General features: G+C 46.4%; 2 protein-coding genes across 4 annotated transcripts; one reads left to right on the top strand and one right to left on the bottom strand.

Annotated features, from left to right (window-relative positions):
- Positions 1-45174: 45174 nt before the first annotated feature.
- Positions 45175-111116, top strand: POGZ (pogo transposable element derived with ZNF domain). 3 transcript variants are annotated; one of them, XM_069768359.1, is made up of 20 exons: positions 45175-45371; positions 48766-48818; positions 98598-98723; positions 99189-99344; positions 99417-99592; positions 99701-99818; positions 99885-100190; positions 100812-101015; positions 101100-101209; positions 106300-106592; positions 106668-106822; positions 106960-107060; positions 107133-107279; positions 107394-107525; positions 107603-107742; positions 108001-108141; positions 108269-108328; positions 108436-108551; positions 108627-108651; positions 108760-111116. In XM_069768359.1, exons 3-20 carry the CDS (start codon positions 98603-98605, stop codon positions 110264-110266), a joined length of 4008 nt encoding a protein of 1335 aa, XP_069624460.1. In that variant the 5' UTR covers positions 45175-45371; positions 48766-48818; positions 98598-98602; the 3' UTR covers positions 110267-111116. The 3 variants fall into 3 exon arrangements, with proteins under 3 accessions (XP_069624460.1, XP_069624475.1, XP_069624467.1); XM_069768374.1 differs by having other exon boundaries at positions 45233-45371; positions 101103-101209; XM_069768366.1 differs by having other exon boundaries at positions 45236-45371; positions 99888-100190.
- A 4491-nt stretch (positions 111117-115607) lies between these two features.
- Positions 115608-139107, bottom strand: PSMB4 (proteasome 20S subunit beta 4). The gene is made up of 7 exons (XM_069768346.1): positions 138638-139107; positions 116657-116863; positions 116422-116568; positions 116141-116222; positions 115949-116065; positions 115791-115879; positions 115608-115714 (listed from the first exon to the last, which is right to left on the bottom strand). Exons 1-7 carry the CDS (start codon positions 138730-138732, stop codon positions 115702-115704), a joined length of 750 nt encoding a protein of 249 aa, XP_069624447.1. The 5' UTR covers positions 138733-139107; the 3' UTR covers positions 115608-115701.
- Between the last annotated feature and the right edge of the window lie 5072 nt (positions 139108-144179).

Genomic DNA, 144179 nt, shown 5'->3' with positions numbered 1-144179 from the left:
CCTGATCAGCAGACACAAAGCATCTCAAATAGGTCTCCAAGGTCTGATTAGTTCGCTCAGTTTGGCCATTAGTCTGAGGATGAAACGCCAAAGAAAAAGACAAATCAATGCCCATCCTAGCACAAAAGGCCCGCCAAAATCTAGAGACAAACTCAGAACCTCTGTCAGACACAATATTCTCCGGAATGCCATGCAAACGAACCACATGCTGAAAAAATAATGGAACCAGATCTGAAGAGGAAGGCAACTTAGGCAAATGTACCAGATGGACCATTTTAGAGAACCGGTCACAAACAACCCAGATAACAGACATCTTCTGGGAAACAGGAAGATCCGAAATAAAATCCATGGAAATATGCATCCAGAGCCTCTCAGGGACCGGCAAAGGCAAAAGCAACCCACTAGCGCGGGAACAGCAAGGCTTGGCCCGGGCGCAAGTCCCACAGGACTGCACAAAAGCACGTACATCGTGCGACAAGGAAGGCCACCAAAAGGACCTAGCAACCAAATCTCTGGTACCAAAAATCCCAGGATGACCAGCCAACACTGAACAATAAACCTCAGAAATTACCTTACTTGTCCATCTATCAGGAACAAACAGCTTCCCCACTGGACAGCGGTCAGGCCTATCAGCCTGAAATTCCTGAAGCACCCGCCGCAAATCAGGGGAGATAGCAGAAAGAATCACCCTCTCCTTAAGAATGCCAACCGGCTCACGGACTCCAGGAGAATCAGGCGAAAAACTCCTAGAGAGGGCATCAGCCTTAACATTCTTAGATCCCGGAAGATACGAGACCACAAAATCAAAACGGGAGAAAAACGGACCATCGAGCCTGTCTAGGATTCAGCCGCTTGGCCGACTCGAGGTAAATCAGATTCTTATGATCGGTCAGGACCACAACACGGTGTTTAGCTCCCTCAAACCAATGTCGCCACTCCTCAAACGCCCACTTCATAGCCAACAACTCCCGATTGCCGACATCATAATTGCGTTCCGCAGGCGAAAACTTTCTGGAAAAAAAAGCACACGGTTTCATCAAAGAACCATCAGACTCCCTCTGAGACAAAACGGCCCCTGCCCCAATCTCAGAAGCGTCGACCTCAACCTGAAAAGGAAGAGAAACATCCGGTTGACGCAACACAGGGGCAGAAGTAAATCGGCGTTTAAGCTCCTGAAAGGCCTCAACAGCCTCAGAGGACCAATTAGTCACATCAGCGCCTTTCTTCGTCAAATCAGTAAGGGGCTTAACCACACTGGAAAAATTGGCAATGAAACGGCGATAGAAATTAGCAAAGCCCAAAAATTTTTGAAGACCCTTCACAGATGTGGGCTGGATCCAGTCATGAATAGCTTGGACCTTAACAGGATCCATTTCTATAGACGGGGGAGAAAAAATAAAACCCAAAAAAGAGACCATCTGAACTCTAAAATAGGCACTTAGACCCCTTCACAAATAAAGCATTATCACGAAGGATCTGGAACACCATCCTGACCTGCTTCACATGAGACTCCCAATCATCGGAAAAAATCAAAATATCATCCAAATATACGACCATGAATTTATCAAGATAATTGCGGAAAATATCATGCATGAAAGACTGGAACACAGATGGAGCATTAGAGAGCCCAAATGGCATCACAAGGTATTCAAAATGGCCTTCAGGCGTATTAAATGCAGTTTTCCATTCGTCACCCTGTTTAATACGAACAAGATTATATGCCCCTCGGAGGTCAATCTTAGTAAACCAACTAGACCCCTTAATCTGAGCAAACAAATCAGTAAGCAAAAACAAGGGGTATTGGAATTTGACCGTGATCTTATTAAGAAGACTATAATCAATACAGGGTCTCAAGGAGCCATCCGTCTTAGCAACAAAAAAGAAACCCGCTCCCAATGGTGACGAAGAGGGCCGAATATGCCCTTTCTCCAAAGATTCCTTAACATAGCTCCGCATGGCGGCATGCTCTGGCACAGACAGATTGAAAAGTCGGCCCTTAGGGAACTTACAACCAGGAATCAAGTTAATAGCACAATCACAGTCCCTATGTGGAGGAAGGGAACTGGACTTGGGCTCATCAAATACATCCTGGAAATCCGACAAAAACTCAGGGACCTCAGAAGAGGGGAAGAGGAAATTGACATCAAAGGAACGTCACTATGTACTCCTCGACAACCCCAACTAGTCACCGACATAGTTTTCCAATCCAGCACCGGATTATGTTCCTGTAACCATGGAAATCCCAGTACAACAACATCATGCAGGTTATGCAACACCAGAAAACGGCAATCTTCCTGATGTGCAGGAGCCATGTACATAGTCATCTGTGTCCAGTACTGAGGTTTATCCTTGGCCAAGGGTGTAGCATCAATGCCCCTCAAAGGAATAGGGCTCTGCAAAGGCTGCAAGGAAAAACCACAGCGCCTGGCGAATTCTAAGTCCATTAAGTTCAGGGCAGCGCCTGAATCCACAAATGCCATGACAGAAAAGGACGACAATGAGCAAATCAGGGTCACAGATAAGAGAAATTTAGGCTGTATAGTACTAATGGTAACAGACCTAGCGACTCTCTTAGTACGCTTAGAGCAATCAGAGATAACATGAGCCGAATCACCACAGTAAAAACACAGCCTATTCTGACGTCTGAATTCCTGCCGTTCTCTTCTAGTCAAAATCCTATCACATTGCATAGGTTCAGGACTTTGCTCAGAGGATACTGCCATATGGTGCACAGCTTTGCGCTCGCGCAGACGCCGATCAATCTGAATGGCTAGAGACATAGATTCGCTGAAACCGGCAGGCGTAGGAAAGCCCACCATAACATCTTTAAGGGCTTCAGAAATACCTTTTCTAAAAATAGCAGCCAGAGCCTCTTCATTCCATTTAGTGAGCACAGACCATTTTCTAAATTTCTGGCAGTATAACTCTGCCGCTTCCTGACCTTGACACAAGGCCAACAGGGTTTTTTCTGCATGATCCACAGAATTAGGTTCGTCATACAATAATCCGAGCGCTTGAAAAAATGCATCTACATTCAATAATGCTGGATCCCCTGTTTCAAGAGAAAAAGCCCAGTCTTGAGGGTCACCACGCAGCAAGGATATGATGATTTTTACTTGCTGAATGGGATCACCAGAAGAACGGGGTTTCAAAGCAAAAAACAATTTGCAGTTATTTTTAAAGTTCAAAAACTTGGATCTGTCCCCAAAAAACAAATCAGGAGTAGGAATTCTGTGCTCTAAAGCCGGTGTCTGGACAACATAGTCCTGGATACTCTGTACTCTTGCAGCAAGTTGATCCACACGAGAAAACAAACCCTTAACATCCATGCTAAAGCATATATCTTGAACCACCCAGATATCAAGAGGAAAAGAAAAAAAAAGACAAACCAAAGCACAGAAAAAAAATGGTTCAGAACTTTCTTTTCCTTCTTTTGAGATGCATTTAATTCATTTTTGGCCACTTGTACTGTTATGATACGGTGGTCTAGGAGCAACATGGAACGAGCTCTGAAGGACGTGGTAACTGTACTGACCACAGTCCCTAAGCTCAACACAACACTAGAAGTAGCCGTGGAATGCTCCTAACTCTCCCTAGGCATCTCGTCACAGCCTAAGAGCTAACTACCCCTAAAGAAAGAAGCAGGAAAACTATCTTGCCTCAGAGAAAATCCCCAAAGGATAGATTAGCCCCCCACAAATAATGACTGAGTGGAGAGGGAAAAAGACATACACAGAATGAAACCAGGATGAGCACAGGAGGCTAGTCTAGCTAAATAGATAGGACAGGATGGAATACTGTGCGGTCAGTATAAAACACTACAAAAATCCACGCAGAGTTTACAAAAAAAAACTCCACACCTGACTAAAGGTGTGGAGGGCAAATCTGCCTCCCAGAGCTTCCAGCAAGACATAATAAATTCACACTGATAAGCTGGACAAACATAGAAAGCACAGAATGGATAAGTCCACAATCTATGGACAGAAAAGAGCAAGCAAAAACTTAGCTTAGCTGAACTGGTCAGGATAACAGGGAACTCCAAAGAGATGTGAATCCAACCAGAAACCATTTACAAGTGGCACTGGCTGAAGACAGAGCCAGACCTAAATAGCCCAGCAGAAGAGAAGATAAGTGGAGGCAGCTGATGACAGCTAACTCCAAGGAGCAGCCATACCACTAGAAACCACAAGAGGGAGCCCAAGAGCAGAACTCACAAAAGTGCCACTTACAACCACCGGAGGGAGCCCAAGAGCGGAATTCACAACAGTACCCCCCCTTGAGGAGGGGTCACCGAACCCTCACCAGAGCCCCCAGGCCGATCAGGACGAGCCAAGTGAAAAGCACGAACCAAATCGGTGGCATGGACATCGGAGGCAACAACCCAAGAATTATCCTCCTCGCCATAACCCTTCCACTTGACAAGATACTGAAGTCTCCGCCTTGAAAAACGAGAATCCAAAATCTTCTCAACCTCATATTCCAACTCTCCCTCAACCAACACCGGGGCAGGAGGGTCAACCGAGGGAACAACGGGCACCACATATTTCCGCAACAAAGATCTATGGAAAACATTATGAATGGCAAAAGAGGCAGGAAGAGCCAAACGAAAAGACACCGGATTAATAATTTCAGAAATTATATAAGGACCAATAAACCGAGGCTTAAACTTAGGAGAAGAAACCTTCATAGGAACATGACGAGAAGACAACCAAACCAAATCCCCCACACGAAGCCGGGGACCAACACACCGACGGCGGTTAGCAAAACGTTGAGCCCTTTCCTGAGACAACGTCAAATTGTCCACCATATGAGTCCGAATCTGCTGCAGCCTGTCCACCACAGAATTAACACCAGGACAATCAGAAGGCTCAACCTGCCCAGAAGAAAAACGAGGATGAAAACCAAAATTACAAAAGAAAGGTGAAACCAAAGTAGCCGAACTAGCCCGATTATTAAGGGCAAACTCGGCCAACGGCAACAAAGACACCCAATCATCCTGATCAGCAGACACAAAGCATCTCAAATAGGTCTCCAAGGTCTGATTAGTTCGCTCAGTTTGGCCATTAGTCTGAGGATGAAACGCCGAAGAAAAAGACAAATCAATGCCCATCCTAGCACAAAAGGCCCGCCAAAATCTAGAGACAAACTGAGAACCTCTGTCAGACACAATATTCTCCGGAATGCCATGCAAATGAACCACATGCTGAAAAAATAATGGAACCAGATCTGAGGAGGAAGGCAACTTAGGCAAAGGTACCAGATGGACCATTTTAGAGAACCGGTCACAAACAACCCAGATAACAGACATCTTCTGGAAAACAGGAAGATCCGAAATAAAATCCATGGAAATATGCATCCACGGGCCAGCGGTCAGGCCTATCAGCCTGAAATTCCTGAAGCACCCGCTGCAAATCAGGGGAGATAGCAGAAAGAATCACCCCCTCCTTAAGAATGCCAACCGGCTCACGGACTCCAGGAGAATCAGGCGAAAAACTCCTAAAGAGGGCATCAGCCTTAACATTCTTAGATGCTTCTGTTAATTGTTATGATACGGTGGTCTAGGAGCAACATGGAACGAGCTCTGAAGGACGTGGTAACTGTACTGACCGCAGTCCCTAAGCTCAACACAACACTAGAAGTAGCCGTGGAATGCTCCTAACTCTCCCTAGGCATCTCGTCACAGCCTAAGAGCTAACTACCCCTAAAGAAAGAAGCAGGAAAACTATCTTGCCTCAGAGAAAATCCCCAAAGGATAGATTAGCCCCCCACAAATAATGACTGTGAGTGGAGAGGGAAAAGACATACACAGAATGAAACCAGGATGAGCACAGGAGGCCAGTCTAGCTAAATAGATAGGACAGGATGGAATACTGTACGATCAGTATAAAACACTAAAAAAATCCACGCAGAGTTTACAAAAAAAAACTCCACACCTGACTAAAGGTGTAGAGGGCAAATCTGCCTCCCAGAGCTTCCAGCAAGACAGAATAAATTCCAGGGTGGATAAAAATCAATGTTTTTTTTTTTTTTAAATCAAAAAAATCGGATTTTTTTTTATTTAAATCCGATTTTTTTTATTTAAATCGGATTTTTTTCAATAAACTGCTTTTTGAGGAAAATATTTTACCATCCAAAGGTTCTTCCATCATGAGATAAAGCTGAGTTGTTTAACTCAGTAGAATAAAGGCTGTATATGTGTAACATTCACAATGCCATGCTCTTCCAGAGGTTTCTGTAGGATTAGTGGGCAGTTTCTCTCCTATATTATCACAGACGCTCGCTTTACTTACGCAGTTCTCAAAACTGAATTTGACTCCGCAGAGGTCCCAGCCTCTTCTTCACGGCAAAAATGTTACAACATGAACAGAGTTGAGAAAAAGACCTTAATCCTATTGTTCTACAAACCTATGAATACAGAATCAACCCCTTCAGTGCCAAGTCCAAGAAGTTAGACAATATGTTTCTGATTGTTTGGAGTGGAATAGATCTGCACAACACAAGAAGAATGTGAATCTAAGTGTGAGGAGGAGGAAGGGCATGCAGACATGAAAATGAAAGTGAAACTTTGAGCACAATACTGCAGCATAGCCACAGACAGACAAGTCTGGATCTGTTTGTGTGTACGATCTGAGGTTTATTACATTCTTTCCTTATAATGGCAGCAGGCCGTAAAAGAGACCCAGTTTGGGAATATTTTAATGAAGCTCCTTCGCCTATCGGTAAGGCAGGCATGCATGCAAAATGCAAACGATGCAACAAAGAGATGCAAGGCCTGGTGGCGCGAATGAGGCAACATCATGAGAAGTGCGGTGATGAAGATGACCAAAGAAACACTTCTGAACAGGCAGGATCTTCAGGTTGATAAACATTTTTATTGAATCCTATTTCTAAAGACTGAACTGTCATGTTGAAGAAAAATTATATTTCTTATTATTACTGCATGTTACTGTCATTTGGTACAGTTATGAAGAAAAACAAATATTCCTTTTGGGGCAGGGGCAGTGATGTGTTGTGTACAATAAGCAGAAATTGTATAAACAATAAAATAACAGCATTGACTTTTTTTGTTTAGGGGAATTCATGGATTCTGGAAACTATCCACCTCCAAGATCACCATCATCCTGTTCTACAGTTTCAGAGTTATCCATCCAGGATAGTGCTTCATTAGCAGCAGCATCATCATCATCAGACACCCACAGCCACATATTACCATCACCCAAAAGGAAGAAAAAAACTTTACCTCCTGGAACCACCATAGATAGGTTTGTGATAAGAACTAGCAGATTAGAAAAAGAGTTGATTGATGAAAAAATTGCCCAGTTTATTTATGCAACGAACTCTTCTTTCCGTCTGACTGAGAACCCACATTTCATTAATATGGTTCAGTCACTGAGACCAGGATACAGTCCACCCAGCAGAGCTGATGTTGCAGGGAAATTCACACTGATAAGCTGGACAAACATAGAAAGCACAGAATGGATAAATCCACCATGTATGGACAGAAAAGAGCAAGCAAAAACTTAGCTTAGCTGAACTGGTCAGGATAACAGGGAACTCCAAAGAGGTGTGAATCCAACCAGAAACCATTTACAAGTGGCACTGGCTGAAGACAGAGCCAGACCTAAATAGCCGAGCAGAAGAGAAGATAAGTGGAGGCAGCTGATGACAGCTAACTCCAAGGAGCAGCCATACCACTAGAAACCACAAGAGGGAGCCCAAGAGCAGAACTCACAAAAGTGCCACTTACAACCACCGGAGGGAGCCCAAGAGCGGAATTCACAACAGTTAATACATCCCAGAATTGCATTTGCCTTTTTTGCTGCTGCATCACACTGTTGACTCATGTTCAGTTTATGATCTATTAGTATACCCAAGTCTGTTTCAGATGTGCTGTTGCTTAGCCCTATGCTTCCCATTCTGTAAATGTTTTTTTAATTTGTATTGCCCAGATGTAGTACTTTGCATTTTTCTTTATTAAAAACCATTCTGTTAGTTGCTGCCCACTGCTCCAGTTTATTTATATCTTTTTGAATCCTCTCTCTCTCTTCTCTAGCATTAGTTATCCCTCCTAGCTTTGTATCATCAGCAAATTTAATTAGTGTACCCTCAATTTCTTCATCTAAATCATTGATAAAGATGTTGAACAATACAGGGCCCAGGACAGAACCCTGTGGTACCCCACTTGAGACATTCTTCCAACTGGATGTGCAGCTGTTTATGACCACTCTTTGGGTCCAATCACTAAGCCAGTTATGATTCCACCTAACAGTTGCCTTGTCCATTCCATACTTAGTCATTTTTTAAATAAGGATGGTGTGAGATACTTTGACAAATGCTTTGCTGAAGTCGAGATATACTAAATCTACAGTATTTCCCTGATCCACCCAGTTAGTGATTCTGTCATAGAAGGAAATTAAGTTAGTCTGACATGACTTATTAGTTACAAACCCATGCTGACTCTGGTTAATCACTTCATTCTTATCCAGGTACTTACATACATATTGTTTAATAATTTGTTCAAAGATCTTTCCTAGTATGGAAGTCAGACTTGCCGGCCTATAGTTCCCTGGGTCCAACTTCTTCCCCTTTTTGAAGATAGGAACGCCATTTGCTCTTCTCCAGTCAGTCTTCTGGGACTTTTCCTGTTCTCCAAGAATTTTTAAATTTTACAGTCACACTGGACACTAGCAGGGGCGTAACAACTGCGGTCGCAGGGGTCGCAGCTGCGACCGGGCCCGGAGTGCTTAGGGGCCCGCCCAGTCCAGTCAACAATAGCACTAGCCGGGAAACTCAGCAGACAAGTCACGCACCCTGCTGGCCATGCCCACAACGGCCAGCTTAGACTTCTAGCGGTGTGAGGCGAGTGGGCATGTCCGTGAAGGACATCTGACCTAGCAGAAGGGCTGGGTGTGTCATTGAAGCTTGACAGAAATGGAGAGGGAAACAACAAAGCTGAGGAGCCTGCAGCAATTGTCACAGAGTCCGGGTGAGGCGCGAAGGCAGCAGCTGGTGAGTCAAGTGCAGTTGCGGCTGTAAAGTAATGTGCGGCCAGTGTGCTGCTTACACCTGTCGTTCACCTACCTCCACCCGCAGAGTGAGCCACACACACACACACACACACGTTCTGTGCGCACAGGACCTGTGATGAGGTCACAGGAGGGGAGGAGTCACGGGTCACATGATCAGTGGCCTCAGTGTATGCAGGACTCTGCTGTGCTGGTTGTCTTGGTGCTGAATGAGGGGAAGTTTATGTGTGGGGTAAGGAGGGGTTTACAGCGTGGATGTAGCAGAGCCGTGTGTGTACAAGGTGTACAGAGCGGAGCCGTGTATGTGTGTAGTGGAGCAATGTGTACGAGGTGTACGAAGCAGTCAAGTGTGTTCAAAGTGTACAAAGCTGAGCCGAGTGTGAAAGAGGTGAGCGGAGTCGTGTATGTATGGGGTGTATGGAGTGGTGCTGCGTGTTTACGAGGTGTACGAAGCGGAGCCGCGTGTGTATGGAGTGTACGAAGCGGAGCCGCGTGTGTACGGAGCGGAGCTGTGTGTCTGAGGTGTACGGAGTGGATCCGCATGTGTATGAGGTGTACAGAGCAGATCTGTGGGTGTAAGGAGCGGAGCCGCGTGTGTACAAGGTGTACGGAGCAGAGCCAAGTGTATACGGGGTTCACGGAGCGAATCCGCGTGTGTACGGGCTGTAAATTTCCGAGTCGGGAAGAATGGCACATGGCTGTGGGCAGAGCCCAGCATGTGCACTGTGGGGGAGTATTGGGTGTACTCGCCAGCATCAGAATGTGCAGTGCGTATTCTCCGGAGCCAACCAGTACACCCAATACACCCCCACACTGCACAGGTCCGGAAATGACGCACTGCAGCATCATACCAGGAAGAAACAGCACACAGATTTCAAACGCCAGGAGTGCGCTTGGAATTAGAGCGAGGGAGGACATGAACGCCCAGTGTCTGCACTTCCGAAGACATCGCCCTAATTAGTATAGGGACATGTTAGTTATAAAATCATTTTTCTCAGCGATTACAGGGCAGTATTAGGTCAGACTATACAACATTGCAACAAAAATATAGTGTGCGAAATGAATAGGGAAAATGTGAATTTCAGTGGGAAATATTTTGGCTGGGGCGGGCCCCATTTGAAAGTTCGCACCGGGGCCCCTCACTTTGTAGTTACGCTACTGGACACTAGCTACCTATAGTATCTGAGTGATATACAACCATCCATCTAACTAGCTAAAATGTGGGATACAGCAGGCTTTTTCACATTTACCTACTGAAATAATATTATTTAGAATGCTATACTCGTGGATGGGGCACAATAGAAGCAGTGCACAACACACTTGTAGGACATGTGCCCTGCCGGCTTTGTCTGAGAACATCAGTTATGCCCCCTCCCCTCCCCCCCAAAAAAAAATTAAATAAATCCAGAAGGTAAATTTTACAGGCCCACTGGACACTCTCTAGCTACACTATCTGACTGATATACAACCACCTAACTAAATAGCTGAAATCTTGCTAGTAACAGTGGAGGCGTCAGGAGCAGCCTCTCTGCACTGTATCAGTGTCAAAATGGCGCTAAAACAACACGTCTGCTATTTATATGGAGAGGGACATGTGATTTCAGCAGCCAATGACACAAGCCGTAGTGTCAAGACATTGTGGGTTTTTCCTGTGCCCTGATTGGCTAGCCGCAATGTGCACACGTAAAGTTAGGGGAAAAAATGACTGCTGTGCTGTGCTTACAAAAACGGGGAGCCTCTGAGCTCTGCAAACCCTCTCCCCTCATCAAACACCTGCGAAACTCTCATGATACACCATCATTATCGTTGCTAAAGTGTTGAAAATATTTTTGCGGCAACGCAAATATTTTTCCACACTTTTACCGATTTTATAAAATTTTGGGTTTCTGAACACGAATCCAAATGTGCCATATTGGTGCAGAATTTATGTTTGGCGATAATTTTGCAAACAAATTTGCTCATCTCTAGCCTTAAGAGTTTCAGGCCTTTGGATTGTGGGAGCAAAGAGACAAGTTTCCCATTTAATTCATCATTGTGTTCAGCGTCGCAAGACAAGAGGAAAACTGCAACAACAAATGTCTGATTTGCTTGCTGATGATAGGACAAGCACAGAGCCACCATTTACCTATGGTAGTTTGAATGTTTTTTTTGGCCCGTGGGTAGTCACTGCACGTAGATCCAGAGGTGGACACGCAGAGAGTAAACGATGGGCAGTGTTGTTCATATGCATGAGTGTACGAGCAATACACATAGGAGTAATAGAATCCATGAATTCCTCCAGTTTCACCAACGCCTCAAGAAGATTCCTTGCCATCAGAGGACCAGTAAAGCAATTAAGATCTGATTGTGGAACAAACTTCGTAGGTGCCTGTCGAGAACTACAATAAAATTCAACACCAGTCCAGGGCTTCTCGGCAAATAATGGCTGTTCGTGGGTCTTCAACCCGCCTCACGCTTCTCATATGAGTGGATCATGGGAAACAATGATAGGCATTACTTGTAGGATACTGGAGTCTATGTTGATGGATTCAAATCTTTCAAGACTCACTCACGAAACCTTAACCACTTTCTTAGAAGAAGTGTCTGCTATTGTAAACTCAAGACCTCTTGTTCCCATATCTATGGATCTGGAATCTCGTGCTATTCTTTTTCCAGCAACTCTCATCACTCAGAAACCGTGCCTATTTTACCTGAAGACCCAGTGTCCGGTAAGAAATATCTGAGACGGTGGAAACATGTACAACATCTGGCTGTTTCTGGAGTGGGTGGAAGATGGGGTACCTTACTCTCTTCCAAAGACAAAGATAATGGCAACAAGTTAAACCAAGCTTACAAGTAGATCTTTTCCTCATGAAAGACCAGAAGGTGGAAAGAAACTCATGGCCTATGGGAATTATATCAAAAACCTTTTCAAGTGAAAATGGCAAGGTGTGCAAAGTGGCAGTGACGGTCATGAAGCAAGGTGACCACAAATCTTTCATTAGGCCTATATCAGAGGTTATCTTACTCATACCGATTGAGAATTAATTATCCATCCAACCAGAAGGAACTTTTGGATTATTTAAGATGTTCTTCTGATTATACTGGAACTTGAACCATTGGATTACTTCAGGAACTGTTTATAGACATTCGTATACCTAATTTATATGTTATTGTTGCATTGCATGCATTGCTTTGTCTTTCATTTTGAGGTATCCCTCAGTGTCCTTAAGGAAAATACCTCCACTTCAAGACTGTTAAAATAGTGAAAGCAAAGGATTTCAGATGGGGAGTGTGCTGTTAGCTAATCTTTTGCAAAGACTTTCAGCCATTAGAGGACATTATCTAATGTATATGGTTTAATTCTATCATCTATTGCATTTGTACTTTGCTGCCATCTACTGGCCGTTGTATTATGTTGTTCAAGTATTATTACTGTGCTTTACCCATAATACCCTTCTTTCTGCAACTCCTTCTATCTTTATCTCACTTCCTTCTTGTGGTCAGTGCCATCTTGGACAACATATGCTTCAGGACTGGAGAAAGGATTCTCTTATTACCTCTAACTTTGTGCTTCTAATATCAGCTTTAACTCCTACCTCATCTTCATCCCTTCATCTTCCCTGATATCTCACTTCATCTCATCAAGGTACTTTAAATAAAACCTGTTGAATTCATCATAGCCTCATCCTTCCAGACTAATCACCTGCACAAGTTGGCGAGCAACGCTATCTGCCATTGCTTATATAGAGAACCATATTCACATCCCTCAGACACATCTCACCCATGTACATCGGTGACAGAATAATTTGTGGTGGCCCACATTTGTAGGATCTAGTAGTACAAGGCCTAACAATGTAATATTGAAGGTTATTAAGGTTGAAGGAAGACTTTAAGTCCATTTAGTTCAACCCATAGCCTAACCTAACATGCCCTAACATGTTGATCCAGAGGAAGGCAAAAAAAATCCATGTGGCAAAGAGTAAGCTCCACCTTGGGGAAAAAAATTCCTTCCCGACTCCACATACGGCAATCAGACTAATTCTCTGGATCAACGCCCTGTCACGATTCCGCTGACCGCTGTCACCAATTGGTCAGGATTCCCACCGTGACCGTCACCCCTACGTCACAGATTGAGGTGACTTGAGGCCAACAGACGGCTATCACATGTGCAGGGGGGCTTATCTTAGTTATCCCTCCACTGCTACAATGTGATGAAACAACACACACAGGGCTATTGACCTCTTAGTTTACAGCAGGGGCTTATTCTAGGTATCCCACTGCTTTTCTATATACCACGAACTGCAGGGATTTATGTATATCCTAATTCTCTTATGTATCTAATGTATATTCTAATTCTCTTAATCTCCTGGCTCTTACTGAAACCTGGATACAGCAGTCAGACACCACCGCTGCTGCTGCTCTTTCATATGGTGGACTACACTTTTCTCATACCCCAAGATCAGACAACAGAGCAGGTGGAGGCGTTGGTCTGCTCCTTTCACCCAAATGTACCTTCCAAGTTATTCCCCAAGTACCCTCACTTGTCTTCCCTTCCTTTGAGGTCCATGTGGTCAGACTCTACGTCCCCTTCTCCATGCGAGTGGCGGTGGTGTATCGTCCTCCCGGCCCCTCTCATCAGTTCCTTGATCACTTTGCCACCTGGCTTCCACACTTTCTCTCCTGTGACACCCCCACCCTTATCATGGGTGATTTCAACATCCCCATTGCCTCTCCCCTCTCCCCATCTGCTTCTCACCTTTTATCTCTATCCTCCTCTTTTGGCCTCTCGCAGCATACTAACTCTCCAGCACATGAAGATGGAAACTCCCTTGACTTGGTCTTCTCCCGGCTTTGCTCAGTGGATGATTTCACAAACTCCCCTCTCCCGCTCTCTGACCACAACATTCTTTCATTCTCTATCAAGAACTGCCATCCCGCTCAGGTCACCCCCACTTTCCACACTTATAGAAACATACAGGCCATTAACACCCAGAAACTTATGAAGAACTTGCAGTCCTCATTGGCCCCAATCTCCTCCATCTCATGTCCTGACTCTGCTCTGAAGCATTACAATGAAACCCTGCAAAGTGCTCTGGATGAAGCTGCTCCTCCTATACATAAAACAACTCGGCACAGACGGCAACAACCGTGGCACACGCTGCAAACACGTTTCCTGCAGCGGTGCTTCAGGTGCGCAGAACGTCTGTGGAGAAAATCTAATCTACCCGAAGATTTCATCCATTATAAGTTCATGCTAAAGACATACAATTCTGCCCTTCACCTCTCCAAACAAACCTACTTCAACACCCTCATCACCTCGCTGTCCAATAACCCTAAACGTCTCTTTGACACGTTCCAGTCCCTACTCAACCCAAGAGAGCAGGCCCCAACCACGGATCTCCGTGCTGACGATCTGGCCAATTACTTCAAAGAAAAAATTGACCATATTCGACAGGAAATCATCTCCCAATCTCTTCATACCATGCACTGTCCTCCCTCCCCCACTGCATCTAGTTCACTCTCTGACTTTGAAGCAGTTACAGAAGAAGTAAGCAGGCTCCTTGCATCTTCTCGCCCGACCACTTGCACCAGTGACCCCATTCCGTCACATCTCCTCCAGTCCCTTTCCCCGGCTGTCACCTCTCACCTAACAAAAATATTCAACCTTTCCCTCACTTCCGGTATTTTTCCCTCCTCATTTAAGCATGCCATCATACATCCATTACTTAAAAAACCATCCCTCGATCAAAACTGTGCCGCTAATTATAGACCTGTCTCTAATCTTCCCTTCATCTCTAAACTCCTCGAACGCCTGGTCCACTCCCGTCTTACCCGCTATCTCTCAGATAACTCTCTTCTCGACCCTCTTCAATCTGGCTTCCGCTCTTTACACTCTACTGAAACTGCCCTCACTAAAGTCTCTAATGACCTACTAACAGCTAAATCTAATGGTCACTACTCCATGCTAAGTCTCTTGGATCTCTCCGCAGCTTTCAATACTGTGGATCATCAGCTCCTCCTCACTATGCTCCGCTCCATCGGCCTCAAGGACACCGTTCTCTCCTGGTTCTCCTCCTATCTCTCTGACCGATCCTTCACTGTATGTTTTGCTGGTTCCTCCTCCTCTCACCTTCCCCTTACTGTTGGGGTTCCTCAAGGATCAGTCCTAGGCCCCCTCCTCTTCTCGTTGTATACTGCCCCTATTGGACAAACAATCAGTAGATTTGGTTTCCAGTACCATCTCTATGCTGACGACACCCAATTATACACTTCTTCTCCTGATATCACACCGACCTTTTTAGAAAACACCAGTGATTGTCTTACCGCTGTCTCTAACATCATGTCCTCCCTCTATCTGAAACTTAACCTGTCAAAAACTGAACTCCTCGTGTTCTCTCCCTCTACTAACCTACCTTTGCCTGATATTGCCATCTCCGTGTGCGGTTCCACCATTACTCCAAAGCAACATGCCCGCTGCCTTGGGGTCATCCTTGATTCTGACCTTTCATTCACCCCCCACATCCGATCACTGGCTCGCTCTTCTTACCTGCATCTCAAAAACATTTCTAGAATTCGCCCTTTTCTTACTTTCGACTCTGCAAAAACTCTTACTGTTTCACTTATTCATTCTCGTCTGGACTATTGTAACTCTCTACTAATCGGCCTCCCTCTTACCAAACTTTCCCCGCTCCAATCTGTCCTGAATGCTGCTGCCAGGATCATATTCCTCACCAACCGTTACACCGATGCCTCTACCTTGTGCCAGTCATTACACTGGCTACCCATCCACTCCAGAATCCAGTACAAAACTACTACCCTCATCCACAAAGCACTCCATGGCTCAGCACCACCCTACATCTCCTCCCTGGTATCAGTCTACCACCCTACCCGTGCCCTCCGCTCCGCTAATGACCTCAGGTTAGCATCCTCAATAATCAGAACCTCCCACTCCCGTCTCCAAGACTTTACACGTGCTGCGCCGATTCTTTGGAATGCACTACCTAGGTTAATACGATTAATCCCCACAGTTTTAAGCGTACCCTAAAAACTCATTTGTTCAGACTGGCCTACCGCCTCAATGCATTAACCTAACTATCCCTGTGTGGCCTATTTATAAAAAAAAAAAAAAAAATCAGGTTCCTCGCATCATGTTCTCATTCACTTTATGCAGTTAATAGCCCACTGTGTCTGTACTGCTACATACTTAGGCAGTTAACTGGTTCATGCAGCTTTACATGAACACCCGAGCCTTACACTATGGCCGGTCCGAATAACTAAAGCAATTGTTACCATCCACCTCTCGTGTCTCCCCTTTTCCTCATAGTTTGTAAGCTTGCGAGCAGGGCCCTCATTCCTCCTGGTATCTGTTTTTGAACTGTATTTCTGTTATGCTGTAATGTCTATTGTCTGTACAAGTCCCCTCTATAATTTGTAAAGCGCTGCGGAATATGTTGGCGCTATATAAATAAAAATTATTATTATATTATTATTATTATATCCCACTTACAATTCCACTTAACACTTGCAGCTCTCTGGCGCCCCCTTACTCTCAGGTCAGATTAGGTACTGCACCCTGGGTAAATAGTCGCCAGAAAGGCTGCCTGCTATGTACTGGCTATTGGGCACGCTGCAGCGACGCGATAACTACTCGCACTCAGGCAGGAACAATAATTATCAACCCCCAGTCGCTACAGCATCACTCAACAGTCTGCACACTATCGGTATCACTGCCACCAGCTTCGATTAAACGGGTCCGAAGCTAACCCAACACAACAGTAACAGTAGTGTATTTTCCCTTCAAGAGACTTAGGGTACGGTTTAGAACAGGAGTAAGAACTGGTATTAAATAATATACCCCATCAAAAGTTTCAGGCAGTGTTTTATCAAAATATTTTACAAAGATGTTACAAATGAGACAATTGCAAATATGTACAAGGGTAATTATAACATAAAGGGAATAAATGAGAAAAAGCAACACTCACATGTTTAAAGCATGACAGGCAACCATACGTCCCAGCTCATTTGGACGTGTGCAGGGCTCTTCCAGGAGAAGACAAGAAATCAAGCAGAAAGAGACTCCTCAGAGCCTGCCAGACACTTAAAACATTAAGGCTGTGACATCACAGAAAGGCTGGCTTATCCAGACCCTCCTCTCTCTACATTCTGCCTAAACTTTAAACTATTTTCTCTGATTTCTATAACTTCACTACAAAACATGTCAGAGTCCTAACATACTCCTCATTCATCTCGGATTAACGTGAGCATTCTAATGAGATCAAATATGTCCTTTCTGGGATACATATTTACAGAGAAAACCCTACTTCTTTACCAGACGGAGTTAGAAGCCCGTGTTTCGGGGAATGGGTAGGTACACCGAGTGAGAATAAGAATATATATTTTCGTATGTCTAGCTTAAATCGCTTGCCTAATATCTAACAAAAACTAAACAAAGAATCTTTCATGGATCCTAGAAGTTTCTACTTCACTTATAGCTGAACAAGAGCTTACACAGGAAATGCCGGTCGTAAATAACTTTGGCTCTCCTAACCCCCACACTCTCTGAGAAGGAAAGCCAGGAATTTGCAGCTACAACTGTTGCAGTATCACTCCAAGAAGGGGGGCTTAGCCCACGCAGCCTAGCAAGAGAACTACTTATGATATTTCATACCATATCGTGACACGCCCTATCAAAGAATCTAGTGTATATATCCTGTAACATTATACTTTTCCAGAAAGGTATCCAGTCCCCTCTTAAATTTAAGTAACGAATTACTCATTACAACATCATACGGCAGAGAGTTCCATAGTCTCACTGCTCTTACAGTAAAGAATCCGCGTCTGTTATTATGCTTAAACCTTCTTTCCTCCAGACGTAGAGGATGCCCCCTTGTCCCTGTCTCAGGTCTATGATTAAAAAGATCATCAGAAAGGTCTTTGTACTGTCCCCTCATATATTTATACATTACAATAAGATCACCCCTTAGTCTTCGTTTTTCCAAACTAAATAGCCCCAAGTGTAATAACCTATCTTGGTATTGCAGACCACCCAGTGCTCTAATAACCTTGCTCGCTCTTCTCTGCACCCGCTCCAGTTCAGATATGTCTTTCTTATACACCGAAGACCAGAACTGTGCACAGTATTCTAAGTGTGGTCAAACTAGTGACTTGTATAGAGGTAAAATTATGTTCTCCTCATGAGCATCTATGCCTCAGAAAACCAAACCAGAAAAAACAAGGATCCCTAAAAAATAACTTTTAATCGTAGTAGTTAAAAATAGAAGACTTTATATATCATATATAATAAAAAAGTACACAGTGTACCTAAAGAACCCTATAACGGACTACAATAAATCCTGCCTGTCAGTGGAGGTTGGCACCCTAATAAACAGCGATTGGCGCCCCCACTCCTCGACGGCTCACCCTTTTAAATCCCTAAAAAGGCCTGAATACCAGAAAGCCTAGTGAGCCCTAAAGTACAATCCTATACTGTCAACTACCTTCCAGTGGAGGTTGGCACCCTAATTTTCTGCGGTAGGCGCCCCCACTCCTCGGCGGCTGACCCTAGGGTCCCTCACAGTCCCTATAATAGGGATAGACAGAAGATAATGTCCCACATACACCTCCGATACCCGTGAAAAAAACACAAAAAAATGGAAAAATGAAATACAAAAAAAGAAAAAAGAAAAAAAGAAAAATAAATTGCTATCACAGTTCTATACAGCAATATATGGTGGGTGTCATATATATGGTAGATGTCACATAACAATATATACCACCACAATAAATACCCTTACAGGTAACTGGGTATAGCGGAGTGTAAAGATGTATCTTGTCCAAATTGGATCAATCTGACCAGCAAAAAATGCAAAAATAGACAGAATATGTGAGATGACAAAAAATGTGTATTAGTCACACTACTCCCAAATCATCATAATATTCAGCAAAAAATAAATACTCAATGCCACCAGTCTTTCAGCAAAAACACTGGATCCGCATCAATGTGTAATATTTTTATACCAGTAACAAGGCAGCATGTCATTTATCATGATAGGACAGATACTCCTAAAAACATGGATCCACCAGGTAATAAATGGAAAACCATAGTAGGCAAGTAGTTTTAGCATGTATATACACCTCTTTTACAATCCTCAGGGTACTTGAACACAATCGTTCTTACCACATAGACAGTATGCATACATAAAGATATGTAACCGCTATACTCATCTATTTGTTGAGGTGTATTATGCCCTTTCCAATTAGGCCCAGAAGTCCATGTGGGAAAATGGATGTCATCCTGACCATAGTCTGTCAATACGTCCCCAGGTAATGCCCGACGCGTTTCCCCCCCATTTGGGGATGACAGGGGTTCATCAGGGGTTAGGCAGCTACACAAAAATTGCAAGAGCTGTAGAGGTAATAAGCACTCACCACATTCCCCTCTTTTATAATAATGCCATGGTTAAAGAACGCCAATTCCACATGGAGCAAAACCGGAAATGGCGTCACTGAGCCGCCTGGAACGCAATATGCGCTCCGCACCAGGAGACCGGCCGCGTTATTACACAAGCCGGAAATCGCGTCACACAGCCACCTGGAACGCAATATGCGCTCCATAATAAAGAGACCGGCGGTGTTAATACACAAGGCGGATGTGATGTAAACACATTAAGGAGTACGTGGCTACGACGCTGAAGCCGGCTCATGAAGATAGACCCACAGCGCAAGTGCAGGAGCCGGATATGAAATCCATGCACTAGAGGGTGCGCAGCTGAGAAAATGGAACCGGCCACAAAAACATGGCCGACGCAGCTGCGCATTACGCAATAGGAACCACGGGGACATACCCCAAGTTACAGGCTGTAAATTATAGTTTCTAAACGGGAATCTAAAGTCCTCATAAATTTAAGGGGGCATTAAGTGTGTGGTAGCAACTGTACTACCGATGATACTCACACCCACCTTATGTATTAATGCGCTAATGGTGTCTAAAAATATACCAGACACGGGGGAAAGAAAGTGGTGAAATAACAATTGGACAAAAAAGAAAAAAAGACATAAAGTCATATATATACAAAATATTACACAATCAAATAATATGATCAACAATTCATAAGAGATGTATAAATATACATGGCTAACTTGAGATGCTCCCAACTATAAGACCACTTAAGACGGCTAAATAAAACTAACAAAGGATAACTGCTCATTGAGGCCCAGTGGGCTCATAGATTTTAACAGATAAATCCACCTTGTCTCTCGTTGCAAAATACGTCTATCCCAATCCCCAAGTCTCACTGAGGACGTGATGACCTCAATGACCTTAAAGGAAAGGCATCCAGGGTTACCCCCATGCACAGTGTTGATATGTCGGGCAACTGGGGTATCCCTGCCATGTTTGATATCACCAAGGTGTTCGCGAATGCGAACACGAAGTTCACGTTTTGTTTTACCGACATAATCCTTGGGACAAGGACATGTACACAGGTATACCACCCCCACAGTTCTACAGTTGGCAAATTGTCTTATTGAGAAGATCCTGCCAGTTGCTGAGCTCCTGAATGTCCTTGATACTTCAACATGTCTACAAAGAGAACAGTGTCCACATCTAAATGTACCTGTAGATCTATTACTCAGCCAGGTGCTCTGTTTTTTTCTGGAGGTATAAAATGGCTTTGTACAATAGTATCCTTAATGGACTTCCCTCTCCTATAGGTAATTGACGGTTGTGAAGATACAAACCCCCCAATCTCAGGGTCTGATCTGAGAATCTGCCAATGTTGTTTAAATATATCATACACCCTTCTTGACTGGTCGTCAAAGGTCCCGATCAAACGTGTAATGGATGAATCCGTTTTGGCCCTAGGTACCATGAGAGTCGTTCTATTAGACCTCAACGCAGAACAATAAGCAGAATTGATAACATCATCCGGATAGCCCCTATCCTTAAAGCGATATATGAGTTCTACTGACTTAGTCTTAAAATCACTCAAAGATGAACAGTTCCTACGTAACCGCAGGAACTGTCCTTTCGGGATCCCCCTCTTGAGCGGAAAGGGGTGATGGCTCTCCCATCTTAAAAGACTATTGGTAGCTGTCGGCTTGCGAAAGATGGTAGTACTTAGAGAGCCATCCTCCTGTCGTTTAATGTGGACATCCAGGAAGCTGATGCACTGTCCACCAACCTCAAAGGTAAAAAATAGGCCTTCAAGAGAAAAAACCCATGTGGTAAGAGTAAGCTCCACATTGGGGAAAAAAATTCCTTCCCGACTCCACATACGGCAATCAGACTAGTTCCCTGGATCAACGCCCTATCAAGGAATCTAGTGTATATACCCTGTAACATTATACTTTTCCAGAAAGGTATCCAGTCCCCTCTTAAATTTAAGTAATGAATCACTCATTACAACATCATACGGCAGAGAGTTCCATAGTCTCACTGCTCTTACAGTAAAGAATCCGCGTCTGTTATTATGCTTAAACCTTTTTTCCCCCAAACGCAGAGGATGTCCCCTTGTCCTGGTTTCAGTTCTATGATTAAAAAGATCGTCAGAAAGGTCTTTGTACTATCCCCTCATATATTTATTCATTAACATAAGATCACCCCTTAGTCTTCGTTTTTCCAAACTAAATAGCCCCAAGTGTAATAACCTATCTTGGTATTGCAGACCCCCCAGTCATCTAATAACCTTGGTCGCTCTTCTCTGCACCCGCTCCAGTTCAGCTATGTCTTTCTTATACACCGGAGACCAGAACTGTGCACAGTATTCTAAGTGTGGTCGAACTAGTGACTTGTATAGAGGTAAAATTATGTTCTCCTCATGAGCATCTATGCCTCCCAATAATGAATCCCATTATTTTATTTGCTTTAGTAGCAGCTGCCTGACACTGGCCACTGAATATGAGTTTGTCATCCACTCATACACCCAGGTCTTTTTCATTGACGGTTTTGCCCAGAGTTTTAGAATTAAGCACATAGTTATACATCTTATTACTTCTACCTAAGTGCATGACCTTACATTTATCCCCATTAAAGCTCATTTGCCATTTATCAGCCCAAGCTTTTAGTTTACATAAATCATCCTGTAATATAAAATTGTCCTCCCCTGTATTGATTACCCTGCAGAGTTTAGTGTCATCTGCAAATATTGAAATTCTACTCTGAATGCCCCCTACAAGGTTATTAATAAATATGTTAAAAAGAAGAGGGCCCAATACTGACCCCTGTGGTACCCCACTGCTAACTGTGACCCAGTACGAGTGTGTTCCATTAATAACCACCCTTTGTTTCCTATCCCTGAGCCAGCTCTCAACCCACTTACACATATTTTCCCCTATCTCCATTATTCTCATTTTATGTATCAACCTTTTATGTGGCACCGTATCAAAAGCTTTTGAAAAGTCCATATACACTACATCCACTGGGTTCCCTTGGTCCAGTCCGGAACTTACCTCTTCATAGAAGCTGATCAAATTAGTCTGACATGAACGGTCCCTAGTAAACCCGTGCTGATACTGGGTCATGAGGTTAGTGGTATAAGGCCTAATTCTGTAAGATCTAGTGGTACAAGGCCTAATACTGTAAGAGCTAGAGGTATATGGCCTAATTCTGTAAGATCTAGTGGTACAAGGCCTAATTCTGTTAGGTATAGCGATACAAGGCCTAATTCTTTATTGTCTATTGGTACAAGTACAAATTCTATAAGATCTAGAGGTATAAGGTCTAATTCTGTAAGATCTAGTGGTATAAGGCCTAATTCTGTAAGATCTAGTGGTACAAGGCCTAATTCTGTAAAGTCTATGTAACGGGCTGGGTGGTGGAATCACTGTGCCAAAGCCCAAGAAAGACCTGGAGGGGCGTGACTAGGAGCCTCACCCAATCTGACCACGGACATGCAGCAGCTAACAACACAATGGTCCGTGGAGAGACGAGGGAGGTGATCCAGGTGCTACTCCAGGACTGACCTTGGGTAAATGGGGGCTGATCCCTAATAACTGGAATGGCCCGGGGGAATGTCCAATAGATGCAGGCAGACAGAGAAGCTGACAAGAACCGCAGGTGCAGACAGGACAGTCTGACGGAGATCTGAGCACTGGCGGGTGCAGCTGGCTAGGCTGCTGTTGAGGTGAACACTGGCGGGTGCAGCTGGCTCGGCTGCCGTTGAAGTGAGCACTGGCGGGTGCAACTGGCTTAGCTGCCATGGAGGTAAGCACTGGCAAGTGCAGCTAGCTCAGTTGCCGTTGAGGTGAGCACTGGCGGGTGCAGTTAGCTCAGCTGCCGTTGAGGAGAGCACTGGCGGGTGCAGCAGACTCAACTAACGTTGAAGGTAGCACTGGCAGGTGCAGCAGACTCTGTTACCATTGAAGAAAGCACTGGTGGGTGCAGCAGACTCGGTTACTGTTGAAGGAAGCATTGGCGGGTGCAGCAGACTCAGCTACCGTTAAAGGAAGCACTTCCGGGTGCAGCAGACTCGGCTACCATTGAAGGAAGCACTGGTGGGTGCAGCAGACTCAGATGCAAGTACAGATACCTGAGAACTGACAAGCGTGTTAGGACCAAACTCACAACATTGCACAGGCACCTCCATGTTGGAGGAGGCGGTTTAAATAGTAAGTTACCTCCAGTTATTGGCTGGGGGCACTTTAGAGAAAAACGCGGGGCCCCTTTAAGAAAGAGGAAGTGTGTGTGCGCGCGACCTAAGCACAGTGCTGGGTGACTTGCTAGGATTGCACGCACCCCGGGCAGCAGCAGACCCGGAAGGAGCAGGATGGGAGCCACGGCGGTGAGTACGCTGATGTCTCTGCAGGGAGAGAGACTGCAGACAGAGGAGCGGGCACTACAGTCTAGTGGTATCAGGCCTAATTCTGTAAGATCTAGTGGTACAAGGCCTATTTCTCTAAGGTCTAGTGATGTCTGGCCTAATTCTGTAAAATTTATTGGTACAAGGAATATTTCTGTAAAATCTAGTGGTACAAGGCCTAATTCTGTAGAATATAGTGGTATAAGGCTTGATTCTGTAAGATTTAGTGGTACAAGGCCAAATTCTGTAAGGTCTAGTGCTGCAAGGACTAATTTTGTATGGTATATTGGTACAAGGCCTAATTTTGTAAGATCTAGTGGTACAAAGCCAAATTCTGTAAGATCTAGTGGGACAAGAACTTAATTCTACAAGATTTACTGGTATAAGGCCCAATTTTGTAAGACCTAGTGATATAAGGGTTAATTTTATAAGATCTAGTGGTATAAGGCCTAATTCTGTAACATTTAGTGGTACAAGGTCGAATTTTGTAAGATCTAGTGATAAAAGGCTGTATTCTGTAAAATCTAGTGGCATAAGGCCCAACACTTTAAAATCTAATAGTATAAGGCATAATACAGAAAGATCTAGAATGTAAGGCCTATTTCTGTAAGATCTGGTGGTAAAAGGCCTAATTCTGTAAGATCTACTGGTACAAGGCCTAATACTGTAAGATTTAGTGGTACAAGGCCTAAATCTGTAAGATCTAATGGTACAAGGCCTAATTCTGTAAGATCTAGTGGTACAATGCCTAATTCTGTAAGATCTAGTGGTACACGACCTACATTTGATAGATCTAGTGGTACAAGGCCTAAAAATGTAAGATCTAGTGGTATAAGGCCTAATTCTGTAAGATCTAGTGGTACAAGGCCTAATACTGTAAGGTATAACCATACCAAAAGGCGCACAAAACATCCCAAAAATAAAATGGTATCAAAATGTATTAAAAAAACATGTAAAACACAACAAAAAACATAGTTATAATCAAATCAAAAGACAAAGTTGGATGAATGATATCACAGATGTAAAACACAGGGTCCACCTATATTAAGGTGGTAGGAAAGAGCAGGAAATAGCAGCAGAATTGTTCTGTCTTCATACACGTCGATGTGTGTGATCCGACATACGGCATAAAGCACTTCTGTCTCCCAAAGAAGCAGACTTTCTCTGTAGTCTAACTTGTTTATTGGTAAACATGAGCTCGGTAAAACTATAAGAATACAAATGATATGGATAAGTATTGGGTAAAATAATAGCACAGCTGATACTTTACAACTAACAGAAAAGTATACAGGATGATGCAACTTCTATATATAACTACATACAGCAAGTAACTGATGATAGATTTCCGCCATACACTAAATCACATTCTGTACAACACTATATTACAAAAACAGAAGTAACAATCTTACCGGATAAACTTAACCAGGATTGCAAGTAAATACAGTTAGGGCCAGAAATATTTGGACAGTGACACAATTTTCGCGAGTTGGGCTCTGCATGTCACCAACATTGGATTTGAAATGAAACCTCTACAACAGAATTCAAGTGCAGATTGTAACGTTTAATTTGAAGGGTTGAACAAAAATATCTGATAGAAAATGTAGGAATTGTACACATTTCTTTACAAACACTCCACATTTTAGGAGGTCAAAAGTAATTGGACAAATAAACATAACCCAAACAAAATATTTTTATTTTCAATATTTTGTTGCAAATCCTTTGGAGGCAATCACTGCCTTAAGTCTGGAACCCATGGACATCACCAAACGCTGGGTTTCCTCCTTCTTAATGCTTTGCCAGGCCTTTACAGCCGCAGCCTTCAGGTCTTGCTTGTTTGTGGGTCTTTCCGTCTTAAGTCTGGATTTGAGCAAGTGAAATGCATGCTCAATTGGGTTTAGATCTGGAGATTGACTTGGCCATTGCAGAATGTTCCACTTTTTGGCACTCATGAACTCCTGGTTAGCTTTGGCTGTATGCTTGGGGTCATTGTCCATCTGTACTATGAAGCGGCGTCCAATCAACTTTGCAGCATTTGGCTGAATCTGGGCTGAAAGTATATCCCGGTACACTTCAGAATTCATCCGGCTACTCTTGTCTGCTCTTATGTCATCAATAAACACAAGTGACCCAGTGCCATTGAAAGCCATGCATGCCCATGCCATCACGTTGCCTCCACCATGTTTTACAGAGGATGTGGTGTGCCTTGGATCATGTGCCGTTCCCTTTCTTCTCCAAACTTTTTTCTTCCCATCATTCTGGTACAGGTTGATCTTTGTCTCATCTGTCCATAGAATACTTTTCCAGAACTGAGCTGGCTTCTTGAGGTGTTTTTCTGCAAATTTAACTCTGGCCTGTCTATTTTTGGTATTGATGAATGGTTTGCATCTAGATGTGAACCCTTTGTATTTACTGTCATGGAGTCTTCTCTTTACTGTTGACTTAGAGACAGATACACCTACTTCACTGAGAGTGTTCTGGACTTCAGTTGATGTTGTGAACGGGTTCTTCTTCACCAAATTAAGTATGCGGCGATCATCCACCACTGTTGTCATCCGTGGACGCCCAGGCCTTTTTGAGTTCCCAAGCTCACCAGTCAATTCCTTTTTTCTCAGAATGTACCCAACTGTTGATTTTGCTACTCCAAGCATGTCTGCTATCTCTCTGATGGATTTTTTCTTTTTTTTCAGCCTCAGGATGTTCTGCTTCACCTCAATTGAGAGTTCCTTTGACCGCATGTTGTCTGCTCACAGCAACAGCTTCCAAATGCAAAACCACACACCTGGAATCCACCCCTGACCTTTTAACTACTTCATTGATTACAGGTTAACGAGGGAGACACCTTCAGAGTTAATTGCAGCCCTTGGAGTCCATTGTCCAATTACTTTTGGTCCCTTGAAAAAGAGGACGCTATGCATTACAGAGCTATGATTCCTAAACCCTTTCTCCGATTTGGATGTGAAAACTATCATATTGCAGCTGGGAGTGTGCACTTTCAGCCCATATTATATATATAATTGTATTTCTGAACATGTTTTTGTAAACAGCTAAAATAACAAAACTTGTGTCACTGTCCAAATATTTCTGGCCCTAACTGTAGATGGTTCCAGCACAGCACATGAGCACGTGTGTCCCAGGAAGTACACAGAAAAGTAATGGAGTCTCTCCCTCCCAGCATACCTTGGTACAATCCCACAATGCAACACTCTAATTATAACTAAAACACAGGTTATAAATTTAACCACCACTAGATGGTGCTGTAACACAGCAAAACCAAAACACTAATAGTAGTAAACTTTAATGCATAATTGGAACCACACTGTCCTTCCTAGAATGGACAGAACAAGAATGATTAAGGGTAAGTTCACACAGGGCGTTTTTACTACGTTATTTATGCTAATTTTCAGCTGCTTTTTACAATACCAGAAAAAGCCTATGAGATTTCAGAAATCTCATGCACACACATTGTTTTTTTGTTTGATCAGTATTTTGTGCTTTGCTGCGTTTTTTGGACATAGAGCATGTCACTTCTTTCAGAGTTTTTGCTGCATTGTTTCACCCATTGACTTGAATGGGTGTTGAAAAAAAATGCAGCAAAAACGCAGGTATCATTATTTGCTGCATTTTTGCTGCTGAAAATCCAAGGACATTAGCATGGACAAAGAGGAAAACGCACCAAATGCGCAACAAAACGCACCTGCGTTTTTGATGCAGCTTCTTTCCTGCCAAGAAGATCAGGTTTTGATGCAGAAAAACAAAAGAAGCAAAAACGCCCTGTATGAATTTACCCTAAAAGTGCAAGTGCATATAATTAATAATTGTTGCCATAAACATGTGAAACTCAATGGTGACCAAGACACACACCATCACATGCTACCCACTAAAAAGTAATAGAAAGAATGGTAAATCAAGTAAAGGTGCAGCACAAAAATGGGATGGTGAGAGAAAAAGTCACCACAAGATATACATGTATCCAAAGCAAAATGAACATGTATATCACTTTAAAGGAACAAAATCACCCTGATCCATGCTAAAAGCTGCTCTTACCTATAATCTCCAATTGGGGACACTGTGTATGCAACCCCAACGCGCGTTTCGCATGGGCTTCGTCAGGGGCCGTGGCAAAAAAGTGCAATGTCCTGTCTTTAAATAGGCATCCCGATCATCGAATACTGTTGTAGCACATGCGCAGCGCACTGCCGGCAAAAGATCGCGTCACATCCGACCTCACACTGGCACCGGGCGGGGAAATCCCCACTGACGTCAGAGCCTGGATGCACCAGGTACAGAGACCTTCAGTGACAAGGCCGCTGCCACGCGCACCACGCATGCGCACCAGCACAAACAATGCCATCTTAAGTACGGGCAATCACTGCTCTGGACATATTACATCAAGGCAAATACCGGTACGCCTCATCTGGAAAAAAAGAATATATATATAAATATATATATATATATATATATGTGTCACGGATCCCTACTCCGTGGTGTAACTAATTCGTCACATGCCTGCTCTCAGCACATGACTTAGGTTGTGCCTGCAAGGGTTAATCTATCTCCCCACTCTCAGTCCAGCATTCAACCTCTGTCCTATACTGTAATGGGAGCATAAGTCACACATAGACCCAGGCCACACACCCGCTCATACACGCTGCCACCACTCACCGAACACACGGGCGATGAGTCCCGGAAATATTAGTACTAATAATGTCTACCACTCATAAGGCTCACACACCTTAAGCTATGGATTCTTTTAGAACATTCAAGGTTCAACTTGTTAAAGTTTTATACTTTAATAACAAAAGGTTCAGTGCTTACAGTAAGAAAAGATATTAAAATATGATAATAAAAAGACACACAACTTATGCAAAACAGTATAAAATAACAGGAGAAAACTATCAGAAATCATCTAACTGGTAGTCTGCTTTCTGCTCCCTGAGGGTAGGATGAATGTAGATTGGATCACGCCAGCTCGGCCGCCCCATTATGGGAACTCGTTTCTCTGTATACAGGTCTATTTTATAACTTTGGTCTGGAGGTCAGGTTTGTAGACCAGCCCCTCAGGTTAATATCATAATTGCTTGGTTTTTTATTTAACCACGGCCGCGCCCCCAATGAATATATTATTTTTCTCTTGAGATCCTTTGTGTAAACGTTCTTACAGAGATACTATCAGGCCGTAATTAACATCTCTCTTCCAAGAGCTAGGAGTTGCCAAATGTTACCTTTCTTCTTGGCTTCCCACTGGACTCCCTGGTGAGATTGGGGAAAGAGTCTACTTGTCCCAGGAAAATACATATTAACACCTGGGAGAGAACCTGCAGCTTTCAAGACAGATATTACATTACTAGATTGTGGCCCGATTCTAACGCATCGGGTAATCTAGAATATGCATGTCCCCGTAGTATATGGACAATGATGATTCCAGAATTCGGGGCAGACTTTGCCCGTCGCTGATTGGTCGAGGCAACCTTTATGACATCATCGTCGCCATGGCAACCATTATGACATAATCGTTGCTGTGCCCGTTGCTGATTGGTCGAGGCCGCCAGGCCAGGCCAGGCCGCCAGACGCGGGATTTCTACGTCGATACTGTGCCCGTCGCTGATTGGTCGAGGTCTGGCAGCCTCGACCAATCAGAGACGCGGGATTTCCAGGACAGACAGACAGACAGACAGAAAGACAGACAGACAGACAGACGGAAAAACCCTTAGAAAATTATATATATAGATATCCAGTGGCACAATAAATCTATACATAGTCCACTGCACACATACATATATATACACATATTTCACTAATTTATATATATATATATACAGTGCCTACAAGTAGTATTCAACCCCCTGCAGATTTAGCAGGTTTAATAAGATGCAAATAAGTTAGAGCCTTCAAACTTCAAACAAGAGCAGGATTTATTAACAGATGCATAAATCTTACAAACCAAAAAGTTTGGTTGCTCAGTTAAATTTTTATAAATTTTAAACATAAAAGTGTGGGTCAATTATTATTCAACCCCTAGGTTTAATATTTTGTGGAATAACCTTTGTTTGCAATTACAGCTAATAATCGTCTTTTATAAGACCTGATCAGGCCGGCACAGGTCTCTGGAATTATCTTGGCCCACTCCTCCATGCAGATCTTCTCCAAGTTATCTAGGTTCTTTGGGTGTCTCATGTGGACTTTAATCCTGAGCTCCTTCCACAAGTTTTCAATTGGGTTAAGGTCAGGAGACTAACTAGGCCACTGCAACACCTTGATTTTTTGCCTCTTGAACCAGGCCTTGGTTTTCTTGGCTGTGTGCTTTGGGTCGTTGTCTTATTGGAAGATGAAATCATGACCCATCTTAAGATCCTTGATGGAGGAGCGGAGGTTCTTGGCCAAAATCTCCAGGTAGGCCGTGCTATCCATCTTCCCATGGATGCGGACCAGATGGCCAGGCCCCTTGGCTGAGAAACAGCCCCACAGCATGATGCTGCCACCACCATGCTTGACTGTAGGGATGGTATTCTTGGGGTCGTATGCAGTGCCATCCAGTCTCCAAATGTCACGTGTGTGGTTGGCACCAAAGATCTCGATCTTGGTCTCATCAGACCAGAGAACCTTGAACCAGTCAGTCTCAGAGTCATCCAAGTGATCATGAGCAAACTGTAGACGAGCCTTGATATGACGCTTTGAAAGTAAAGGTACCTTACGGGTTCGTCTGGAACGGAGACCATTGCGGTGGGGCACGTTACTTATGGTATTGACTGAAACCAATGTCCCCACTGCCATGAGATCTTCCCGGAGCTCCTTCCTTGTTGTCCTTAGGTTAGCCTTGACTCTTCGGACAAGCCTGGCCTCGGCACGGGAGGAAACTTTCAAAGGCTGTCCAGGCCGTGGAAGGCTAACAGTAGTTCCATAAGCCTTCCACTTCCGGATGATGCTCCCAACAGTGGAGACAGGTAGGCCCAACTCCTTGGAAAGGGTTTTGTACCCCTTGCCAGCCTTGTGACCCTCCACGATCTTGTCTCTGATAGCCTTGGAATGCTCCTTTGTCTTTCCCATGTTGACCATGTATGAGAGCTGTTCACAAGTTTGGTGAGGGTCTTAAATAGTCAGAAAAGGCTGGAAAAATAGATAATTAATCCAAACATGTGAAGCTCATTGTTCTTTGTGCCTGAACTACTTCTTAATACTTTAAGGGAACCAAACAGAATTCTGGTGGGTTGAAGGGTTGAATAATAAATGACCCTCTGAAAAGACTTTTCACAATTTTTAAAAAAAATAAACAAAGAAATAACATTCTTTTTTGCTGCAGTGCATTTCACACTTCCAGGCTGATCTACAGTCCAAATGTCACAATGCCAAGTTAATTCCAAATGTGTAAACCTGCTAAATCTGCAGGGGGTTGAATACTACTTGTAGGCACTGTACAGTGGGGCAAAAAAGTATTTAGTCAGTCAGCAATAGTGCAAGTTCCACCACTTAAAAAGATGAGAGGCGTCTGTAATTTACATCATAGGTAGACCTCAACTATGGGAGACAAACTGAGAAAAAAAAATCCAGAAAATCACATTGTCTGTTTTTTTAACATTTTATTTGCATATTATGGTGGAAAATAAGTATTTGGTCAGAAACAAAATTTCATCTCAATACTTTGTAATATATCCTTTGTTGGCAATGACAGAGGTCAAACGTTTTCTGTAAGTCTTCACAAGGTTGCCACACACTGTTGTTGGTATGTTGGCCCATTCCTCCATGCAGATCTCCTCTAGAGCAGTGATGTTTTTGGCTTTTCGCTTGGCAACACGGACTTTCAACAAAGTCCCTCCCTCCAAAGGTTTTCTATAGGGTTGAGATCTGGAGACTGGCTAGGCCACTCCAGGACCTTGAAATGCTTCTTACGAAGCCACTCCTTCGTTGCCCTGGCGGTGTGCTTTGGATCATTGTCATGTTGAAAGACCCAGCCACGTTTCATCTTCAATGCCCTTGCTGATGGAAGGAGGTTTGCACTCAAAATCTCACGATACATGGCCCCATTCATTCTTTCATGTACCCGGATCAGTCGTCCTGGCCCCTTTGCAGAGAAACAGCCCCAAAGCATGATGTTTCCACCACCATGCTTTACAGTAGGTATGGTGTTTGATGGATGCAACTCAGTATTCTTTTTCCTCCAAACACGACAAGTTGTGTTTCTACCAAACAGTTCCAGTTTGGTTTCATCAGACCATAGGACAGTCTCCCAAAACTCCTCTGGATCATCCAAATGCTCTCTAGCAAACTTCAGACGGGCCCGGACATGTACTGGCTTAAGCAGTGGGACACGTCTGGCACTGCAGGATCTGAGTCCATGGTGGCATAGTGTGTTACTTATTGTAGGCCTTGTTACATTGGTCCCAGCTCTCTGCAGTTCATTCACTAGGTCCCCCTGCGTGGTTCTGGGATTTTTGCTCACCGTTCTTGTGATCATTCTGACCCCACGGGGTGGGATTTTGCGTGGAGCCCCAGATCGAGGGAGATTATCAGTGGTCTTGTATGTCTTCTATTTTCTAATTATTGCTCCCACTGTTGATTTCTTCACTCCAAGCTGGTTGGCTATTGCAGATTCAGTCTTCCCAGCCTGGTGCAAGGCTACAATTTTGTTTCTGGTGTCCTTTGACAGCTCTTTGGTCTTCACCATAGTGGAGTTTGGAGTCAGACTGTTTGAGGGTGTGCACAGGTGTCTTTTTATACTGATAACAAGTTTAAACAGGAGCCATTACTACAGGTAATGAGTGGAGGAAAGAGGAGACTCTTAAAGAAGAAGTTACAGGTCTGTGAGAGCCAGAAATCTTGATTGTTTGTTTCTGACCAAATACTTATTTTCCACCATAATATGCAAAAAAAATGATAAAAAAAAACAGACAATATGATTTTCTGGATTTTTTTTTCTCAGTTTGTCTCCCATAGTTGAGGTCTACCTATGATGTCAATTACAGACGCCTCTCATCTTTTTAAGTGGTGGAACTTGCACTATTGCTGACTGACTAAATACTTTTTTGCCCCACTGTATATATATATATATATATATATATATATATATATATATATATATATATATATACATACAGTACAGACCAAAAGTTTGGACACACCTTCTCATTTTAAGATTTTTCTGTATTTTCATGACTATAAAAATTGTACATTCACACTGAAGGCATCAAAACTATGATTTAACATACAGTATGTGGAATTATATACTTAACAAAAAAGTGTGAAACAACTGAAATTATGTCTTATATTCTAGGTTCTTCAAAGTAGCCACCTTTTGCTTTGATGACTGCTTTGCACACTCTTGGCATTCTCTTGATGAGCTTCAAGAGGAAGTCACCGGGAATGGTCTTCCAACAATCTTGAAGGAGTTCCCAGAGATGCTTAGCACTTGTTGGTCCTTTTGCCTTCACTCTGCGGTCCAGCTCACCCAAAACCATCTTGATTGGATTCAGGTCTGGTGACTGTGGAGGCCAGGTCATCTGGCGTAGCACCCCATCACCCTCACCCCATTTCTGAGGCTCGTGACTCAGATAAACTTATCCTCAGAAGCAGAGGTGACTCTTGGTCTTCCTTTCCTGGGGCGGTCCTCATGTGAGACAGTTTCTTTGTAGCGCTTGATGGTTTTTGCCACTGCACTTGGGGACACTTTCAAAGTTTTCCCAATTTTTCGGACTGACTGACCTTCAATTCTTAAAGTAATGATGGCCACTCGTTTTTCTTTACTTAGCTGCTTTTTTCTTGCCATAATATAAATTCTAACAGTCTATTCTGTAGGACTATCAGCTGTGTATGCACAAGACTTCTGCTCAACACAACTGATGGTCCCAACCCCATTTATAAGGCAAGAAATCCCACTTATTAAACCTGACAGGGCACACCTGTGAAGTGAAAACCATTCCCGGTGACTACCACTGGAAGCTCATCAAGAGAATGCCAAGAGTGTGCAAAGCAGTTATCAAAGCAAAAGGTGGCTACTTTGAAGAACCTAGAATATAAGACATAATTTCAGTTGTTTCACAATTTTTTGTTAAGCATATAATTCCACATGTGTTAATTCATAGTGTTGATGCCTTCAGTGTGAATGTACAATTTTCATAGTCATGAAAATACAGAAACATCTTTAAATGAGAATGTGTGTCCAAACTGTTGGTCTGTACTGTATCTATATACATAATTGTCTAAGGGGTACTTCCGTCTGTCTGTCTTTCTGTCACGGTTATTCATTCGCTGATTGGTCTCGGCAGCTGCCTGTCATGGCTGCCGCGACCAATCAGCGACGCGCACAGTCCGGAAGAAAATGGCTGCTCCTTACTCCCCGCACTCACTGCCCGCCGCCCGCATACTCCCCTCTAGTCTGCCCTCACACAGGGTTAATGGCAGCGGTAACGGACCGCGTTATGCCGCGGTGTAATGCAGTCCGTTAACGCTGCTATTAACCCTGTGTGACCACGTTTTTTACTATTGAGGCAGCCTATGCAGCGCCAATAGTAAAAACATCGAATGTTAAAAATAATAAAAACAATAAAAAATTATTATATACTCACCTACGCCACCTTTCCCGCTCCTCGCGATGCAACCGGCACGTTCCGGTCGCACGGATGGTCTGGCAGAAGGACCTGCCATGAAGTCATGGTCATGTGACCGCGACGTCATTACAAGTCCTGCGCGCCTGCGCGGAAAGGACCTGCCGTGACATCACGGTCACGTGACCGCTACACGGTCTTGTGACCGCGACGTCATGACAGGTCCTGCACGGCAAAGACCTGCCGTGACGTCACGGTCATGTGACCGCGACACGGTCACGTGACCGCGACGTCAGCGCACCCTGGGACCGGAAGATGCCGCCTGCACCCCACACAGGCGACAGTGCTACAACGCGCCTGCGGAAGGTGAGTATATGTTTATTTTTTATGTTTTTACCCTGTGTCATACGTGGCTGGGCAATATACTACATAGCTGGGCAATATACTACATGGGCTGTGCAATATGCTACGTGGCTCTGTGCTATATACTACGTCACTGGGCAATATACTACGTCGCTGGGCAATAAACTACGTGGCTGGGCAATATACTAAGCGGCTGGGCAATATACTATGTGGCTGTGCAATATACTACGTGGCTGGGCAATATACTATGTGGCTGGACAATATACTACGTGGCTGGGCAATATACTACGTGGCTGGGCAATATACTACGTGACTGGGCAATATACTATGTGGCTGGGCAATATACTACGTGACTGGGCAATATATTACGTGGCTGGGCAATATACTACGTGGCTGGGCAATACACTACGTGGCTGGACAATATACTACGTGGCTAGACAATATACTACGTGGCTGGGCAATATACTACGTGGCTGGACAATATACTACGTGGCTGGGCAATATACTACGTGGCTGGGTAATATACTACGTGGCTGGACAATATACTACGTGGCTGGGCAATATACTACATGACTGGGCAATATATTACGTGGCTGGGCAATATACTACGTGGCTGGGCAATATACTACGTGGCTGGGCAATATACTACGTGGCTGGACAATATACTACGTGGCTGGACAATATACTACATGGCTGGGCAATATACTACGTGGCTGGGCAATATACTACGTGACTGGGCAATATACTACGTGACTGGACAATATATTACGTGGCTGGGCAATATACTACGTGGCTGGGCAATATACTACGTGGCTGGGCAATATACTACGTGGCTGGACAATATACTACGTGGCTGGCCAATATACTACGTGGCTAGACAATATACTACGTGGCTGGGCAATATACTACGTGGCTGGACAATATACTACATGACTGGACAATATACTACATAGCTGGCCAATATACTACGTGGCTGGACAATATACTACATGGCTGGGCAATATACTACGTGGCTGGACAATATACTACGTGGCTGGACAATATACTACGTGACTGGGCAATATACTACGTGGACATGCATATTCTAGAATACCTGATGCGTTAGAATCGGGCCACCATCTAGTCTATATATACTGTATATATATATATATATATATATATATATAAAAACTCAAAGAAAGAGGCAGCACTCCATTTCTTCAGTGAAAATGTGGAAGATTTAATCAACCCACTTTACTGGGCGACGTTTCGGCTCCATCTGAGCCTTTCTCAAGCAGTGGGTAACCCTACTTAGTGTCTATTTATATGCATCTCAACAATCAATACTTTGTCCCAATTATAATTTACATTAAATTAAGTGCTTCTACAAAATAGTACATTATACAATATTTGGTTATACTTACACTAAGTGCTCATATATAAAGTGCCCTGTGCTTATATACATTAAAACATAGCAACATATTGCCCCTCAGATGCTCCATATTTACTACTTATTACGATCATAACATTGTTAATATCTTCTTATTGATCATATTTTACTTACCCCCAGATGACATGTGGAACTATGGAGGACGCCATGTTTGATAGAGCATGCGCAGTAGCGCAAGAAATCGCCATATTTGTTGTGGCTTCATTATGTCTATGAAATTTTCTTACCCACGCACGCGCAGTAGCGCAAAATGACGCCACATTTAATGTGGCTTCATTATTAGCGTCTCTACAATCCCAAATACGGGATATCTCAGCCATACTCACATTGCTATTAAGGCTATGATAAAAATATGTCTTTATATAAAAATATGTCTGTTCATATAAAACAGAATGGATTTATCATAAATTAAATATTCATACTATATATATTTTTTTAATTTTTATTTAATGTTTAATATACTTCTTATATCTATTCGGACCTATATGGACTATCTAAGATGCTCTGGCATATCCTGATGTCACGGACGGCAGCCTATTCAGGTTGTCTCCGTGAGCCACATAGAGTCGCTACGCCCCAAAGTGGTCCCTCCGGATCAAAATGTTGCAACCGTGACACCTATATGATACACGCACTATTGTCCTGGTCCACTTTTATCTCATGTCTATTAAAGGATATTCACAATTAGCTCTTTTTCTTATTTGTAATTTTTATTTTAATTCAATGACTAATACATCCTAATTATAAACATTGCTAGATAGCCAAATAGCAAATGGAGCCTATACAGAACATTGAACTATATTGAAATAATTATAATAATAAATAATAATAAATTCTTCATCCTCCATGATACCACATCTCTCTAGGGGAAGTTTCTTCACAGAGATTGCCATCTGAAAGGCAGAAAAAAATAGATAAAATTACAGATGTATAAAGACCAAAATATCCGTCATCAACAAAGCCCCAATTATACATGTAGAACAGGGTCAGTACATACCCCTCTATAACACCGTATGGATTTTAAAATCTACATTTAATCTATGTTCCTACTTCTTTTGTAGGAGTATAATGGTGGCATTAGATATTGGTGAAAATCATTCAACATTTGTTTTGTTTTGGACACGAACAACAGAAATGTTGAATGATTTTCACCAATATCTTAACACTATAGATGAGACAATAAAGTTCACATTGGTATCCTCAACAGAAGAGATGCAATTTCTCGATGTATTAGTCCAACAAAAGGATAATGAACTGGTTACAACACTCTTTGTTAAAAAAATGGATAGAAACAATTTATTGACATACGACAGCCAACATCCACGTAATGATTGAGTCAATACCATTGAGTCAACTGTTGAGGGTGTGGCGAATAATTAAAAGAGAGGAGGATGTTGATGAAGCGTTGGAATTATTAATAAGAAAATTTATAGCTAGGGGGTACCCCAAGAAACTTTTGCAATCTGTCAAAGAGGATGTAAAAAAGAGAGATAGGAGAGCATTGATTACCAAGGATATAAATAATAAAAAACGGATTAACCGGGTCCCCTTTGTTAGTACGTACGTAGAAGAGAGTAAGGAGGTGAGAAATATTATTTCAAAACATTGGGGAATGCTGGGTAAATGTCTCCCTGAAATAAATGAGTTCAAAATGCCACCATTATACTCCTACAAAAGAAGTAGGAACATAGGGGATTATCTAGTTAAGTCAGATATTGGGCCATTGATAAAGAACCCTCAATTAACATTAACGGGTAAAAAGAAAAGGGGTTGCTTTCCCCCTTTATCTTGTGTCAACTGTACCCACATGATAAAGGACTCCACATTTGAGCACCCTGAAATTGGTAAAATCTATGATATAAAGGAATTCTTGACATGTGCTACAGATCATGTAATATATCTCTTGTCCTGCCCATGTAATCTTTGGTATGTTGGGGAGACGATATGTGTATTCAAGGTTCGGATGAACCAACATAGATATACCATTAGAAAGAAAAGAATGGACCTTCCAGTCCCCAAACACTTCGTGGAGTGTAACCACACTGAAAAGGACCTTAAGTGCAGAATAATAGATGTGGTCCCAAATCTGAGGAAAGGAGGTGATAGGGAACAAATCCTAAAAAAGAAGGAGCTCAACTGGATCTATGAGCTCAAAACACTTAAACCAAAGGGATTAAATGTAGATTTTAAAATCCATACGGTGTTATAGAGGGGTATGTACTGACCTTGTTCTACATGTATAATTGGGGCTTTGTTGGTGACGGATATTTTGGTCTTTATACATCTGTAATTTTATCTTTTTTTTTTTTGCCTTTCAGATGTAATCTCTGTGAAGAAACTTCCCCTAGAGAGATGTGGTATCATGGAGGATGAAGAATTTATTATTATTATTATTATTTCAATATAGTTCAATGTTCTGTATAGGCTCCATTTGCTATTTGGCTATCTAGCAATGTTTATAATTAGGATGGATTATTCATTGAATTAAAATAAAAATTACAAATAAGAAAAAGAGCTAATTGTGAATATCCTTTAATAGACATGAGATAAAAGTGGACCAGGACAATGGTGCGTGTATCATATAGGTGTCACGGTTGCAACATTTTGATCCGGAGGGACCACTTTGGGGCGTAGCGACTCTATGTGGCTCACGGAGACAACCTGAATAGGCTGCCGTCCGTGACGTCAGGATATGCCAGAGCATCTTAGATAGTCCATATAGGTCCGAATAGATATAACAAGTATATTAAACATTAAATAAAAAATAAAAAAATATATATAGTATGAATATTTAATTTGTGATAAATCCATTCTGTTTTATATGAACAGACATATTTTTATATAAAGACATATTTTTATCATAGCCTTAATAGCAATGTGAGTATGGCTGAGATATCCCGTATTTGGGATTGTAGAGACGCTAATAATGAAGCCCCATTAAATGTGGCGTCATTTTGCGCTACTGCATGTGTGCAGGTAAGAAAATTTCATAGACATAATGAAGCCACAACAAATATGGCGATTTCTTGCGCTACTGCACATGCGCTAGCAAGAAAATGCCACACAAAGCGTTTCATTGGCTGGGATAGTAATCCACAGCGATGATGCGCTTGTGACATGCGCAGTGAGCGGCGGGGAACGCCGTCTATCAAACATGGCGTCCTCCATAGTTCCACATGTCATCTGGGGGTAAGTAAAATATGATCAATAAGAAGATATTAACAATGTTATGATCGTAATAAGTAGTAAATATGGAGCATCTGAGGGGCAATATGTTGCTATGTTTTAATGTATATAAGCACAGGGCACTTTATATATGAGCACTCAGTGTAAGTATAACCAAATATTGTATAATGTACTATTTTGTAGAAGCACTTAATTTAATGTAAATTATAATTGGGACAAAGTATTGATTGTTGAGATGCATATAAATAGACACTAAGTAGGGTTACCCACTGCTTGAGAAAGGCTCAGATGGAGCCGAAACGTCGCCCAGTAAAGTGGGTTGATTAAATCTTCCACATTTTCACTGAAGAAATGGAGTGCTGCCTATTTCTTTGAGTTTCTATGAACTTGGTGCAATCGTTGGATTGGTTGCTTGGGGCGTTGCACCCGAAGATAAGTAATAGTGTTGTGCTGTTCCCCTTTTTTTACTCTCTCTCTCTCTATATATAGTATAGAGTCTAAATCTGCAAGGGATAGTATTGTAAGGCATAGCTCTGCAAGATTTACTGATATAAGGACGAATTCTCTAAGACCTAGTGGCATGAGGCCAAACACTGTAAAATCTAATTGTATATGATCTAGGGATATAAGGCTTAATTCTGTAAGGGTATGTGTCCACGTTCAGGATTGCATCAGGATTTGGTCAGGATTTTATGCAGGTAAAATCCTGACCAAATCTGCACCTGGGGTCACTGGCAGGTCACCTGCGCTGTCCTTGCGTTGTTTCTGCAATGTAAGGACATGCTGCGTTCTTAAAAGACGCGCCGCATGCGTCTTTTAATGCATAGTGGAGACGGGATTTCATGAAATCCCCTCCACTATGCTGTAACATCTGGACGCTGTGTTTTTGACGCTGCGGCTCAATGCAGCGTCAAAAATGCAGCGTTTCCTGATTGTGGAAACATACCCTAAGATCTAGTGGTACAAGGTCTAATTCTGTAAGATCTAGTGGTACAAGGCCTAGTTTTGTAAGATCTAGTGGTACAAGGCCTAATTCTGTAAGTTCTAGTGACACAAGGACTAGTTCTGTAAGATCTAGTGGTAGGAGGCCTAATTCTGTAGAATATACTGGTATAAGGCTTGATTCTGTAAGATCTAGTGGTACAAGGCAAAATTTTGTATGGTATATTGGTACAAAGCCTAAGGCCGGCGTCACACTTGCGAGTTTTACGGACGTAAGAGCGCAGAAACTACGTTCGTAAAACTCGCAAAAAATACGGCACAATTATTCTCTATGTCCCTGCTCCTATCTGCCGTATTTTACTGATCAGTATTATACGGCTTTCTACGGCCGTAGAAAATCGCAGCATGCTGCGTTTGTCACCGTATTGCGCAAAGAAAACGCCAATGAAAGTCTATGGAAGCCCCAAAAATACGGATTACACACGGACCAGCAGTGTGACTTGCGAGAAATACGCAGCGCTGTTACAGAGAAAAGCCGGTAATTCAGTGCGGTGTACAGTAAAATCACACTGACAGCTTACAGTAGAATAGGTAGAATAAATATGTACACATAGAATAGGTATATATATACAGTATATATATGTCAGTGAGACACATATATGTATATATATTCTTACTTCATACAGCCGCGATATAGCAAAAAGCCGGTAATTCAATTACCGGCTTTTGCTTTCTCCTTCCTAAAACCCGACATGATATGAGACATGGTTTACATACAGTAAACCATCTCATATCACCATTTTTTTTTGCATAATCCACACTACTAATGTTAGTAGTGTGTATCTGCAAAATTTGGCCGTTCTAGCTCTTAAAATAAAGGGTTAAATGGCGGAAAAAATTGGCGTGGGCTCCCGCGCAATTTTCTCCCCCAGAGTAGTAAAGCCAGTGACTGAGGGCAGATATTAATAGCCTGGAGAGGGTCCATGTTTATTGGCCCCCCCCTGGCTAAAAACACCTGCCCCCAGCCACCCCAGAAAAGGCACATCTGGAAGATGCGCCTATTCTGGCACTTGGCCACTCTCTTCCCATTCCCGTGTAGCGGTGGGATATGGGGTAATGAAGGGTTAATGCCACCTTGCTATTGTAAGGTGACATTAAGCCTAATTAATAATGGAGAGGCGTCAATTATGACACCTATCCATTATTAATCCAATTGAATGAAAGGGTTAAAAAAAACACACACACACACATTATTAAAAATTATTTTAATGAAATAAAAACAAAGGTTGTTGTAATATTTTATTTAACGCCCAATCCAATCACTGAAGACCCTCGTTCTGTAAAAGAAAAAACATAATAAACCAACAATATACTTACCTTCCGCAGATCTGTAAAGTCCAACGATGTAAATCCTTCTGAAGGGGTTAAAACATTTTGCAGCAAGGAGTTCCGCTAATGCAGGCTGCTCCTTACTGCAAAACCCCGGGGAATGAAGCTAAATATAGGTCAATGATCTATATTTACCTTCATTTGCGGTGAGGCGCCCTTTGCTGGCTGTTCATAGATCGTGGGAACTTACCTAGAAAGCTCCCAGGCTTTCTAGGAAAGTTCCCACGATCTAGGGTTTTGCAGTAAGGAGCAGCCTGCATTAGCGGAACTCCTTGCTGCAAAATGTTTTAACCCCTTCAGAAGGATTTACATCGTTGGACTTTACAGATCTGCGGAAGGTAAGTATATTGTTGGTTTATTATGTTTTTTCTTTTACAGAACGAGGGTCTTCAGTGATTGGATTGGGCGTTAAATAAAATATTACAACAACCTTTGTTTTTATTTCATTAAAATAATTTTTAATAACGTGTGTGTGTGTTTTTTTAACCCTTTCATTCATTTGGATTAATAATGGATAGGTGTCATAATTGACGCCTATCCATTATTAATTTGGCTTAATGCCACCTTACAATAGCAAGGTGGCATTAACCCTTCAATACCCCATATCCCACCGCTACACGGGAATGGGAAGAGAGTGGCCAAATGCCAGAATAGGCGCATCTTCCAGATGTGCCTTTTCTGGGGTGGCTGGGGACAGGTGTTTTTAGCCAGGGGGGGGGGGCAATAACCATGGACCCTCTCCAGGCTATTAATATCTGCCCTCAGTCACTGGCTTTACTACTCTGGGGGAGAAAATTGCGCGGGAGCCCACGCCAATTTTTTCCGCCATTTAACCCTTTATTTTAAGAGCTAGAACGGCCAATTTTTGCAGATACACACTACTAACATTAGTAGTGTGGATTATGCAAAAAAAATGGTGATATGAGATGGTTTACTGTATGTAAACCATGTCTCATATCATGTCGGGTTTAGGAAGGAGAAAGCAAAAGCCGGTAATTGAATTACCGGCTTTTTGCTATCTCGCGCTGTATGAAGGAATAATATATATATATATATATATATATGTGTCTACTGACATATATATTTATATATATATATAGACAGTATATATATATATTTTTTTTTTTTAACACATGGATCCCTTGTATAGGCGTATGTCGGTTTGGCAAGCCTGCGATAAAAACACGCAGTAACGGCTGCCATACGGATTACATACGGAGGATGCCATGCGCAAAAAACGGTGACACACCCTGCCTACGGAGGAGCTACGGACCACTATTTTCGGGACTTTTCAGCGTATTACGGCCGTAATATACGGCCGTATTTGCATACGCTGAGTGTGACGCCGGCCTAATTCTGTAAGATCTAGTGGTACAAGGCCTAATTCTGTAAGATCTAAGTGGTAAAAGGCCTAATTCTGTAAGATATAGTGGCACAAGGCCTTAATTCTGTAAGATCTAAGTGGTAAAAGGCCTAATAATGTAAGCTCTACTGGTACAAGGCCTAATTATGTATGGTAAATTGGTACAAAGCCAATTTCTGTAAGATCTAGTGGTAAAAAGCCTAATTAGGTAAGATCTAGTGGTACAAGGCCTAATTCTGTAAGATCTAGTGGTACAAGGCCTAATTCTGTAAGATCTACTGGTACAAGGCCTAATTCTGTAAGATCTAGTGGTATAAGGCCTAATAATGTAAGACAGGGGTCCCCAACTCCAGGCCTCGAGGGCCGCCAACAGTGCAGGTTTTCAGGCTTTCTTTAGTATTGCATCGGTGGTAATGTGATCATCTGCACAGGTGATGATTGCAACCCCTGTGCAATACTAAGGAAATCCTGAAAACCTGCACTGTTGGCGGCCCTCGAGGCCTGGAGTTGGGGACCACTGATGTAAGATCTAGTGGTATTAGGTAAAATTCAGCAAGGTCCAGCGGTACAAGGACTAATTCTGAAAGATCTAGTGGTACAAGTTCTAATTCTGAAAGATCTAGTGGCACAAGGCCTAATTCTGTAAGATCTAGAGCTACAATGCCTAACAATGTAAGACCTGCTGGTATAAGGCCTAATTGAGATCTAGTGTTACAAGGCCTATTTCTGTAAGATCTAGTGGTAAAAAGCCTAATTCTGTAAGATCTAGTGGTACAAGGCCTAATTCTGTAAGATCTAGTGGTACAAGGCCTAATTCTGTAAGATCTAGTGGTACAAGGCCTAATTCTGTAAGATCTAGTGGTACAAGGCCTAATTCTGTAAGATCTAGTGGTACAAGGCCTAATTCTGTAAGATCTAGTGGTACAAGGCCTAATTTTGAAAGACCTAATGGTACAAGGTCTAATTCTGAAAGATCTAGTGGTACAATAATAATAATAATAATAATAATCTTTATTTTTATATAGCGCTAACATATTCCGCAGCGCTTTACAGTTTGCACACATTATCATCACTGTCCCGGATGGGGCTCACAATCTAAATTCCCTATCAGTATGTCTTAATTATGTAAGATCTAGTGGTACTAGACCTAATTCTGTAAGGTCTAGAGCTTGGTGGTATGTGGCGGATCCTTGGGGGTATACACTCCTTGGTCGTATACGGTGGCTCCTTGGTGGTATATGGCAGCCCACTGATGGTATACAATGGCTCCTTTGTGGTATATGGCAGATCCCTGGTGGTATATGGCGGCTCCTTGGTGGTATACGGTGGCTCCTTGGTGGTATATGGCAGCTCATTGGTGGTACATGGCGGCTCCTTGGTGATATACGGTGGCTCCTTGGTGGTATAAGATGGCTCCTTAGTGGTATATGGCGGTCCCTGGTAGTATACGGCAGCTCCTTGGTGGTATACGGCGAGTCCCTGGTAGTATATGGCGGCTCTTTGGTGGTATACAGCAGGTCCCTGGTAGTATACGGTGGCTTTGGTGATATACGGCTGCTCCTTGGTAGTATACGGCAGCTCTCTGGCGGCATACGGCGGCTCCTTGGTTGTATACAGCGGCACCTTGGTGGTATACGGTGGCTCCATGTTGGTATATGGCAGCTCCCTGGTAATATATTGCACAACTCTCTGCAGTGTCGCTTTACCAGCTTCTTACACTGAGGGAGAGCCAACGCCCGGCACAGGAAGGGCACCTGGTGGCCATTTTGTACTGTGTGCATTTCACCAGTCAGGAGCAGTAATAACAAAAGCCGTGGCAGCCATGTCAGGTGTTTATACAGCATAAGATGGCCGTCACGCCTCACGACACGCTGCAGAGAGCGCTCACAGGTGGGGGCACACAACACACAGATAAGCCAATCTGTGAGCACTGGAGTGGTCTCCCCACATACTAGTCATATTGGCTGCACCCCTAATTATTAGTGGAGGCCAATGGCTGCCTCCTGCTAAGTTTACACATTTGGGGGTTGTGGAGATTTGGCGGTTAAGCAGAGGGGGTATTATATAGGCCCCTCCCTCTTTAGGGAGGAGGAACACATCCTGCGCGCAGGCGTAATAGGAAAAATGTTGCGAGGGCGGGGCAATCGGCTGTGACGTCACTGCCCGCTCCAGTCTATCCGCCACTCAGCAAGCGTTGAGGAAATGACGCCACGATATTCATCCGCCGTGAAAGCGACGTATTCCTCCGCTCGCCCCTCTTTGTACGCAGTGCGCCTAGTGGCGGGTGTGAGGCGCCGGAGGGAGCCAGGGGTGTTTCTGGGTTTACGACCGAAGAGAGAAATCGCGGGCGAGGAGGAGGTGAGATAAGGGAGCAGGTGCGGAGCGGCCGGGAAAGGCACAATGTGGGGTAACGGCTGAAAGCCAAGGCGAATCAGGCCGAGGTGTAGCCCTCCGCTGCTGCCGCCATGTTGCTCCTGGGGACTATTTTGCAGGGAGGAGCGTGTTTTGGTGGCCCGTAGAGGAGGTGAATGAGGGCCACTATAGAAATGCGTCCTCCTGTAGGGACCTGTGCAGCTGAAGCACCTGTGGGGTTGGCAGCAGCTACCAGCTGGGGGGAGGGAGCAGGGGGAAAAAAAGAGTTGAGACCTATGTGCAGCCGGGGGTCGGAATGATGCACCCGGACTAGGTGACCAGACACACGTTCAGGCTGGGGGGAAGCCAGGATACCAAACGTGCTTTTGGGGGGCAGGTAGCCAGATGCACATTTTATAGGAGAAGGGGGTATCTGGTGACCGAACGCACGTTTTAGGGGAGGGGGATGGGGGCGGGTGACCGGACGTGCGTTTCGGGGGAGGATGGGGGCGGGTGACCGGACGTGCGTTCTGGGGAAGGATGGGGCGGGCGACCGGACGTGCGTTCTGGGGAAGGATGGGGCGGGTGACCGGACGTGCGTTCTAGGGGAGGAGGATGGGGGCGGGTGACCGGACGTGTGTTCTGGGGAAGGATGGGGCGGGTGACCGGACGTGCGTTCTAGGGGAGGAGGATGGGGGCGGGTGACTGGACGCGGGTTCTTGGCGAGGAGGGTGGGGGCGGGTGACTGGACGCGTGTTTCGGGGGAGGAGAATGGGGGCGGGTGACCGGACGCGCGTTTCGGGGTGGGAGGAGGATGGGGACGGGTGACTGGACGCGCGTTTCAGGGTGGGAGGAGGATGGGGACGGGTGACCGGACTTGCGTTCTAGGGGAGGAGGATGGGGGCGGGTGACCGGACGCGCGTTCTAGGGGAGGAGGATGGGGGCGGGTGACCGGACGCGCGTTCTAGGGGAGGAGGGTGGGGGCGGGTGACCGGACGCGCGTTCTGGGGAAGGATGGGGCGGGTGACTGGACGCGGGTTCTTGGCGAGGAGGATGGGGGCGGGTGACTGGACGCGTGTTTCGGGGGAGGAGAATGGGGGCGGGTGACCGGACGCGCGTTTCGTTTCGGGGTGGGAGGAGGATGGGGACGGGTGACTGGACGCGCGTTTCAGGGTGGGAGGAGGATGGGGACGGGTGACCGGACGCACGTTCTAGGGGAGGAGGATGGGGGCGGGTGACCGGACGTGTGTTCTAGGGAAGGAGGATGGGGGCGGGTGACCGGACGTGTGTTCTAGGGGAGGAGGATGGGGGCGGGTGACCGGACGTGTGTTCTGGGGGAGGAGGATGGGGGCGGGTGACCGGACGCGCGTTCTGGGGGAGGAGGATCGGGGCGGGTGACCGGACGCGCGTTCTAGGGGAGGAGGATGAGGCGGGTGACCGGACGCGCGTTCTGGGGGAGGAGGATGGGGGCGTGTGACCGGACGCGCGTTCTAGGGGAGGAGGATGGGGGCGGGTGACCGGATGCGCGTTCTAGGGGAGGAGGATGGGGCGGGCTACTGGACGCGCATTCTTGGGGAGGAGGTTGGTGCCGGTGACCGGATGCACGTTCTGGGGGAGGAGGATGGGGGCAGGTGACCGGGTGCGCGTTTCGGAGTGGGAGGAGGATGGGGGCGGGTGACCGGACGCGTGTTTCGGGGTGGGAGGAGGATGGGGGCAGGTGACCGGGTGCGCGTTTCGGAGTGGGAGGAGGATGGGGGCGGGTGACCGGAGAATGGGGGTGGGTGACTAGATGTGCGTTTCGGGAGGGCAGGTGACCAGATGCATGTACAGGGGAGGGTAAGTGACCATACGCGCATTTGGTTGGATGACAAGACCAGAGTGCAGCCCGGGCAGGTGACCAGTCAAGCGTTCAGCTTGGGGCCAAGGTGACCCAACTCACTTTCAGCTAGGGGACATGTGACCCAACGCATGTTTTTGGCTGCTCACACTCCACACTGAATACATCCAGATTTTTAAAACATGTAATTCCTTGTTCTTATTGTAATTAGCACATTGTGGATTTGGACTGAAAGCAGCAAATGTAAGAAGGCACATATATGGTAACGAGGAGTAAAGAGACACGTGTGACACAAACCAATGTGTTATACTTCACATCCCCCCTGTGCCCCTGTTACTCCCTTGATGGCTTCACACCTTTTTGGCTTCTCTCCAGCATCATCATCAGGAGATCACCAAAAATGAGCAGGTTGCCGCATCGGGACCTCATAACTGGAATCACCAAACAACTAAGAGAAGCCACAGTTTTTTACTGTAAGACATGACGGTCAGTCATCTGGAACGTTGCTAGAACCTTTAGGGTATGTGCACACGTTGCGGATTTGGCTGCAGATTCGCAGCAGTTTTCCATGCGGTGTACAGTACCATGTAAACCTATGGAAAACAAAAACCGCTGTGCACATGCTGTGGAGAAACGCAGCGGTTTATTTTCCGCAGCATGCCAGTTTTGTGCGGAAACGCAGCGTTTCTGCACCCATTGACTATACCTTGCGTAATGCAAATCCTCACATCAAAAACGCAAGACAATCCGCAAGTAATCCGCATTAAATCCACAACCATTTTGGCCTGCATTTTTTGCCAAGAGATGTGGATTCTGCGCGGAAAAATCCGCAGACAAGTCCGCAATGTGTGCGCATACCCTGAAGGTGTCCTCAAATGCAGTTGTGAAAACCATCAATTGCTATGATGTTCTAGGCTCTCATGATGGCCATCCCAGGAAAGGAAGACTGAGATTTACCTCTGCTGCAGAGGATAAGTTCATCAGCCTTACCGGCCTCAGAAACCACAAAGTGACTGCCCTCACAAATGATGAAAACACATCTTAACATCATCTGTCAAGTGGAGACTATGTGAAGCTGTCTTTATTGTCAAGTTGTTGTTCTGCAGCGATTGCTAGCCCGTCTGCTCTGCACTAAGTGGGACCATCATTTGTGTTGTAACAGGACAGTGACCCAGAACAACTCCAGGTAATGCAAAGGCGATGTGACCGCAAAGGAGAAGGATGAAGGCTGTGTTAGATGACACTGCCTCCACAATCCCCGACCTCTACCCAATGATAGGGGTGAAGCCATGGCAGCTGACAAGCACTCGGCACCTCTTGGAAATCCATCATGACTGTTGGAAGCCTCCACATGCGACCTGATGAGGCTGCGGAGAAGCTGAAGGGTTGTAGCTCTGTCATTACATGAGGGATCATAGATGTTACCCTCCCTGTTTGCACATGTGTTTCTTGCTGTCTGGTTTTACTGCCTTCAGTCTGAGTCTACAATATGCATGTTTCAATAACTTTCCACCCATTGTATAACTGGTTTATTGATCTTTTATTTTTCCTCTTTTTCTTTAGATTTGAAGCAAATATCTGAAATCTTCTGGAAACCCAGAGACTGGTGATCCAAGGTAACGGCGAATGAGTGAGGATCAAGGGTGCAGAGCTCCAGAAGGAGGCTGAAAATGATCCCTTCGCCCACTTTTCTAGACTTGGAAGCCAGATATGTGTATCTGTACAGTGCTCAGCATAAATGAGTACACCCAAACAGATTTTTATGGACACCATACTCCATTGATTGCAAACAAGATTAATTATTTTGCAGTCAACAAGTAATTTTGCTGACAGATGAGTACACTCCAAATAAAAGTCTTAAGGTACCGTCACACATAACGATATCGTTGCTTTTTGTGACGTAGCAACGATATCGTTAACAAAATCGTTATGCATGACAGCGACCAACAATCAGGCCCCTGCTGGGAGATCGTTGGTCGCTGGGGAAAGTCCAGGACTTTATTTCGTCGCTGGATCACACGCTGACATCGCTGAATCGGCGTGTGTGACGCCGATTCAGTGATGTCTTCACTGGTAACCAGGGTAAACATCGGATTACTGAGAGCAGGGCCGCGCTTAGTAACCCGATGTTTACCCTGGTTACCATTGTAAAAGTGAAAAAAAAAACACTACATACTTACATTCCTGTTACGTTCCCCCGACATCAGCTTCCCTGCGTCCCCCAGTGTCAGCGCCGGCCGGCCGTAAAGCAGAGCACAGCGGTGACGTCACCGCTCTGCTTTCCGGCCAGCGCTTACACAGTGCAGGGAAGCTGACGGCGGGGGCGCGACAGGAATGTAAGTATGTAGTGTTTTTTTTTTTTTACTTTTACAATGGTAACCAGGGTAAACATCGGGTTACTAAGCGCGGCCCTGCGCTTAGTAACCCGATGTTTACCCTGGTTACCCGGGGACCTCGGGATCGTTGGTCGCTGGAGAGCTGTCTGTGTGACAGCTCTCCAGTGACTCTGCAGCGATCGGCATCGTTGTCTAGATCGCTGCAGCGTCGCTAAATGTGACGGTACCTTTAGGAGCAAAGTTAAAGTTTAGGCGATAACCTAATTAACAAGAATTCACCCCCCCCAGGTCAGTCTTTATTGTTCATTACTTCGGCATCCACCAGACAAGTGATATATCTCTTCCATTTGGTGCTATTGCTGACAGCATGAGATGGGGAGGGGTGTCTTAACAGTTTCGCTTTAAAAAAGATTGTGCTCAGTAACTACAGACACTGTCAGGTTGGTGCTGTTATACTGATTAACATGATACCCAGTGATGAAAGCTGTCTTGTGATTATGTAATCTGTAATTGTAGTTTTCAGTTAATGAGATCCTGTGGCTGTGGGTGCCCTGTGGGTGAGGCTCTAGCAGCCTATGGGCGGGGTTTTATGTGGTGCTCTACTTACATATGCATCCTTATGGTCTTATGACAGGTCAGTGATCCCTCAGTCACCTGCCTCCTATTTTGCATACTGCATATACTATTGTGAGTTAATATAAAAAAAAATCTATTGTGTCATTGGGGGACTCCGGAAACCAAGCATGTTTGCTGCTGCCACCAGGAGGCTGACATTATGCACAAAAAAAGTTACCACCTCCTCCGCAGTGTACACTCCACTGAGCGGCACTAGGCTAAATCAGTTTAGCTTAGTGTCAGTAGGAGGTGGACACAGGTCTTTCACTAGAACCATATCTACTTTGATTTTTGTTGTTTTCCAGTAACGTCTTTTCTTTTTCATATGGGTCTTCTACTTACAGTACCTCTGGAGGGATACAGTGTGAACAGTCACACTGTACTCCCACATAGAGACTATGAGTACGGCGTGAACTGCCACACCGTATCCTCATGTGTATCCGGCAGGACCCCTAACACATGGAGAGTGTTTATGTGATTCGGATTCTGTTCCTGGCCGCTGTCTCCTACCCACTGGCCCACCAGAGCCTGTCTGTTTCAGGAGGCATGGACGTCTAATAAGGTCTCATCTTGAGGATGGAGGGGTATAGAGGGGTACATCTTCTTTTCTCTCTCCGTCAGGTTCCGGTCCAGAGGTGATGAAGGAGAAGATTCAGATAATGAAGAGATGGATGATGATAGAGGAAGATGAAAGAAGATGGATAAGGTCTTCTGCCCCCCTATTTTTTATTTAGGGTTTTGTTTGTTTGGGCCTTCTATTTCAGCATAGACCGTTTTGGTCTATATGGGACCTGTTTTTCCCTTTATTGTGCGTGAGTGGAGGCGCTGGGTTACCTGACAGGCAATGTCTGGGCCTCCGCACCACCCTCCCCTGTCTCGGCGGCCGCTGCTGCTAATTTAGGCCGCGGCCTAGTTCCCACAGTTCCGCCCCCTTCTCTCGACATCTTCTGGCGGGCTTTTCTCTCGCTGGCGCGCCACCTCTTCCTGTTTCTTTCTCCCTACAATTTGGACGTGCTTGGCTCTCGCCAGTCGCTGTCACTCTCCCTCCTCTTAGTTCTGGTGATTAGCTCTGGCCTCACTGAGCGGGCTCTTGCAGGCATGCCCCCTCTCCTCAGTGGCGCAGAAATCTGCACACGCTTTCTCCTGCGGTCCCACCTCTTCCTCCTAGCGGTCGCCATTTTCCGGTATCTGGACCTTGAAAGTGGCATCTATCTGCAGGGAATCTCTACACCTCCTAGGCAATCACCCTGCATGTCTCCTGGAACTCCTCTACAGCCTGGAAGCTGACTTCAGGACTGGCATCTTCCTGTGAGTAAGCTCTGCTCTACATACTGACACTCTCCTCAGCAAAGATATTTCTGTTCCCTAACCTTCTGGCATTAGTTAGTGGGTCCACTGTCTATCATGCCAAATCCTAAGGGGGAGCTGTGTTATGACCTGGTGGTCAGGACAATAATGGACCTGGTGGTTAAGAGCACACGGAATGACCTGATAGTTTCTGATAATAAAGGACGAGCTCTGGGACGTGGGAACTCTGCTGACCGCAATCCCTAATCCTATCAAACACACTAGAAATAGCCGTGGATTGCGCCTAACGCTCCCTATGCAACTCGGCACAGCCTAAGGAGCTAGCTAGCCCTGAAGATAGAAAAATAAAGCCTACCTTGCCTCAGAGAAATTCCCCAAAGGAAAAGGCAGCCCCCCACATATAATGACTGTGAGTAAAGATGAAAATACAAACACAGAGATGAAATAGATTTAGCAAAGTGAGGCCCGACTTACTGAACAGACCGAGGATAGGAAAGGTTACTTTGCGGTCAGCACAAAAACCTACAAAAAGACCACGCAGAGGGCGCAAAAAAGACCCTCCGCACCGACTCACGGTGCGGAGGCGCTCCCTCTGCGTCCCAGAGCTTCCAGCAAGCAAGACAAAAATAAAAATAGCGAGCTGGACAGAAAAATAGCAAACCAAAGAAATACAAGCTGGAACTTAGCTTCTGCTGGGAAGACAGGTCATAAGAACGATCCAGGAGTGAACTAGACCAATACTGGAACATTGACAGGTGGCATGGAGCAAAGATCTAATTGGAGTTAAATAGAGCAGCCAGCTAACGAATTAACCTCGTCACCTGAGGAAGGAAACTCAGAAACACCCACCAGAGGAAGTCCATGGACAGAACCAGCCGAAGTACCATTCATGACCACAGGAGGGAGCCCGACAACAGAATTCACAACAGTACCCCCCCCCCCCCCCCCTTGAGGAGGGGTCACCGAACTCTCACCAGAGCCCCCAGGCCGACCAGGATGAGCCAAATGAAAGGCACGAACCTGATCGGCAGGATGAACATTAGAGGCAAAAACCCAGGAATTATCTTCCTGACCATAACCCTTCCACTTGACCAGGTACTGGAGTTTCTGTCTCGAAACACGAGAATCTAAAATCTTCTCCACCACATACTCCAATTCCCCCTCAACCAACACTGGGGCAGGAGGATCAACGGATGGAACCACAGGCGCCACGTATCTCCGCAATAACGACCTATGGAACACATTATGGATGGCAAAAGAAGCAGGAAGGGCCAAACGAAATGACACAGGATTGATAACCTCAGAAATCTTATACGGACCAATGAAACGAGGCTTAAACTTAGGAGAGGAAACCTTCATAGGAACATAACGAGACGACAACCAAACCAAATCCCCAACACGAAGTCGGGGACCCACACAACGCCGGCGGTTAGCGAAACGTTGAGCCTTCTCCTGGGACAATGTCAAATTGTCCACCACATGAGTCCAAATCTGCTGCAACCTATCCACCACAGTATCTACACCAGGACAGTCCGAAGACTCAACCTGCCCTGAAGAGAAACGAGGATGGAAACCAGAATTGCAGAAAAACGGCGAAACCAAAGTAGCCGAGCTGGCCCGATTATTAAGGGCGAACTCAGCCAACGGCAAAAAGGACACCCAATCATCCTGATCAGCAGAAACAAAGCATCTCAGATATGTTTCCAAAGTCTGATTAGTTCGTTCGGTTTGGCCATTTGTCTGAGGATGGAAAGCCGAGGAAAAAGACAAATCAATGCCCATCCTTGCACAAAAGGATCGCCAAAACCTCGAAACAAACTGGGAACCTCTGTCAGAAACGATGTTCTCCGGGATAACATGTAAACGAACCACATGCTGGAAAAATAATGGCACCAAATCAGAGGAGGAAGGCAATTTAGACAAAGGTACCAAATGGACCATCTTAGAGAAGCGATCACAAACCACCCAAATGACCGACATCTTTTGAGAGACAGGGAGATCCAAAATAAAATCCATAGAAATATGTCCAGGGCCTCTTCGGGACCGGCAAGGGCAAAAGCAACCCACTGGCACGAGAACAGCAGGGCTTAGCCCGAGCACAAGTCCCACAGGACTGCACAAAAGAACGCACATCCCGTGACAAAGACGGCCACCAAAAGGATCTAGCCACCAAATCTCTGGTACCAAAGATTCCAGGATGCCCAGCCAACACTGAACAATGAATCTCAGAGATAACTCTACTAGTCCATCTATCAGGGACAAACAGTTTCTCCGCTGGGCAACGGTCAGGTCTATCAGCCTGAAATTTTTGCAGCACCCGCTGCAAATCAGGGGAGATGGCAGACAAAATGACCCCCTCTTTGAGAATACCCGCCGGCTCAGGAACACCTGGAGAGTCAGGCACAAAACCCCTTGACAGGGCATCAGCCTTCACATTCTTAGAGCCCGGAAGGTACGAAACCACAAAATCAAAACGGGAGAAAAATAACGACCATCGAGCCTGTCTCGGATTCAACCGTTTGGCAGACTCAAGATAAGTTAAATTCTTGTGATCTGTCAAGACCACCACACGATGCTTGGCTCCTTCAAGCCAATGACGCCACTCCTCGAATGCCCACTTCATGGCCAACAACTCTCGATTACCAACATCATAATTGCGCTCAGCAGGCGAAAACTTTCTAGAAAAGAAAGCACATGGCTTCATCACCGAGCCATCAGAACTTCTTTGCGACAAAACAGCCCCAGCTCCAATCTCAGAAGCATCAACCTCAACCTGAAACGGGAGCGAAACATCTGGCTGGCACAACACAGGGGCAGAAGAAAAACGACGCTTCAACTCCTGAAAAGCCTCTACAGCTGCAGAAGACCAATTGACCACATCAGCACCCTTCTTGGTCAAATCAGTCAACGGTTTAGCAACAGTAGAAAAATTAGCGATGAAGCGCCGATAAAAATTAGCAAAGCCCAGGAACTTTTGCAGGCTCTTCACAGATGTTGGCTGAGTCCAATCGTAAATGGCCTGGACTTTAACAGGGTCCATCTCGATAGTAGAAGGGGAAAAAATGAACCCCAAAAATGAAACCTTCTGAACTCCAAAGAGACACTTTGACCCCTTCACAAACAAGGAATTCGCACGAAGGACCTGGAACACCATTCTGACCTGCTTCACATGAGACTTCCAATCATCCGAAAAGACCAAAATATCATCCAAATACACAATCAGGAATTCATCTAGTACTCTCGGAAGATATCATGCATAAAGGACTGAAATACTGATGGAGCATTGGAAAGCCCGAATGGCATAACCAGGTACTCAAAATGGCCCTCGGGCATATTAAATGCTGTTTTCCATTCATCGCCTTGTTTAATACGCACAAGATTATACGCCCCTCGAAGATCTATCTTGGTGAACCAACTAGCCAATTTTAATACGAGCAAACAAATCAGACAGCAACGGCAAAGGATACTGAAATTTGACTGTAATTTTATTAAGAAGGCGGTAATCAATACAAGGTCTCAAAGAACCATCCTTCTTGGCCACAAAAAAGAACCCTGCTCCTAACGGTGATGACGACGGGCGAATATGGCCTTTCTCCAAGGATTCCTTTATATAACTCCGCATAGTGGCGTGTTCTGGCACAGATAAATTGAACAATCGGCCCTTAGGAAACTTACTACCAGGAATCAAATTAATTGCACGATCGCAATCCCTATGAGGAGGTAGGGCACTGGCTTTGGGCTCATCAAATACATCCCGATAATCCGACAAAAACTCTGGAACTTCAGAAGGAGTGGAAGACGAAATAGACAAAAATGGAACATCACCATGTAGCCCCTGGCAACCCCAGCTGGACACAGACATAGATTTCCAGTCCAATACTGGATTATGAACCTGTAGCCATGGCAACCCCAAAACGACCACATCATGCAGATTATGCAACACCAGAAAGCGGATATCCTCCTGATGTGCAGGAGCCATGCACATGGTCAATTGGGTCCAGTACTGAGGTTTATTCTTGGACAAAGGCTTGGCATCAATTCCTCTCAATGGAATAGGATACTGCAAGGGCTCCAAGAAAAAACCACAGCGCCTAGCAAACTCCAAGTCCATCAAATTCAGGGCAGCGCCTGAATCCACAAATGCCATAACAGAATAGGATGACAAAGAGCAAATCAGAGTAACAGACAATAGAAATTTAGACTGTACCGTACCAATGGTGGCAGACCTAGCGAACCGCTTAGTGCGCTTAGGACAATCGGATATAGCATGAGTGGAATCACCACAGTAAAAACATAGCCCATTCCGATGTCTGTGTTCTTGCCGTTCAGCTCTGGTCAAAGTCCTATCACATTGCATAGGCTCAGGCCCATGCTCAGATAGTACGCCAAATGGTGCACAGCTTTACGCTCACGCAAGCGTCGATCGATCTGAATGGTCAAGGACATAGACTCATTCAGACCAGCAGGCATGGGAAACCCCACCATGACATCCTTAAGGGCTTCAGAGAGACCCTTTCTGAAGATTGCTGCCAGGGCATATTCATTCCACTGAGTGAGCACAGACCACTTTCTAAACTTCTGACAATATATCTCCGCTTCATCCTGACCCTGACACAGAGCCAGCAAGATTTTCTCTGCCTGATCCACTGAATTAGGTTCGTCATAAAGCAATCCAAGCGCCAGGAAAAACGCATCAACATCACGCAATGCCGGATCTCCTGGCGCAAGGGAAAATGCCCAGTCTTGAGGGTCACCACGTAACAAAGAAATAATGATCTTTACTTGTTGAACAGTGTCACCTGAGGAGCGAGGTTTCAAGGCAAGAAACAATTTACAATTATTTTTGAAATTCAAGAAGTTAGATCTATCACCAAAAACAAATCAGGAATTGGAATCCTAGGCTCTGACATCGGATTCTGAACCACAAAATCTTGAATGTTTTGTACCCTTGTAGTTAGATTATCCATCCAAGAGGACAGACCTTGAATGTCCATGTTTACACCAGTGTCCTGAACCACCCAGAGGTAAAAGGGAAGAGAGAGACAAAACACACTGCAAAGAAAAAAAAAATGGTCTCAGAACTGATAATAAAGGACGAGCTCTGGGACGTGGGAACTCTGCTGACCGCAATCCCTAAACCTATCAAACACACTAGAAATAGCCGTGGATTGCGCCTAACGCTCCCTATGCAACTCGGCACAGCCTAAGGAACTAGCTAGCCCTGAAGATAGAAAAATAAAGCCTACCTTGCCTCAGAGAAATTCCCCAAAGGAAAAGGCAGCCCCCCACATATAATGACTGTGAGTAAAGATGAAAATACAAACACAGAGATGAAATAGATTTAGCAAAGTGAGGCCCGACTTACTGAACAGACCGAGGATAGGAAAGGTTACTTTGCGGTCAGCACAAAAACCTACAAAAAGACCACGCAGAGGGTGCAAAAAAGACCCTCCGCACCGACTCACGGTGCGGAGGCGCTCCCTCTGCGTCCCAGAGCTTCCAGCAAGCAAGACAAAAATAAAAATAGCGAGCTGGACAGAAAAATAGCAAACCAAAGAAATACAAGCTGGAACTTAGCTTCTGCTGGGAAGACAGGTCACAAGAACGATCCAGGAGTGAACTAGACCAATACTGGAACATTGACAGGTGGCATGGAGCAAAGATCTAAGTGGAGTTAAATAGAGCAGCCAGCTAACGAATTAACCTCGTCACCTGAGGAAGGAAACTCAGAAACACCCACCAGAGGAAGTCCATGGACAGAACCAGCCGAAGTACCATTCATGACCACAGGAGGGAGCCCGACAACAGAATTCACAACAGAGCTGCCTCTTCTTCTACTCTTATCAGGCACTTTGCTTGCTCCTCATGTAATTACATACTCCCTTCAGGTCAGTCCTCTTCCCTTTGTCAGGACTGCAGCAGATCCCCCCCCCCCCCCCCTGCCTGCTACCCAGGAGTCTGCTACTGCCCCAAAAGAGAGCAATGCTTCTATCCCACTATGGGCTACTTCTATCACAATCTGTGGCGGACCTCAACAAGGTATCACAGAACCTGGTGTCCACTCTTGAGCTTGGCTGTTCCTTCCTACGCCGTTCCGGCGGATTGAAGGACTCATCGGCTGTGCCTACCGACATGAGCTCTAGGCAGGCGCGTCATTATAGGTCTTCCTCCCACTCTCCCCCTGGTCTCTCCCAGCGGGACAGCTTCTTCCCGGTCCTCCTCTTCCCCTGAGCCAGGCAAGGCGGTTTTGGATATACTGTCAGAGGATGACTCAGACCTGGATTCTGACTAGGTCTCTAATATGAGAGAAACATGGTCCAGAGCCTAATTGTGGAGGTCAACCAGACCTTTAACATCAGATACTGCTACGGAACCTGCAGAACTGGCGATTTTGTTTAGATGGTTGAGACCAGCTCCTAAGGTCTTTACCCCTCATGGATAATTTGAGGAAGTACTTTCCAGGGAACAGGAAAACCCGACCAGATGCTTCCATAGAGGGAAGCGCCTCGGCATCCTATATCCCTTAACCCCTGAACTCACTGCAAACTGGACCGCTTCTCCAACTGTGAACCCTCCAGTTTACAGACTGTCCACCCATACGGTCCTCTTTTTAATGGATGGAGCATTCCAGTGACAAGCTCATTGAGGCCTTTGAAGCGGCCACTTTTACATTGTGCCCTGCCTTTACCACCACCTGGGTGTTAAAAGTCCATAGCCGCATGGGCTAAGCAGCTCCATCAGGGTATTCTTTATGGAGCCTGACCAGAGGAATTGGCTGACCTCGTGGACCAGATTTCCCATCCGGGGAAGTCCATGGTATCCGCCTCCCTGGACGCTGCTTCACGTGCTTCTCAGGCGTCCAGCAATTTAGTGGCCATCCAATGGACCATTTGGCTTAAGGCATGGCAGGCGGACTTCTCTTTGAAAAAAGAAAAAAAAAGTCCCTTACCAACTTACTAGTGATGAGCAAGTAGTTGCTCGGGTTTCCAAAAGCATTCTCGGGTGGTCTCTCAGTATTTTGTAGTGCTCGGAGATTTAGTTTTCATCGCCTCAGCTGCATGATTTACGGCTGCTAGCCAGGCTGAATACATGTGAGGAATGCCTGCTTGTTAGGGAATCCCCTCATGTATTCAGCCTGTCTAGCAGCCACAAATCATGCAGCTGAGGCGATGAAAACTAAATCTCCGAGCACTACAAAATACCCAGACCACCCGAGCATGCTCTGGGAAACCCGAGTAAGGAGTACACTCGCTCATCAGTACAACTTACTTTCCAGGGTTCCCATCTATTTGGCTTCTTGCTGGACCAAATTATTAACCCTTTCACGACATGCGCAGTGATAGTACGGCGCATGTCGTGTCTCCCCCTTTGATGTGGGCTCCGGCGGTGAGCCCACATCAAAGTTGCGACATGTCAGCTGTTTTGTACAGCTGACATGTGCGCGCAATAGCGGCGGGTGAAATCGCTATTCACCCGCCGCTATTAACCTGTTAAATGCCGCTGTCAAACCCAGGCAGCGGCATTTAACCGGCGCTTCCGGCCGGGCGGCCGGAAATGATGTCATCGCCGACCCCCGTCACATGATCGGGGGTCGGCAATGCATCAGGAAAGTAACCATAGAGGTCCTTGAGACCTCTATGGTTACTGATGCAGGCATTTCTGCTACATAGCAGCGATCTGATGATCGCTGCTATGTAGCAGAGCCGATCAGGCTATGCCAGCTTCTAGCCTCCCAAGGAGGCTATTGAAGCATGGCACAAGTAAAAAAAAAAAAATGTTTTTAAAAATATGAAAAAAATATAAAAAATATAAAAGTTTAAATCACCCCCCTTTCGCCCTATCCTAAATAAAACAATAAAAAAAACACAATGGCAGGTTAGTTTTAGCATTTAATGAACCTAGCAAAAAAGCCAAACAAAAAACAAGTGTGGGATTGCACTTTTTTTGCAATTTCACCGCACTTGGAATTTTTTTCCCGTTTTCTAGTAAAAGACATGGTAAATCCAATGGTGTCGTTCAAAAGTACAACTCGTCCCGCAAAAAATAAGCCCTCACATGACCATATTGACGGAAAAATAAAAAATTTATGGCTCTGGGAAGGAGGGAAGTGAAAAATGAAAACGCAAAAACGAAAAAGGGCCGTGACTTGAAGGGGGTTAAGGAGGCCACCGGAGGGACAAGCTCGCTTCTTACTACTACCCTCATCCACAAAGCACTCCATGGTTCAGCACCACCCTATATCTCCTCTCTGGTCTCAGTCTACCACCGTACACGTGCCCTCCGCTCCGCTAATGACCTCAGGTTAGCATCCTCAATAATCAGAACCTCCCACTCCCGTCTCCAAGACTTTACACGTGCTGCGCCGATTCTTTGGAATGCACTACCTAGGTTAATACGATTAATCCCCACAGTTTTAAGCATGCCCTAAAAACTCATTTGTTCAGATTGGCATACCGCCTCAACGCATTAACCTAACTATCCTAGTGTGGCCCATTCAAAAAAAAAAAAAAAAGACCATAATCGGGTTCCTCGCATCATGTTCTCATACACTTTATGCTGTTAATAGCCCTCTGTGTCTGTACTGCTACATACTTAGGCAGTTAACTGGTTCATGCAGCTTTACATGAACACCCGAGCCTTACACTATGGCTGGTCCGAACAACGAAAGCAATTGTTACCATCCACCTCTCCTGTCTCCCTTTTTCCTCATAGTTTGTAAGCTTGCGAGCAGGACCCTCATTCCTCTTGGTATCTATTTTGAACTGTGATTTCTGTTCTGCTGTAATGTCTATTGTCTGTACAAGTCCCCTCTATAATTTGTAAAGTGCTGCGGAATATATTGGCACTATATAAATTAAATTATTATTATTATTATTATTATTATTATTACTCAGACCAAATTTCACTGGCCTCCTTTGAAGCATAAGCTTAGGTCCTTTTGGCCATTTCGCCGTTTCTCTTAGGAGGATTTTTCCTGGCAAGAGAGGACACAAGCTCGTCAGGGTAGGGAAAGGGCTGCCTTTAAACTTACTCCCTCCTGCGTCCCCCATAGTACGCAGGGTAGATCCACCAGGTCCAGACCTGGCAGATTTTTCTCTGCATGACTCCTCTCCAGATTACAGGGAATCTCCCAGGCTAGGTGTCAGTCTCCGTTTTTTCAGAGACTTCTTTCCTCAGTGAAGTGCGCATGGGTCAGGGAGGTTGTACCCTCGGGATACAAAACAGATTTCGTTTCGCGGCCCCTAAATCGATTCTTCAAATCCTGTCCTCTAAGAGATGCTTCTTCAGGTCCGGGGTTCTTGGCGTCCATTGCCTCCCTTCTCAGTTCAGGAATCATTGTTCCCGTCTCAGCCCAGAAACGGTTCACAGGGTTTTACTTGAACTTATTTGTCATGCCAAAGTAGGACGGCGCTTCGACCAGGTCCGGACTGGGGCTGAAATTCAGCCCTGGCAATTGAAATCACACAGGCCCATGTTGTCCCCGCCCCATGAACCAGATGGGATATATTACGAATATTACCCTGGATGGAGGAAAGGAAGATTTTCTAAAAGACCAATATTTCTAATGATACCAGTGGCCTGCTGGGCTAAGTGACGGAGTCAGCAACTTTGTGCTCCATCACAACTCTTAACAGTATGGGTGTCTTCAGAACACCGACTTTAACAACGTAGCAGACAAGGCAGCCCATGACCAGACAGGCCCTTCTGGCATTTGCCAGATGGCCAGTCTGCCCCTGGCTTCGACCCATCCTGGATCTAAAATTACTATGCAAAAGGGTCCGTCTGCAACATTTTAGGATGGAGTCCCTTCATTCAGTAATTGCTTTCATGGAGTCGCAGGAGTTTGCCGCTCAGTTTTTGAAAAATCCGCATGTAAAACGCAGTGCATTTTACCTGCAGACTCCCAGCGTTTTTTTGTGCGGATTTCACCTGCGTTTTAACACCTGCGGATTCCTATTGAGGAGCAGGTGTAAAATGCTGCGGAATACGCACAAAGAATTGACATACTGCGGAAAATAAACCGCAGTTTTTCCGCGCTATATTTTCCACAGCATGTGCACTGCGGATTTTGTTTTCTATATGTTTACATGGTACTGTAAACTGGGTGGAAAACTGCTGCGAATCTGCAGCGGCCAGTCCACTGCGGATCTGCAGGCAAATCCGCAACGTGTGCACATACACTAACGCGGTGCAAGGGAGGACCGGAAGTGACATTACACGCGCGGCAGATTTAAAAAAAAAAACTGCTGCATTGGAGTATTCCTGGCTGAATGCAATTTCTCTTAAATTGGAGGACAGCGACCAGCAACAGGAGCAGCAGCATCTCCACCACAAGTCGCCACTCCACGCAGCGCAGCAGATCTGCTGTGATGAGCAAGTCACCTTCCGTGGATGATCCTGTACAGAATCCTATCCCCCCTCCAGAACCGTTACCTGCGACTACATCCACTGGTGAGTGACCTTTGAGAAAGTTCATCATTTATAATGTGTGGTCCTTCTCTTACCCTTAATAGGGAAAGTCGAAACCGGGCAAAATGAAAAACAGGAGTTATCCCACCTGTAACAGAGCCTTGCCGGAATCCTGGAACAAGAAGCTCTGCGATCCCTGTACACAGCAAATTTTGTGAGGAAACCCCGGATTTTGCTTCAGAACTTAGATGTGTAATCAGATCAGAGGTTCAGACTGCCCTTTCATCCATAAAGCAAGGGGTTAAAACCTAAAAAAAAAAAAAAAAAGGATACTATAATTTCTTCCCAATCCAACCCCTCTTCCTCGGACATAGACTCGGATATATCAGACTCCTCATCCTCAGATGAGGGAATAGGGAGGCGTCATTGTTTTCCTCTGGATGAGGTAGACGCGCTAGTAAAGGCAGTGAGATCCACTATGAGGGTGGTGGACCCTCGTCCTGGAAAATCTGTCCAAGATGTTATGTTTGGAGGTTTAGGCCAAAAGAAACGCAGGGTGTTTCCACTTAATGAGAATATCCAGGCCTTAATTAAAAAATAATGGAGGAGGCCGGGTAGGAAAAATTCTTCGGTGCCTTCCCTTAAAAGGAAATATCCCTTTTGAAGAGGAAACATGGGGGATTAACCCCAACCCCTTTCCTTCCGGCCTGGGAAAAAAAATCGCAAACAGCCCTTGAATTTTAAATCTAATCAAGTCAGGCTTACGGATAGACTTTTTTTTTTTTTCCTCTTCCCCCCCTAAAATTCCGTAGTAACTCACCTAAGATCCTCTATATGGGAACAAAAAGCCTTGGAAAGCGAGGTAATGAACCTGGTAGAAAAATCAGTCCTTTAGGAAGTCCTCCCTCAAGAAATGGGGGAAGGTTTCTACTCCCAGTTATTTCTAGTATCAATGGCATTTATCGGACCATAATAAACTTACGGAAACTGAATGGATACATCCAAAATCAAAGATTCAAGATGGAGTCAAAGTCCACCATCAAAATACTATTCTTGGATCTCAGCGACACATACTATCATGTCCCCATCCACGAACAGTCCCGGAAATTCATCAGACTAGCAGTTTCCATAAGAGGGGAAATAAGGGAATTTCAATACAGGGCCCTTCCCTTCGGGATATCTACAGCCCCCCACGTATTCACAAAGCTGGTAGCGGAAATGATGGCACATCTGAGGGAGCAGTGAGCGACTCGGCCCAACACTACAGAGAACAGAGGGACAGAGTACTAAGAACCCTAGGGAACCTGGGCTGGCTTCTAAAACTGAAGAAATCAAGATTAGAGCCCAGCAGAGTACAAGAATTCCTAGGGCTAACGTTGGACTCCCAAAAACAAGTGTCACCTCCCAGTTCACAAAAAAGGAAAAATTATCCATGAAGTGACAAAAGCCTTACGGAACCCCTCCATGACACTGAGGGAAGCCATGTCACTACTGGGATCACTTTCCGCCTGTCTACCGGCAGTACAGTGGGCACAACTACACACAAGGGATCTCCAGTGGGATATATTAGAAAATTAGTGGGCACTAAAGCGTCATTTAGAGGGTCACATAACTCTAAATTCTGCTTCTACTAATTCCCTACTGTGGTGGAAAGATATCAGCAAACTATCCAAAGGGATTACCTGGGTATGTGTCCCACATAATTACTACCTATGCAAGCCCCACGGGATGGGGGGCTCACATGGACAACCACGTTACTCAGGGGGAGTGGGGAAGTCAGGAACTAGGAGCTTCCTCGAACCAGAAAGAACTTTGGGCTGTTGGTCACGCTCTGTCGAAATCTCTACCTTTTCTGCGGGGACATCACGTCCGCATATTCTCGGACTATCAAGTAACATTGGCTTATACTGTATAAACCATCAGCGGGGGACCAAGTCCGGAGCTCTGATGAACGCCTCCTCCAGGATCCTCAGCTTCGGAGGAAAACCTTCTGTCTCTTTCTGCACTACACATTCGGGGGGTAGAAAATCAAAAACAGATTTTCTGAGCTGCACTCAGCTAAGGCAGGGCGAGTGGGTTTTAAATCAGTCCATTTTCGATCAGATTGCGAAAATGTGGGGAACTCTGGAGATAGATTTATTTGCCGATTTTACACAACAAAAAAGTAGAGGCATTTTGCTCTCAGAATCCCAGTGGGAATCCCCACGCCCTAGATGCCTTCATGATTCCATGGACTCACAGTTTAACATATGCCTTTCCTCCGATCATCCTTATTCCAGCAGTCATACGGAAGTCAGGGAAGATCAGACAAGAATTATATTTATAGCCCCTTTCTGGCCAAGAACTTGGTTCTCCTGGCTGAGGATGCTATCTATCACCGACCCTTTTATCCTACCGGACCTTCTATCTCAGGGCCCGGTGTAACATCCTTGGCCGGCGAACCTTCATTTAACAGCATTGAATTTGAAGGGGTACTGCTGAGAGATGAGGGGTTTTCAGAGAACTTAGTTGCTACACTGTTAAAAAGTAGGAAACCAGTTACTACAAAGGCTTACAGTAAAGTCCGGAAAAAATTCCTGTCTGCCTCCGGAGTAAGAGTTCAGGATCGGGCCCCAATTACTGAAATCCTTGAATTTCTACAAAAGGGACTAGATAGAGGCCTAGCAGTCAGTACTCTGTACAGGTGGCAGTTTTAGGGGCACTATATAATCAAGACATTGCAGGTAACCCATGACCGATAGTCATAAGCTACCATCATGGGATATAAATCTGGCATCCGCGCTAACTGGTTCCCTATTCGAACCCATAGATTCAACCCCACTCAAGATCCTATCTTTATTAAAACCATTCTCTTGGTAGCTCTGACATCGGCCCGCAAAGCAAGTAATATTGAAGCCCTATCTGCGGGTCCTCCTTTTACGAAAATTTTAGATGATAGGCCGGGTCAGGCTTTAGGATAACTATCTACCAAAGGTGGCATCCCAATTCCATAGGTCCCAAGAGGTAGTCTTTCCTTCCTTTTGCTCAGATCCTAGGAATAAGGAAGAGGAAAAATTTTACACCCTAGACGTTAAAAGCTGTCTGGTTCAGTACCTAAAGTCCACCCAAAGTTGTAGGAAGGAAGGCTATCTTTGTATGCTTCCAGGGGCCTAAAAAGGGACTCAAGGCGTCCAAAAGTACCTTAGCAAGGTGGATAAGAGATGTGACAGCCTTAGCCTACTCATCCAAGGGGAACATCATCTCAGAGGGCTTGAAAACTCATTCCACAAGGACGATTGTAACGGGGTCTACTGTGCTGTAGTACCTCTTTCAGCACCCCCCGTGTTTCAGGAGGTCCATTCTGCTTTTGCTGGATTCTGAATGAAGGTTGCTGGCTAGGATTTCTTGATTACATGGGAGCATATAAAAGCTGACTGCTCCAGGTATTTCCAGTCTAAAAGAACACACTTTATTTACAACGCACAGAATATATAACACAGATATACAGGGCAGGCCAATAGAAAAAACAGGCCAGACATACATTACAATAGCCGCAGGGGGCCGGAGCCTGCTGGTATTTACTGTGGGAATTACAAAGGAGGGGGAGGTCAGAAGGAGAATATCTTGTCCCCTCTGCCCAGGGATGCAGCCTGTGGACTGATGCATTTCACATGGAACCTATTATACATAATATATATATAGCATAACATATTCTTGGTGCTGGGGGTTCTGTAACACGGCTCCCCTTTTCAGCGACGCGATCGGCATACACAGTCTGATCCTTAACGGATCGGTTTGGGGATGACCGAAGTTTATGGGGTTGGTACAAGTTCCGTTTGTCGACTTAGTCCATCGGCATTACCGTTTTGTTTGCCGGGTCTGTAGTGGATGGTGAAGTCCAGAGGTTGTAGGGCTAAACTCCACCACAGTAATCTGGCGTTGTCTCCGGAGACCCGATTAAGCCAGACTAGGGGATTATGGTCCGTTAGGAGGGAAAACTGTCGTCCATACAAATATGGTTGTAACTTTTTGAGTGCCCATACTATTGCCAGGCACTCCTTCTCGATGGCCGCATAGCTTACTTCACGGGGCAGTAATTTCCGACTCAGGTAAGCTACCGGGTGTTCTTGGCCATCCGGCCCGACTTGGCTTAGTACTGCCCCCAATCCAAACATAGAAGCATCTGTGTGAACAAGGAAACGTTTAGTTGGATCGGGTGCGGCCAATACAGGGGTATTGGTGAGGGCGTCCTTTAGCTGGCGGAAGGCTTCTTCACACTCTGGGGTCCAGGTTACCTGGCGGGGTTGGTTCTTACGGGTCAGATCAGTGAGGGGCTTGGCCACGCTGCTGTAATTGGGAACGAATTTCCTGTAATACCCCGCTGTCCCTAGAAACGCCATGACCTGGGTTTTAGTGCGTGGGGTGGGCCATTTGGCTATGGCCTCAATCTTGGCTGGTTCTGGTCGCTGTTTCCCAGTTCCCACCCAATGCCCTAAATACTGAACCTCTGCTTTGCCCACGTGACACTTGTTTGGGTTCAGGGTGATTCCGGCCTTGTGGATCCTGTCTAATACTGTCTCTAGGTGATTTAGATGCTCTTCCCATGTCGTGCTGTAGATGGCTATGTCATCCAGGTAGGCACACGCATAGTCCTGGAAACCATCCAGAAGCCAGTCAGCCAGCCTCTGGAAGGTCGCCGGGGCAGTCTTCATCCCGAATGGCATAACTCGAAACTGGAATAAGCCAAACGGGGTGACAAATGCCGACTTGGGAATAGCATCAGGACTAAGGGGAATCTGCCAGTAGCCTTTGCATAGATCGATGGTAGTCAAATACTTTGCCCCCGCCAGCCGGTCTAACAACTCACCCACACGCGGCATGGGATACGCATCCGTCACTGTTTTCTCATTGAGCTTACGATAGTCTACACAAAACCCATCCTTCTTGGGCACTAACACAACGGGGGATGCCCAGGGACTATCTGACTCTTCAGTGACCCCTAAATGCAACATCTCTTGTATCTCTTGTCGCATCCCTTCTCGTACAGACTCAGGGACGCGGAAGGGGGGTTGTCGCAGGGGGGTCTGATCCTGGGTCTCAACCTTGTGTTGTGCCAGGTGAGTGTACCCGGGTTTCCCCGAAAACATCCTCTGTCGCTGCCTCAACAACTCCTCCGCCTGCTGTCTCTCCCTGGGACCGAAGTCTTCACCCCAGTGTAACTGGTCCCATGTTTTAGACTGAGTCCTCTCCCCTAAGACATCAGGCAAGGGAAGTCCTGCTAAATCCTCTGCTTCAGGTGCACAGATGGCCACTACTTCTTCCGGGTGCTCCCGATAGGGCTTCAGCATATTCACGTGGAACATGCGGATAACCCTGGGGTCGTCACAATCGGCGACATTATAGGTGGTGTCAGCTATTTTCCCCACTACCTGGTAGGGCCCCTGCCAAGCAGCTTGGAACTTGTTCTGCCTAGTGGGCTCTAACACCAGGACCTTCTGCCCTATTTCCAAGGTGCGCTCTCTGGCCCGCCGATCGTACCATACGCGCTGGCGCCGCTGGGCCACCTGCATGTTCCCACGTACAGCCTGGGTCAGCTCCTGTAGGCAGTCCCGGAATTCCAGCACATAGGGTACAATAGGAACCCCTTCTATGATGCCCTCCCCTTCCCAGTGTCCTAGCATTAAGTCTAGGGGTCCCCTTACCCGTCTCCCGTATACCAGTTCGAATGGGGAGAACTCCGTGGATTCTTGGGGCACCTCTCGATAGGCAAACAGGAGGTAAGGCAAGAATTTCTCCCAGTCCCTTTAATGTCCCGTTAAAGCATTCACACAACCCATTGGTTTGCGGGTGGTACGGGGCGCTTCTAATGGACTTTACGCCGCACAGCTTCCACAGTTGGTTGGTCACCTCTGCTGTAAACTGGGTACCCTGGTCTGAGATAATCTCCCGGGGAAATCCAACCCGTGAGAAAACCTGGAGCAGGGCAGCCGCCACCGTCTCTGCCAGTATGTTAGGTAACGCAACCGCCTCTGGATACCGTGTGGCATAGTCTACCACTGTCACTATATACCTTTTCCCTGACGGACTGGGTTTGGCTAACGGCCCTATCAGATCGACCGCTACTCGGCTAAATGGTTCCTCCACAATGGGGAGGGTGCGTAATTTGGCCTTGCATCGATCTCCCCTCTTGCCAATGCGCTGGCAACTGTCACAGGTCTGGCAGTATTGACGGACATCATAGGTTACCCCCGGCCAAAAGAAGTTTTGTGTCAGACGATGCCTGGTGCGACTGACGCCGAAGTGCCCGGCCAAGGGTATGTCATGAGAGATTCGCAGTAACTCCTGCCTATACTTCTTGGGAACTACCAGCTGACGTTTTATAGTGGAGCTCGTCCCTGTGTGGTGCTGCTCTGTGATCCGGTAGAGGAGTCCCTGCTTCCATATAAACTGTTCCCCTTCCAGTACCCCTCTCCCCTCCTGTGCCTTCCCACGATATCCCTCCAATGAAGGGTCCTCAAGTAACTCCCTCTTAAATTCATCTGGGGTGGCCCAAGAAATGTCTGGCTATGGGAATACGTGTAGGGCTGGGATGTCTTACCTGGGCCTCCTCTGAGTGTGATTCCGCCTCCGCAGCTCGAGCTTGTCTCCGGGTGGTCACAGGATATGTCTCAGCCAGAGGGGCAACCGAGAAGGCAGACAACATGGGCCCCAAGTCATTTCCCAGCAAAACGTCTGCAGGCAAATCCTCCATCAAGCCGACCTCAACAAGGCCATCCCCAACTCCCCAGTTCAGGTGAATCCTGGCAGTGGGAAGTCGATGTATGGCTATCCCTGCTACACGGACTGCCACTGTCCGGTCCGTCTTCTCTTGGTCCCGAACGAGATGAGGCTTCACAAGGGTCAAAGTTGCTCCGGAATCTTAAGGTACCTTCACACATAACGATATTGTTAACGATATCGTTGCTATTTGTGACGTAGCAACGATATCGTTAATGAAATCGTTATGTGTGACAGCGACCAACGATCAGGCCCCTGCTGGGATATCGTTGGTCGCTGAATAAAGTCCAGAACTTTATTTCGTCGCTGGACTCCCTGGAGACATCGCTGGATCGGCGTGTGTGACACCGATCCAGCGATGTCTTCACTGGTAACCAGGGTAAACATCGGGTAACTAAGCGCAGGGCCGCGCTTAGTAACCCGATGTTTACCCTGGTTACCATGCTAAAAGTAAAAAAAAAACAAACACTAGATACTTACCTACAGCTGTCTGTCCTCCAGCGCTGCGCTCTGCTCTCCTCCTGTACTGGCTGTGAGCCGGAAAGCAGAGCGGTGACGTCACCGCTCTGCTTTCCGGCTCACAGACAGTACAGGAGGAGAGCAGAGAAGCAGAGCGCAGCGCTGGAGGACAGACAGCTGTAGGTAAGTATGTACTGTTTTTTTTTTTTTTTTTTACTTTTAGCATGGTAACCAGGGTAAACATCGGGTTACTAAGCGCGGCCCTGCGCTTAGTTACCCGATGTTTACCCTGGTTACCGGCATCGTTGGTCGCTGGAGAGCGGTCTGTGTGACAGCTCTCCAGCGACCAAACAGCGACGCTGCAGCGATTCGGATCGTTGTCGGTATCGCTGCAGCGTCGCTAAATGTGAAGGGGCCTTTAGTCCCTGCATGCGTTTCCCATTAACCCACACGACCTGTCGATGCTGTTGTCGATTATCTTCCCGGGCTGCCTGCATGGGGTCTACTTCATGCAGCACTTCCTCCATGTCTTCCACCCCGTGGTTAGTTGTAGCCCCCAATGCCGGGTCAGCTTCGCCTTGGTAGCAGTGTACAGCGGCCCGGCGGAAGGTAGCTGTTCCCGCCTTTGGCCACTGGGTATGCTGAGTCCGGTTGGGACATTGTCTTTGCAGGTGGCCCAGCTGACGGCAGGTGTGGCATCGCGCCCCAGGGGAACTGTGGTAGGCCGGGTTTCTAGCTGGTCCCCCTACAATCTTCGGTGGTTTGGGGCCCTCCAGGTCCACGGGCGGACCCCTAGTGACCATCTTTGATCCGGACAGCTGAGGCCTCCTGGCGTCATGATGTTCATCGGCCAGACGAGCGGCTTCCTCAAGAGTCATTGGTCGCCTGTCCTGAAGCCATTCCTGTGTCTCGGGGTTTAGTCCATTAAAGAATCGTTCTAACAAGAAGAGCTGGAGGACGTCCTCCTTAGTGGTTGCTTGGCTCCCTTGTACCCACTGTAGCAGTGACCGCCGTAATTTACAGGCCCATTCAGCGTGGGTATCGGTTACTCGTTTTATAAGTCCGCGGAACTTTTGGCGGTATGCCTCTGGTGTCAGCGCATACCGGGTCAAGATCACTTCTTTGATCCGCTCATAGTCCATACAGTCCTCATCAGGTACCGTGCGATAGGCGTCCGCTGCCCGGCCTGTCAGCTTGCTGGCCAGAATTTGAACCCGTTCCTCCGGCTTCACTTGATGAAGGGCACACTGCCGCTCAAAGTCCTGCAGAAAGCCATCAATGTCTTCCTCTGCCTCCCCCAACTGTCGGAAGGCATTATACTGGATCTTTTTGTGGCTTACTGTTGAAGGTACCTGGTCGGAGGCCAAAGCTCCCCTTGCTCGCTGACTCTCCTCTCTCCGCTCTGCCATCTCCATCTTGGCTAGCTCTATCCTGGTCCGCTCGGCCATCTCTTCCTTCAGATCAGTACGCACATCAGCCATCACCTCTCGTATGATCTCTACTGCAGGGTTTGGGCCATAGAACACCAGTCTGTTCTTTACCTCCCTCTGGAATTCAGTCTCCTCCACGTTCACATTGGGGGGCGCTGCACTGTCGTGTTCCATGATGGCTGCTATCAAATCCGCTTTTGTTTTGTTGCTGGCGATTAATCCTCGGGCTTCCACCAGATCTTTTAGTGTAGTCCTCTTTAACTTCTGGTAGTTGTCTTCCATTCATTCCTTTCCTCCTGTAGAAGGGGTATCACATCCCACTGCTGCCACCAGTGTAACAGGGTCTACTGTGCTGTAGTACCTCTTTCAGCACCCCCCGTGTTTCAGGAGGTCCATTCTGCTTTTGCTGGATTCTGAATGAAGGACGCTGGCTAGGATTTCTTCATTACATGGGAGCATATAAAAGCTGACTGCTACTCCAGGTATTTCCAGTCTAAAAGAACACACTTTATTTACAACACACAGAATATATAACACAGATACACAGGGCAGGCCAATAGAAAAAACATGCCAGACATACATTACAATAGCCGCAGGGGGCCGGAGCCTGCTGGTATTTACTGTGGGAATTACAAAGGTGGGGGAGGTCTGAAGGAGAATATCTTGTCCCCTCTGCCCAGGGATGCAGCCTGTGGACTGATGCATTTCACATGGAACCTATTATACATAATATATATATATAGCATAACATATTCTTGGTGCTGGGGGTTCTGTAACAACGATGGTGACATCATGGGCAGAGAGGTCTGAGGTATCGATAGAACAAATCTGTAAGGCAGCCACCTGGTCATCACCTTCAACCTTTTTTAGGCACGATCTTCTAGACTTAACCTCCGCGTCTGACTTGACCTTCGGAAGAATGGTTCTTCAGGCTGTGGTCCCTCGCTACAACTACAAATCTCTGTAATTCTCTCTGTGGTGCTGTCATGGGGGACTGAGAAAAGCATAGTTACTTACTGATAACGGTATTTCTCAGAGCCCATGACAGCACCCGCTTATTCCCTCCCATCACGTGTGTGGTGAGTACATTTTACTGTTCGTAGCGTGGTTTTTGGATAGGTATGGTGTTTTTTCTGATAAGCCGTATTATAATCTACTATATAATTGTCTAAGGGTCACTTTCGTCTTTCTGTCTGTCTATAACGGAAATCCCATGTCGCTGATTGGTCGCGGCAAAACAGCCGCGACCAATCAGTGACTGGCACAGTCCGGCGGCAAAATGGCCGCTCCTTACTCCCCTCCAGTCAGCGCTCACACAGGGTTAATAGCAGCGTTAACGGACCGCGTTATGCCGCGGTGTAAAACACTCCGTTAACGCTGCCATTAACTCTGTGTGACCAACTTTTTACTATTGATGCTGCCTATGCAGCATCAATAGTAAAAAGATCCAATGTTAAAAATAATAAAAAATAAATAAAAAATCATTATATACTCATCCTCTGTCGGCCCCCCGGATCCAGCCGAGGCCTTTCCCGCTCCTCACGACGCTCCGGTGACTGCTCCATGCATTGCGGTCTCGCGAGATGACGTAGCGGTCTCGTGAGACCGCACGTCAACATCTCGTGAGACCGCATTGCACTCTCGGGAGCTACGGGCACAGTACGGCCGCTCCCTACTCCCCTGCAGTCAGTGCCCCCTCCATACTAAAACCCCCTCCCCTACCCCCCCCCCCCCCCCCCAGTCAGCGCCCGCCGCCCACATAGGGTTGTAGCAGTCCGTTAACGCGGCTATTAACCCTATGTGACAAACATTTTACTATTGATGCTGCCTATGCAGCATCAATAGTAAAAAGATCTAATGTTAAAAATAAAAAAAATAAAAAAATCATTATATTCTCACCTTCCGTCGCCTCCGCAGCAGCTTTTCCTGCAGCTCGCGTTGCTGCGGTCCCACCGCTTCGTTGATTGGTTGCGTTCAGCCGGCATGACCAAATCAGCGACATTGCCACGGAATTTAAATCCCGCTTGGCTGATTGGTCGCTCCCAGCGAAGCGGGATTTAAATCCCGTGCCAATGTCTTTTTAAATTTAAATCCCGCTTCGCTGATTGGTCAACGCGTTTCACCTCAGCGGATCATCAGGAGGCCATGATATGTAGGGCATCTACATATCATGGCCTCCTGATGATCCGCTGAGGTGAAACGCGTTGAGGCGCAGTAGACATCATCTTTGGTAAGTATTGTTTCTCACTCTCTCTGCTATCATGCCATATGTTATCTTCAGCTGAAGATTGGAGCTGATTGGTGTTAAATTTCTTGCCCTGCTTTTTCGTGTCTATATACATGTGTGGCCACCGGTAATCTGAGGACTATTACTATCTTTTCCGTAGGGTGTCCCAGGGTCAGCCACTGAGGAGTGGGGGCGCCATATCCGCTGTAAAGTAGGGTGCCAACCTCCACAGATAGGCAGGTGCATATCAGTAGGAGTCAGAGTTAGTGAAGATTACAATTTCAAGCACGAGCACTTTTTTGTTTTGCACTATTGTCTTAGTCCGTGTGTCTCACCCTGTCACAAAAAGGCCAATCAGCGACAAGCGCAGTCTGGCTGCGAATTGGCGTGGGATTTGAACCACGCTTCAGGCTGGACTGCGCCTGTCTCTGATTGGTCGTGCCCGGCATGCCGTGACCAATCAACGAATCGTGGTTCAAATCCCACGCCAATTCATGGCCGGACTGCGCCTGTTGCTGATTGGTGCGGGATTTAAACACTGTTTCGGTGATTGGTTGCGGCCGGCTGCAACTAATCAGCGACAGGTGTAGTCCGGCCGCGAATTGACGCAGAATTTGAACCATGCTTCAGGCCGGACTGCGCCTGTCTCTGATTGGTCGCGGCATGCCGGCAGAGACCAATCAGCAAAGCGTGGTTCAAATCCCGCGCCAATTCGCGCCGGAGGTGGGACAGGCCCAGTCCAGCCGAGAATTGGCGCGGGATTTGAATCACACTTCACTGATTGGTCGCGGCCGGCAAGCGCGACCAATCAGCGATATTGGCGCGCAATTTAACCCCCACTCACAGCGAGACATGGTTCACTCACATTTACTGAATAAGTTCTGTCAGATCAGTCACAGTGCCATGTAGTTCAGTCAAATTTAATGAACACTTTCTGTCAGTCACAATGTGACATAGTTCAATCACGTTTAATTATGATTTTCTGTCAGTTACAGTGCCACGTAGTTCAGTCACGTTTAATGAACACTTTCTGTCAGTCACAGCGCGCTGAACATATACTTCTTTACTTAATAACACAATCGTGAGGACATCAAGAAGGAGACATGCCGGTAGCCAAGTTAGGGGGGGATGTTGCAATACATCCTTAGGGCAACAGCATGAGCCAATCCCAAATCTATAAAAGGTCCTACGGATCCCCAATAATTTGGGTGACAGTATATATAATCAGGCTAGCCACATACATAACATCTCACAATTTCAAAGGTCCATGCTTACCCATTTAGATTGTCACGGATCCCTTCTCCGTGGTGTCACTTATTCGTCACGTGCCTGCTCTCACACGTGACTTGGGGTTGTGCCTGCAAGGGTTAATCTATCTCCCCACTCTGTCCAGCATTCAACCTCTGTCCTATGCTGTAATGGGAGCATAAATCACACACCGACCCAGGCCACACACCCGCTCATACGCGCTGCCACCACTCATCGAATACACGAGCGATGAGTCCCGGAACTAACAATAATACTAATAAAAATATGTCTATCACTCATAAGGCTCACATACCTTTAGGCTATGGATTCTTTAGAACATTCAAGGTTCAACTTGTTAAAATTTTATACTTTAATAACAAAGTTCAATGCTTGCAATAAGAAAAAGGTATAAAAATATGATAATAAAAAGACATACAACTTATGCAAAACCGTGTCAAAATAAACAGGAGAAAACTTACAGAAATCATCTAACTGGTAGTTTGCTTTCTGCTCCCTGAGGGGGGGTGAATGGAGTTGGTGGAACACATCAGCTTCTCAGGCTGCCCTCACATGTGAACACAATTCTCTGTCTGCAGCCTAAATTTATAACTTTGGTCTGAGGTCAGGTTTCTAGACCGGCCCCCCAGGCCAATATCATAACTGCTGCCTGTTTGATTGGGCCACGGCTGCGCCCCCAATGAATATATTATTTTCTCTTGTGGAAAGGTTCTCAGGGATAGATTACCTCAGGCTGCAACTTAGCATCTCCCCTTCAAGACTTCAGAGGTGTCAAGTGTTCCTTTGTTCTTGGCCTTAGCCAGACCTCCTGGTGGGATATGGAGACAGAATTTCTACTAGTCCCAAGGAAGTACCTATTAACACCTAGGTGCGACTTGCCTTCAGGACAGATGTTACATTATCACTAGTCACACATATAACCCTAGACATATGTCCCTACACACACACATATATATATATATATATATACACACACACACACACACACACACACACACACACACACACACACACACACACACACACACATATACATATACACACACACACACACTCTTCACCACATAGATCAAGGAAACCACCCCCACCTCTCTCAGCACCCCCGGACGCGCGTTTCGCATTCTAGCTTTTTCAACAGGGTCTAGTTGTAGCCAGTCTCATTGTCTTTAAATATAAATAAAACCGGAAAATGATGCATGCGCGGTGGCATCCAGGGCGCGCCATCATCAGGGCTGTCACAGCAGGGTGTGCATGGAGGCGGAACTCTGCCATAGGACGTCCAGTGATACGCACGCTCAGCTGATAGTGATAGCCATAGCGAAAGGCGAGCACAATGGATGGCAGCGGGCATGCGCACCACCGGCAGCCATTTTCTAAAAGACCACGGCGGCGGCCATATTTGTAGAGACAAACTTATCAAATCGCTGCAGATTCCCAAATAAAATCCCTACATGAAAGGAATATCTTGTGCAATATAGTGAATAGTGTATGAATAAGGGACATCATTGATACATTCATTAAAGGGAACATGTCACCCCGAAAATCGCGGGTGAGGTAAGCCCAGCGGCATCAGGGGCTTATCTACAGCATTCTGTAATGCTGTAGATAAGCCCCCGATGTATCCTAAAAGATGAGAAAATGACGTTAGATTATACTCACCCAGGGGCATTCCCGCTGATGGTCCTGGTCCGGCGCCTCCCATCTTCATCATATGACGTCCTCTTCTGGTCTTCACGCTGTGGCTCCAGCGCAGGCGTACTTTTCTGCCCTGTTGGGCAGAGCAAAGTACTGCAGGCGCCGGGAAAGGTCAGAGAGGCCCAGCACCTGCGCACTGCAATACTTTGCTCTGCCCTTAACAGGGCAGACAAAGTACGCCTGCGCTGAAGCCGCAGCATGAAGCCAAGAAGAGGACGTCATCTGATGAAGATGGGAGGCGCCGGACCCGGACCAACAGGGGGAACGCCCCTGGGTGAGTATAATCTAACGTCTTTTTCTCATCTTTTAGGATACATCAGGGGCTTATCCAGAATGCTGTAGATAAGCCCCTGACGCCGGTGGACTTACCTCACCCGCGATTTTGGGGGTGACAGGTTCCCTTTAATATAAGTATATCACAGTAAGAAACAACAATCATAATAAAAATTAAAATTTAAGAAGAGTACAGTATACACAGACAATAGAATTAAAGTGATACGTGCAATGATAATGGTATGGATAGTGCATATATATCGTAGTGAGCACAATTTTCGGACAGCAACAAGCAGAAGCTTCTTGTTTCTCTAAGACTTCCAAATGTGGGGAAAAAAGGGGAGTTCAGCACAGCCTATATTGCGTCCAAGGCCATGGTCATCAGAGAAAACGTACTGAAATTAAAAAAAGACACGACCATTAATACAAAAACATTAAAAAGAATGGTGGGTAGACTCACATTAGAGAGAGAAGAGACAAATTTATCATAAATCTATGTTTCATCCTATATCACACAGGCTCGACGGAACGACAAAAAGTGGTGCAAAGTATGTCAAATTATATTATAGGACGGGGCAAAGCTCAGCTTCTCATTCAGTCCCTTGGGGGCAAGGGTATCAAAGGTTACAATGCATTTGTACTCACATTGTGCCAATATTTTAGCCATGTTGCCACCCCTGATCCCTCCATGTATCCTATCTATACCGCTCACCTTTAGGCCCCGGTGATCTGATCCGTGGAAAGTGTCTCTGTATAGTCTTCAGACTTGACAGGTCTACCGCCTCCTTGGCAGCCAAGATATCTCATGCATGTTCACATGTCCGAACGTTCAATTCTCTAGTAGTGAGACCAATGTAAATCAGGGAGCAGAGACAGGTAGCATAGTATATCACACATGTTCTGTTACACGAGATAAATTCTCGTGTTTTGAATTCCCTGCTCCCATCTGAGGTCTTAAAGGTCCCACATCTGAGAATGTTCGGCCACGCGACACATGAACCACAGGGAAAACAGCCCTGTCTTGGACTGCTTACATCAAAGAAGTTTTTATTTTTCGCTATATAGTGACTCCTCACCAAATTATCTTTCAAGTTTTTTTCCCCTTCGCTGTGTCATTAAGGGGAATTCTGTCAAATGTGGGGCCAGGACACTATCAGTCTGTAACACAAGCCAGTGTCTGTTGAATATTTCCCGGATACGATTCCACTGACAATTAGAGGTAGAAATGAATCTAACCCCGAGTTCGTTGTCCGATCCAAACTTCTTAGGTTGTAACAATAAGTCCTCCCTTCGTGTTGACTTAGCCCGTCCATACCCTGCCCTGATACACCGGCGGCTATATCCCCGTGCCTTAAAACGTTCAGTGAAAATGGCGGATTGTCTCTCGAAGCGGGCCTTCGTAGAGCATACCCGCCTATTCCTCAAGAACTGTCCAACTGGGATGGCCTTAATAACTGAATAATTGTGTGCCGAGGAGGCATGTAACGACGAATTTACAGATGACTCTTTACGATATAAATCAGTTTCTATAGAGCCATCCTCGGCAACACGTAAAGTAATATCCAAAAAATCAATTCTGTTAACATGCCAAGTATAAGTGAATTTTAAATTAAAATTGTTGTTTAACTCCTGCATGAATTTGGATGGGCTGGTCTCGCCATCGTTCCAGTTCATCAGAAAATCATCAATGTAGCGAAACCAGCCCACCACAGGGTCTGCGGCGTGTGCCCCGTCGCCCTGGAAGATGTGTCTCTCCCAGTAGCCGAAAAAGAGATTTGCATACGACTGTGCACAAGCCGCTCCCATTGCAGTACCTTGTAACTGTAAATAAAACCTGTCCTGAAAAACAAAATAATTGAGTCAAAATAAATTCAAACAAATCCAAAATAAATTCAGAAAAATGGCCATCCCAGTTGGCGGTCTCAAGGAAGAAGCGGGCAGCTCTTAATCCATCCTCATGTCTAATCGATGTATACAAAGATTCAATGTCAATAGTGACCAGGATCATACCCGCCTCGAGACAGCTCATCCACCCTCCTCAACACATCTGTAGTGTCCCTGACATAGTAGGGGAGTGTCTCCACCAGAGGTTTTAGGTAGAAATCCACAAACTTGCAAATGTTATCACACAACCCCCCTATGCCAGAGACAATTGGTCGACCAGGCGGGTTCACAGCGTCCTTGTGTATCTTAGGCAGGGCATAGAGGGTGGCGACTCTGGGAAATTTTGGCATAAGTCCATCAAGGACTTTCTTTGGAACAATACCCGACTCGTTTGCCGACCCCAAGATGTGTTCCAATTTACCAGAGAAAATTTAAGTGGGATTCTGGGACAATACACGGTATGTGTCCTTATTTTTCAATTGCCAAAATATTTCCCTTTCATATTTTTCTATTGGCCAGATCACCACATTCCCCCCCCCTTGTCTGCTGGTTTAATGACCGCCGTATCTAATGCCTGTAGCTCTCTCAACGCTTTTCTTTGGTTTGGTGTCAAATTGTCATTATGTAGCCACCTTGGGACCTTCATCAAGTCCTCAATGACTAATTTACAAAAGATATCCACCTGTGGGCATAGAGATAAGGGGGGAAAGCGGACGATCTGGGCATAACCGAAGAAGGAAATTTACCTATGGGATCTGACTGCTGTTCCTTGAGTAGGTCCTCCAGGGCCGATAGAGCAGTGGCCTCCGCCTCAGTGAGTGAGTTGTCACCAAGATTTTTTTGGCCATGTAGTTTCTTAAGGAGCAATTTACGACAGAATTATTGAGTGTCTTTTACGGCTGTGAAGAAATTAAATTGGTTAGATGGAACAAAATTAAGACCAAGTTTCAAAACTTCAGACTGTGTTTCAGATAGAGGGTAGGAGGACCGGTTAATCACCTCTAAATTGGTGCTTTTTGCCTTCCGATCATAAGTCAGTGGAGGGGTAAATTTCCTTTTTTTCGTATTGTACTTTCCCTTAGCAGTTCTGTTTGGCTGTATCTTCCTCCCTCTGTCTCCATTTGTTGTTTTGGACTGGTCAGAAGCCACACTAGACTCATCCACTGATGTTATGAATTAGATAGATCCCGATCTTATTTTTGATAAGGGACGGGTTTAAATTTTAAAAACGAGGAAAAAGATTGGAGCGCACTTACCCAGGTAAAATAGTTACCACTTTATTAGGACTTTGTACAAAAAGCAGGGAAGGGAGTGGATAAAGATCGGACGACGGCCGTTTTGTGCAGAGTGGCACTTCAACGGGTCCTACCGGGTCCTACCTAGGTAGGACCCGTTGAAGTGCCACTCTGCACGAAACGGCCGTCGTCCGATCTTTATCCACTCCCTTCCCTGCTTTTTGTACAAAGTCCTAATAAAGTGGTGACTATTTTTCCTGGGTAAGTGCGCTCCAATCTTTTTCCTCGTTTTTCCTTTATGAACTCTGTATGCTTTTGTTGGATGCAGCCCCCCGTTGGTAATGAAAAGGAAATTATCAGCCATATACGCCCTTTGCATGTGGTTTTTGCTGTTGTGCACATTGGGGTCAGATTATCGGGGCAGTGCGGAAGTAGAACTTTCTTTTACCCCACGGGTTTAAATTTTGCCTGTCCTTCAACGATAAACTCGGTTGTCACGATAGTCTGAATTGTCTCTCTGTAACTTTTGTTTTTACAGCACTAATTCCTTGTCCCCTTTTCAGGAAATCATTCTCCAAATCATTATTCAATTTCTCCAATGCCTCTAACGTCAGATCATCTTTTATAGCTATTTGGATGGTATCAATTTCTTTCTCTAAGGCTAGGTTCACATTGCGTTCGTTCAGTCCGCTCAACGCATACGTTGAACGGACTGCGCTGACGCAAGTGCCGACTTTTGCACAGCGCTAGCACAGATGGAGCTTCTGCTAGCTCCATCTGCGCTAGCAGTGACGGACCCGGAAACGCTGCAGCCCGCGTCTCGGGTCCGTCACTCAATTGACGGCACATCGCTACCGCACGCCCATTGTCTGCGTGCGCTAGCGATGCGTCCGACATTGCAGTCTATGGCTGCGTTAACGGACTACGTTACACCGCGTTATGCCGCGGTGTAACGTAGTCCGTTAAACGTAGAGCCATAACGCAATGTGAACCAAGCCTAACTCTCCCAATTTGGTTTCATCCAATTTCATAAGTAACTCAATAAATCCTCTAGAACATTTAGTAGCAATATTTTCCCACTCTGATCTAAATGCTTCATCCTCAATAAGAAAGGATGGAAATATCTGGACACGTAAACCTCTTGGGATCAGATTGCGAGTCAGGTATTGTCCCAGGGTCGCCCTATTCCACCACAGTTTCATCTGCCTGTGCTACAATGACTTCAATCTAACAATTCTCTCTCTAGAGTCACCACCATTCGTAGTTGTAGGACTGACAATATCCTCCTTAAAAGCCACCTGCAAACGAGACGGCCAAGTCTGATCTCGTGTACGAAAATCCATCGGCTTCAGATTAACTGCTGTGGGAAACACAGAAAAACAATATTAAATAACACAATCGTGAAGCACCAACGTGTGTTGTAACCAAGAGCAGATAACACTAGCTCTCCCAAAGCACCCCACAGGCGCCAAATCACGAGGACAACTCCAAGTAGAAACAAACGCAAGAAAACGGAGCAGAAATGTCCACAACAACCTAATTATATATAAAAGTATATAAGGTTTTATTAATTTTATCAATATAAATAGTGTATCAATACAAGAAATGTTACAAATCTGCATATATGTGCTGTATGCACTATGTATATAGCAGAGGACATCAAGGAGGAGACATGCCGGTAGCCAAGTTAGGGGGGGATGTTGCAATACATCCTTAGGGCAACAGCATGAGCCAACCCCAAATCTATAAAAGGTCCTACGGATCCCCAATAATGTGAGTGACAGTATATATAATCAGGCTAGCCACATACATAACATCTCACAATTTCAAAGGTCCATGCTTACCCATTTAGATTGTCACGGATCCCTTCTCCGTGGTGTCACTTATTCGTCCCCTTACACCCCCACCTCTCAGCACCCCCAGACGCGCGTTTCGCGTTCTAGCTTTTTCAACAGGGTCTAGTTGTAGCCAGTCTCATTGTCTTTAAATATAAATAAAACCGGCGCCATTTCGTAAGCGAAAATACGCCAATGAGGATGACAGAAAAGCAGCAGCAAGGAAACGACAACGTCGAGAGCAACAGACACTTCAACAAATTGCCGCTAGACAAGCCAAGGATGCGGAATCTCACAGACAACATCGAGAACAGGAGACATCACAACAAACTGCCGCCAGACAAGCCCAGGATGTGGAATCTCACAGACAACGTCAGGAACAGGAGATACCACAACAAACTGCTGCCAGACAAGCCAAGAATGTGGAATCTCACAGAACAGTCACAATGTGACATAGTTCAGTCACGTTTAATGAACATTTTCTGTCATTCATAGTGCCACGTAGTTCAGTCAGGTTTAATTAACATTTTCTGTCAGTCATAGTGCCGCGTAGTTGTCACGTTTAATTAACATTTTCTGTCAGTCACAATAGAAGGTAGATCACTGACATTGGTGCGGGATTTAAACACAGCACACGACCAATCAGTGAAGCGGTGTTTAAATTCTGCGCCAATTCGTGGCCGGATGTTGCTGATTGGCGCGGGATTTAACCCCTTAGTGACAGAGCCAATTTGGTACTTAATGACCAAGCCGATTTTTGCAATTCTGACCACTGTCACTTTGAGGTTATAACTCTGGAACGCTTCAACGGATCCCGCTGATTCTGAGATTGTTTTTTCGTGACATATTGTACTTCATGTTAGTGGTAACATTTCTTCGATATTACTTGCAATTATTAAAAAAACGGAAATATGGCGAAAATTTAGCAATTTTCAAAATTTGAATTTCTATTCCCTTACATCAAAGAGATATGTCACACAAAATGGTCAATAAATAACATTTCCCATATGTCTACTTTACATCAGCACAATTTTGGAATACATTTTTTTTTTTATTAGGGAGTTATAAGGGTAAAATTTGACCAGCAATTTTTTTATTTTTACAGCAAAATTTACAAAACCATTTTTTTTAGGGACCACCTCACATTTGAAGTCAGTTTGAGGGGTCTATGTGGCAGAAAATGCCCAAAATTGACACCATTCTAAAAACTGCACCCCTCAAGGTGCGCAAAACCACATTCAAGAAGTTATTAACCCTTCAGTTGCTGCACAGGAACTGAAGCAATGTGGAAGGAAAAAATGAACATTTTACTTTTTTTCACAAACATTTTACTTCAGAACCAATTTTTTTATTTTCACAAGTGTAAAAAAAGAAAATGAACCACATAATTTGTTGTGCAATTTGTCCGGAGAATGCCGATACCCCATATGTGGGGAAGGACCACTGTTTGGGTGCACAGTAGAGCTCAGAAGGGAAGGAGCGCCATTTGACTTTTTCAACATAGAATTCTCTGGAATTGAGATCGGACACCATGTCGCGTTTGGAGAGCCGCTGATGTGCCTAAACAGTGGAAACCCCCCACAAGTGACACCATTTTGGAAACTAGACCCCCTAAGGAACTTATCTAGGTGTGTGGTCAACACTTTGAACACCCAAGTGCTTCACACAAGTTTATAACGTAGAGCCGAAAAAATTAAAAATCATTTTTTTTTCACAAAAATGATCTTTTCACCCCCAATTTTTTATTTTCCTAAGGGTAGCAAGAGAAATTGGTTCCCAAAAGTTGTTGTGCAATTTGTCCTGAGTATGTCGATACCCCGTATGTGGGGGTAAACCTCTGTTTGGGCGCACTGCGGAACTTGGAAGGGAAGGAGCGCCGTTTGAATTTTTAATCTCTTAATTGTGAGAGCGGACGCCATTTTGGGTTTGTAGATGTGCCTAACAGCAGAAACCCCTCACAACTGACCCCGTTTTGGAAACTGCACCCCTCAAAGATTTTAATCAGGGGTATATTGAGCAATTTGAACCCACATGTATGACACAGAGTTTGATAACATTAGGTCGTCATATTAAAAAAATTCATTTTTTTCCACGAGAATCTTGTTTTAGACCTGAATGTCTCACTTTTTCAGAAATAACATCAAAAAGTGGACCCCACAATTCGTTACCCACTTTATTATGAGCGCAGCGATATCCCATATGTAGTCAAAAAGTTCTGTTTGGACAAATGGCAGGGCTTGGACAGAAAGGGGCACAATGTGACAAATTTGGCTTTATTTGAAATTGAAGATCCAGGACCCATTCAAAGCTTCTAGAGACATTGAGCAAAAAAGAAAATCCTTCCAGGAATTATTACTCACAGAGGGAGGCATGCTCCTAAAACACAATGGCTGACTATAAAATTGGTCTTGCTAACAAAACAGTTGTCCCGCATTTGCGTATATTGTAGCAGGAAGAATAAACTGTACTGGAATGAAGGGCAAAATGTGTAGGAAAATGCAGTCAACTATGTGGCAAAGCGGAGTTTGTTCCAAAGATGAAAGAACACCATCAGGGCTAGAATGACAGACACTTTCAGAGACTGGTCGTACAACGTCCTTTTAGCTCCATCAATCCCTATATGAGAGACGAATGTGCCAATAGACGTGGTACACCATAGCAAGCTCCCACCCGCCAAGGTCAGAACCGCTATATGCACAAAACAACCAGTTCTCTATAGAAAGTATTGTCTGGTACCAGAGGTTCGGCAAGAACCATAAAGTAAAGCCCATAGTGTATAAGTACGGAACTTCCTAATTTTTTTAGAAATCCTACAATAAAATGATCATGCCCGTATCATCAACATAAATATAAGTAATATAAATAGAAGCCAAAGTTTTGTGTAGCAAGAGTCATAAAGCAGTCAAAGTTAGATAAATGGTCAAAAATGTTTGTGAGTAATCAAGTCCTAGAATTCATTTTCAGATGATTTCACTTTTCAAGATCATTTCTGGGGTCCACATTCTAACGCTTATTGACATAGGTACGTGGACGAGAATTTGTTGGAATAGTAGTTTGGTATGGGATTGATCGAGACGTAGAATTTTCAGATGACCTGACTTTGCAAGAACATTTGTGGGGTCCACACTCTAGAGCGTACAGACGTGGGTACGTGGATGAGAATTTGTTGGGATAGTAGTTTGGTATGGGATTGATCGAGTCGTAGAATTTTCAGATGACCTGACTTTGCAAGAACATTTGTGGGGTCCACACTCTAGAGCGTACAGACGTGGGTACGTGGATGAGAATTTGTTGGGATAGTAGTTTGGTATGGGATTGATCGAGTCGTAGAATTTTCAGATGACCTGACTTTGCAAGAACATTTGTGGGGTCCACACTCTAGAGCGTACAGACGTGGGTACGTGGATGAGAATTTGTTGGGATAGTAGTTTGGTATGGGATTGATCAAGTTCTGGAATTAATTGTGAAATGGGGTAAAATGGGATCTACTTATTAAAATATTATTTATCAATTGTTCCAAATTGTACTACTGGGGCCACTAAGCAGAAAATAAAAATTATTGAAAAAAAGCAAACTAATAATTGTAGGTGGTGTGGTAGGTCTCAAAACAGGGGGAGATACAAAGGCCTGGTTGGGATGGGCATGTGGGGCAATAGAATCGGGAATCACTCCGCCTGCCATGCTTTCTGCAAACTCGGCACCTTTTTTGAGGATACCTTTGGGTGGGAGTGACAGGGACAGGGTGAGGAAAATGGCGTTCTGACAGTCTCCGGGAATCCTCAGTCGAAGGCTTCCCCCAGTGCCATGGACTCAAATATGAGGCTCTCTACTACTTTTTCCTGAAAGTGCAGGAAAGTTAGCGGTCCTTGAGATTTTTTTATATAGGACAAAGCTGTTGTAGGTGGCAGTCTGAATTAGATAGATTCCCACCTTTTTATACCACGCCCTGGTCTTCCTCTTGACCAGGTATGGTTGCAGAACCTGGTCTGACAGGTCTACGCCACCCATATGTCTGTTATAGTCTGTGACGCAGACTGGTTTTTCTTTGTCCCTGGTGGGACCCCTCTCTCTGACCGTCACAGTGGTGTCCGTATGCAGTGTGGAAAGCATATAGACGTCCTTCCTGTCTTTCCACTTCACTGCAAGAAGTTGGTCGCTTGCAAGTGAAAATGACTCCCCCCTCTCCAAACGTCTGGACACCAACTGTGACGGAAACCCCACTCTGTTTTTCCTCACTGTCCCACAGGCCCCTGTATTTGCAGCATGGAGGGATTTGTATAGGGGGATACTCGTGTAATAGTTATCGGTATACACGTGGTACCCTTGATTGAGAAAGGGCGTCATTAGCTCCCAGACAATTTTGCCTGGGATACCAATTGTCTGGGGGCAGTTTGGGGGGTTTATTTGGCGGTCCCTACCTTCATAAATTAGGAAGGTGGACGTGTACCCTGATGAGCTCTCGCAAGCTTTATATAATTTTACGCCGTATTTGGCTCTCTTGGAGGGAATAAATTGGCGGAATAACAGACGGCCCTTGTAGCTCATCAAGGACTCGTCGACTGCCATATTTTGCTCTGGGGTATAGGAATTTAGAAAATTTAGAAAGGAAGTTTTTAGGAGGGAAATTAGGGGTCTTAATTTATTTAGCCGATCGTAGTTGGGGTCAGTTCTTGGGAGAGCTTGGGAATTGTCACTGAAGTGGAGGAATCTCATCAGGGCTTCGTAACGGGCTCGGGACATGATGGCTGCAAATACAGGGGTGCAGTGGACAGCTTTTGTTGCCCAGTAAGAGCGGAGAGTGGTTTTTTTTTTACTATACCCATATTCAGGGTGAGGCCTAAGAATTTTTTTATTTCAGGGACATTTGTGGGGATCCAGGAACGGGAATGAAAGGCAGTGGGTTTTTGGGAAATATATTGCCGGGCATATAGATTTGTTTGGTGGACGATTAATTGCAGGACTTCGGGGCTAATGAAAATTTCAAAAAAATCAATGGGGGTAAAATTGGCGACATCTACTTTTATTCCAGGGACTGCAGAAAAAGGGGGAATTTGAGGGGAAAATGAGGTGTCATTATACCACAGCGGTGGGGGGACTGCGGTACTTGGTCCTGCCTCTGAAGCTTCAGCAGTGACGACCGACTCCGCTACCACCGGGCTGGGGGATCCCGTGGAGGAAGAGTCGTCATCACTGTCTGAAAACTGCTCAACTTCAGGGGCAGAATCTGTTTCGCTGCCGGAGCAAAGCAGGCTGTAAGTTCTGCGGGCCATTTTATCTAATTCCTCCCCTAACCCTAAAAAAAATTAAAAAAAAAAAAAATTATAATTTTTTTTCTTTTTTTTTTTTTATAATCCTCTGCTGATGATGCAGGGATTACGGAGAACGGGGGTGGGTAAATTGGATGCTGGCGGAGGCAGATATTATGTTTTTTGTAACTGACAGGGCAGCACTTGAACTGTAGTCTCTCTCTCTTCTCTCCTAGAACAACTACAAGGAGAGAAGAGAAAGGTACAGCCCAAGTGCTGCCATGTTTATCAAATATTAGGGGTTTTGATCACTGTAATTGGACATATTACAGTAATCAAAACCCAGCAGCCAATGAGAAAATTCTCATAGGTTGCTGGGTCTCTGCTGGCAGATCATGGCAGGCGCACTGCGCATGCGCCCGCCATTTTCTCCAGCGGAGAAGAAGGGGGGCCAGGAGCCGTGGGCTGAGGACCGGGGACCATGGACTGAGGACCGGGGACAGGCACTGATGTGCAGGCGGTATGGTGGGGGCTCGGGGGCTCTATTTCTCTCCCTTCTGATGTGCGATCACATCAGAGGGGAGAGAAATGCAAAGCATTTTTTTTTTTCACAAACTATTTGCAGCGATCGCAACCCCGGGGGTCTGTAAAGACCCCCGGGATTGCGATCGCTCCAGGGGTCGGTAAAAACCGACCCCAATACACCGGGGGAAGCTAGGTTTTGGCGGGCGCATCTGCGCCCGCCATTTTAGAGCCCGCACCGGAAGGAGGGTCGGGGACCGGGGGGGCACCTTCACCGGTACATTAGGTACCGTGGGGGGCTCGGGGGGACCCTATTTCTCTCCCCTCTAATGTCCGATCACATTAGAGGGGAGAGAAACACAACGCAAATCGCGTTTTTTTTTTTTTTGCGATCGCCGGTAAACGGTTAATTACCGGCGATCGCAAATGCGGGGTGGGTAAAAAAACCCCCCCGAATCATGTTCTCTGGGGTCTCGGCTACCCCCGGCAGCCGAGACCCCGGAGAAATTCGGCCTCTGGGGGGCGCTATACACTTTTTCCACAGCGCCGTTAATTAACGGCGCTGTGGTTTAAGTACCCTTAGCGGCCGCCGTTAAAAGGCGTATCGGCGGTCGCTAAGGGGTTAAATACCGCTTCACTGGTTGGTCGTGGCCAGCCGGGCACAACCAGTCAGTGACAAGCGCAGTCAGCCTGCGAATTGGCGTGGGATTTGAACCACGCTTCAGGCCGCAGTGGGCCTCTCTCTGATTGGTTGTGCCCGGCATGCCGCGACCAATCAGCGAAGCGTGGTTCAAATCCCATGCCAATTCACGGCCGGACTGCGCCTGTTGCTGATTGGTGCGGGATTTAAACACCGCTTCGGTGATTGGTGGCCGGCCGCAACTAATCAGACTGCGCCTGTCTCTGATTGGTTGTGCCCGGCATGCCGCGTCCAATCAGCGAAGCGTGGTTCAAATCCCGCGCCAATTCGCGCCAGAGGTGGATCAGGCCCAGTCCTGACGCAATACTGTACGCTATCACGATTTACGCGTTCTGTCTTAGAATGGGTCGTAAGCGAAAATACGCCAATGAGGATGACAGAAAAGCAGCAGCAAGGCAACAACAACGTCGAGAGCAACAGACACTTCAACAAATTGCCGCTAGACAAGCCCAGGATGCGGAATCTCACAGACAACGTCGGGGACAGGAGACAGCACAACAAACTGCCGCCAGACAAGCCCAGGATGTGGAATTTCACAGACAACGTCGCCAACTGGGAGACACCACAACAAACTGTCGTACGACAGGAACAACATGATTGCTAAATTCATAAAAAACGAATGCTCTACCAACTAAGGCAAGCTCGGGACAATGTTCAACATCTTGGGCATTATGTAACAGACAATGAAAGTACAATTATTGAACACTACTGTGGGAATATGAATGCAGTTTGCTCTAAATGCGACTCTCAGAATTTCATTGATGAAGAAACCATCTGACAATCAGTTTACTCAATGCTGCCTAAAAGGAAAAGTTATGCTACCGAGACCTCAATACTCAGATCTGTTTGAGCAGTTGATGAAAGGAACGCATCAACACAGTAGAAATTTTATGGAAAATATCGGAAGCATCAACAGTTCTCATGCGTTTGCTTCACTTGGTGCCAACATTGCACTGCCCCCTGGATTCGGACCATATTGTTTTAAAATTTACGGCCAGATCTACCACCGCACTGGAACACTTCACCCAGAAATAGGACAACCACCAAAATTTGCACAATTATACATCATTGATACAAATGAGGCTACAGAACAAAGGATGAACCTGAAAGAAAACGAAAAGTGTGATGCTGAACTGATGAACCAAATTGCTGTACATTTACAAAAAAATAGCCCATTTGCTGCTGCATATTGCATGCTAAAAGACGTCGAAGCTGAGGAGGAACAGAGGGCTACACAAAATGGTACTAAAATGCCTTCTATTGTCATGGCCATTAAAAAACAAGAACGTAAACAGGATCCCCGACTTTGCAACAAACCACGTGTAAGTGAGGTCGCAGTTGTTTTTCAAAACTATAATGGAGAGCCTCCTTTTCAAAGGGATATATTAGTCCATCTTAAGCCAGACCAAAACAATCCTTTGGTTCCTAAGACACAACGAATTAGCATTTTGCACAGCAACCTTGATGCTCTTCTATACCCGCTATTCTTTCCAAGGGGTGATCAAGGGTGGCATGAAAACCTAAAGCAGCAAGGAACTTCAAGGAGAATTACACAGCTGCAATACTACAGGTTTCTTCTGTCTGTCCGAAATTACTTCAATCCTCTTTTTAAACGGTGGGAAACTGACACAACCGTACTTAGTTGACGCATATGTTAAAATTGAAGCTAATCGTCTAAATTTCATAAGAATGAACGAAAAACAATTTAAAGATGAAGACTACTGCTTTCTTCAAGAACATTTGCAAAAACAATCAATTGAAAAAGGAATTCCAGTTGGAAAAACAGTAATTCTCCCGTCATCGTTTGAAGGTAGCCCCCGCAACATGCAACAGCGTTATCAAAATGCAATGGCAATAGTAACAAAGTATGGAAGACCTGACATTTTTGTGACAATGACCTGTAATCCTAAATGGCCGGAAATTACCGAAAATCTAGAACCCTGGCAAAAAGTTGAACACAGACCGGACTTAGTCGCACGCATATTTCGACTGAAACTCAGCAGCCTTTTGAAAGACATCAAAAATGGGCTTTTTGGAACAGTCGTAGCAATGGTACACGTCATAGAGTTTCAGAAACTAGGTCTCCCACATGCGCATGTACTAATTATCTTAGACGCAGATTCCAAGTTTTGTACGGAGGAAGAAATTGACAACATAGTGTGGGCTGAAATTCCTAACCAAGAAAAGTATCTTGAACTGTATAATATTGTAGTCTCTCATATGGTTCATGGCCCATGTGGTGTAGCAAATCATAAAAGTCCATGCATGGAAAACGGAAAGTGTACAAAAGGGTTTCCAAAGGAGTTTAAACAGCACACTATTAAAGACTTGGATGGCTACCCATCCTACCGGCGACAACACATTGATAACATTGTTTGCAATAAAAAAATTATAAATAACTCATGGATAGTCCCATACAACCCGTACTTATCAAAACAATACAACTGTCACATCAAAGTAGAAATCTGTGCTTCAATAAAAAGTGTAAAATATCTTTTCAAGTACATCTACAAGGGGCATGACAAAGCTAACATCGAAATACAACAGAAAACAGTCAATCACGATGAATCATCAACTTTTGTTGACTCGAGATACGTCAGTGCTCCAGAAGCTGCTTGGAGGATATTTGCGTTTCCAATGCATTCAGTCCCATGCCATTATACGTTTAGCTATTCATTTACCAAATCAACACCAGCTTTATTTCTTTGAAGATGCTGAAGTCAAAGATGTCTCAAAAACTTTAAGCACGACGTCAACATTAATGGAATGGTTTTTGCTGAACCAACGTGACGAAAACGCAAGGCAGTATTTGTACCGAGAGATTCCAGAGCATTACGTTTGGATTAAAACTTGGAATCCAAGACAACGAGGAGTTAGCAGAATAACTGGACGTATGTATACTGTTAGTGTCAAGGATCAAGAAAGATATTGCCTTCAGCTGTTACTACTGCATGTCAAAGGAGCTACAAGTTATGAGGATTATTGCAGGATACATTTAAAGCTGCAGCTTTGGCTTTAGGACTTGTATTGGATGATACTGTGTGGAGACTTACCGTATATACTCGAGTATAAGCCGAGATTTTCAGCCCAAATTTTTGGGCTGAAAGTGCCCCCCTCGGCTTATACTCGAGTCACGGTAGCGGTGGGGTCGGCGGGTGAGGGGGTGAGGGCGCTGAGGTATACTTACCTAGTCCCAGCGATCCTCGCGCTGTCCCTGCCGTCCCACGGGCTTCTGTGCTGCAGTGTCTTCCCCTCTTCAGCGGTCACGTGGGACCGCTCATTACAGAAATGAATAAGCGGCTCCACCTCCCATAGGGGCGGAGCCGCTTATTCATTTCTCTAATCAGCGGTGCCGGTGACCGCTGATAGAGAAAGAAGCTGCGGCACCGAAGACCAGGCAGAGGGACAGCGCGAGGATCGCCAGGACTAGGTGAGTATGTTATATTCACCTGTCCACGTTCCAGCCGCCGGGCGTCGCTCCATTTTCCCGGCGTCTCCATCTTCCCGGCGTCTGCACTCTGACTGTTCAGGTCAAAGGGCGCGATGACGCATACAGTGTGCGCGGCGCCCTCTGCCTGATCAGTCAGAGCAGAGACGCCGGGAAGATGGAGGCGCCGGAACGAGACGCCGGGAGCTGCAATCAAGGGAGGTGAGTATGTGTTTTTTTTTTTTTATTGCAGCAGTAGCAGCGGCAGAACAGATTAATGTGGAGCATCTATGGGGCACAATGAACGGTGCAGAGCACCGTATATGGAGCACATCTATGGGGCACAATGAACGGTGCAGAGCACCGTATATGAGGTACATCTATGGGGCACAGTGAACGGTGCAGAGCACCGTATATGGAGCACATCTATGGGGCACAGTGAACGGTGCAGAGCACCGTATATGGAGCACATCTATGGGGCACAGTGAACGGTGCAGAGCACCGTATATGGCACATCTATGGGGCACAGTGAACGGTGCAGAGCACCGTATATGGCACATCTATGGGGCACAGTGAACGGTGCAGAGCACCGTATATGGCACATCTATGGGGCACAGTGAACGGTGCAGAGCACCGTATATGGCACACCTATGGGGCACAGTGAACGGTGCAGAGCATCGTATATGTCACACCTATGGGGCACAGTGAACGGTGCAGAGCATCGTATATGGCACACCTATGGGGCACAGTGAACGGTGCAGAGCACTGTATATGGCACAGCTAGGGGGCACAATGAACGGTGCAGAGCACTGTATATGGCACAGCTATGGGGCACAGTGAACGGTGCAGAGCACTATATGGGGCACAGCTATGGGGAAATATGAACGGTGTAGAGCAGAGGTCCCCAACTCCAGTCCTCAAGGCCCACCAACAGGTCATGTTTTCAGGATTTCCTTAGTTTTGCCCAGGTAATAATTGCATCACCTGTGCAATGCAAAGGAAATCCTGAAAACATGACCTGTTGGTGGGCCTTGAGGACTGGAGTTGGGGACCTCTGGTGTAGAGCACTATATGGCACAGCTATGGGGAAATAATTATCGATTTTTATTTTTGAAATTCACCGGTAAATGCTGCATTTCCACCCTAGGCTTATACTCGAGTCAATAAGTTTTCCCAGTTTTTTGTGGCAAAATTAGGGGGGTCGGCTTATACTCGGGTCGGCTTATACTCGAGTATATACGGTACTTTAGAAGACGCAATTACCCTACATATGCCTAAGCAACTTCGTGAATTGTTTGCCTACATCTGTGTATTTGGACCACCTACAAATCCGGCTCAACTTTGGGAAAATTTGAAAGAACATCTAATCGAGGATTACTGCTTACATTTTCACAACAGAAGTGGAAATTGTCAAAATTGTGAATCTTATGCCATGCAAGATGTCCAAAATGTGTTACTACTGCATGGAAAAATGTTTTCAGACTTTAATTTGCCACAGCCTGCAATTCAAGTTCCACAAGTTCCAGAGTATGACGAAGCTTACGAATTATTGTTGGCAACAACGGATTGCATATGACACTATTGTGAGAGCTATAGAAAACCAAGCAGATGCAAGCCCAAAATGTTTCTTTGACGGTCCAGGAGGGAGCGGTAAAACATACCTCTATGAAGTTTTAATGCATCACGTTAGAGGGTTGGGAAAAGTCGTATTACCATCGGCTACAACATGTATTGCAGCAAACCTTTTACGAGGTCGCACGATCCATTCATTCTTTGGGATAGCAGTTCCAGTCAACAAAATCTCTGTTTCCAGTATAAAACAAGACACATTTGCAAGAAGACTATTAAAGAACGCCAGTCTTTTCATACTTGACGACTGCACCAGGCACCCAAATACGCTTTGAGCTTAATTGACAGACTTCTGCGTGAAGTAATCACTACATTTGTTGCTGAAAAAAATGAAGTTCCGTTTGGGGGTAACGTTTTTGTCATTGGCGGAGATTTTAGGCAATGCCTTCCAGTCATAACATCTGTTCTTGTTCCATTTGGTATCGAGTCCAGCTTAAAAATGGCTGACCTTTTGGAAACAGTTTGGTAAACTCCAACTAATTAACAACATGCGATCTTCTGACCAAGAGTATAGCAACTGGCTTCTTAAAATTAGTAATGGTGAACTTGGCAACGAATACAACCTTGGAGAAGACATTATTGAAATACCAGAAGACATTTTGTGCACTGACTGCATCGTAAGTGATGTTTTTGGACAATGCATAGAAATTGATGTGAACGACCAAAGTAGTGTTGAGGGCCTCTTCTCATGCAATTCTCTTGTCCCAAGAACGATGACATGGCTCTGCTAAATTCCCGTGTGATGGATAGAATTCGTGGAGAGTATAAAGGTACCTTCACACTGAGCAACTTTCCAACGAGAACGACAGCGATCCGTGACGTTGCAGCGTCCTGGATAGCGATCTCATTGTGTTTGACACGCAGCAGCGATCAGGATCCTGCTGTGACATCACTGGTCGTAGCTAGAAGTTCGGAACTTTATTTGGTCGTCAGGTCGGTGTGATTCGTCATGTTTGACAGCAAAAGCAACGATGCCTGCAATGGTTTTTCATGGAGCGAACAACCATCGAGAACGATAAGTACGTCACTGGATCGCTCCTGCATCGTTCAGCTGTTGCCTGTGTTTGACGTCTCCTAGCGACCTAAACAGCGACGCTGCAGCGATCAGCTCGTTGTCTATATCGTTGCAGCATTGCTTAATGTGACGGTACCTTTAGTTGTACAAAAGTGATGATTCAGTGAATGTAGACAATGAAGATGAACAAGAGCATTATCCAGTTGAATTTTTAAATAGTCTTACGCCATCAGGAATGCCATCCCACAGACTACAACTCAAAGCTGGAACAATCCTTATGTTGCTGCGTAATCTAAATACAAAAATTGGTCTATGTAATGGAACTCGCCTTATTGTTACTGGACTCCATTGTAACATTATTCAAGCAAGTCTTCCATTTAGGCTTCGGCGTCGACCGTTTCCAGTTAAACCAGCTTTTGCCATGACAATAAACAAGTCACAAATTCAAACTCTACACCGTGTTGGCATATATCTACCGGTGCCTGTTTTTGGTCATGGACAACTCTACGTTGCATTTTCAAGAGTTAAAATGAGATCCAACGTCAAGGTGCAAGTTCTACCTACGCCGTTACAAGGAAAGTTGCTTATAGGTAGTCAAAAGGTATTCACTAAAAATGTGGTGTACAAAAATATTTTGGGTTGATATGGTTAACAAATATATTAGTGTCGATGTACTTCTTTTGTTCGATGATTTTGATTATCCGTTTCATAATTTCATTGAATTGTATTAAGTTCTATGAGCAATTAAATTTAATTATAATATATTTTACCCATAAAATCCTGTGTATTCATTGCATTATTCTGAAATCTTCATAAATAAACTACATACATATTCTATGCGTTAGAATCGGGCCACCATCTAGTGTGTATATCTATTTGTTGTTGTCATTAACCTGGAGGTCCTCTGATGCTCTGTAAACCAACTGATGGGAGGGAGAGGTACCGCCATTTTATCTGTAGGTTTCCTGTCCCTGAAGGGCGGATCCCCTCTCTCCGTGGTGCTGTCATGGGCTCTGAGAAATACCATTATCTGTAAGTAACTATGCTCTTTCAGTTTGTTGCCCTGCCGTTTGGGCTCGCAACCGCTCCCAGGGTCTTCCCAAAGATCATTGCAGCGGTAATGGCCCTTCTGCAGAGCAGAAGTCTAGTGCTCATCCCGTACCTTGACGACATTCTCATCAAGGCTCCGTCCTTTTACCAGGCCCAGAAAAGTCTGTTCATCGTTCTCAAAACCCTGTCCTGATTTGGCTGGCTAATCAACAGGGCAAAGCCTTGCCTTGCCTCGACTCAGCCACCTCATATTCCTAGGCATGCTGATCAACACTTGTCAGACAAGGGGTTTTGTTCCCAAGGAGAAGGGGCAATCCTCTAGGGGGGGGTGGGGGGTGGGATGCTCTCTGCAGAGCCCTCAGCCTCAATCTTTCCTCTCTGTCATGGCTGTCCTGGGAAGGATGATGGCAGCGTCGGAAGCGATTTATTTTGCACAATTCTGCCCAAGACCGCTCCAGCAGGCCATCCTATCGCAGTGGAACAAGTCTGTTCTGTCTCTGAATCGTCTGGTTCGGCTCTCCTCCCGAGGCAAGCAATCTCTCAGGTGGTGGCTGTCATCCCCTCTCATCTTCCAGGGTTGGTCCTCCCTCCCTGTTCAATAGCAGGTGGTGACGACAAATGCCAGCCTTCTTGGTTGGGGTGCGGTCTTTCACAACCTGACCGTTCAGGGACATTGGTCGGCAGTGGAATCTTCCCTGCCAATCAACATCCTCGAGATAAGGGCCATTCTTCTGTCCCCACCGCCACTGGGAGAAACTTCTCAGGGGCCTGCCAATTCGAGTTCAGACAGACAGTGCCACGGTGGTAGCATATGTCAACCTCCAGGGAGGACCTCTGAGTCCCTTGGCGATGTCCGAGGTATCAAAGATTCTCTGGGCAGAAGCGGCGGTTGTGGTGATATCTGCAGTACATATCCCCGGCGTGGACAACTGGGCCGCCAACTTTCTCAGCCGCGAGGGTGTCGCGGTGGGACAGTGGTCTCTACATCAGGAAGTCTTCCATCAGATTTGCCTTCAATTGGGCACTCTAGCTGTAAACTTCATGGCGACAAGAAGGTTCCACAGTTTGTTTCCATATTCCACGTTCGTCTTGTGGTAGGCGCCGACGGTCTGGCAATACCCTGGTCACAGTTTGTCCTTCTCTATCTGTTCCCTACCCTTCCCCCTCCCTCCCAAGACCGATCTCGGTCGCTCTATTTAACTCTGTTGAAACTGCAGTTCTAAGGGCATCCGGGTTTTGAGATTGGGTGATTCATGCCATGATCCAGGCTAGGAAGCTGTCTTCGTCCCGGGTCTATTATCGGACTTGGAAAGCCTAACGCTAGTGTAAGTCAAATCCCATCGCGCCTAATGTCTTTTGCTCTTCCTCCTATTCTGGCGTTTCTTCAGGCGGAACTTGATGCTGGCCTTGCTCTTAGCTCGCTAAAGGGCCAGGTGTCAACGTTTTCCATTCTTTTCCAGAATAACTTATCCTCCTCTTCTCAGGTCAGAACTTTTCTTAACCCTCCGTCACATACAATATTCAGACTAACGAGTTCACATACAATGTGCCTGTCAGGCGCCTGCTGGAAAAATACCTATAATATCTAATGTTTGCAATTTCAGTGCTCTAAAAGTGATCAGTGACCTTCATAGGGATGTAATAAAAGAGACTACACATAATCAGTTGCAAAAAAAACCATTTACTTAACATAAAACTAATAACTATGAAATACAAACTTTTCAAAACTCCCGCCAAATAGTCCCCAGTTCGACTCTCTCAAAAAAATGTACAAAGAAAATTTTTGAACACAAACTTAATTTTAAGGTACCTTAAGTACTATTAAAAACATATTCAATCAGAAGTAGATGCTGAGGTTTCCCCAGAAAAGTCACACTTGCAGAGCAAATAGCAAGAATTACACACCATTTTTGCATGTGTCAGGCAAATTGCTTTATGACATTTATCTTTTCCAATATAATATGATCCAACTTCTTCATCCTCACCACTGTCACCATCTTGCTCTGTTTCAGAATCCAAGACACATTCTTCCACCTCATCATGAGAATCAATCTAACTTTCCTCTCCTAAATCCTCATTCAGTGTGAGGTCTCTATCATCTAACAGCATGTTTGTTACTTCCTCAACATCAAGTTGTTTGGATAAATTGTACATTTTCCTCTCCATTTCAGCAGATAATCTGAAGCAAGAGAAGGAATATGTTAGGGAACTACTGTATATGCCTGAGCAGCACACTTTCTTTTATAAAATCTCCCTTATTTCTATGAAATATCCTCACATTTTGTGCTATACATTCATAAAACAAGCTAAATAAACTATTGTGATGAATAAAAACATAAAATACCAACTTTAGGCCATGTTCACACAGTGCGTTTTTTACCGCGGAACCGCGGCGGTTTTGCCGCTGCGGTTCCGCAGCTGTTTTCCATGCAGGGTACAGTACACTGTACCCTATGGAAAACAGGACACACTGTGCACATGGTCCGGAAATTGTTAAAAAAAAGACGCGCTGAATAGCTCCCGGAAAAAAGAAGGAGCATGTCAATTCTTTTTCCGGAGCCGCAGCGGTTCTGCACCCATAGACCTCCATTGTGAGGTCCAAACCGCAGTAAAACCCGCAGATCAAAAATATATCTGCGGGTTTTACTGCGATTTGATGTGCAGAACCGCTGCAGCAGGAAGTGCGGGGAGCGGGCGGAAGTGCGTGGGCGGAGTGTGGCTGCCCCCCCCGTGTTCCGATCCCGCCCCCCCGTGCTCCGATGCCCCACCCCAGTGCTCCGATGCCCCCCCCCCAGTGCTCCGATGCCCCCCCCCCGTGCCCTAATCTCCCCCCCTTATACTCACCCGGCGTCCCGGTGTCCGTCCGGCCGTCTTCTCCCTGGGCGCCGCCATCTTGCAAAATGGCGGGCGCATGCGCAGTGCGCCCGCCGAATCTGCCGGCCGGCAGATTCGTTCCAAAGTGCATTTTGATCACTGAGATATAACCTATCTCAGTGATCAAAATAAAAAAATAGTAAATGACACCCCCCCCCTTTGTCACCCCCATAGGTAGGGACAATAAAAAAAATAAAGAATTTTTTTTTTTTTTCTTTCACTAAGGTTAGGTTAGGGTTAGGGTTAGGGGTAGGGTTAGGGTTAGGGGTAGGGTTAGGGTTAGGGGTAGGGGTAGGGTTAGGGGTAGGGGTAGGGTTAGGGGTAGGGTTAGGGGTAGGGGTAGGGGTAGGGTTAGGGGTAGGGTTAGGGGTAGGGGTAGGGGTAGGGTTAGGGTATTTTCAGCCATTTTAACCCTAAAAAAATTCCTAGAAAACACACAGACTCTGGCTAGAAAACTGCATCAAAAAAACGCATCAAAAAACGCATCAAAAAACGCATCAAAAACGGACCAAAAAAGGACCAAAAAAAGGACCTGCGTTTTCTGCCAAGAGCTGCAGTTTTTTAAAAAACAGTCAGGAAAAAAAAAGGATGGAAATCCTGAACGTGTGAACATACCCTTACTGAATGTGACGTGTTCACATACAATGAGCCTGAGAGATCTGTGCAGCTATATCCTCTCCCCTGAAGCTCTGAAATCCAACTGTGATATCAGGTTTCACAGACCTTCAAGAGACAGGAGACTACCTGGAGGGAGGGGGTTTCCTCACAATCTGGTGAGGAAGGAGAAATGAAAGTAAAAGAGAAGCGCCTGTCAGATCAGTTGTATGTGATGGAGGGTTAAGGGGAGGGGGTAGCGCATGCAATGTCCCCGTACCAGACACTTGTGGACCCCTGGGACCTCAATCTAGTCCTGGAGGGCCTTAGGAGTTCTCCCGGCGGGGGTTCATGCACACTAGCATCTGTCGCGCTCTGACACTGCCCATCCTGACAGTGTCTGCAGTTGCTGATCACAATCCTGCTGACGGGCACTTTTAAGTATCGCCCTACTGTGTAATGAAGAATTGGACTGAGCTGTGGTTGGTTTCTTGTTCATTAGAGTTTTCTAGTTCTGAACTTACCCTTCCATATCTTTATTGTGTACTGGGACTTGTAGTTCTTTCTATCTGCAGCCCCCTGTCATGGCTGATATGTTGTGTTTTGCAGGAGACATGGACACGGATCTGTTCATGGAGTGTGAGGAGGAGGAGCTGGAGCCGTGGCAGAAGATCAGCGACGTGATCGAGGACTCTGTGGTGGAAGACTACAGCTACCTGGATAAAGCCAACACCGGTAATGCTCCAGTCTGGTCTCACTAGACCCTTCACAGCTTATATTGGTGGGTGTCCAGGAGCCGAGACCCCCAGCGACCGCTAAAAGGAAGGGGCACAAGATCAGCTTGACAACGCAGTGAGCTCAGTTAGGCATCTGGCCGCTAAGACGAGGAACTATGTCTGTTCATTTTACCAATCAATGGGGTCTTGGCTGCCAGACCTCCAAAAGAAAAAAACATTTGACATGCCTTTCTGACTGACTCTGATCTGGGGACATGTTGCCTCGTACAGATGGGACAGCTACAGCTGGCCTCCATGTATTGGCTTGTGGTGGTTACTACTTCCATTAAGCGTGAGAATCGTCGCTGTGATGCTGCCCCCTCATTACCGAGTCCAGGGACCTCAAAGTGATCATCAGTAAATGTCACATTGAGAAAAAAGCAGGATTTCAACTTTCTGGCTGATCAGTGTTTTCTTCTCACAGTGTCAATCAACCTTCAGCCGGCCACCGTGTCCCTGCCTGTGGTGCATCAAACCCTGGGCAGTCAGTATACAACCGCCAGCACCGTTACCAACACCATCAGCCAGAATACTGACCCCACAAAGAAAACAGTTGTCACATTGATCACAAATAATAGCGGTAAGTAGCCGTGCACGCCAGTGGCATCGGTACCCTGTAAGAACCGCCATAAAATCTGTCTTCCTTCTCTAGGCACCACACCGATCGTACAGCAGAGCCCTCAGCCGCTAATACTTACCCAGAACGCAGCCCCAGGCCTAGGCACCATGGTTACTCAGCCTGTGCTTCGTCCCATGCAAGTGATGCAGAATGCCAACCATGCCACTACCAACTCCATGGCTGCTCAGCCCATCTTCATAACGGCACAGGTAGGAGCAGCTAGCGACCTGGTTCCCACCTGTGCTCCTGTCTGAAAGCATTACGTTCTGAGGGGACGACAATCCTCCATGTCAAAATGACTGTATTCCTTGTTGTAGGGCTTTCCTGTACGAAACGTCAGGCCGATCCAAAATACAGTGAATGCAATGAATCAGGTGGGCATCGTGCTGAATGTTCAGCAAGGCCAGACGGTCCGGCCAATCACCATCGTGCCAGGTAAGTCAGATATTTGCTATGTCTCCAGTATTGGCTGCATGTACTGAGTTTTCTCCCCCTCTCCAGCAGCGGGCACACAGTTCATGAAGCCAGCAGTAGGAGTTCCACAAGTGTTTTCTCAGGTGACCCAGGTCCGGCCGGCGACCACTGTCCCCGTGCGTCCTGCCACAAACACCTTCACCACTGTCATCCCTGCTACCCTGACCATACGCAGCACGGTGCCACAGTCGCAGAACCAGGTGAACAAACCCATCTGCAGCACCTCCACCACATCTGCGCCTAGCCAGCAGCCTCTCCGACAAATCACTGTGCAGCAGCCAACCCAGGCTCTGTCCATCTCCCAGAACCAGAACAATCCCAACCCTAAGCTGGGTGAGTATTTGCCAGGGATTTGGCACCACAACTAGATGGTTGACATGTGTTTTTGTGATCCTGGAGCCCGGGCAGTAAATGTCTGCTCTCTGTCATGGCTGATGGGAGAGCAAACCGTTCCTCTTCATGATCCTTGCCTTGTCCCGCCTTTCATTCTTCCATCTGAACTTTCTCCTCTTGCTATGAGCTTGTCCTCCATGGCTGCGGGCTGATGGGTAAGGCTACTTTCACACTAGCGTTTTTTGCAATACGTCACAATGCGTCGTTTATGGGAAAAAACGCATTCTGCAAAGTTGTTTGCAGGATGCGTTTTTGCCCCATAGATTAACATTAGCGACGCATTGCCACACGTCGCAACCGTCGTGTGACGGTTGCGCCGTGTTGTGGCGGACCGTCGGGAGCAAAAAACGCTACATGTAACGTTTTTTGCTGCCGACGGACCCACCTCACCGCACCTCACAATGGGGCAGCGGATGCGATGAAAATCTGCATCCGCTGCACCCGTTGTGCGGCGCAAACAACGCTAGCATAGGTAACCTCGGCCCGACGCACTGCGACGGGCCGAGCCCGACGCTAGTGTGAAAGTAGCCTAACGCTGTGTGCTGTCTTTGTGCCTTGCAGTGAATATTTCAAGCCTGGTGACTGTGAAGAGACCTGGAGAAACTACGGATGTGGTGAAGTTTGTGAACGCAGTGAGCGGTAGCCAGACCACCACCCAGAACTCAACGCAGCTCATCCTTTCCAGTACCATTTGCAACAATGGCACAAGCCCAAATGTGGGCACGTTACAGAGAGGCGTTCAGTTGGAGTCTCTTGGACTGAAAGGTATCATTTTCTCCTGGGCCATACAGTAAGGATTGTGTCTGTACTTATACATCCTCAATAATATATACCCCCTACTCCCTCCAGCAGCTGCACCTGCCGGAGCCCAGATGGAGAACCCCGACACTTCCAGGAAGTACTGCCCGAGGTGTCAGACGCCGTTCAGGGTGTTGGAAGCTCTTCGGGGCCACATGTGTGTAAGTGTCAGGTTAATGGTAAATGCTCTACAAACATGTCCAAAAGCATATCAGTAATACATAGGGACCTTTACTACTAGAGTGAATCCTAAGGTGCACTTAGACAGATAGGGGGTGTGTCAAAATTTAACAACCTAAAAAATGGATAACTAGTATCCGCACACACCACTCACCAAAGAGATATATATGTATGTATATATAAAATATTAAAGTTTATAATGTTGCAAAAAAATTAGATGATACACACATTGAATAAAATCTCATACCGTCACTGTTGACATGAAAAGATAGGTAAGAGGAAAAGAGTTTAACCCCTTAATCCCATATGACTTACTATCTCGTCAAGGTGACCTGGGACTTAATTCACAGTGACAAAGGTATAGGTTGAGCGGGCACCATCCAACTAAATAAGAGAAGGGGGGGGGGGGGGGGATCACCTGATGCAAGACTATATAAACCGACACTTCATAAAGAAAAGAACCAGCATCATACAAATGGGATCACCACACCACTAATATAGGTACAAAAGTATAACAAATTTTTATTATTATATACAACACCACACAAAGAACTGAAATTTCAAAACAATTAAAAACTCCCATAAACAACAGTGGGAGATGAGGGTCCATACAATATATAAGTTACTCAGAAAAATATTGCGTAGTCAATACCACCTTTATAAATACCTTTCTCAGGATGTGACCACATGAAAAAATGGTGCGGGTCAAAATATAAGCATGCTGGGTCTACCATCAACTATACGAAATTCAAACAATATCCCAATAACGTATGGTTTGTGCAAATAGCAAGCACATCAATGTATACATTCAATATCCTATTAGTTGTACATATAGCATACAGGCTTGTAAGGCAAATACTCATGCAAGTTGATGGAGATGTCCTAGTCTCTACAAAAATGTAAAAGGCCTAAGTAAGTATCTCAGAATAAACTACACCTAAAGACCAGGAATCTTGCCACCCCACCATCAGACAGGGTCACCTTAATAGATGAAAGGGCAGGCTAATGCAATGTGAGACCCACGCGTATCGATGCATAGATGCATCGTATCGATGCTGTATGGACCCTCATCTCCCACTGTTGTTTATGGGAGTTTTTAATTGTTTTGAAATTTGTTTTCTGTGTGGTACAACACCACTATATACAACATATAATAATAAAAATTTGTTACACTTTTGTACCTATATTATTGGTGTGGTGATCCCATTTGTATGATGCTGGTTCTTTTCTTTATGAAGTGTTAATTCCCAGTGACGGGATAGTACGTCATACGTGATTGGCCGCGCTCACGGGGGGGATCGCGGCCGGGTGTCAGCTGACTCACGGACCGCTCCCGGCACATTTAACCCCCTGCACACCGCAATCAAACATGATCGCAGTGTTCCGGGGGCTTAGGGAAGCATCGTGCAGGGAGGGTGCTCCCTGCGTGCTTCCCTGAGACGATCGGTACAAGGCGATGTGCTCGCCTTGTATCGAGCGTCTCCTCCCTGCAGGCCCCGTATCCAAAATGGTCGCGGTCTACTTCCGGGTCCTGCAGGGACTATTTCCGGGTCCAGAGCAGGGGCTGGTAAGCAAGGAGCAGGGCACGCCAGATCGCTGATCTGACACAGTGCTCTGCAAAGTGTCAGATCAGGGATCTGTCACTATACAGTGATGTCCCCCCTGGGACAAAGTAAAAAATAAAAAATTTTAAATGTGTAAAAAAAAAAAAAAAAAAAAAACCTAAATAAAGAAGAAAAAATTGTTCCCATAAATACATTTCTTTATCTAAATAAAAAAAACAAACACAAAAGTACACATTTAGTATCGCCGCGTCCTTAACGACCCGACCCATAAAACGGTCCCACTAGTTAACCCCTTCAGTGAACACCGTAAAAAAATAAGGCAAAAAAACGCTTTATCATACCGCCAAACAAAAAGTGGAATAACACACGATCTAAAAGGCGGATATAAATAACCATGGTACCGCTGAAAACGTCCTCTTGTTCCGCAAAAAATGGGCCGCCATACAGCATCATCAGCGAAAAAATAAAAAAGTTACAGTCCTCAGAATAAAGCGATGCAAAAATAATTATTTTTTCTATAAAATAGTTTTTATCGTATAAAAAGCGCCAAAACATAAGAAAATGATATAAATGAGGTATCGCTGTAAACATACTGACTTGAAGAATAAAACTGCTTTATCCATTTTACCAAACGCGGAACGGTATAAACGGAATTTTTGGTCATTCTGCCTCACAAAAATCGGAATAAAAGCGATCAAAAAATGTCACGTGCCGGAAAATGTTACCAATAAAAACGTCATCTCGTCCCGCAAAAAACAAGACCTCAAATGACTCTGTGGACCAAAATATGGAAAAATTAAAGGTCTCAAAATGTGGTAACGCAAAAAATATTTTTTGCAATAAAAAGCGTCTTTTAGACGGCTGCCAATTCTAAAAATCCGCTAGAAAACCTGCTAGAAAAGTAAATCAAACCCCCCTTCATCACCCCCTTAGTTAGGGAAACATAAAAAATTTTTAAAAATGTATTTATTTCCATTTTCCCGTTAGGGTTAGGGTTGGGGCTAAAGTTGGGGTTAGGGTTTGAATTGCATTTACGGTTGGGATTAGGGGTGTGTTGGGGTTAGGGTTTCAGTTAGAATTGGGGGTTTCCACTGTTTAGGCACATCAGGGCTCTACAAACGCGGCATGGCGTCCGATCTCAATTCCAGCCAATTCTGCGTTGAAAAAGTAAAACAGTGGTCCTTCCCTTCCGAGCTCTCCCGTGCGCCCAAACAGGGGTTTACCCCAATATATGGGGTATCGGCATACTCAGGACAAACTGGACAACAACTATTGGGGTCCAATTTCTCTTCTTACCCTTGGAAAAATTAAAAATTTGGGGGCTAAAAAAAAATTTTGTGGGACAAAATTAATTTTTATTTTCACGACGTTATAAACTAGTGAAACACTTGGGGGTTCAAAGCTCATCTAGATGAGTTCCTTGGGGTGGTCTAGTTTCCAAAATGGTGTCACTTGTGGGGGGTTTCTACTGTTCAGGTGCATCAGGGGCTCTGCAAATGCAACGTGACGCCTGCAGACCAATTCATCCAAGTCTGCATTCCAAATGGCGGTCCTTCCCTTCCGAGCTCTGCCATGCGCCCAAACGGTGGTTCCCCCCCACATATGGGGTATCAGTGTACTCAGGACAAATTGGACAACAACTTTTGGGGTCGAATTTCTCCTGTTACCCTTGGGAAAATACAAAACTGGGGGCTAAAATAATTTGTGAAAAAAAAAATGTTTATTTTCACGGCTCTGCATTATAAACTGTACTGAAACATTTGGGGGTTCAAAGCTGTCAAAACACAGCTAGAGATAAGTTCCTTAGGGGGTCTACTTTCCACAATAGTGTCACTTGTGGGGTGTTTCAATGTTTAGGCCCATCAGGGGCTCTCCAAACGTGACATAGTGTCCCATCTCAATTCCAGTCAATTTTGCATTGAAAAGTCAAACAGCGCTCCTTCCCTTCCGAGCTCTGCCATGTGCCCAAACAGTGGTTTACCCACACATGTGGGGTATCAGCGTACTCAGAACAAATGGCACAACAACTTTTGGGGTCCAATTTCTTCTCTTACCCTTGGGAAAATAAAAAATTGGGGGCGAAAAGATCATATTTGTGAAAAAATATGATTTTTTATTTTTACGTCTCTGCATTATAAACTTCTGTGAAGCACTTGGTGGGTTAAAGTGCTCACCACACATCTAGATAAGTTCCTTAGGGGGTCTACTTTCCAAAATGGTGTCACTTGTGGGGGGTTTCAATGTTTAGGCACATCAGGGGCTCTCTAAACGCAACATGGCATCCCATCTCAATTCCAGTCAATTTTGCATTGAAAAGTCAAATGGCGGTCCTTCGCTTCCGAGCTCTGCCGTGCGCCCAAACAGTTGTTTACCCCCACATGTGGGGTATCGGCATACTAAGAACAAATGGCACAACAACTTTTGGGAAAATAAAACAAATTGGAGCTGAAGTAAATTTTTTGTGAAAAAAAGTTAAATGTTCATTTTTTTTTTAAACATTCCAAAAATTCCTGTATAACATCTGAAGGGTTAATAAACTTCTTGAATGTGGTTTTGAGCACCTTGAGGGGTGCAGTTTTTAGAATGGTGTCACACTTGGGTATTTTCTATCATATAGACCCCTCAAAATGACTTCAAATGTGATATGGTCCCTAAAAAATGTTGGTGTTGTAAAAATGAGAAACTGCTGGTCAATTTTTAACCCTTATAACTCCCTAACAAAAAATATTTTTGGCTCCAAAACTGTGCTGATGTAAAGTAGACATGTGGGAAATGTTACTTATTAATTATTTTGCATGACATATCTCTGATTTAGCGGCATAAAAATTCAAAGTTGGAAAATTGCAAAATTTTCAAAATTTCGTCAAATTTCCATTTTTTTCCACAAATAAACGCAAGTTATATCGAAGAAATTTTACCACTATCATGAAGTCCAATATGTCACGTGAAAGCAATGTCAGAATCGCCAAGATCCGTTGAAGCGTTCCAGAGTTAAAACCTCATAGAGGGACAGTGGTCAGAATTGTAAAAATTGGCCTGGTCATTAACGTGCAAACCACCCGTAGGGCTTAAGGGGTTAACTCAAGTAAGACACACATAGTGGCAAGGTGGAAAATAACAGGCACTGGGTCATTGCAAACTATCTAACATGATGCAGACTTATCCCCATCAACCCAGCAAGTGCTGCTCAGATAACATAACAAAGTGCTAACAGTGCACATATATAGGTCTGCAGAGTATGTAATAAGAGAATCAAAGCATACCCATATGTGTAGAAGGCCATCCACGATGCCACAGAGACCCCGACGCACGTTTCTCTGCTCGCTTTCTCAAGGGGCAGGCGTAAATGGTAAATGCTTGTAGCCAGGAGGTGATGGGCGCCATCCTTTCCTATGAAATCACCATGTGATAGTAATGGCGTAAGTCACATTGTAATGTGGACCGCTGCAAGCAGTGATCGTGGTCATGAGATAAGTCACTAATTGTGTCCCTCTCTCATGATGCAGTACTGCTGTCCTGATCTTGTGGACTTCTCGAAGAAAGGGAAGTCTGACTCTGAACTGCCCAGCCAGCCCAGTCCAGAGAAGTCTGCCAGTGCACCCAGTAGCACAGAGCCCCCAGCTGTCAAGTCCCAGGAGACCCCAGCAGATGACGCCTTGCAGGGCAAGCTCATCATGCTGGTAGATGACTTCTATTATGGCAGAGATGTTGGTCAAACCTACCAGATGCAAGGGCTTCCTAAAGTGGCCACCACCTTCCGCTGTATGCACTGCTCCAAGCGGCTGAAGAATAATATCAGGTGGGCGCAGTAAAAGCCACGGCCGCCCGTGTGACCTCACTTGTTGTAGTTCTGAAAGTTTCTACTTTCTTCCAGGTTCATGAATCACATGAAGCACCACGTGGAGCTGGACCAACAGAATGGCGAGGTGGACGGGCACACCACGTGCCAGCACTGCTACAGACAGTTCTCCACCCCATTCCAGTTACAGTGTCACCTGGAAAACGTGCACAGTTCCTATGAGTCCACTAGTGAGTAACGGGCACTATGCCCAGTTGTCACCATATCCATTGCATTAGTTGCTATGGAGACTAGTATGCCACACTGGTATTTCCCAGCCACTGCCTTTTGCTTGGCATTGGGGTAATTATTTTCTCCTTGTTTGCAGCAAAATGTAAGATTTGTGAGTGGGCATTTGACAGCGAACCGCTCTTCCTGCAACATATGAAAGATACTCACAAGCCCGGGGAGATGCCGTACGTGTGCCAGGTAAGGGCCATGCCAGCGTGTGCCCACCCCCAGTTGCCCGGCTTCTCCGTGTGACCACCCGTTTTTTTTCAGGTTTGTTCTTACCGCTCCTCAATCTACGCAGAGGTGGATACTCATTTCCGGCTGAATCATGAGGACACGCGGCACTTGCTCTGCGTCTATTGTCTGAAGGTATTTAAAAATGGCAACGCCTTCCAGCAGCACTTCATGCGGCACCAGGTAAGGTAGCGGTTCTGCATTGCGCCTCATGTCTGCTTGGTCGCCAGCTGTGCTGCTCTTACAAACTTTACTTTTTTGTGCAATGGTCTTGTCACTCCACCTTCGGCCAAGAAGAAGAGCGTCTACCATTGCAATAAATGCCGGCTACAGTTTCTTTTTGCAAAAGACAAGATCGAACACAAATTACAGCACCACAAAACCTTCCGCAAACCTCGTCAGCTGGAGGGTCTGAAGCCGGGCACAAAGGTGAGATCCACGGTGAACTTGGTGAGTAATGCCCATGTAAGCAGTCAGCCTGTAAAAAGTAAGGTCTCTGCCCATAGGTAACCATCCGAGCCTCGCGAGCACCTTCACGGGCGCTTCCATTGTCCTCGGATACCCCCACATTTCCTCTTCCGGACATGATCCCCAGCACTCTCGTTCCACCAGCTGAACCAATGGAAGCTGAGGATTACACACAACGGTCAGTCACAAAGCACCCTCTTGCCCCAAGTGGGAATCTCAGATTTTACTATTTCTCCGCACTGTTCAGGGTTATATTCTAAATGATAATCCATGGGGGAATGACAAGTGGGGCGTGTAATGTGCTTTACAAGCCGTGCGTGGCTGGGGGTCCCTCCGTCATGTGTGCGCGCCCTAGGGTTCCTGCGCCGTTACTGGCAGCTGATTCCTGACCTACTGCAAGCTGGCTAACTTTTTGCTTCCTTGACGTTTGTTTCAGGCTCACCATAGGAAAGCAGTCGTGCCTGGAGTGCAGCTTTGACATCTCTGATTTCCACAATCACTTCCCCACTTACGTGCACTGTTCTCTTTGCCGCTATGGCACCTGCTGCTCCCGAGCCTACGCCAATCACATGATCAAGTGAGTGGATGATGGTGTTACGAGACGACTGATGCAATGTACATGTATTGTCCCTTTTTTGTTGCCGTCAGTCTGTCACCGGCAGCGGGCAAGGTTTGCAATAACCTGACTGTCTGTAATTCTTCAGCAATCACGTCCCACGGAAGAGTCCAAAGTACCAGTCACTATTCAAGAGCTGCTTGCCCAGGTGAGTGATGGGCCAGCAGGGGAATTGTGGGTTTGGCGAGGGAGTGGAATGCCAGCAGGGGATTGGAGTGCTGCTCAGTGATGGCTGATTGTGGCTCTCCTCCGCAGTGATGAGATGGTGCTAACCTGCTCCTCCTGCCCTTTTGTCACGAGGATTGGCGATGCCATGGCAAAACATCTGGCTTTCAACCCATCTCACTGCCATGCTTCTGTAGTGTGCACAAGTAAGTGTCCTCCACCTCCTCTGCTAGGAGATATCATTATCCCTCCATTGTAACCTCACTGCTTTTTCTCCGCAGGTACTTCTTCTCCAGACATTTCATGGTAAGTAGATCTACTTTAGCTTCGGACTAGCGTAGCAGTGTGTGGTCTAGTCACTAGTGACCGATTGGACCTCTCCTTATTCATATGCCTTTATTTTTGCTGATGTAGGGTCTTTGGACCTCGGGAGGAGTTAAATTACAGGACCAGTCCACAGTTATTAAAGGAAGGTGAGGTAAAGGATGACCAGGAATGGAAATTATCGCCTGTGTCCAACACCCCCAGCCCTGAAGAGAAGGAGCAGAGAATAGATTTGGATGAGTTGGAGGATGGAGAGGTGGAGGACAGGGAGGCTGGCATAGGCGAGGAGAGTTCGGAGCAGCTCAGTATGAAGAAGCTTCGCGTGGTGCTGTACGCCTTGTGCTGTGGCATACAACAGGCGGCCGAACACTTCTATGACTCTCCAAGACACATCTGCCGCTGGCTGCAGAGGTTCCAGGCTGAGATTCAGGACAACGTGACCGAAGGCAAATATCTGTGCACCGAGGCAGAGGAGAAGCTGGCCGAGTGGGTGCTGACCCAGAGAGAGCAGCAACAGCCCGTCAACGAAGAGACTCTTTTCCAGAAGGCCACCAAAATTGGCCATGCCCTGGAAGGAGTTTTCAAAATCTCCTACGAATGGGCGGTGAGGTTCATGCTTCGGCACAATCTGAGTATGCACGATAAAGTTGCAGTGGCCAACCGGCTGCCAAACGAGATGGAAGACAATGCCCAGACATTCATTGGGTTTGTGCAGCGGCAGATACTCAGCCAAGATCTCCCTCTCTCCATGATTGCGGCTGTTGATGAGATTTCACTTTTCCTCGACCATGACCTCCTACATAGCAAGGAGCGGAAAGAGAGTGCGCTGCAGACTGTGGGCACAGGTGAGCCATGGTGTGACATCCTGCTGACCATATTGGCTGATGGAAGCCTCTTGCCCACACTGGTGTGTTGTCGCGGTAACTTCAAGAGTGCAGCACACGTCCCTAAGTGTATCAGGCTAGAAACTAGAGAAGACAGATTTACTGACGATGAAATCATGGAGCGCTGGTCGTCCATTGTGTGGCAGAAACACGTGGATGGGTCAAACAACAAAGGCATGGCGGTATTGGACTGTTACCGATCCCACCTGTCGGATGAGGTCCTGGCGCTGCTCAGCTCCACCTGCACGCTGCCAGCCATTGTCCCTGCCGGCTGCAGTGTAAAGATACAACCTCTGTACGTGTGTATCCGGAGGGCAGTCACCAACTTCCTGCACAAGAAATGGCAGGAGCAGGCCCGAGGCATGGCAGAGGGAAGCTGCAGCTTGGAAATGCTGCTTCAGCTGGTGGTCAGCTGGCTGACAGAGGTCCTAAATGTAATAACTGAGCACCCAGAACTGGTCCAGCAATCCTTCCTGGTGGCCAGTGTCCTGCCGGGAACTGACGGCACTGCCAACACCAGCAAGCGTAATGCTGAGATGCAAGAAGAGCTGATCGACCTACTGGAAGAACAGCTGCAACTCAATCACGACGAGCAGGATGAGGACAGCAACAGCCCTGCTGAGGAGTACGCCGACGTAGAGGTCCTGCACCAGCTCTTCGAGGGAGATAGTGACCCCGAATCCTTCTATGGCTTTGATGATGCTGATCTATAGACCACGAGACTGATGCCAAGTTCTCCCGGTAACCATTCCACCATCTGTTAATATTTAGGACTTCATGGCAGTCTATCATGATCACTTTCTCAAGGGTAGGGGGACCTTAGTCCTCATGGTCCAGAGACGCTACCTCTCCTCTAAATGAAGACGCCCAGGATTTGCAGTGGGGGGAACAGGCACCTCCCTTCCTGTAGTTTGTTTTTCCATTGAGTTTTAGAGCCTTACCCATACATTATGTATAATACACCCAGTAAAGACTGAGCAGGTTGTACCTGACGCTGGTCTCCTTCATTATGACCTCCGGAGCAGCGCTCCCTCGCGTGCGGTTAGTGATATTTAGTTTTCTTTGACATTTTTGGCTCCCCTGGAGTCGGATGGTTCTGACCCAGGCCCCAGCGTATACATTACTGGATCCATAGCTTGTATATAGTGAGATGCAGAATACAGGCAGCACCAGGATATTCTGTGTTTTATTAGGTGAAGATGTGAATTTTTTTTATACAATATATATATATATAAAACGTGTTCTGTTTATTACACCCTGCTGGTACCAAGCAAAATAAACCATTTTCTGTGAGCGTGACCTGTACAGAGCCTTCATCCACCCCCAACATGTCGCCACTTACTGCTGTTTTGTATTGTTGATTCCTTTGCCCCTATAATGTACTGGACCCTGAATTGTCTGGCCCCACCCTGTAGGTGACGCCGGGGTGAGGTGCTGTTCCAGCGGGGTCACCCTGACAAGGAGAAACACTAGTGGTTGCTGGGGTGTAGACCTCCATGAGGACGAGCACTGGGGGAACTAGGTTTTTAATGTTTTTTTTCCTAATAAAATTGTATAAACGTTTATCTCTCTGTGGTGACATGATTGTGTCTTCCCTCAAAACGAATTGGGTACGGATGGAAAACCTGGCTGTCCTGTTAAGGTACCGTCACACTGAACGATATCGCTAGCGATCCGTGACGTTGCAGCGTCCTGGCTAGCGATATCGTTCAGTTTGACAGGCAGCAGCGATCAGGATCCTGCTGTGCCATCGTTGGTCGGAGCAGAAAGGCCAGAACTTTATTTTGTCGCTGGATCTCCCGCAGACATCGCTGAATCGGCGTGTGTGACGCTGATTCAGCGATGTCTTCACTGCTAACCAGGGTAAACATCGGGTTACTAAGTGCAGAGCCACGCTTAGTAACCCGATGTTTACCCTGGTTACCAGCGTAAACGTAAAAAAAAAACAAACAAACACTACATACTTACCTTTCGGTGTCTGTCCCCCGGCGCTCTGCTTCTCTGCACTGTGAGCGCCGGCCAGCCGGAAAGCAGAACACAGCGGTGACATCACCGCTGTGCTTTCCGGCTGGCGCTCACGGTCAGTGCAGGAAGGAGAGCGCCGGGGGACAGACAGCGGAAGGTAAGTATGTAGTGTTTGATTGTTTTTTTACGTTTACGCTGGTAACCAGGGTAAACATCGGGTTACTAAGCGCGGCCCTGCGCTTAGTAACCCGATGTTTACCATGGTTACCCGGGGACTTTGGCATCGTTGGTCGCTGGAGAGCTGTCTGTGTGACAGCTCTCCAGCGACGCTGCAGCGATAGGGATCGTTGTCTGGATCGCTGCAGCGTCGCTAAATGTGACGGTACCTTTAGTCTTCCAGGAAATTTATGACTTAATCAGTTCACTTATTTGTTTTTAGGCGAGCACAAAAGAGAGCTCTACTCCACTAATGTGACCACTTAAGAAGTGGGACACTGCCAGAATGAAGCCCAAAGTGACCGTACTCAGAATAGCAAAACACGTTCTATTGTCAGAGCACAAGTCTTGAACTAGCCATCAGACGACCCACTATGCAGTCCGGGGCATGGCCTCCACACATTGCATCGGACACTGAATGACACACAGTTCCCCTACATCGCATTGTACACTACATGGGACACAGCCTCCCTACATCGCATTGTACACTGCATGGGACACTGCCTCCATACATCACATTGTACACTGCATGGGACACTGCCTCCATACATCACATCGGACAAAGCATGGGACACTGCCACCTTACATTGCATCGGACACTGCATGAGACACGGCCCCCCTACAATTGCATGAAACACTGCATGCGACACGGCCTCCATACATCGCATCAGACACTGCATGCGACACGGCCCACCTACAATTGCATGAAACATTGCATGAAACACTGCATGCGACACGGCCTCCATACATCACATCAGACACTGCATGCGACACGGCCTCCCTACATGGCATCAGACACTGCATGGGACACTGCCTCCCTACATGGCATCAGACACTGCATGCGACACAGCTCCCCTACATTGCATGCGACACGACCTCCATACATCGCATCTGACTCTGCATCCACATAGCATAGGACACAGCCTTCCTACATCGCATGGGACACAGCTCCATACATCTCAGCGGACAAAGCATGGGACACGGCCTCCCTACAACGCATCAGACATTGCCCCCCTACATTGCATCAGACACTGCATGGGACACGGCCTTCACATATCGCATTGTACACTGCATGCAACACGGCCTCCATACATTACATCGGACACAGCGCGGGGCACGGCAACCATACAGAGCATAGCATCCATCCACTGCACAATACGTCTATACACTGCATCAGCCACAGCACTGCGTGGGGCACAAGCACTGTCCCTATATACACTGCTCAAACAAATAAAAGGAACACTTAAACAACAGAATATAACTCCAAGTAAATCAAACTTCCGTAAAATCAATCTGTCCACTTAGGAAGCAACACTGTTTGACAATCAATTTCACATGCTGTTGTGCAAATGGAATACACAACAGGAAATTGACAATTATCAAGACACACTCAAAGGAGTGGTTCTGCAGGTGGAGACCACATCTCGGTACCAATACTTTCTGGCTGATGTTTTGGTCACTTTTGAATGTTAGTTGTGCTTTCACACTCATGGTAGCATGAGACGGACTATATAACCCACACAAGTGGTTCAGGTAGTGCAGCTCATCCAGGATGGCACATCAGTGTGAGCTGTGGCAAGGTTTGCTGTGTCTGTCAGCGTAGTGGCCAGAGGCTGGAGGCACTACCAGGAGACAGCCAGTACACCAGAAGACGTGGAGGGGGCCCTAGGAGGGCAACAACCCAGTAGCAGGACCGCTACCTCAGCCTTTGTGCGAGAAGGGCCAGGAGGAACACTGCTAGAGCCCTGCTAAATGACCTCCAGCAGGCCACGAATGTGCATGTGTCTGCACAAACGGTTAGAAACTGACTCCATGAGGATGGTCTGAGTCCCCAAACCATTCACAGATGGGGGTTGTGCTCACAGCCCAACACCGTGCAGGATGTTTGGCATTTGCCACAGAACACCAGGATTGGCAAATTCGCCACTGGCGCCCTGTGCTCTTCACACATGAAAGCAGGTTCACACTGAGCACATGTGACGGATGTGACAGAGTCTAGAGACGCCGTGGAGAGCGATCTGCTGCCTGCATCATCCTTCAGCATGACCAGTTTGGCAGTGGGTCAGTAATGGTGTGGTGGCATTTCTTTGGTGGGCCGCACAGCCCACCAGGTAGCCTGACTGCCATTAGGTACCAAGATGAGATCCTCAGACCCCTTGTGAGACCATATGCACGTGCAGTTGGCCCTGGGTTCTTCCTAATGCAAGACAATGCCAGACCTCACGTGGCTGGAGTGTGTCAGCAGTTCCTGCAAGATGAAGGCATTGAAGCTATGGACTGGACCACCCATTCTCCAGACCTGAATCCGATTGAACACATCTGGGACATCATGTCTCGCACCACAGACTGTTCAGGAGTTGGTGAATGCTTTAGTCCAGGTCTGGGAAGAGATCCCTCAGGAGAGCATCAGCCACCTCATCAGGAGCTTGCCCAGGCGTTGTAGGGAGGTCATACAGGCACGTGGAGGCAACACACACTACTGAGCATCATTTCCTTGTCTTGAGGTATTTCCACTTTAGATGGATCAGCCTGTAACTTCATTTTCTATTGTTCTCAACACATTCCACTATGTAATGAATAAAGATTTACAACTGGAACATTTCATTCAGTGATATCTAGGATGTGGGATTTTAGTGTTCACTTTATTTTTTTTGAGCAGTGTACTATGAGGTACGGCCTCTATCTAGCCCACTACTCCCAGACCACGGCCTTTCTATCCCACATTGCACAGGACGCAGCCTCCGGGCAGTATACATGGGATGGCATCAGGCTTGGAGTCGCACTAGTTCAGACCTCAGTGATTTATCTGCTCTATAATAAAGGGAGCGATTTTCATCTGGTGTTTCTCAGGTTTCTACTAAATATCACCTTCTAGCGCACAGATGCTGTCTAGTCTCCATAGACTTGGATTGATGAATTTGATCCTACACATGACTGATAAATCAAGGATCTTTTCTTTCTAAGGACCACTTAGTTCTTACTCAAACTTGGACATGTGAACCTTGATGTTAACTATAAATCGATAAGTATTGTACCAGCCACCTCTGAATGAGGGCGAAGCCGTGTGGCTTACGGCAGGGGTGTCAAACTGCATTCCTCGAGGGCTGCAAACAGGTCATGTTTTCAGGATTTCCTTGCATTGCACAGGTGATAATTTAATCACCTGCAGAGAATGATTCCAGCACCTTGTGCAATGCTAAGGAAATCTTGAAAACACGCATGGTTTGAGGCCCTCAAGGAATGCAGTTTGACACCTCTGGCTTATGGTGTTCTAGACCTTCTGCTGTGTATGTCCTGGGGGTCGCTCATCTGATGGAGCATTATCCCAGCCTACATCTAAAGATCCATATATCACATGCCTGGAGTAGGAGCCAAGATGGCGTTGATGTGACCCTGCACCTGTCATCTAACCCAGACTCGTGAGACATAATGGCGGCTGCTGTAAACCATGCTAAATGCTTAGATTGTTAAGGTGAACTTTACTCCAGAAGTAATGTGTGAAACGCTTTCTTCTGGGACCCCAGTCGCCCTGGTGTCAGGATGCCAGTCGTGGGTGATGTTGAATTTACCCCATTACATACTTTATCTCCCATCTATCAACTGTGTAACAATTGGCAGCTGATCTTTTTAGGTTGTATCATCAGGATGTGCCGTTACCATGTAGAGGAGCAGATCCATTCACAGGACTTCGGTCTAGGGCCATTCTACCTGGCGGCTCCACAGGAGGCCTGCCACTCTTGCCTTTCCACAGGTCCAGACCGAGTCTCATCAGGCACACTTACTACCATTTTTCTGGCCCAAAGTTGAGTAAATAAGCCCTATGTTTCATCTCCTCACTCTCTGCGCATGGTGAAAAAAAGAGAGCAATGTAGATGCCATTACCATGAACACAGGTGATGTTCCAGATTTATTATTCATATAAAGGAAAAAAAAACGAAAAGCAGCAAAGGGAAGCGGTCGCCACGTCTCATTCAAATCCACTGCAAGAAAAGGAGCAGGTGTGATTAGGGTCGTTATACGGCTCATTATTCCAGAGGGGGTAGGGGCGCGTCTCACCTGATCAGATGAGCGATCTCCCAGTTGGTTTCGGAGGACAGCGGCCCCTCGATCTCCACTCCTTTCTCCGTGACGGTGGCGATTTCATACTGTAAGGCAGGAGGACGGTTAGTCGTGCACAGCACACCGAGCTCGGGCCGCTAACACCAGCAACTTACTCTGTTGTAGGACCTGGCATCTCTGTAATACAGCACCTTCATACAGCGTTCTATCAGCTGCCGGGCCTCGTCCTGTGTTAGTGTGGACTTATTCTCCACCACATCTCGCATCAGCGGCTGCAGAAGGAAGCCATAATTAAGCCTGGAAGCCAATCTCCTGCCAACCACTCGCTGCCCGTGAAGTCCACATACCTGAGCCAGGTAAGCGCCAAACCCTGTGGCTATTGTGGGGGCTTCATAGGCAACACCCAACTTGTCTACATAACCCAGGAAACTGCAGAGACAGACAATCACGTCACTACACATTGGCTAATATTATAGGACAGCTCTTTTTGCTGGCAAATTACAGGCACACGAGGCCTGTAACCAGTGTGCACTGCCTCCATATACAGGGTAACGCCGCCGGCATATAGAACCTCTGCACAGTGCCCAGACGCGAAGGCCAGATCCAGCTCGAACACTTGTGCACTTACCCCTCTCCTTTGTAGAACCCCCCCAGCACCACGGTATTCCACAGAGGATTCATCTTGCTCCTGCGGTTGTACATGACACGTGTGAGCCATGAATGGACGGCCTTAGGACTGTAGTTGTGCCCATCACCCACCAGCTCCTCGTCAATCCTGCGACACAGCACATTACAGGAGGTCACTATGGGCCCGATCCCAGACCACGCTACCCCACGATGAGACATCACACATTCACACTTACACCATCTGGTCAAGCACCTGCTTCAGGTACTGGTAGTCGGCGTAGTCTCCGGACGCCCCCAGCATGGTGCAGGAGTTCACCTTCATTATCCGGGAGATGTTGCGGAATCTGGCCAGAGAGCCATAGGAGCCCAACATGTCCGCAGCTATCATCACCCCACCATCAAACTTGACCCCCAGAACTGAGGTCCCCGTCACCATTGGATTCCTGCAGAGACAAAAACATACATATACTGGGGTACAGACAGAACTGTATATACAGTGGGTACAGAAAGTATTCAGACCCCTTTAAATTTTTCACTTTCATTGCAGCCATTTGGTAAACTCTAAAATGTCCTTTTTCTCATTAATGTACATTCTGCACCCCATCTTAACTGAAAAAAAAAAACAAATGTAGACTTTTTTGCAAATGTACTAAAAAGACAAAAACTGAAATATCACATGGTCATAAGTATTCAGATCCTTTGCTCAGACACTCGTATGCAAGTCACATGCTGTCCATTTCTTTGTCATCCTCCTTGAGAAGGTTGGATTCCTATATTGGAGTCCAGCTGTGTTTAATTAAACTGATAGGACTTTGGAAAGGCATACACCTGTCTGTTTAAGACCTCACAGTGAATGTCAGGCCAAATGATAATCACGAGGTTAAAGGAACTGGGCAAGGAGCTCAGAGACAGAATTTTGGCAAGGCACAGATCTGGCCAAGGTTACAACAGAATTTCTGCAGTACTCAAGGTTCCAAAGAGCACAGTGGCCTCCCTAATCCTTAATGGAAGAAGTTTGGGACCACCAGAAATCTTCCTAGACCTGGCCGTCCAGCCAAACTGAGCAATCGTGGGAGAAGAGCCTTGGTGAGAAGAACCTCAAGCTCACTGCGGCTGAGCTCCAGTGATGCAGTAGAGAGATGGGAGAAAAGTTCCACAAAGTCAACTATCACTGCAGCCCTCCACCAGTTAGGCCTTTAGAGCAGAGTGGCCCGACTGAAGCCTCTCCTCAGTGCAAGGCATATGAAAGCCAGCATAGAGATATTGTTTATATTAGTTGTTTTTTGTTTTTTTCGTTTTGATACTAATTTGGGATTATTAGAGACTGTACTTCTTCCAGCATAGAGTTTGCTAAAAAAACAAAAACACACACAAGAAGGACTCCCACCCAGACTATGAGAAATAAGATTCTCTGGTCTCGTGAGACAAAGAAATACCTTTTTGGTGATTATTCTAAGCGGTATGTGTGGAGAAAACCAGGCACTGCTCATCACCTGCCCAATACAATCCCAACAGTGAAACGTGGTGGCAGCATCATGCTATGGGGGTGTTTTCCAGCTGCAAGGACAGGACGACTGGTTGCCATTGAAGGAAACATGAATGCGGCCAAGTACAGAGTGCTCTGGACCTCTGACTTGGCCGAAGGTTCACCTTCCAACAAGGCAATGACCCTAAGAACACAGCTAAAATAACAAAGGAGTGGCTTCATAATAACTCTGTGAACATTCTTAACTGGCCCAGCCAGAGGCCTGACCTAAACCCAAATGAGCATCTCTGTAGAGACCTGAAAATGGCTGTCCAACAACGTTCACCATCCAACCTAACGGAACTGGAGAGGATCTGCAAGGAAGAATGGCAGAGGATCCCCAAATTGAGGTGTGAAAAACTTGTTGCATCATTCCCAAGAAGACTCATGGCTGAACTACAACCCCTGGCAAAAATTATGGAATCACCGGCCTTGGAGGATGTTCGAGTTGTTTAACCCCTTCCCGACATGCGCCGTACTATTACAGCGCATGTCGGGTCCCCTGCTTTGATGTGGGCTCCGGTGGTGAGCCCACATCAAAGTCGCGACATGTCAGCTGTTTTGTACAGCTGACATGTGCGCACAATAGCGGCGGGTGAAATCACAATTCACCCGCTGCTATTAACCTGTTAAATGCCGCTGTCAAACGCTGACAGCGGCATTTAACCGGTGCTTCGGGCCGCGCGGCCGGAAATGAGCGCATCGCCGACCCCCGTCACATGATCGGGGGTCGGCGATGCATCAGGATGGTAACCATAGAGGTCCTTAAGACCTCTATGGTTACTGATGCCGGCCTGCTGTGAGGACCCCCCTGTGCATTTCAGCTACATAGCAGCGATCTAATGATTGCTGCTACGTAGCAGAGCCAATCGAGTTGTGCCAGCTTCTAGCCTCCCATGGAGGCTATTGAAGCATGGCAGAAGTTAAAAAAAATAAATGCTTTTATAAATATGAAAAAAAACAACAAAAAAATCAAACCTACACATATTTGGTATCGCCGTGTTCAGAATCGCCCGATCCATCAATAAAAAAAAAAGCATTAACCTTATCGCTAAACGGTGTAGCGAGAAAAATATTGGAAACGCTAGAATTACTTTTTTGGGTCGCCACAATAAAATGCAATAACAGGCGATCAAAAAAACGTATCTGCACAAAAGTGGTATCATTAAAAATATCAGCTCTGCACGCAAAAAATAAGCCCTCACCCAACCCCAGATCACGAAAAATGGAGACGCTATGGGTATCAGAAAATGGCGCTTTTTTTTGTTGTTAGCAAAGTTTTTAATTTTTTTTCACCACTTAGATAAAAAATAACCTAGACATGTTAGGTGTCTATGAACTCGTAATGACCTGGAGAATCACAATGGTAGGTCAGTTTTAGCATTTAGTGAAGCTAGCAAAAAAGCCAATCAAAAAACAAGTGTAATCTAGTATAATCTAACCTCTTTTTCCCATCTTTCAGGATACATCGGGGGCTTATCTACATCATTAGAGAATGCTGTAGATAAGCCCCTGATGCTGGTGGGCTTAGCTCACTTTTGATTTTTGGGGTGACAGGTTCCCTTTAATCACGGCTCCAACACGAGATATGTCAATTGAAACAAAGGAGAGTATTATCAAACTCTTAAAAGAGGGTAAATCATCACGCAATGTTGAAAAAGATGTTGGTTGTTCACAGTCAGCTGTGTCTAAAATCTGGACCAAATACAAACAACATGGGAAGGTTGTTAAAGGCAAACATACTGGTAGACCAAGGAAGACATCAAAGTGTCAAGACCAGGAACTTAAAGCAATATGTCTCCAAAACAGGAAATGCAAAACAAAACAAATGAGGAAAGAATGGGTGGAAACTGGAGTCAACGTCTGTGACCGAACTGTAAGAAACCGCCTAAAGGAAATGGGATTTACATACAGAAAAACTAAACGAAAGCCATCATTAACACCTAAACAGAAAAAAGCAAGGTTACAATGGGCTAAGGAAAAGCAATTGTTGACTGTGGATGACTGGATGAAAGTCATATTCAGTGATGAATCACAAAAGATGCATTGGGCAAGGTGATGATGCTGGAACTTTTGTTTGGTGCCGTTCCAATTAGATTTATAAAGATGACTGCCTGAAGAGAGCACGCAAATTTCCACAGTTGATATGGGGCTGCATGTCAGGTAAAGGCACTGGGAGATGGCGGTCATTATATCTTCAATAAATGCACAAGTTTATGTTGATGGAAAGTATCCAGAATTGCAGAACGGCGTTGGAAGAAATCACATTCGCAAGATGATTTCACTGTACTCACACAAGCAACACTCGCATTCAAATCAGCTCTCACCTCTGCTAAACAGGCCTACTTCACAACCCTCGTATCTTCCTTATCCCACAACCCCTTTGTATACCAGACCAATGCCCAAACACTAGTGTTGAGCGATACCGTCCGATACTTGAAAGTATCGGTATCGGATAGTATCGGCCGATACCCGAAAAGTATCGGATATCGCCGATACCGATATCCGATACCAATACAAGTCAATGGGACACCAAGTATCGGAAGGTATTCTGATGGTTCCCAGGGTCTGAAGGAGAGGAAACTCTCCTTCAGGCCCTGGGATCCATATTAATGTGTAAAATAAAGAATTAAAATAAAAAATATTCCTTTTGGATCCTTTTGGATTTAAATAAAATATATGAATTCTTTTGGACTCAGTGTGCCGGAGTTTTTCTTATATTTTATTCTCAGGCACTAAACTCCTCATTCTAGGAATTTAGGACCTGAGGAATGACGTCGCGGCTTCTGATTGGTCGCGTCGCGGTCACATGGGCGGCACGCGACCAATCAGAAGCCGCGACGTCATTCCTCAGGTCCTAAACGCGCTCATTTTAAACAAAGAAGCCTGCCGGTTACCCGCAGTGATGTCCAGGGGCCGCCGGAGAGGTGAATATATCAATATTTTTTATTTTAATTCTTTATTTTACACCTCACTATGGATCAGATACCGATACCTGATACCACAAAAGTATCGGATCTCGGTATCGGAATTCGGCCGATACCCGATACTTGCGGTATCGGAATGCTCAACACTACCAAACACCATAACTTCCCTATCCAAAATCGCTAAAGTGGAGCTTTGCTCATCTCTCCAAATCACACCTCACCACTTGTGCACTTGACCCCATCCCACCTCCTTCCCAACCTCATCACCACACTAATCCCATCCCTAACCCATCTCTTCAACCTATCACTAACTTCTGGTACCTTCCCCACTGCTTTCAAACATGCTACAATCACACCTATCCTCAAAAAGCCATCCCTTGACCCAAGCGCTATGTCCAACTATCGCCCCATATCTTTGCTCCCATTTGCATCCAAACTCCTTGAGCAGCACGTCCATGCTGAACTTTTCTCTCACTTTGCATCTAACTCTCTTCGACAACTTACAATCTGGCTTCCGTCCCCACCATTCCACTGAAACTGCCCTGACCAAAATTACTAATGACTTACTTACAGCCAAAGCTAAACAGACAATTCTCTATACTCCTCCGTCTAGACCTGTCCTCTGCCTTCGACACAGTTGACCACTGCCTCCTACTACAGATCCTCTCTTCCTTTGGGGTCAAAGACCTCGCCGTATCTTGGATCTCCTCATACCTTACCAACCGCACATTTAGCGTTTCCTACTCCCATACTACCTCTTCATCTCGTCCCCTCTCTGCTGGTGTCCCTCAAGGCTCTATCCTTGGGCCCTTACTCTTCTCAATCTATACACTCTGCCTGGGACAACTCATAAGGTCCTATGGCTTCAGTACCATCTATATGCTTATGACAATCAGATCTACCGGTCTGGCCCAGATGTCACCTCTCTGCTCTCCAGAATCCCAGAGTGTCTATCAGCCATATCCTCCTCCTTCTCTCGCTTCCTCAAGCTCAATGTGGACAAATCTGAACTAATTATCTTTCCTCCACCTCACATATCTTCCCAACCTGATCTATCAAAATAAATGAAATCACACTTTCCCCTGGCCCAAAAATCCGCTGCCTCGGAGTAACCAAGGACTCTGCCCTGTCCTTCGAACCGCACATCCAAGCTCTCGCCACCTCCTGTCGCCTCCAGCTCAAAAATATTTCCAGAATCCGTCCTTTCCTCAACCCTCACTCTACCAAAATGCTTGTGCATGCCCTAATCATCTCCCGCCTCGACTACTGCAACATCCTCCTCTGTGGCCTACCTTCTAACACTCTCGCACTCGTCCAGTCCGTCCTTAACTCTGCTGCCCGACTAATTAATCTCGCTCCACTCCTGCTTCTCCTCTTTGCAAATCTCTTCACTGGCTCCCAATTTCCCAGCGTATCCAGTTTAAACTACTAACACTGACCTACAAAGCAATCGATAACCTTTCTCCTCCGTACATTTCCAAACTAATCTCTCAATATCTTTCCTCGCGTAATCTCCGGTCCTTCCAAGACCTCCTTTTCTCCTCCACGCTTATTCGCTCCTCACCCAATCGCCTCCAAGACTTCTCCCAAATATCCTCCATCCTCTGGAATTCTGTGCCCCAACACGTCCGGTTATCCACAACATTTGGATCCTTCAAAAGATACCTGAAAACCCATCTCTTCAAAGAAGCTTACAGCCTGTAATAACCACACGACCACCTCAATACCATCGGAGCTACTGCAACCCTCGACCTACTGTCTCCTTCCCCATAATCCCGTAGAATGTAAGCCCGTAAGGGCAGGGTCCTCTTCCCTCTGTATCAGCCTGTCATTGTTAGTTTGCTTACTGTAAATGATCTCTGTAATTTATATGTACGCACCATGGAATTAAAGGTGCTATATAAAATAATATTTTGGACACTTTTCTTATCTCATCAATTGAAAGGATGTTTGGGGATGATGAAATCATTTTTCAAGATGATAATGCATCCTGCCATAGAGCAAAAAGTGTGAAAACATTCCTTGAAAAAAAAAGACACACAAGGCCAATGTCATGACCTGCAAATTGTCCGGATCTCAATCCAATTGAAAATCTTTGGTGGAAGTTGAAGAAAACTGTCCATGACAAGGCTCCAACCTGCAAAGCTGATCTGTCACCAGCAATCAGAGAAAGTTGGAGCCAGATTGATGACGAGTACTGTTTGACACTCATTAAGTCCATGCCTCAGAAACTGCAAGCTGTTATAAAAAGCCAGAGGTGGTGCAACAAAGTACCGTATTTTCTGGTGTATAAGACGACTGGGCGTATAAGACGACCCCCAACTTATCCATATAAAATATGGAGTTTGGAATATACTCGCCGTATAAGATGGGGGTCATCTTATACGCTCAGTCGTCTTAGGCCGCCGTCACACATGCGAGTTTTACGGACGTAAGAGCGCAGAATCTACGTCCGTAAAACTCGCAAAAAATACGGCACAATTATTCTCTATGCCCCTGCTCCTATTTGCCGTATTTTACTGATCAGTATTATACGGCTTTCTACGGCCGTACAAAATCGCAGCATGCTGCGTTTGTCACCGTACTGCGCAAGAAATACGCCAATGAAAGTCTATGGAAGCGTGAAAAATACGGATTACACACGGACAAGCAGTGTGACTTGCGAGAAATACGCAGCGCTGTTAGAGAGAAAAGCCGGTAATTCAGTGCGGTGTACAGTAAAATCACACTGACAGCTTACAGTAGAATAGGTAGAATAAATGTGTACACATAGAATAGGTATATATATATATATATATATATATATATATATATATATATATATGTCAGTGAGACACATATATGTATATATATTAATATTTATTCCAGCGCTATACAGCTTGAAAGCCGGTAATTCAATTACCGGCTTTTTCCTTCTCCTTCCTAAAACCCGACATGATTTGAGACATGGTTTACATACAGTAAACCATGTCTTCTCTCCATTTTTTTTGCAGATTCCACACTACTAATGTCAGTAGTGTGTATCTGCAAAATTTGGCCGTTCTAGCTCTTAAAATAAAGGGTTAAATGGCGGAAAAAATTGGCGTGGGCTCCCGCGCAATTTTCTCCGCCAGAGTAGTAAAGCCAGTGACTGAGGGCAGATATTAATAGCCTGGAGAGGGTCCACGGTTATTGGCCCCCCCCTGGCTAAAAATATCTGCCCCCAGCCACCCCAGAAAAGGCACATCTGGAAGATGCGCCTATTCTGGCACTTGGCCACTCTCTTCCCATTCCCGTGTAGCGGTGGGATATGGGGTAATGAAGAGTTAATGCCACCTTGCTATTGTAAGGTGACATTAAGCCTAATTAATAATGGAGAGGCGTCAATTATGACACCTATCCATTATTAATCCAATACTAGTAAAGGGTTAAATAAAACACAAACACATTTTTTAAAATTATTTTAATGAAATAAAAACAATGGTTGTTGCAGTATTTTATTCAACGCCCAATCCAGTCACTGAAGACCCTCGTTCTGTGAGTAAAAAAACATAATAAACCAACAATATACTTACCCTCCGCAGATCTGTAACGTCCAACGATGTAAATCCTTCTGAAGGGGTTAAAACATTTTGCAGCAAGGAGCTGTGCTAATGCAGGCTGCTCCTCGCTGCAAAACCCCAGGGAATGAGGCTAAAAATAGATCAATGATCTATATTTAGCTTCATTTGCGGTGAGGTGCCCTCTGCTGGCTGTTCATAGATCGTGGGAAATTACCTAGAAAGCTCCCTGGCTCCCTGACGCCTCTCCATTATTAATTAGGCTTAATGTCACCTTACAATAGCAAGGTGGCATTAACCCTTCATTACCCCATATCCCACCGCTACACGGGAATGGGAAGAGAGTGGCCAAGTGCCAGAATAGGCGCATCTTCCAGATGTGCCTTTTCTGGGGTGGCTGGGGGCAGATATTTTTAGCCAGGGGGGGGCCAATAACCGTGGACCCTCTCCAGGCTATTAATATCTGCCCTCAGTCACTGGCTTTACTACTCTGGCGGAGAAAATTGCGCGGGAGCCCACGCCAATTTTTTCCGCCATTTAACCCTTTATTTTAAGAGCTAGAACGGCCAAATTTTGCAGATACACACTACTGACATTAGTAGTGTGGAATCTGCAAAAAAAATGGAGAGAAGACATGGTTTACTGTATGTAAACCATGTCTCAAATCATGTCGGGTTTTAGGAAGGAGAAGGAAAAAGCCGGTAATTGAATTACCGGCTTTCAAGCTGTCTAGCGCTGGAATAAATATTAATATATATACATATATGTGTCTCACTGACATATATATATATATATATATACAGTGGGGCAAAAAAGTATTTAGTCAGTCAGCAATAGTGCAAGTTCCACCACTTAAAAAGATGAGAGGCGTCTGTAATTTACATCATAGGTAGACCTCAACTATGGGAGACAAACTGAGAAAAAAAAATCCAGAAAATCACATTGTCTGTTTTTTTATCATTTTTTTTGCATATTATGGTGGAAAATAAGTATTTGGTCAGAAACAAACAATCAAGATTTCTGGCTCTCACAGACCTGTAACTTCTTCTTTAAGAGTCTCCTCTTTCCTCCACTCATTACCTGTAGTAATGGCACCTGTTTAAACTTGTTATCAGTATAAAAAGACACCTGTGCACACCCTCAAACAGTCTGACTCCAAACTCCACTATGGTGAAGACCAAAGAGCTGTCAAAGGACACCAGAAAAAAAAATTGTAGCCCTGCACCAGGCTGGGAAGACTGAATCTGCAATAGCCAACCAGCTTGGAGTGAAGAAATCAACAGTGGGAGCAATAATTAGAAAATGGAAGACATACAAGACCACTGATAATCTCCCTCGATCTGGGGCTCCACGCAAAATCCCACCCCATGGGGTCAGAATGATCACAAGAACGGTGAGCAAAAATCCCAGAACCACGCGGGGGGACCTAGTGAATGAACTGCAGAGAGCTGGGACCAATGTAACAAGGCCTACCATAAATAACACACTATGCCACCATGGACTCAGATCCTGCAGTGCCAGACGTGTCCCACTGCTTAAGCCAGTACATGTCCGGGCCCGTCTGAAGTTTGCTAGAGAGCATTTGGATGATCCAGAGGAGTTTTGGGAGAATGTCCTATGGTCTGATGAAACCAAACTGGAACAGTTTGGTAGAAACACAACATGTCGTGTTTGGAGGAAAAAGAATACTGAGCTGCATCCATCAAACACCATACCTACTGTAAAGCATGGTGGTGGAAACATCATGCTTTGGGGCTGTTTCTCTGCAAAGGGGCCAGGACGACTGATCCGGGTACATGAAAGAATGAATGGGGCCATGTATCGTGAGATTTTGAGTGCAAACCTCCTTCCATCAGCAAGGGCATTGAAGATGAAACGTGGCTGGGTCTTTCAACATGACAATGATCCAAAGCACACCGCCAGGGCAACGAAGGAGTGGCTTCATAAGAAGCATTTCAAGGTCCTGGAGTGGCCTAGCCAGTCTCCAGATCTCAACCGTATAGAAAACCTTTGGAGGGAGTTGAAAGTCCGTGTTGCCAAGCGAAAAGACAAAAACATCACTGCTCTAGAGGAGATCTGCATGGAGGAATGGGCCAACATACCAACAACAGTGTGTGGCAACCTTGTGAAGACTTACAGAAAACGTTTGACATCTGTCATTGCCAACAAAGGATATATTACAAAGTATTGAGATGAAATTTTGTTTCTGACCAAATACTTATTTTCCACCATAATATGCAAATAAAATGTTAAAAAAAACAGACAATGTGATTTTCTGGATTTTTTTTCTCAGTTTGTCTCCCATAGTTGAGGTCTACCTATGATGTAAATTACAGACGCCTCTCATCTTTTTAAGTGTTGGAACTTGCACTATTGCTGACTGACTAAATACTTTTTTGCCCCACTGTATATATATATATATACCTATTCTATGTGTACACATTTATTCTACCTATTCTACTGTAAGCTGTCAGTGTGATTTTACTGTACACCGCACTGAATTACCGGCTTTTCTCTCTAATATATGTGTCTACTGACATTATATATATATATATATATATATATATATATATATATAGACAGTATATATATATTTTCTTTTCTTTTTGGGACACATGGATCACTTCTATAGCGGTATGTTGGTTTTGCTAGCCTGCGAGAAAACCACGCAGTACGGATGCCATACGGATTACATACGGAGGATGCCATGCGCAAAAAACGCTGACACACCCTGCCTACGGAGGAGCTACGGACCACTTTTTTCGGGACTTTTCAGCGTATTACGGCCGTAATATACGGACCGTATTGTTTTCCCTGTGTGTGACGCCGGCCTTATAGGGAGTGTGCGGTGCGGATGGTCCCCAGGGTCTGGAGGAGAGGAGGCTCTCTGTCAGGCCCTGGGATCCATATTCATGTAATAAAAAAAAAAAAAATGAATAAAAATAAAAAACCTTCCATGACAGTCACCTTGGACTGACACTGATTTCTTTAGGGAGGGATCAAAGCTTGCAAAACACGTCTGCCGAATATTAGATCCCTGTTAAAGCTCAGTCTATAATGTCTGGTCAAGGTATGTACAGAAGACCATGTAGCCGCTCTGCATATCTGCTCAGATGAAGCATTCCCTCTCGCTGCCCAGGATGTAGAGACCGACCGGGTGGGGTGAGCCTTTAGTGAAGCAGGAGGAGGAAGATCTTTTATCGAGTACGCTACACAAATGGCCTGTTTGATCCAGTTTGCAATCATGCCCTTAGATGCCTTTTTACCTTTATTTTGGCCTGAAAACTGAATAAAAAGATTCTGGTCAACCCTCCAATCCCTGGATTGTTCCAGGTAATGGAGCACTACTCTGTGGACATCCAGAGTGTGGAAATGTTCTTCCTTTGTATTAGAAAGATTTGGGCAAAATGAGGGCAGCACAATATCTTGACCCCTATGGAAGTGTGAGGCAACATTGGGAATAAAGGAGGGATCTAAACACAGAACTATACTATCAGAGATTATAGTTAGGTAGGGTTCCTATATTGACAGGGCCTGCAATTCTCCTATGTGTCTAGCCGTGGTAATTGCCACCAGAAAAACCGTCTTAAGAGTCAGGGTTTTAAAAGATATTGAGGACAAGGGCTCGAAGGGAGGTCCCAGGTAGGAACCCAGTTCGGGATCCTAGGACGTATTTTACTTAACCACTTATAGCGTTTTCCTGCATGGTACATATATACGAATCAATAATTAGTACACACAAATAGGACCATAATATGACCTATCATCATATATCAAACACATACCCACAAAAAGGATGATATTGGTCTAAATGTAGAATATAAAATATCAATATTTTATTGCCGATATCCACTCTTGTGGAAATTTTTACTTACTCTATGGAGGTATTACTGTTGATCCATATGCATATTGATTGTGAGTGGGGGGTGCCAACATTGCTCCTAGATATGTTCAGGTGTATTGATTACTCATTATCCATTTATTATTTATGATTATATATTTATAATGTGACGCTATTATTCTATGGTATATCTGTGTGTATGTGATATATGATGTGTCGGCATTGTATTCTTTTTGTAATCTGTAGTGGACATCCGCTTTTTGAACCTGGTTCTGTGTGAGGTCCGTTGCTGGATTATATATTACTACATGTATTCTTTGCACAAAATCTGATCATGAAGGGCTAGTGATGCATTACTTTCACATTACGGTCATTATACTTACACGCTCCTGGTGGAGCGCTCCCCTGTCCCATTGCATAGGCGTGGTTCTGGATCTCGGCAGTGTGGTGGTAATCACGTGGGGCCCCCGCGATCGCTCTCCCCTGGCCGCAGTATCCTGGTGCGCGCGAGCGTCTGTGGTCGGCATGGCAGCGTACCTCTACTTCCGGGCCGCACACGCTAAAAGTTTGTGGGGTCACCTCTTTTTAAGACACATTCCCGTATGTTCTCATTGTCCCTGACGAAGGTAGTTTTCCGAAACGCGCGTTGGGGCGGAGGCACGTTCCAGGAGAGTCTCTCTACACTGCGGTGGGTAAACCGCTGACAACTGTTTCATTATTTTTCTCTCGTCATGATTATTATTACTATCAAAACGGCTTTAAATCAATGGTAGTGGCTACTGCGCACAGTCCCCATTGTGGGTATGATGCAGTGTCTTTGTTAACCCCATACTTATAGGGACCAATGTCTAATCATTAGGTATCTATGAGCTCATTGTTCCATATTTTTGGTCCCTCTAATCAGTGTAATAATATGTTTAACAAGCATTGTTCTGCTTAGGATTATATATCTATATGTCGACCTTCTGTCACATGCCTCTTGCCATTGTTTTGACAGCACCGTTTTAGATATCGTTCTGTATATTACCTCTGTGCACCTGTTGTCATTTTTTTAACAATAAAGTATTGATATTTTATATTCTACATTTAGACCAATATCATCCTTTTTGTGGGACATTTTACTTGCAGAGGTTATAAATCGTTTAATCCAGCGGTGGCCCGCCAGGTCTTGGTCAAAAAAGGAACTAAGAGCAGAAATCTGAACTCTCAGAGTGCTCGAGGAAAGACCTAGCTCCAACCCTTTCTGGAGGAAGTCCAGGATCTGAGCAATGTTGGGTTGGAAGGGATCAGGGACATTGGGAAGGCACCAGGAAGAGAACTTTTTCCATACTTTGCCATAGATGGCATTCATCACTGGTTTCCTGCTCTTTTGGAGCGTTTGGATTACCCTGTCTGAGAGACCTTTGGCTTTTAGGATGCTGGCTTCAGTAACCAGGCTGCTAGGCTCAGTCTGTTCAAGTCTGAGTAACGTAGGGGACCTTGGTAAAGGAAGTCGGAGGTCTGGGGTAGAAGGGCCCCTCTAATGCCATGTCCATCAGTGCGCTGTACCAGCAAACAAATCTACGTCCGGGCTCCCCCATTTCGCAGTCAGGGATAGGAAGACTGCTTGGTTCAGGCACCATTCTCCTGGATGGACATCCCTCCTACTCAGGAAGTCCGCCTGGGCATCGTCTGAACCTCTGAGATGTGTTGCTGAGATAGACAACAGGTGTTTTTCTGCCCAGAAGAATATTCTTTCTGTGACTAGTTTTAGGCTGGCATACCTCATGCCCCCTTGATGTCGAAGGTAGGCTACTGTCGTTATCTTGTCGGAGTAGATCCGAACGTGATGATTTTGAATTAGAGGTGAGGCAGCTATCAGCGCTTCCTCCACTGCCTTAAGCTCCCTCAGGTTCGAAGATCTGAATCTTATGTTCAGGGGCCATAATCCCAGAAAATATGTTTCCTCCACCACAGCTCCCCAACCCCTTCGGCTGGTGTCTGTACAAAGAATCTTTAGGGGGAGCTGGTCCCAGCTCACCCCCCTCCGCAGGTTCTTGCAATTCAGCCACCAGGAGAGAGACGATTTCACATGCCCGGAAAGCGGAATTGTCCTGGACAGTACGTTGTTGCACCTTCAAGAGTATAGAAGGACATGAGATTGGAGCGTTCATGTGTGCGCCTGAGCCCAGGATACAGCCTGAATACACGAGGTCAGCGATCCCAGAATGGACATGGATTCCTTCAATGTTGGTGATCTCAGCTGTTTGAATTTTGAGATCCTCCGGTGAAGGTTGTGTTGACGATCCTCGGGAAGGAAGGATGTCCTTTTTTCTGAGTCCAGGAAGATCCCCAGAAATTTCTTCCTTGGGGAAAAGTGGAGGTCTGATTTTAGAAGGTTTGGGATCCAGCCTAGAGATTCAAAGATCTCCAGGGTTTTCGATACATCCTTGTTCAACCGTGATGTCGATGCGGCGACTATAAGGAAGTTGTCCAAATAAGGAACGAGACATATTCCCTGGAGCCGGATGAGTATAACCGCTTCCCTCATGATTTTTGAAAACACTCTTGGTGCTGAAGAGACACCGAATGGTAGTGTGTTGAATTGGAAATGGGCGATCTCTTGGTTGTGGGTGACTGCAAACCTGAGGAACTTCCTGTGATCCGGATGGATCGGAGCGTGGTAGTAAGCGTCCCTCAGGTCTATTGTAGCCATCACCCAGTTTTTTTCCAATTAGAGGGATTGCCGTCTTGATCGACTCCATCTTGAACCTCCGGTATTTGATGAACTGATTTAGGAGTTTCAAGTTTACTTTGACCCTGCATTTTACGGAGGGTTTATTTTTATGAGAAAGAGGCGAGTGTAATGGCCTCTGCCTATCTCCTGATGGGGTACTCGAGAAATTACTTTTTCTCGCAAGAGGTCTTGTATCTGAAGGAGGAAGGAGTTTTGGACGTCTGGAGGCTGTGGCGGAGTAATCCTCACACTGGGGGGGAAAGACTCTAGAATTCCAACTTCAGCCCGAACTGTATGGTGTGATGGATCCACTTGTTTGTGGATATGGACTGCCATTGGGCAAGGGAGTCAGAGTCGGCCCCCCCACTGGAGAGTCACTGTATGTCCGGGGTCTGTTGTTATTGAGGGACAAGGATGTTCCTGCCTTTGCCTCCTTTCGGGTAGCTCCACCGTCCAGTTTTACCCTTTCCCCTGAATTCCTTCTGGGGCTGTTCATGAGGGGGACAAAAAAGAAACGGCTTCTAGTAAATTTACTAGATTTTAACAAAAGGGCCCTTCTAGCGGAATAAGAGAGGACTAAGGATTTTGCTGCTACCCGAACTGACTCTCCTGAGGCATCGGCTAAGAAGCCCGTGGCTTTTTGGAGAAGGGAGTGAAGGATCTCCTCTCTAGAGGTCCCCTGGGAGAGGTGTTCCTCTAATTTACGGAGCTAGAGAAAGAGGGATCTGGCGACACAAGTAGAAGCTATATTAGCTTTAATCAGGTTAGTAGAGGTTTCCAAAGTATTTTTCAGGTGACTTTCAATTTTTTGATCCATTGGATCTTTTAATTGGGACGAATCCTCAAAGGGGAGGGACACCTTCTTGGTTATTTTAGAGACCTGGACGTCTACTCTAGGGATTTCCCAAATAGAGCTATCACCTTCAAGGGGAAAGCGATTTTTTAACTCCAAGGGTATGCTAAGTCCCTTTTCTGGGGAAGACCATTCTTGAAATATAAGGTTCTGAACATTCTCGTGAACCGGAAACCCTTTTTTACCCTTGGGTTTCAGCCCCCGAACATCTCATCCTGAATAGAATGTTTTACCTCTACTTACTCCACCCCCATGGTACTCCTCACTATGGAAACAAGTTCTTCCATATCCTCGGAAGAAAAATAGTATTTTTTATTGTCAGGCATAGGGGTGGATGTGGAGCCCTCATTTTCCCAAATGTCGTCCGAGTCAGATTCAGCTGGTGCCAATTTCCTCTTTTAGGGGGAGGGGGATGAGGCACTGGGGGTTGGGAAAGGGCTGCACCTCCTGCTTAATGAGTTTTTATACTATCCAGGAGAGAGGGCTGTTCGGCACGTAGTATATCGTCCGTGCATTGTTGGCATAAGGTCTTCTTATAAGCTGAAGGGAGCCTGGCACCATAAACACCGCACTTTCGACTGGGTTTGCGCTTTGGGGCAGAGACCTTTTCTCCCTAAAAGAGAGAGAAGGTATACTAAGTGACCCATAGGTGTTAGCCCGGATAGAATAGGGACCAGCCCAGCTACTCACGGTAGGAGGGTGAACGCTGGGATCTGCAGATGCAGCGGTAGGTTTGTCGCCGTCCATGGTCAGACCTGTCAACAGTCACACAAGACAGAGACTCAGCATCTTACCTGGAGGCCTAAGACAAGGATATAGGGATCGAGGTCCAGCGTCAGTTGTGTGCTCTTCCTCCCATGATCCGTAGGGAGGATCCAAAGGAACGACCCAGAAGCTGGAGGTGCTGGGCCCTGGCCGCAAACTGCGCGTGCGATCAGCATGGTGCAGAAAAGTGAACCCAGAACTGAACACCGGCCCCACTTCCGATGCGCGCCGATGTCACTTCCGGTGCGCGGCTGCAGGGGAGGAGGACGCCGGGGAGCTCGGAGAGAGCCCAGGCTGCACATCACCGCCGCGCTTTACCTCCCGAAGAGGCGCGGGAAAGGGGTCCCGAGTCACAGCGCATGGAGACGGGAGCAGTCATCTGGAGGAGCAGAGGAGAACCTCCGACCGCCCGGCATTACGGTAACGCTTTCTCAGGGCTCCGCCGGCCGCGGCAGCAACTGGACGGACCTCTTCATGCCCCACTGGGGGACAGGATAAAACACTGGAGACAGCAGGAAGGGGAGGGTTATTTAACCTCTGTGTTTCCTGTCCCCCATTAGAGCGGGGAGACATCCTTCAAGGTGACTGTCGTGGAAGGTGACTGGAGAAAATATGGATATACTTCCCCTCTGACGTAATCGCAGGTCCTACGCTCAATGCATCCTTAGGAACGGAGACCGCCGCTTGCACCGCTGAGAGACGGGGGCCGTCGGAAGGTAAGCACATCCATATTTATTTTTATTCTTTTTTTTTTTATAAGATGACCCCCAACTTTTTGGAAGATTTTCAGGGGTTAAAAAGTCGTCTTATACGCCAGAAAATACTGTACTAGTGATGTGTTGGAGTGTTTTTTTTATTTTTCATGATATACTTCTTCCCCAGAATTGAGTGACTCCATAATTTTTCCCCTATGCTTAACCCTGCTGTTCTGTTCGGTCTGGGGAGACCTATTTTGAACTTTGGTATTTTTTGGGGTGTTCAAGATGCGGTTCTGAAACTTGTGGTTGATTGACTTAAATGAGGATGGGTCGGTCGGCCACGGGTTTCAGAGCCGCATCTTGAATATTTTAAAGAATATTGAAGTTCAAGGTCGGTCATTTTTGACCAACAGAACAGCAGGGTTAATAAAAAAAGTAACCATTACTGACTACCACATTTTTTTATCTTGATTTCTTTTAGTGTTTCTTACAGCCAGAAAGTTGCCATTTGAAATGACTTTACTTTTGTGCCATGTCTCTGATCTACTTTTTTTCTACAAAATTAACCAACTGAATGAACATCCTCCAAGGCCGGTGATTTCGTAATTTTTGCCAGGGGTTGTAGATCAAAATGGAGCTTCTACGCAATACTGAGCAAAATGTCTGAATACGTATGACCATGTGATATTTCAGTTTCTCTTTAATAAATTTGCAAAAATTACTTCCATATATTTCAGGGGGGGGGGGGGGGAAGTCAGACAAAATGGGGTGCAGGGTGAGAAATAAAGTGAACTTTTTTGAATTTACCAAATGACTGCAATGAAACCGTGAAAACGTAAGGGGGTTGTACCCACAGGATACTTATACAGAACTAACTACACACACAGGATACCTATACAGGGGGTACAGACAGAACTGACCACACACACAGGATACCTATACAGGGGGTACAGACAGAACTGACCATACAAGCACACACACAGGATACCTATACAGGGAGTACAGACAGAACTGACCACACACACAGGATACCTATACAGGGGGTACAGAGAGAGATATGACGTGCACACTGTAAAGTTCAGGAAGGGAGGTGCCAGCTGGACATCCAAAGTCAAATATACAAGAGAAAAACATCTGCACTCAAGTCTTTGCGTTTATGTAGAAAATTTAGTTGCTTTTATTCACGTGTCCAAGCACCACCAAATAATTTTCAGAGAAGAAGTGATTGCGGACAACAAAGTTAACATTTCGACCAGGCACGGTCTTTCTCAAAACCTCACTTTTGTAAGAGGAGTAGATGGGAAAAAAAGAAATGTAAGAGGGGAGTCCCCGAAGGCAGCTCCAAGCCGAGTACAGGAGTAGAGTGTCCGTTTTAGTGGTGATGCATCACAGACAGAACTGACCACACAGACAGGATACCTATACAGGGGGTACAGGCAGAACTGACCACACACACACAGACAGGATACCTATACAGGGGGTACAGGCAGAACTGACCACACACACACAGACAGGATACCTATACAGGGGGTACAGGCAGAACTGACCACACACACAGGATACCTATACAGGGGGTACAGGCAGAACTGACCACACACACAGGATACCTATACAGGGGGTACAGGCAGAACTGACCACACACACACAGACAGGATACCTATACAGGGGGTACAGGCAGAACTGACCACACACACACACAGACAGGATACCTATACAGGGGGTACAGGCAGAACTGACCACACACACACACAGACAGGATACCTATACAGGGGGTACAGGCAGAACTGACCACACAGACAGGATACCTATACAGGGGGTACAGGCAGAACTGACCACACAGACAGGATACCTATACAGGGGGTACAGGCAGAACTGACCACACAGACAGGATACCTATACAGGGGGTACAGGCAGAACTGACCACACACACAGGATACCTATACAGGGGGTACAGGCAGAACTGACCACACACACAGGATACCTATACAGGGGGTACAGGCAGAACTGACCACACACACACAGACAGGATACCTATACAGGGGGTACAGGCAGAACTGACCACACACACACAGACAGGATACCTATACAGGGGGTACAGGCAGAACTGACCACACACACACAGACAGGATACCTATACAGGGGGTACAGGCAGAACTGACCACACAGACAGGATACCTATACAGGGGGTACAGGCAGAACTGACCACACAGACAGGATACCTATACAGGGGGTACAGGCAGAACTGACCACACACACAGGATACCTATACAGGGGGTACAGGCAGAACTGACCACACACACAGGATACCTATACAGGGGGTACAGGCAGAACTGACCACACACACAGGATACCTATACAGGGGGTACAGGCAGAACTGACCACACAGACAGGATACCTATACAGGGGGTACAGGCAGAACTGACCACACAGACAGGATACCTATACAGGGGGTACAGGCAGAACTGACCACACACACAGGATACCTATACAGGGGGTACAGGCAGAACTGACCACACACACACAGGATACCTATACAGGGGGTACAGGCAGAACTGACCATACACACAGGATACCTATACAGGGGGTACAGGCAGAACTGACCACACACACAGGATACCTATACAGGGGGTACAGGCAGAACTGACCACACACACAGGATACCTATACAGGGGGTACAGGCAGAACTGACTACACACAGGACACATATACACATCAGATTACGAGAGAGAACACTACAATACAATGTAACAGCAGAGTAAGGTACCTCATATGCACATATCTATAATATAACGCTGGGAGCGTCACTCTGTCCGAAGCCTTTATAGACTGCGCAAGCGCCGGCGCAGTCTGGACCCCACAGAGTGACGCTCTCAGGAGATCGCGGTATGCGCAAACACTGAACGCACATTGCGATCTCCAACGGAGAGGCAGGGACCGTGGACGCGCCAGGAGGGTAAGTATTCTATTCACCTGTCCCCCGTTCCAGCGCTGCGTGCGGCTCCATGTTCCGGGTCCTCTGCCTGTGACGCTCAAAGTTCAGAGGGCGCGATGACGCGCTTAATGTGCGCGGCCCTCTGACTGAACAGTCACAGCCAGAGGAGCTGGAACACGGAGCGGCGTGCAGCGCTGGATCACGGCCAGGTGAATATAGCAAGTGCTGGGGGGCCTGAGCTAGCGGCGACTCCGGCACCTGACCCCCACAGCGCGCCGGTGTCCCCGCCTGCTCAGGCCCCCCAGCACTCGGCGCCCAGCGACGATAGGAGAGCATGTTTTTTTTTTTTATATATATATCGCAGCAGTATACGGGGCATATAATATGGAGCATCTTATGGGGGCCATAAACCATAATGGAGCAGTGTACGGGGGCATATACTATGGAGCATCTTATGGGGGCCATCAACCATAATGGAGCAGTGTACGGGGGCATATACAATGGAGCATCTTATGGGGGCCATCAACCATAATGGAGCAGTGTACGGGGGCATATAATATGGAGTATCTTATGGGGGCCATCAACCATAATAGAGCAGTGTACGGGGGCATATACAATGGAGCATCTTATGGGGGCCATCAACCATAATGGAGCAGTGTACGGGGGCATATACAATGGAGCATCTTATGGGGGCCATCAACCATAATGGAGCAGTGTACGAAGGCATATAATATGGAGCATCTTATGGGGGCCATAAACCTTTATGGAGCAGCGTATGGGGCATATGGATGGGAGCAGCAAATTACAGAACGGTGGCGCAGGATGGGAGCAGCACATGACAGAATGGGGACGAAGGATGGGAGCAGCACATGATAGAATAGGGCAGCACATGACAGAACAGGGGTGCAGGATGGCAGCAGCACATGACAGAACGGGGGCGCAGGATGGGAGCATCACATGAAAGAACGGGGGCGCAGGATGGGAGCAGCACATGAAAGAACGGGGGCGCAGGATGGGAGCAGCACATGACAGGATGGGGGCGCAGGATGGGAGCAGCACATGACAGGATGGGGGCGCAGGATGGGGGCAGCACATGACAGGATGGGGGCAGCACATGACAGGATGGGTGCAGCACATGACAGGATGGGTGCAGCACATGACAGGATGGGGGCAGCACATGACAGGATGGGGGCAGCACATGACAGGATGGGGGCGCAGGATAGGAGCAGCACATGACAGGATGGGGGCGCAGGATGGGAGCAGCACATGACAGGATGGGGGCGCAGGATGGGAGCAGCACATGACAGGATGGGGGCGCAGGATGGGTGCAGCACATGACAGGATGGGGGCGCAGGATGGGTGCAGCACATGACAGGATGGGGGCGCAGGATGGGTGCAGCACATGACAGGATGGGGGCGCAGGATGGAGCAGCACATGAAAGAACGGGGGCGCAGGATGGGAGCAGCACATGAAAGAACGGGGGCGCAGGATGGGAGCAGCACATGAAAGAACGGGGGCGCAGGATGGGAGCAGCACATGAAAGAACGGGGGCGCAGGATGGGAGCAGCACATGAAAGAACGGGGGCGCAGGATGGGAGCAGCACATGACAGGATGGGGACGCAGGATGGAGCAGCACATGACAGGATGGGGACGCAGGATGGAGCAGCACATGACAGGATGGGGACGCAGGATGGAGCAGCACATGACAGGATGGGGGCGCAGGATGGAGCAGCACATGACAGGATGGAGACCATATACCAATATAAATGCTCGCCACCCGGGCGTAGAACGGGTTCAATAGCTAGTATACTGATGTGTGCAGCCAAGAAGACGAGGGGACACAAGGAAATGTGTAAAAAGGTGGAGGGCACAAGAAACACTGTGCCCGGGGCCCCCGAGCACAGGAGGGGGGGGGGGGGGGGTGGCGCACGGGCCCCCGAGCACAGGAGAGGAGGGGGGGGCGCACGGGGCCCCCGAGCACAGGAGAGGGGGGGTGGCGCACGGGGCCCCCGAGCACAGGAGAGGGGGGGGTGGCGCACGGGGCCCCCGAGCACAGGAGAGGGGGGGGTGGCGCACGGGGCCCCCGAGCACAGGAGAGGGGGGGGTGGCGCACGGGGCCCCCGAGCACAGGAGAGGGGGGGGTGGCGCACGGGGCCCCCGAGCACAGGAGAGGGGGGGGGGGTGGCGCACGGGGCCCCCGAGCACAGGAGGGGAGGGCGCACGTACATATATAAATGTATTAACTGCATCAAAAAATGAAACTGAAAGCAGTGATAGATTATGATGACGGGGCACAGTAGCCTCTGGGCAGCGCACATACCGCATTGTATTGTCGAGGCCCCTGGCATTAATGGGGCCGGACAGAGAGTTTCGGCCTCTCCATTATACAGGCGCGGCCCTCCAGGGGCTGTATACTCACAAAGTGTGTCTGTAGGGCCCCAGCCCCGGAAAGCAATGCAGTTCTCCAGGAGCCGGTCCTCCGGGGAACAGCCGCGTCTCGCTGCCCATCATCATGCCTGAACACAATGACTCTGCGCCTCTGCAGGAAGTAACGTGACGTCACTACCCCACCGTCATAAGTCACATCCCCGTCGCCATGTAATGACTGCAGAACTGGGCAATGCCGAGCTGAGAGGAAGGGGCGTCATGAGTAATGCGGAACCCGGCTATGACGGGGTGTGGTCCGGCCTCACAGCACAGACGGGTCAATGTGCTGGGAATATGGGGAGGTTGGCACAAGGTGACACCACACCTCATGATGGCGTCTCTGACCCTGCATCAAGGAATGCTTGGAGATCACCTGTTCAAATTGTGAGGAGGACCAAAATGTCCGCCGACTATCGCCCCAATACTAGAGCGCACCTTGTGCACCAGGCTTCATCCAGCACCACCCATAAATCACAACAAAGGCACTGGTGGAGAGGAGGGTTACTGGGCTGTAACTGGTGGAGAGGAGGGTTACTGGGCTGTAACTGGTGGAGAGGAGGGTTACTGGGCTGTAACTGGTGGAGAGGAGGGTTACTGGGCTGTAACTGGTGGAGAGATGGGAATCACTGGTGGAGAAGAGGGTTACTGGGCTGTAACTGGTGGAGAGATGGGAATCACTGGCGGAGAGGAGGGTTACTGGGCTGTAACTGGTGGAGAGATGGGAATCACTGGTGGAGAGGAGGGTTACTGGGCTGTAACTGGTGGAGAGATGGGAATCACTGGCGGAGAGGAGGGTTACTGGGCTGTAACTGGTGGAGAGATGGGAATCACTGGTGGAGAGGAGGGTTACTGGGCTGTAACTGGTGGAGAGATGGGAATCACTGGTGGAGAGGAGGGTTACTGGGCTGTAACTGGTGGAGAGATGGGAATCACTGGCGGAGAGGAGGGTTACTGGGCTGTAACTGGTGGAGAGATGGGAATCACTGGCGGAGAGGAGGGTTACTGGGCTGTAACTGGTGGAGAGATGGGAATCACTGGCGGAGAGGAGGGTTACTGGGCTGTAACTGGTGGAGAGATGGGAATCACTGGTGGAGAGGAGGGTTACTGGGCTGTAACTGGTGGAGAGATGGGAATCACTGGTGGAGAGGAGGGTTACTGGGCTGTAACTGGTGGAGAGATGGGAATCACTGGCGGAGAGGAGGGTTACTGGGCTGTAACTGGTGGAGAGATGGGAATCACTGGTGGAGAGGAGGGTTATTGGGCTGTAACTGGTGGAGAGATGGGAATCACTGGTGGAGAAGAGGGTTACTGGGCTGTAACTGGTGGAGAGATGGGAATCACTGGCGGAGAGGAGGGTTACTGGGCTGTAACTGGTGGAGAGATGGGAATCACTGGTGGAGAGGAGGGTTACTGGGCTGTAACTGGTGGAGAGATGGGAATCACTGGCGGAGAAGAGGGTTACTGGGCTGTAACTGGTGGAGAGATGGGAATCACTGGTGGAGAAGAGGGTTACTGGGCTGTAACTGGTGGAGAGATGGGAATCACTGGCGGAGAGGAGGGTTACTGGGCTGTAACTGGTGGAGAGATGGGAATCACTGGTGGAGAGGAGGGTTACTGGGCTGTAACTGGTGGAGAGATGGGAATCACTGGCGGAGAGGAGGGTTACTGGGCTGTAACTGGTGGAGAGATGGGAATCACTGGTGGAGAGGAGGGTTACTGGGCTGTAACTGGTGGAGAGATAGGAATCACTGGTGGAGAGGAGGGTTACTGGGCTGTAACTGGTGGAGAGATGGGAATCACTGGCGGAGAGGAGGGTTACTGGGCTGTAACTGGTGGAGAGATGGGAATCACTGGTGGAGAGGAGGGGTTATTGGGCTGTAACTGGTGGAGAGATGGGAATCACTGGTGGAGAAGAGGGTTACTGGGCTGTAACTGGTGGAGAGATGGGAATCACTGGCGGAGAGGAGGGTTACTGGGCTGTAACTGGTGGAGAGATGGGAATCACTGGTGGAGAGGAGGGTTACTGGGCTGTAACTGGTGGAGAGATGGGAATCACTGGCGGAGAGGAGGGTTACTGGGCTGTAACTGGTGGAGAGATGGGAATCACTGGCGGAGAGGAGGGTTACTGGGCTGTAACTGGTGGAGAGATGGGAATCACTGGTGGAGAGGAGGGTTACTTGGGCTGTAACTGGTGGAGAGATGGGAATCACTGGTGGAGAAGGAGGGTTACTGGGCTGTAACTGGTGGAGAGATGGGAATCACTGGCGGAGAGGAGGGTTACTGGGCTGTAACTGGTGGGAGAGATGGGAATCACTGGCGGAGAGGAGGGTTACTGGGCTGTAACTGGTGGAGAGATGGGAATCACTGGCGGAGAGGAGGGGTTACTGGGCTGTAACTGGTGGAGAGATGGGAATCACTGGCGGAGAGGAGGGTTACTGGGCTGTAACTGGTGGAGAGATTGGAATCACTGGCGGAGAGGAGGGTTACTGGGCTGTAACTGGTGGAGAGATGGGAATCACTGGCGGAGAGGAGGGTTACTGGGCTGTAACTGGTGGAGAGATGGGAATCACTGGCGGAGAGGAGGGGTTACTGGGCTGTAACTGGTGGAGAGATGGGAATCACTGGCGGAGAAGAGGGTTACTGGGCTGTAACTGGTGGAGAGATGGGAATCACTGGCGGAGAGAGGGAGGTTACTGGGCTGTAACTGGTGGAGAGATGGAATCACTGCGGAGAGGAGGGTTACTGGGCTGTAACTGGTGGAGAGATTGGAATCACTGGCGGAGAGGAGGGTTACTGGGCTTGTAACTGGTGGAGAGATGGGAATCACTGGCGGAGAGGAGGGTTACTGGGCTGTAACTGGTGGAGAGATGGGAATCACTGGCGGAGAGAGGGTTACTGGGCTGTAACTGGTGGAGAGATGGGAATCACTGGCGGAGAGGAGGGTTACTGGGCTGTAACTGGTGGAGAGATGGGAATCACTGGCGGAGAAGAGGGTTACTGGGCTGTAACTGGTGGAGAGATGGGAATCACTGGCGGAGAGGAGGGTTACTGGGCTGTAACTGGTGGAGAGATGGGAATCACTGGCGGAGAGGAGGGGTTTACTGGGCTGTAACTGGTGGAGAGATGGAATCACTGGCGGAGAGGAGGGTTACTGGGCTGTAACTGGTGGAGAGATGGGAATCACTGGCGGAGAGGAGGGTTACTGGGCTGTAACTGGTGGAGAGATTGGAATCACTGGCGGAGAGAGGAGGGTTACTGGGCTGTAACTGGTGGAGAGATGGGAATCACTGGCGGAGAGGAGGGTTACTGGGCTGTAACTGGTGGAGAGATTGGAATCACTGGCGGAGAGGAGGGTTACTGGGCTGTAACTGGTGGAGAGATGGGAATCACTGGCGGAGAGGAGGGTTACTGGGCTGTAACTGGTGGAGAGATGGGAATCACTGGCGGAGAAGAGGGTTACTGGGCTGTAACTGGTGGAGAGATGGGAATCACTGGCGGAGAGGAGGGTTACTGGGCTGTAACTGGTGGAGAGATGGGAATCACTGGCGGAGAGGAGGGTTACTGGGCTGTAACTGGTGGAGAGATGGGAATCACTGGCGGAGAGGAGGGGTTACTGGGCTGTAACTGGTGGGAGAGATGGGAATCACTGGCGGAAGAGGAGGGTTACTGGGCTGTAACTGGTGGAGAGATGGGAATCACTGGCGGAGAGGAGGGTTACTGGGCTGTAACTGGTGGAGAGATGGGAATCACTGGCGGAGAGGAGGGTTACTGGGCTGTAACTGGTGGAGAGATGGAAATCACTGGCGGAGAGGAGGGTTACTGGGCTGTAACTGGTGGAGAGATTGGAATCACTGGCGGAGAGGAGGGTTACTGGGCTGTAACTGGTGGGAGAGATGGGAATCACTGGCGGAGAGGAGGGTTACTGGGCTGTAACTGGTGGAGAGAGGATACTGAGTGGGTTACTGGGCTGTAACTGGTGGAGAGATGGGGAATCACTGGCGGAGAGGAGGGTTACTGGGCTGTAACTGGTGGAGAGACGAGGGTTACTGGGCTGTAACTGGTGGAGAGATGGGAATCACTGGCGGAGAGGAGGGTTACTGGGCTGTAACTGGTGGAGAGATTGGGAATCACTGGCGGAGAGGAGGGTTACTGGGCTGTAACTGGTGGAGAGATGGGAATCACTGGCGGAGAGAGAGGGGTTACTGGGCTGTAACTGGTGGAGAGATGGGAATCACTGGCGGAGAGGAGGGTTACTGGGCTGTAACTGGTGGAGAGATGGGAATCACTGGCGGAGAGGAGGGTTACTGGGCTGTAACTGGTGGAGAGATGGGAATCACTGGCTGGAGAGGAGGGTTACTTGGGCTGTAACTGGTGGAGAGATGAGAAATCACTGGTGGAGAGGAGGGGTTACTGGGCTGTAACTGGTGGAGAGATGGAATCACTGGTCGGAGAGGAGGGTTACTGGGCTGTAACTGGTGGAGAGATTGGAAATCACTGGCGGAGAGGAGGGTTACTGGGCTGTAACTGGTGGAGAGATGGGAATCACTGGCGGAGAGGAGGGTTACTGGGCTGTAACTGGTTGGACGAGGAGGGTTACTGGGCTGTAACTGGTGGAGAGATGGAATCACTGGCGGAGAGGAGGGGTTACTGGGCTGTAACTGGTGGAGAGGAGGCGTTACTGGGCTGTAACTGGTGGAGAGATGGGAATCACTGGCGGAGAGGAGGGTTACTGGGCTGTACTGGTGGAGAGGAGGGTTACTGGGACTGTTAACTGGTGGAGAGATGGGAATCACTGGCGGAGAGGAGGGTTACTGGGCTGTAACTGGTGGAGAGATGGAATCACTGGCGAGAGGAGGGTTACTGGGCTGTAACTGGTGGAGAGATGGGAATCACTGGCGGAGAGGAGGGTTACTGGGCTGTAACTGGTGGAGAGATGGGAATCACTGGCGGAGAGGAGGGTTACTGGGCTGTAACTGGTGGAGAGATGGGAATCACTGGCGGAGAAGAGGGTTACTGGGCTGTAACTGGTGGAGAGATGGGAATCACTGGCGAGGAGAGGAGGGTTACTGGGCTGTAACTGGTGGAGAGATGGGAATCACTGGCGGAGAGAGGGTTACTGGGCTGTAACTGGTGGAGAGATGGGAATCACTGGCGGAGAGGAGGGTTACTGGGCTGTAACTGGTGGAGAGATGGGAATCACTGGCGGAGAGGAGGGTTACTGGGCTGTAACTGGTGGAGAGATTGGAATCACTGGTGGAGAGAGGAGGGTTATTGGGCTGTAACTGGTGGAGAGATGAGAATCACTGGTCGGAGAGGAGGGTTACTGGGCTGTAACTGGTGGAGAGATGGGAATCACTGGTGGAGAGGAGGGTTACTGGCTGTAACTGGTGGAGAGATGGGAATCACTGGCGGAGAGGAGGGTTACTGGGCTGTAACTGGTGGAGAGATGGGAATCACTGGCGGAGAGGAGGGGTTACTTGGGCTGTAACTGGTGGAGAGATGGGAATCACTGGCGGAGAGGAGGGTTACTGGGC

This window comes from Ranitomeya imitator, chromosome 1, assembly GCF_032444005.1.
Source record: "Ranitomeya imitator isolate aRanImi1 chromosome 1, aRanImi1.pri, whole genome shotgun sequence".
Classification (NCBI taxonomy): Eukaryota; Metazoa; Chordata; class Amphibia; order Anura; family Dendrobatidae; genus Ranitomeya; species Ranitomeya imitator.
Note: the sequence above shows the minus strand (reverse complement) of the source record. Positions and strands in the feature narration are given on the sequence as shown.

Coding starts and splice junctions, on each gene's coding strand:
- PSMB4 (XM_069768346.1), bottom strand. CDS start 138,732: ATGATGATGGGCAGCGAGACGCGGCTGTTCCCCGGAGGACCGGCTCCT. Junction 116,864..138,637: donor GGGCCCTACAGACACACTTT/GTGAGTATACAG, acceptor TTGTCTCTGCAG/GAATCCAATGGTGACGGGGA. Junction 116,066..116,140: donor TTGGCGCTTACCTGGCTCAG/GTATGTGGACTT, acceptor TTCCTTCTGCAG/CCGCTGATGCGAGATGTGGT.
- POGZ (XM_069768359.1), top strand. CDS start 98,603: ATGGACACGGATCTGTTCATGGAGTGTGAGGAGGAGGAGCTGGAGCCG. Junction 108,142..108,268: donor TACGCCAATCACATGATCAA/GTGAGTGGATGA, acceptor GTAATTCTTCAG/CAATCACGTCCCACGGAAGA. Junction 108,652..108,759: donor TCTTCTCCAGACATTTCATG/GTAAGTAGATCT, acceptor TTGCTGATGTAG/GGTCTTTGGACCTCGGGAGG.